At 38.1% G+C, this 141,489-nt stretch overlaps 9 protein-coding genes, 2 long non-coding RNA genes and 1 pseudogene across 35 annotated transcripts; 6 read left to right on the top strand and 6 right to left on the bottom strand.

The window, feature by feature from the left end:
- The first annotated feature begins 402 nt into the window (after positions 1 to 402).
- On the top strand, positions 403 to 2,700 carry LOC148718704 (uncharacterized; annotated as a pseudogene).
- Positions 2,701 to 9,827: 7,127 nt separating this feature from the next.
- On the bottom strand, positions 9,828 to 23,089 carry LOC111328522 (solute carrier family 23 member 2). Of its 2 annotated transcripts, XM_022932982.2 has the most exons (12): positions 22,919 to 23,089; positions 18,956 to 19,060; positions 17,832 to 17,989; positions 16,948 to 17,039; positions 15,646 to 15,716; positions 13,871 to 14,027; positions 13,748 to 13,772; positions 12,979 to 13,102; positions 12,423 to 12,579; positions 12,096 to 12,349; positions 11,390 to 11,663; positions 9,828 to 10,778 (listed from the first exon to the last, which is right to left on the bottom strand). In XM_022932982.2, exons 1-12 carry the CDS (start codon positions 22,937 to 22,939, stop codon positions 10,438 to 10,440), a joined length of 1,779 nt encoding a protein of 592 aa, XP_022788717.2. In that variant the 5' UTR covers positions 22,940 to 23,089; the 3' UTR covers positions 9,828 to 10,437. The 2 variants fall into 2 exon arrangements, with proteins under 2 accessions (XP_022788717.2, XP_088598084.1); XM_088741958.1 differs by lacking the exons at positions 13,871 to 14,027; positions 15,646 to 15,716; positions 16,948 to 17,039; ... (1 more) ...; positions 18,956 to 19,060; positions 22,919 to 23,089 and having other exon boundaries at positions 13,748 to 13,786.
- A 7,068-nt stretch (positions 23,090 to 30,157) lies between these two features.
- LOC111328536 (solute carrier family 23 member 1) lies at positions 30,158 to 51,196 on the top strand. 8 transcript variants are annotated; one of them, XM_088741949.1, is made up of 14 exons: positions 30,158 to 30,274; positions 33,960 to 34,069; positions 44,131 to 44,247; positions 44,830 to 44,987; positions 45,283 to 45,374; positions 45,812 to 45,879; positions 46,050 to 46,206; positions 46,303 to 46,327; positions 46,919 to 47,039; positions 47,166 to 47,339; positions 47,814 to 47,970; positions 48,538 to 48,791; positions 49,271 to 49,544; positions 50,182 to 51,196. In XM_088741949.1, the coding sequence occupies exons 2-14, from the start codon at positions 34,043 to 34,045 to the stop codon at positions 50,508 to 50,510; spliced, it is 1,953 nt and encodes a 650-aa protein (XP_088598075.1). In that variant the 5' UTR covers positions 30,158 to 30,274; positions 33,960 to 34,042; the 3' UTR covers positions 50,511 to 51,196. The 8 variants fall into 8 exon arrangements, with proteins under 8 accessions (XP_088598075.1, XP_088598081.1, XP_088598080.1 ...); XM_088741951.1 differs by lacking the exon at positions 30,158 to 30,274 and adding an exon at positions 42,045 to 42,132; XM_088741952.1 differs by lacking the exons at positions 30,158 to 30,274; positions 33,960 to 34,069 and adding exons at positions 34,249 to 34,453; positions 42,045 to 42,132.
- Positions 51,197 to 52,253: 1,057 nt separating this feature from the next.
- LOC111328523 (solute carrier family 23 member 2) lies at positions 52,254 to 63,650 on the bottom strand. Of its 3 annotated transcripts, none has more exons than XM_022932984.2 (13): positions 63,267 to 63,650; positions 62,921 to 63,022; positions 60,026 to 60,145; positions 58,719 to 58,876; positions 58,102 to 58,193; positions 57,203 to 57,255; positions 56,562 to 56,718; positions 55,342 to 55,366; positions 55,087 to 55,201; positions 54,769 to 54,925; positions 54,080 to 54,333; positions 53,333 to 53,606; positions 52,254 to 52,881 (listed from the first exon to the last, which is right to left on the bottom strand). In XM_022932984.2, the coding sequence occupies exons 2-13, from the start codon at positions 62,948 to 62,950 to the stop codon at positions 52,571 to 52,573; spliced, it is 1,746 nt and encodes a 581-aa protein (XP_022788719.2). In that variant the 5' UTR covers positions 62,951 to 63,022; positions 63,267 to 63,650; the 3' UTR covers positions 52,254 to 52,570. The 3 variants fall into 3 exon arrangements, with proteins under 3 accessions (XP_022788719.2, XP_088598090.1, XP_022788718.2); XM_088741964.1 differs by lacking the exon at positions 63,267 to 63,650 and adding an exon at positions 60,263 to 60,299 and having other exon boundaries at positions 62,921 to 63,052; XM_022932983.2 differs by lacking the exon at positions 63,267 to 63,650 and having other exon boundaries at positions 62,921 to 63,076.
- A 1,309-nt stretch (positions 63,651 to 64,959) lies between these two features.
- LOC111328517 (uncharacterized) lies at positions 64,960 to 82,273 on the bottom strand. Of its 6 annotated transcripts, none has more exons than XM_022932970.2 (16): positions 82,029 to 82,273; positions 80,158 to 80,368; positions 78,779 to 78,862; positions 78,154 to 78,187; positions 74,909 to 75,054; positions 73,586 to 73,648; positions 72,777 to 73,017; positions 72,484 to 72,605; positions 72,193 to 72,267; positions 71,220 to 71,360; positions 70,452 to 70,562; positions 69,669 to 69,770; positions 68,815 to 68,958; positions 68,366 to 68,465; positions 68,005 to 68,117; positions 64,960 to 67,122 (listed from the first exon to the last, which is right to left on the bottom strand). In XM_022932970.2, the coding sequence occupies exons 2-16, from the start codon at positions 80,350 to 80,352 to the stop codon at positions 66,193 to 66,195; spliced, it is 2,601 nt and encodes an 866-aa protein (XP_022788705.2). In that variant the 5' UTR covers positions 80,353 to 80,368; positions 82,029 to 82,273; the 3' UTR covers positions 64,960 to 66,192. The 6 variants fall into 6 exon arrangements, with proteins under 6 accessions (XP_022788705.2, XP_022788703.2, XP_022788704.2 ...); XM_022932968.2 differs by lacking the exon at positions 82,029 to 82,273 and adding an exon at positions 81,837 to 82,017; XM_022932969.2 differs by lacking the exon at positions 82,029 to 82,273 and adding an exon at positions 80,755 to 82,011.
- LOC148718703 (uncharacterized) lies at positions 75,691 to 78,704 on the top strand. Of its 2 annotated transcripts, none has more exons than XR_015994308.1 (2): positions 75,691 to 77,177; positions 77,486 to 78,704. It is a non-coding gene; the product is annotated as an uncharacterized LOC148718703 (long non-coding RNA). The 2 variants fall into 2 exon arrangements; XR_015994307.1 differs by having other exon boundaries at positions 77,483 to 78,704.
- A 2,241-nt stretch (positions 82,274 to 84,514) lies between the features above and the next one.
- LOC111328503 (oxidoreductase NAD-binding domain-containing protein 1) lies at positions 84,515 to 92,149 on the bottom strand. Of its 2 annotated transcripts, XM_022932948.2 has the most exons (8): positions 91,998 to 92,149; positions 90,850 to 90,893; positions 90,309 to 90,406; positions 89,600 to 89,706; positions 88,425 to 88,566; positions 87,548 to 87,778; positions 86,700 to 86,802; positions 84,515 to 86,104 (listed from the first exon to the last, which is right to left on the bottom strand). In XM_022932948.2, exons 1-8 carry the CDS (start codon positions 92,093 to 92,095, stop codon positions 85,932 to 85,934), a joined length of 996 nt encoding a protein of 331 aa, XP_022788683.2. In that variant the 5' UTR covers positions 92,096 to 92,149; the 3' UTR covers positions 84,515 to 85,931. The 2 variants fall into 2 exon arrangements, with proteins under 2 accessions (XP_022788683.2, XP_088598100.1); XM_088741974.1 differs by lacking the exons at positions 90,309 to 90,406; positions 90,850 to 90,893; positions 91,998 to 92,149 and having other exon boundaries at positions 88,425 to 88,922.
- An 85-nt stretch (positions 92,150 to 92,234) lies between these two features.
- LOC111328548 (GPI-specific phospholipase A2-like PGAP3) lies at positions 92,235 to 102,971 on the top strand. 4 transcript variants are annotated; one of them, XR_015994286.1, is made up of 11 exons: positions 92,237 to 92,397; positions 94,249 to 94,522; positions 95,664 to 95,819; positions 96,201 to 96,263; positions 97,734 to 97,795; positions 98,150 to 98,176; positions 98,731 to 98,840; positions 99,615 to 99,655; positions 100,947 to 101,021; positions 101,470 to 101,583; positions 102,474 to 102,533. XR_015994286.1 is itself a non-coding variant. In XM_088741975.1 (11 exons), exons 1-11 carry the CDS (start codon positions 92,387 to 92,389, stop codon positions 102,013 to 102,015), a joined length of 918 nt encoding a protein of 305 aa, XP_088598101.1. In that variant the 5' UTR covers positions 92,238 to 92,386; the 3' UTR covers positions 102,016 to 102,467. The 4 variants fall into 4 exon arrangements, 2 of the variants coding, with proteins under 2 accessions (XP_088598101.1, XP_022788745.2); XM_088741975.1 differs by lacking the exon at positions 102,474 to 102,533 and adding an exon at positions 102,006 to 102,467 and having other exon boundaries at positions 92,238 to 92,397; positions 101,495 to 101,583; XM_022933010.2 differs by having other exon boundaries at positions 92,240 to 92,397; positions 101,495 to 101,583; positions 102,474 to 102,971.
- LOC148718702 (uncharacterized) lies at positions 93,625 to 109,303 on the bottom strand. Of its 2 annotated transcripts, none has more exons than XR_015994303.1 (4): positions 109,177 to 109,303; positions 99,306 to 99,513; positions 95,917 to 97,889; positions 93,625 to 94,732 (listed from the first exon to the last, which is right to left on the bottom strand). It is a non-coding gene; the product is annotated as an uncharacterized LOC148718702 (long non-coding RNA). The 2 variants fall into 2 exon arrangements; XR_015994304.1 differs by having other exon boundaries at positions 99,306 to 99,491; positions 109,177 to 109,294.
- Positions 109,304 to 111,068: 1,765 nt separating this feature from the next.
- Positions 111,069 to 133,481, top strand: LOC111328530 (peroxidasin homolog). Of its 4 annotated transcripts, none has more exons than XM_088741966.1 (7): positions 111,069 to 111,520; positions 117,316 to 117,447; positions 118,493 to 118,795; positions 119,509 to 119,832; positions 120,580 to 120,666; positions 120,754 to 120,879; positions 133,347 to 133,481. In XM_088741966.1, exons 1-7 carry the CDS (start codon positions 111,424 to 111,426, stop codon positions 133,349 to 133,351), a joined length of 1,074 nt encoding a protein of 357 aa, XP_088598092.1. In that variant the 5' UTR covers positions 111,069 to 111,423; the 3' UTR covers positions 133,352 to 133,481. The 4 variants fall into 4 exon arrangements, with proteins under 4 accessions (XP_088598092.1, XP_022788729.1, XP_022788728.1 ...); XM_022932994.2 differs by lacking the exon at positions 133,347 to 133,481 and adding an exon at positions 122,715 to 126,815 and having other exon boundaries at positions 111,298 to 111,520; positions 118,496 to 118,795; XM_022932993.2 differs by lacking the exon at positions 133,347 to 133,481 and adding an exon at positions 122,718 to 126,815 and having other exon boundaries at positions 111,303 to 111,520.
- Positions 113,816 to 115,412, bottom strand: LOC148718701 (uncharacterized). Its single transcript, XM_088741995.1, has 2 exons — positions 115,039 to 115,412; positions 113,816 to 114,735 (listed from the first exon to the last, which is right to left on the bottom strand). The coding sequence occupies exons 1-2, from the start codon at positions 115,410 to 115,412 to the stop codon at positions 114,294 to 114,296; spliced, it is 816 nt and encodes a 271-aa protein (XP_088598121.1). The 3' UTR covers positions 113,816 to 114,293.
- On the top strand, positions 133,392 to 140,445 carry LOC111328546 (uncharacterized). The gene is made up of 5 exons (XM_022933008.2): positions 133,392 to 133,532; positions 137,581 to 137,859; positions 138,675 to 139,022; positions 139,186 to 139,524; positions 140,055 to 140,445. The coding sequence occupies exons 1-4, from the start codon at positions 133,451 to 133,453 to the stop codon at positions 139,512 to 139,514; spliced, it is 1,038 nt and encodes a 345-aa protein (XP_022788743.1). The 5' UTR covers positions 133,392 to 133,450; the 3' UTR covers positions 139,515 to 139,524; positions 140,055 to 140,445.
- The last annotated feature ends 1,044 nt before the right edge of the window (positions 140,446 to 141,489 follow it).

Here is a 141,489-nt window from a genome sequence, read left to right as displayed (position 1 = left end):
ATAATAATTTAAGAATAAACACTAGCGAGAAAAACACACAACGTTTCGATGACTCCATGTCATCATTCTCAAGTGAGAAGAGAATAAAAATGAATAGTTAATTTATACCGTACGAAGGTGGCAAACGTAAAAATTTTAAAATATTTAAAATATTTAAATAAATAATTGCGCGTGTTAAGTTCATAAATGTAAACTATTTAAACTATTTAAATGTAAACTATTTTGACCTTTGCCAAAGTCGACCAGACAAAGTCAAAAAAGTGGTCTAACGCATCCAAGCAGTTCAGTGCGAGTGTCATCAGAGAGGAACTCGGATTAAAGCTCAAGCAGAAGGATACCTTGAAAGATGAGATCAACGCGATTTATGACGAAATACGTCTCAACTGCTCGCCGCTCCAATACATGTACATCGTAAGAACTATGGTAAACCTACGGAAGAAACACATCGAGAGTGTAATGGCCAATCATGCCAACAAGATAATAAGGCTATTGAACAAGGATCATGATGTCGACAAGCACATCCACAACATCTCGTCACACAAGCTCTCATTTTTCCAAAAGCTTGTTCTCTCCCGAGGTTTAAAGTTCTCCCTTCCACAACGCATATCTGCCATCGAGATCAAAGCTAGTTTTGAAAAACTCTACTGGAAACTGGAGCGGACACTTGCTGATGACAAGAAAGAGTTAACTGCCGCAACCCTCCGTTCTATTGCACTTAATTACATCGAGTGCAAATCACCGAAGCCGCCAAAACCACTTCAAAGGGCTATAAAGCAGTTGAAACGACTTGACAACATCGTCGTCACGAAGCCAGATAAAGGTACTGGTGTAGTCATCATGAACAAATCTGATTATATTAACCTGCTGAGCCAGGCATCTATCAATGATACATCGAAGTTCACACCTGTCAGCCTGCAGAGACCAAAAACGAGAGGCCGCCCAGTAAAGCATTACCACCCTCTATTGGAGAAGGAAAAGCACCTTGCATCTGTTGTACGGAAGATCTTACCAAAGCAGATTGCCGACTGTGTTTGCCAGGCTGGCTCACGCCTTGCCCATCTTTATGGACTCCCTAAGACACACAAAGAGAATCTATCGATGAGACCTATCCTATCTGCCACCGGCACTTACAACTATGCCCTCGCCAAGTGGCTTGATGACAAACTGAAGCCCCTGTCAAGCAATCGCTACACAATATCAGATACCTTCTCCTTCGCCGATGAGATTCAAAACCTAGTCATCGACGAGAAGGACATTCTGGTATCCTATGACGTCACGTCACTATTCACTAATGTGCCGCTTCAAGAAACGATCGAAATCATCGCTGAGAAGGCGTTCACTGACAACTGGTTTAATACTACACACGACCTCAGCATTACAAAGCCTGAACTGGTTCAACTTCTAGAAGTTGCAACTATGAATCAACTATTCCAATTTGATGGCAATCTTTACGAGCAGACCGACGGTGTGGCCATGGGTTCTCCATTGGGCCCACTTATGGCAAACGCATTTCTCTGTTCTATCGAAGAGAAACTAGATCAAGACAACAAGCTCCCTGAATTTTACAGAAGGTACGTGGATGACACGTTTGCTATTGTCACAAATGTACCAGCGGCAGAAGATTTATTATCAACGCTAAATAACTGCCATCCGTCCATACACTTCACCATGGAGCTAGCATCTGGAAACAAGTTACCTTTTGTCGGTATGGAAGTGCTCAAGAAAGGCTGTAAACTAGAAACTAGTGTTTATCGGAAACCAACAAACACAGGCCTATTGCTTCATCACCAGAGCCACGTCGATAAAAGGTACAAGAAATCACTACTTAAGACCATGTTGAATCGTGCATTCCGCCTGTCGTCCACATGAGAGTCCTTCCAATCTGAATGTGATCATCTAAAGATGATGTTTACAAACCTCAAGTATCCCGACCACCTCATCAATTCCACCATCTCTCACTTTGTCACCTCAGTTAGGTCGGAAAACCCTGTAGTGCAAGCTCAATTATCCGTCAACGAAAATGCTGTTCACCGAGTGGTTTTGCCTTTTAAAGATCAAAAGTCAGCTGACGCAGTGAAAAGGCAATTATCAGATCTAAGCAACAAAATCGATCACACCCTTCATCCCGTGTTCAAGAGTCGCAAAATCTGTGAAGATCTCAGAGTACGTGAGCATAAACCTCCTATAGTTAGCCAACAATGCGTTGTACATAATTATAAATGTGATCTGTGTGATGCAGAGTACGTCGGGTACACCAGCCGGCATTTACATCAACGTATTAATGAGCACCGTAATTCGGCCATCGGCAAACATCTAAAGAACGACCACGGCCTACAAACCATCGGCGACCTGACCAAGCATTTCAACGTACTTAAAAAGTGCACCGGGAAACTGGACTGTTTAGTTCATGAAATGCTTTTCATAAAGAAGATGAAGCCCTCTTTGAACAAACAATCGGATTCCATACGCGCGAAACTATTTATTTAATAGTTTACATTTATGAACTTAGCACGCGCAATTATTTATTTAAATATTTTAAATATTTTAAACTTTTTACGTTTGCCACCTTCGTACGGTATAAATTAACTATTCATTTTTATTCTCTTCTCACTTGAGAATGATGACATGGAGTCATCGAAACGTTGTGTGTTTTTCTCGCTAGTGTTTATTCTTAAATGTCTAACAAAATCTAATGTCATTTAAATAATAATTTAAATAATATTAAATTTTAATAATTTGAATTTTAATAATTTAAATAATATTAAATTTTAAAATCCTAAGCTTAATAGTTGTAGATTTCTAGACTATAAGAATGATTTGCGATAAATATCTTTCAAACACCAAAAGCATAATCATGTGCAACATGAAAGGAGATAAACCTCGGTGGTGTGACATACAAACGAAACTACAAATCAAATTAAAACAGAATCATGAAAACACTAGTCGACAGTTGTCAGTCAACAGTTGACAGCGAATATGTCCTTCTGCAAACTATTACTTATTGCATCGATAGTTTCAAACTATTCAAATTAATGCTAAATTGGACAGTTTAAAGAAAATTAATAAATAATAGCTATGCTGACAATTTCGGATTAATAACCAGCTAAACAATTATGCTCAAAATTATGTTCGTTTTTGAAAATTATGCCGCGTTTTCCTAAAGGAATGTTTTTCAAAGAGAACATGGGGCAGAATAGTGGGCATCATGAATGATTCATAACCAAATTTGAAGGCGATCTCGCTTAGCAGAGTCTCTAAGTAGAAAAGAATGGGCCAAAATTGGCCAACTAGACTTCGTAAAACCCACTTTTATGAGTATTGGAAGGGTTTGCTTTTAAATCAACGCACGGCTTTTTGAAGATTAAAGATGTATCTACAATTAGCAACTAAAATGAACGATTTTTTCGAAGTATAACTATTATCCTTTTGAACTTGAAAATACACCAAATTCGAGCATTTTTAGTATGGAAGTCATTTTCCAGAGCGATTTTCTGAAAACCCTTTGTAGCCTTGAACAATCAACGCGCGGCAAATAAAAGATTAACCTTTACTCTCACAAAATCCGTTTTAAGTTTGTAAATTGGCCGATGGTAACCTTTATCCATTTCAGTTTGAAAAGTTGTAGTCGAAACTGCGTTCAAAAATGGCGGTTTTTGAGCGAGCGAGCCATTGTTTTTAGCCTACCATGAATAATAATAAATCTGTCAAACTAAACAATGCCCATTGTTGAAACTCATGCACTTATAAAATTATTCACAGTTGCCGCGAATTTTAAAACTGCTACGTGCATCAGCTGTCAAACCTTTATTTAAGCTAAGTCATGATGATGTGAGTCGACCAGCAATCTGCACGGTGATCGGGAGCTCTTTTCAGAGCTCACTAAACCCCCCATCGCCCAGAAATCTGTATACAACCGGTCTGGAGCTCTTTTCAGAGCTCACTGAATCCCCGATCGCTCAGCAATTTGTATGCGATCGGGAGCTCTTTTCAGAGCTCGTTGAACCTCCCATCGCTGAGCAAACTGTATGCGATCGGGGGCTCTTTTCAGAGCTCGTTGAACCTCTGCTTGCTGAGCAAACGGTCTGCGATCGGGAGCTCTTTTCAGAGCTCGTTGAACCTCCGATCGCTGAGCAAACTGTATGCGATCGGAAGCTATTTTCAGAGCTCGTTGAACCTCTGATCGCTGAGCAAACTGTATGCGATCGGAAGCTCTTTCAGAGCTCGTTGAACCTCCGATCGCTCAGCAAACCGTATGCGATCGGAAGCTCTTTTCAGAGCTCGTTGAACCTCCGCTCGCTGAGAAAACTGTATGCGATCGGAAGCTCTTTTCAGAGCTCGTTGAACCTCCGCTCGCTGAGCAAACTGTCTGCGATCGGGAGCCCTTTTCAGAGCTCTTGAACGTCCGATCGCTGAATAAACTTTATGCGATCGGAAGCTATTTTCAGAGCTCGTTGAACCTCCGATCGCTGAGCAAACTGTATGCGATCGGAAGCTATTTTAAAATACAACGCTTGAAATAGCCATTTTGAAATACGCGCACTTTAAGTGTGATATCAGAAACAATTGATGAAACAATAAGTTACGAGGCCTTTGTTTCTTAGTAATTTGGTAATATCAACTAAATTGTAAATTGGCCACCGTAAAGGGTTAAAAAGCTGACGTTTCTAGCGTTAGCCCTTCGTCAGAGCGAATGGAAGAATTGTGGGTTGTGTGTGGGTTTATCTGCAGAAAGTGGAGCTACGCTATCGGTGGGAACATGGCGACGAGAAAAATTAGTAGAATGAAAAGCGTTTGTTGATACCTGCGGGATTAAGGGTGCCGATTAGAAAGGGAAACTTTTGTTCAAGAGTTTTGCTGCTTTCCGAGGTACCTAAACGTAAGGAAAGACCGCAGATTGCCATATGTTGCTTAGAATGATTAGGTAGATTAAAGTGTCTGGCAACTGGTTTTGATGCGTCCTTGTCATTCCTTTCTACGTCGCGAAGGTGTTCTCGGAATCGGTCACCTAGTCGTCTTCCTGTTTCGCCGACGTATAACTTTTTGCAATAAGTGCAAGTTATGAAATAGATGACGTTGGCTGAGGTGCACGTGAAGTGATCAGTGATCTTAATGGATCGTTTAGGTCCCGATATTTTTTCAGCGTTGTGAATGAAAGAACAAGTTTTGCATCGTGCGCGAGCGCATTTAAAAGTGCCGGGTGGGTCATTAGTTTGTAATGAGCTTCTGACGAAAAAATTGCCCGTGTTTTTGTCGCGTTTGAATGAAATGAGTGGAGGTCGCGAAAAGATAGTGCCAGTCTTTAGATCGTTTTGAAGTAATTTAAAGTTTTTATGAATAATGGATTTAACTCGGTGGTTGTGAGGGTGAAATGTGAGAGTAAATGGAATGCGGTCGGAATTTACCTTCTGTGACGTTTGTAGTGCTGACTGTCGATCAATAAGTTGGGTGCGATGGTGACCCGCTTGAACGACAGAAACAGGGTAACCACGTTTTTTGAAAAACTGGCACATAGACTCTGATTTGTGAAAAAAATCAGAGTCATCACTACATAAACGACGAAGTCTCAGAAACTTAGAAAAGGGAATGGAATTCTTCACATGAGATGGATGCGAAGATGAATACAACAAGTAACTATGTGAATCTGTAGGTTTGTAATTCACAATAGTACATAAACCGTTGCCTTCAATTGAAACTTTGATGTCTAAAAAGGAAATTTATTGCAGGATGCCTTCTTTTCGAGCCAGATACCTGCTGTGATAAACCATTATCAACTACTGCACTTAATGTCAGACTAGAAGCGGTGACTCACTGTTTCAAAATGTATGATTTTATCACGTTTCTCTTCAAAGCCATTTTGTAAAATGATAAATGTTAACAGATGCTTCTTCTACTGATAAAATTGAGAAAGCAGCTTTCGCTTGTTTTTGTTTTCACTTTTGCCATTTTTCCGTCCAGTCTGGATTTTGTTGATTGCGGGTTATGAAGGGTTTCTTAAGAGAGTTGACGCTTATGTTTTAGGGATTTTAACGGTTGACGATCATCTGGTAGATAATTTATCTACCAGGTTAAATTAACTCTGAGTTTTTTTAATATATACTTTTTTCGAGATTTTTTAAGTCTTTCTCTGAAGAAAAGAATTTACGTGCAATTCTAAAACTTCTAGTTGTTGACCGTTACTTATCGTGTTCAAAACTGTACTTTTAATGAGCTTGTCCACAGATATATACGGGTCCACAGATATATACGGTAATTACAAGTATTGTGGTTGGTGGGTGTGAATAGCGAAGGTGCAAGTGTTGAGGTGCTAATTACAATAGTTGTGCAACATAGTAATAGTTACGTATGATGCACGATCCTCGCAGTAGATAGCGCTATTTAAGCAATAGCGAAAATCAGACCTGAAAAAAATCAGGCCTGTACGGGATTCGAACCACTGACCTCTGCGATACTACTGCAGCGCTCTACCAATTGAGCTAACAAGCCAACTGGGAGCAGGCCGTTAAGTTGATTCGTAATAAACCCGTGAAAGTGATAAATCAGATACAATGAAATATATGAAGTTCATATATTTTGCAATGAAATAAGCTGTAGAATTATGTAATAACAAACCAATATACTTTGTAATGAAAAACGCTTTTAGACTATGTATAACACACCATTCCAATTTGCAATAATGATGAATCATCCCACGTTCTAATGAAATGACCCGCCAAAAGATGTAATAATGACCCATTCCACTTTGAAATGAAATAAGCTTTAAATATATGTAACAACAGACCATCTCACTTGCAATTAAATAAGCTGTTAAACAATGAAATAACAGAACATCCCATTTTGTAATAAAATAGGCTGTTAATATGTTTAATAACAGACTATCTTACCTATAATGAAATAAGCTGTCAAACAATGAAATAACAGTCCATCCCATTTTGTAATGATAGGCTATTAACATATGTAATAACAGACCATCTTACTTGTAATGAAATAAGCTGTCTAACTATGAAATAACAGGCCATCCTATTTTGTAATAAAATAGGCTTTTAATATATGTAATAACAGACCACCTCACTGTGTAATGGAATGAGCTGTCATATTATGAATAATAGACCATCCCACCTGGCAATTAAATACTGTAAGCTGTTAAACTACGTAACAACAGACAAGGAAAGACCAATTCCTTGCTTCGCTCAACATCAGGAAGCCCCTCTAGGAATCTACTGACAACCAAAAAGTCTCTGCTGGAGCTAAGAAATCCCCTGAAATCTCACGAAACGCAGCAGATGTAATCAAATCAAAGGTGACTGGCAAAGTACTACAACCGTACTGCATGTGACTTGCCTACCTTAAAGGTAGGGAACACTGATCGAATGACACCATTTTTGCTTTGACAACAAACTTGGAAGAAAACTGAGATAATTCACAGGATGGATGAAAGATCATATGACTTGAAGTTCACGCGTCTGGAACCATCTACAGTCGTAATAGGTGACACTTGGTAAAGGCCCAACAGCTGTCCAACCAGCTCGATCTGACAGTAAAACTCCACACTTAGCGAAACAATGAAAGCAGTTTTAACTCCACTACATTAGACTTGCAGCATATGGCCAGTTCACAGCACCACCAGACAGACGAAAGGGGGGCCTAACCCTAACCCTAGAAATCCTACCTGGTGACTTCTGATTGATCAAGCGTTACCGGGCTAGCAGTGTTATTAAGCCACAGCCAGACTTAAAGACTGTGTGCTTGGTTGTAGAGTGTCTATTTTTAGATTTAAGAACTACAGAGGGCTAGAGAAAGAGATTGTGACAACTATCATCTGTGATATATCTGGGACTTAAAGAAAGCCATGATGATAGCCACGACAACGAGGACGTGGTAAAACAAAAGATCAAATGGGCAGAAAAAATAGTTCAGCCTGTAAATAGGAAAAGAACATTGCAATAGTAGTACAGTAGAAAGAAAAACAATAAAAAAACTATTTCGCAGTTGCTTGACATTAATAAATAGAAATGCAAATTCTGGTTGCTACAGGGGGGAACGAGTAAGATAGAGTTCGCTAATGAAATATTTAAATTTGTACCCATAATGAAAGCCATCAACATATTTCTTTATCAGTTTCTCAGTCTTTTCATTAGTTTCTGTTAGTGAGCCTCGAACCACCCTTTGTTTCTACTATCATGATTCTTTTGACCAGCGCGCAAAAAATTTACTCTACACATGTGCAAACGTTCCTAAATGCGGTGTAGATAGATAACTACACATTCACACCACAAGGTAAATGCACATTTGATTTATCTTCAAGGTGGATTTCTATTTAGATGTAAAAAACAAGTAGATACGCGCGTGTATGATTTTACTGAAAACAAATAATTAATACAAACATCTAAGTATATATATAACAACAACAATAACTACGACGAAAAACTAAATGAAATAGAAATGAACTTACAATTTGTGGCGTTACCTGGTTAGGTATTAAAAAATCTCTTAACGTAGAACAACACGGCACTGGCAAAAATAACGAAACGACCGACTTTGTTGAAATCAAGTAGCAATGAAATGACCTCAACGAAAACAACGCGCACACTGCCGGCGAAAAGATACAGCTACCAGCGTTAGGTAATTCTTATATAACCTCACGCAAAAACGAAAACTTAATTGAATAGAAACAGAAGACTATAACAGCACTACAATATAAAGAAAAACAATTTGAAATTATTGCGCAAATGCAAACGCAATGCAAATGCGGTGATCATATTCAAAATAACTCAGGAGCGGACCCAGGCCTGAAAGTAGGGTGCTACTCAAGGTAACGTTACTTTCAGTGCAATATGTCGAGAGCAGCGTAATTTAGCTAATTGAAGATTAACGATGTTCTCTTATTGTCTCTTTGCTCCTGACTGACACCCATATTATTGAACACGCGTGCGCCATGCCCTACACCCCCGTGTACTAAAAGTAATAGAATACAAATAAGGAAGTTACTACACAGTTATTGAATAACATCACTGTTCAATGAACGCTGAGAATAGTTTTACTTTTTCCTTTTCATACCCCGATTTAAGGAGCGTCGTATGTCGTTTGAATTATACAGATGTACGTGGCCTCTAGAGCAGTCTGGTTGAAACCTGCGTGATCGAAACTAGCAGCAAACTTCTTTCGATCACGAATGGTAACCCTTGCAAGTGTCCGCGTAATACAGGGTGTTCTTTTCATTTAGGTTAGAATAGGTCGTGCAATAACGACAAGGTTGACTGTTTTACTTCGCTAAAGTGTCAACCACACTCACCATTAGCTACTCTATGAATTCAAATGTTTCGAGTCTGTCTTCTTCAGCAAGCTTTGCTATGGCGAAATGTTAAAAATGAACTTGATTGCAAATGCAGTGGTTGTTGTAGTTTGTAATTCAACATGCCTTATCTGCTTATCTCTCCTGGGTTATAGGCTTAGCTGACACGACTTTAAAAGTGCGCCTTATGTGTATTCTGTGGCTCGCCCCCGAAACCAGACTATCCCCCGCCCCCCCCCCCCCCCAATCCTCCCCCGTGCTTGTGGCAGGTATAGATAAACGAATATAGAAGAAAACGGTTATAGGTGATATTCAGAAATTTAAGAATGTAAATGAACTAGCATAACTTCTAGTGTTTATAGTTTTCCGCTTTCAGAAAGTGTAATTTCAGATTTGTGAGGAGGAAACCCAAATTTTTACTCCACAGAGTACGAAAAAAACAGACAAATTCATTTCCAAGCTTGAATAACAATTTTCGAAATTCTATGATCTTAACTTTTTGCGGAATTGCAACGAAATGGAAAATAATTAGAAAAAGTTGAATACTTTTTTTTTATTTGAATAGAACAAACACTTTACAAACTATGAAGAAAGCACCATATATACAGTATTAGAAATCTATTTCATAACTTTTATCCCCCAACAATAAAGCCTTAATCTCACGTCGCAAAGGTGAGGGAGAGTGCCATGCTGCGGAAGGTACAGTTGTCATAATTGTGTTATGCATTTAGAACATTAGCGTATTCCCTTGGTTATGCGTAGAAGTAAGTGAAAATATTGTTAGCAATTTCTTCAACTCTAATGTAGGGGAGTGATTTCTTATATAAAACATCTTACCGTTACATTCTTTTAATCCACATTTTTCCTGGAAAGATTTCCAACTTTAAGTGCTTGCATGGAAAAACTACTTTATTCATTTTAAATCCAGGTGAATACAGTTAAAGTGTATGTGTACTACGAAGGGAATAATAAATTCTTCAATTTTCACTTTCCCCGAAAGAACAATGATACTGTTTATAAGATTACATAGTTATAGTTTACAGAACTCACATATACACACAAGACACTGTGGATGATATATAAAGCCTCTACATTGGCATTAGATAATCAACTTGTTTTTGTCGCACACATTTCACCTCTTTACCAAGCTAAACGTGTGCGTCTTTTTCCATCATCGTTTTAGAATCACCATTAAGTTCATAACTGCTTCTTTTTCGGTGTTCCTCATCGTTGTGAGGAAGAAAGGGTAAATACTTAGCCACTCTGTAGTCACTGATACGATTGAGACCACACGGAAGATCATAGACTCTCATGGAGGCTGTTTGACACTGCTCGTCACTCTCATCTGAAAGGTGTTGCCTCCAAGCCTTGAGCCCACGTTCCTCGATGGTTCCAGGGATGGTGTTGTCCAGAATCAAAGCAGAAATACATCCAATGGCCATACTTGTTTTCATTAGGACTGTCAGAATCTGGTCAATTTCTGGAACACCTGTTGATGACAAGAAGATATATTCAGCGCTAGTTATCGTAATCACCACGAGCCGAACAACCTCTGAAAATACCATAGAAAAAGTCCGAACGTAACTGGGGATTTTTAGACAAACAACATTGTAAAGTATGAACAGGTTTCTCGGTTAACACATTTTAATCTTGCAGAGCCTGACAGAAACCAGGATCTGCTGCGGATGGGTTGGGTCGCACGGCGGCTCGAGTGTACATTTCATAATGAGGCCTACCTCGCCATGGACTTCTCTTTAGCTTGGTCGATAGAACATCCGATCTTAAGAACGAAACTGACTAGGATTCGAATGCTAATTGACCAACTCCCTTTTTATGTTCGACCCGCACTTGAGACAGAAATTAAATATTTTTTAAAGGACAACCAAAGTCAAAATTTTTCCCACATTGTTTAACTAACCTCTAGAAAGGGTGTTGTATGCATTGCTGTATCTAGCATCATGCAGGAAGCTTGACGTGTATGAAATTATCACATGGCCCATTTCACCACTATAAAGTGAAGTTGGTAGGGATTCTGACCGATACTTGATCGTTGTGACATTAATAATTGCTTTATAACATCTTAAAATAACTTCTTCACACCTGTCTGAACTGCGTTGGGATGGTTATTCATGTAATGCGGTAGAGCCAAGCCAAAAATGATGGAAAATCCAACAATGAACAGGTTCCTGGAGGAATTCAAGTCAGCAAACTGCAGATTCGAGATTCCAACGGCGGCGATCATTCCAAACATAACCATGAAAACTCCACCAACAATGGGGTCTGGGATGGTGACAAACAAGGCTCCAATTTTACCAAGAACACCCACGAACATCATTACAATGGCACCGAACTGAATCACACGCAGACTTCCAACCTGAAAAGTTATCAACCTTTCTTCATCAGCAACTTGATTTGGTAATTTTGCACGCTGCGGTCAAGAGCCACGCTGCCCAATGTCAAATAAATGGGAAGCAGTATTAGGGGAGGGTCTCAGCAGGGATTTTGGTTTTACGGCTAACGGTTACAATTTAGGCCTTTTTTATGGCTAACAGTGAATTTTTTTCCCGTTACAGTCGAAAGACAGATTTTTATGGTCAACTTTTTAAACGAGTATTGGGTAGAATTTGCTAACGGTTAACCCCGTGGAGACCCTCTTAGGAGCTACTCGCTTGGATATTGTGTATTTAGAGATGTTCAGTATTGGTGTTTGACTGTGCCAGAGGAGGGAATTGAAAAACCCTCGTTTGATATGCCGGTCGTGGTTGTCACGCACTATATCTTGGTCTAATCTGAAGCGTTTATTTACCTTGGTTATTCCAATAGCTCCAATGTTTTCACTATACGATGTTGTGCCATTTCCACTACCTAAAGCTCCGGTCAAGAGACATCCAATCCCTTCCATTCCGATTCCACGGTTAATGGCATGTTTAGGCGGTGGCGGTGCTCCTGATAATCTTGCACAGGCGTAGTAATCACCCACTGATTCGATGATAGAAGCAAAGACACCAGCAAGCATCCCAAAAACCCCTGCGGCACTCACAGTAGGTGTGCCCCACTGTCCTACAGAGACAGCAAAATAGCGTATATAGCGAAACATTTCAAAAGAAACTGGACACCAAGTGAGGTTTCTTACCAGGGTATGGTACTCTAAACCACTTAGCTTCTTTCAAGACAGCACTTCTTGCATCAGTCCTCGCCATGTACTGAGGAATCTTGGGATCAGAAGGAAAACCTCCTGCTGCAGTGATGATGGCGCACAGAATCCATGAGAATGCGATTGCCAGAATAACCTGCGTGAGATGGAATTAGGAAAACATACTCTTAGAGACGGATAATTCATGTAGAGGACTTTGATAAAAATTGCGCCGGTTACGAAAGTTAATTCAAAGGCTTCTTGCAAACACTCTAAAGAAAGAAATTTTTCTATTGAGGTGCAAAGTACTTTAGGGGCTTGTTTGTGTGAACTGTTCCTGACCCCAAATGAAGAAAAGTGAAATCGTACTAGTGGGCTAAAACATCCGCAAGAGTATACAAAATGTTTTTGAGCTCAATCGATACATGAACTCATTGGCTTGGGAAAAATTCAAAGAACTTCAATTTAGTTCCACTACATTTAGCTAGCTAACAGCTCTTTTTGAGATTTTAATTTGGTGTGAAAAATACAGGAAAGGTAATACATATGTACTCACTGGAAATAGTCTAAACAGAGGGAAACGGCCAACGAAACAACCTCCTCGGTCTTTGCTGTACCCAAGAAATGGAATCTTCGTTTTGGTGAGGTATTGTGAGAACAAAGCGATGAACACGATTGTCCTGAGTCACAAAGGTACAGAAAAAAAAAATTAAAAATGAGCCAAATATAGCAATTTTCAATCAAGTGTCGAAAGTGATCCGGGATTTTTCTGGCTTCAGTTTGATTTGTTATGATTGGCCCGGAAAATTCAAGCCACTTTCTCAACCAATTAGATTCAAATCCGAAACCAATCCTTTCGATTGATTGCCCTTTGCAGTCACTTTGGTCTTTTTTTACGATAATCAATCAAAAACCACTCTTAACAGTTTACCTCCATGTCATCATGATGAAACCGAGCTTTTCATAGTTGAGCGTCTTGTTGTAATCAGGTTTCGGTAATGAGAAAAGACTTTCCCGTGCACCATGACCTTTTTGAATGAGCTACTCTTCTTACCCATGCATCTCTAAATATAAAATTTTGCTGCATTTTCGTCTTAGCGCAAATGAAGCCTGTCTAAGAGGGTCCCAATAGGGTAATGGCATTTACGGATAACGGTTAAAAAATTTTAGCCATTTACAGCTAACAGTTCTCGAAACAGTTCATACCAACCACGAAATTTTTCAAAAGTAGTTGATTACTTTCCGTTAAAACACTTTTACTACCGGTCTTTTATTTCTTAGGTCAATTTCGTTACAAAAGAAAATGAATGAAAGAAGTGACTTACGTCATTGAAATTCCCCAGTGGTTTCCTGTGTAAATGAAAATAAAAAGTGACATAGATTTAAGTTCGGTTCATCGAGTGAAATGGGATCAGCAGACAATAATAGTTTTCATTCGGTTAACTCACCTGCATGATCTGCTGCCACGTGAAACAGTGCCACGCCCACTAGAGTAATTGTAGGTGCTATGGTCAGCGGTCCAATGAACCGAAGTAGCACACCGATGAGACCGGTGAAGCCAATTACGATTTGAAACAATGCGGAAACAATAATGGCGCCCTGGATCTGGGAAAATAACAAAGTATCCCTTGATCTGTAATTCAAAAAACTTCGGTCACATTTAAAGCTGTGAACGACCAGAGGAAACATAGGGATCATCAACAGTATTAAGAGTTGGTTTATTCTGTGAACACAAGGATATGTAGGGTGAACGTCAAAAAGTAGTTGTTTGGTTAAATTATGACGACTTAGGTTATAGGAGTTTTTTCCCCTTGAGCCAGAAATTTCCGAAGCGTTAAGTGTTAAAGCGAAATAATACCTCTGCAAGCTTGTCAAACAATTATGAATTCGATCCATTTCGAGATATCATATTAATTATTAAGACGGAGTGGAATAATAATAATAAGAACCTTTATTGATTTATACCGTTTAGGGTAGCTTCCTCAGATGCAAAAAGCTGTCTGTTATCAATGGGAGCCCTGAGCACAACAATGTACTAAAACTATAATATACATATGCAATACACTCATACTGATAATAATATGGATAGAAAACTATGTACAAATAAAAGATTTATAGGTAAATAAATACGAAATACCATCAAGATAGTTCGTTAAAAAGAGTGGAAAGATTGTTTTGCAATCTCAGTCTTCACAGTAGGCGGATGTAAAAGGTTGCTTTGTCTAGTGGCGCGCGCGTAGATTGTATTATTACGTTTAAAATATTCCTAAAAATATTGGAGGCATTGACCTTGCAGGAGTCCAATTCGGTCTATAATCCTACGAGTGGGAACAAAATCGAACGACCGCGCAGTTGGAGTCCGACCTGTTTATTTCATTATTTTTTATTTCCGAGAAAAGAAGAACAGCCAAGTTATGAAAGAAAGAGAAAATTAGCATTAAAAGACTGACGAAGGAGCCATTAATTTTTTCATGTCGCTCTGAAATCGACTTTAATCAAAATATGAATGCGATTGGTTGATTTAAACTACAACTTTGAACGTGATTTACCTATTGAACTGTCCGATGACAACTTGGCAAGCGAATTAGTGAAAAATAGGAGTTTTTTGAACCAACCACAACCAGGGAAATTGTAATTTTTATGATTATTGTTATTATTATCATTATCAAAATTTGCAATTAATGGCAATAATAATTATAATAATAATAAAGATCGATTTCTATCGCGCATTTCCATCACTGTGCGGGGGACTTTTCCAGACTGCGGGCGGCAGTTTACAATTAATAAAGGAGAAATTTTACAGATGCCCCCTCCCCCCATTCCCAGTAAACAGGCCAGACCACATCACAGTAATCTCGCGATGTGGGTTCTTTAACGTCCCCTGCCGAAATTAACTAATTGATAGGTGCAGGAGACGGGACCTCCGGCCCCAGCAAGGACTTGAACCTGGGCCATCTGACCCGGAGTCCAGCGCACTGACCACTGGACTACTCACGCCTCATTAATAGTACTTTTGGAGGTTTCGAGACATCTATTTCTTCCATTTTGTCAAAGCTATGTAGAAGGAACTAAAAGTGATTCCTAAGTATCGCTGTATAGTACTTTAAATAATTAGCGTTAAAAAATAATGGAAATATTTTGAACTTTTCAACCGAGAGGCTGTTTATCCACGAATAGCAATAACCAGCCATCTTTCATCTCATCAGAGCCAGTGTAATCTTACCTCTCTCATTCGAGGTTTCCAGATGGCATCACTGTCGAGAGAGCTTGCAGTGGAGTTTTCATTTTCTGCATCTAAAAACACAAACATAGATCAAGCATGGCAGTACTGATTTGACATTTTGTGGAAAGGAAAGTAAAAGAATCTTTAGATCTCTTGGTATGTGTATTTGTCATAGATGGCAATTTTCCAACCTAAAATGGGCAAAATAAGTTTGAGAAGTATGCTCCACAAACTTTTGAACTTTTATCTCTATTAATTTAAAAAAATAAATATGAATTTGTAACACCTATCGCGACTCGAGATTCAAAAGTGTAAGTTAACCCTCGGTAAATTGTTTTCAAATGTGTTAAAGACACCGCAATTATAAGAGCATGCTCAGAAGCCTTACCTAGTTACTATGCTGTAACTCGGTCCCACTCCTTCTTTAGTTATCTGCTGCACAAAAAGGCATCTTTGACCCAAATAAGGTTTTTTTGTTTTTTGTTTTTTGCGATAACTATAACGGCGAGGGGAGTAACTGCTTGAGTTCAGCGCATCGTATGCTGCCGTACAATGTTGAGCTACTTTGAGTATCTCAAACTGCGGAAAATTGTATAATTTAGTGTATTCTTGCAAAGGCAGAGATAGAATTTATATGTTTACTGAGGGTGCCTTTCCTTTAGCCACAAGACCCCTAAAATTAAGAGTGACCAGCATCTTATTCCCCTTTAAAATATCACCCTCAAATCACATATTAAGGTCACGAAAATAAAGGAAATAATCACCATTAGTGTCAGAACGTTAGGAGAAACGTATAGCGAAAGTGCATACTGAAGTTGGAATGTAAAGAGTTAATCAGAGCTTTGTTCAGTCTGTTCAAAAGACAAAATGTTACTTAAATATCAAGTACATAATGACCATGAAGTTAACGATCCAACAGGAACATTGCGGTCTCCTTCAGTTTTTTAGCAAGACATTCTCTGCCCTTTCAACGCTCAAAATCAATCTTTGATTATTTTACTATTTCGAATTAAATTTCTAAAGATCATTTATAGACAAATTCAGTAGTTCACAGAGACTGAAAATGAAAAACGGAACTCTTAGAGAGCAAAGGTATGCCATCAGAACGTAAGAGTTTAGTGGACCGCTTTGACCTGCCTTACATGGAGGCAGGATTTCTCTCAGCGAATATGAGCTTCCTCTTTAAAATCTCGGCATGTGTTTGTCACATGAACTACTCAATCTACCTACTGTAAAGCTTGTACTGTTATTTTAATTTAAAAACGTTTTAACCATGAAACTCAGAAAATGAAGCTTACTTACCATTAACTTTTGGACAAGTCCACTGTGGCAAGGACAAGATGGCAAATGTAGGCGTGAGAAAGGAGAATGTTCCACCTTGAACGATTGGCAGTCTGTAATCATTATAAACGGAGTCATTGCGGCTCATAGAAAATAATTTGCAAGGCCGTTACTGTTTGATAGTCCTTTAAGGCGTGTCAATTACCCAAAATGTAAGGCAGATGAGTAGGCCTCTACTGACTGAGCTCGTAAAATGCTAACAACGTTACTCACTGAAACGTTAAAAAGTTGCTAAAATATTGCCAAAACTGCAAAAAGTTGCTGTCATTGGTTCATTTGACGTCTTTCCGAATGTCCTTTTAGCCTATTATCCTTTAAAATCGTAGACATGGATCTCAGCAGGCCTGCAAAATGCTGTCAAGTGACAGGTTATGTGTTTAAAAGGTTGATAAAAATTCATGAAATTTCCTTTTTACCAAATCATTGGCCTTTCTGTGCTTGGTATGTGATCTGAACCAATATTTTGCTCAAAAGTTGCTCAGAAAGGCAAAATTACTCGAGGTAACTAAAAACCGCCAAAACTTGCTCAAATGTTGTCATCAGATGGGAGTAGTTTTAAGTAAATAGCGTCATTTTGCATGGGTAAATTTAATGTGATTAACAAAAATTCACCAAGCCCGTTTATAGCAGATCTGAAGACAAAGTTACAAGGCTTGGAGAAGGATGAAAATACTTTCCACCTCATGAAAAATATCATCAGGAAAAAACCCTGATTGAGCGTTGCTACACTGTAAAACATTCAACAGGGCAACAATTCAATGTTACCATACATATCACAATTAATATAATTAGAAAATTAGCGATTTTAATGATATTTAGAGACTTGTGTCGTCGTGTTTCCATACCTGACTCCAAATGTGGATTGAAGCAAGGTCACAAGGCCGGACGCGAAGAATATGGTACTTAGGACCTCGCTGATAGCAAGTGTGTTATTAGCAAAACACATTGGACCACTGAGAATGAACGGAATGGCTAGTGTTCCTCCTAACATGGTCAAGTAGTGCTGGAAAAGAAAAACAAAGATAAGACAATAAAGGCAAGAAAGTTTGGACATTAACAATACAGTCGGCTACTATGAGGACAGAAGAAGTGGCCGTTGTGGAGAGGTGGCCGTTATGGGGAGTTAAGGGAGCGACGTATGAACAGTCGTCGGGACCAAAAAAAGTGGCCGTTGTGGAGAAGTTGCCATTGTAGTGAGGTGGCCGTTAGTGGAGGTTCGACTGTATTTCGCTGAAGCGTTTGACTCTTGGTGCGAAAGAAGAACACAAACACATGTATCTACTGAAACAAGGATCTCCGTCATCAAGATGCCGCGGTAGTGGTTTATCCACTTAGTAGGGTGCTGTTAAAACGCAGTCGTAACACTGCAGGGCTAACTTAAGTTAATTAACGAAGCGACCATGAGGAGGTGTTCTTATCAATGAAGTGTAACGGGAACTTAATTAAATCCTGCATGTAATCAAACTAAGACAAAAATGGCTCGATCTACTTCAGGACCTAATGTCTCTGTAAATCATGTATCTCCTGAGACGAAAAAATCGTGATGACGAAAACCAGCGGTAAGAGGCAACCTCCCTCCCCTCCCCTCCCCTCCCCTCCTCTCCTCTCCCCTCCCCTCCCCTCTTCTACTTTAGTATTAACTCTCGATCATGTCAGATGTATAAAGCCTATTCTAAGCTGTAGGATTCTGATTATGCAAGTTAATTTTTTCTTGATTAGCCCAGTTAGCTTTTTAAGCTAAAGACAACAACACTTAGATAAAGTTGCTATGTCTTGAATAAAACAAATGATAGTCGTATCTTGAATCGATATATGATAGAGTAAAGATAATGGCATTTTATTGCTGAGGATGAATCATTTCCACCAGAAATAAGTGTTTTATTCTGTTTGAGCTACTCTAAATCAGTAATATCATATCAATCATATAAAATAAAAAAGATACAACATTCTTTAGGCAAACTGTTCAAACCTGGAAACCCAGCAAGAGGCAGATATACCACGGAGGATTCTCATTGATAAGGTAAGACAAACCGAGGACTTTGCTTCTTTTCTTAGTTTGGTGATCTTCATTACGCTGAAAGAAAAATTATATCGCTTGGATAAGCATTTGATAGGTACACTAGAAGCCTCCTTAAAATAATAACGCTGCGAGCCTGGCTTTTGATAGGCATACCAGAGACTTCCTTAAACTGAATAACTCGGGAAGCCTGGCATAACATTCTGCTTCAGAGGTTTTGCTGCATTTTGTCTGCCTGATGCAGAAAGTTCCTCTGAAAATTGACGATACTCATGCATTAAGTTTCATAAAACTTCGCACCCATTCAGAAAGGCTTTAAAAAGATAACACTTGCAAGGAATGTTTTCTTAACTGCCAGAAAGCGTTGTTTCTTTCTGTTGGTAACTTTTAGATGTCTACCGACATTTTCGCGAGTTCGCACACTAAGTCAGGTAGGTTATCTTATTTGCTTTTCTTTACATCCGCCAATTTTACGTGATGTGATTTCTCTTCCATTCCAATTATTCCTTGCTCTCACAAAGCAGTCGATTTTGAAAAATTTCTATTCCGCGGTCCTTTGTGTTTTAATTGAATTTCTGCTTTCCTCAAACTTAGAATTTTTCTCTCTACGATTATTCAACTTTGCCTCATTCCTGATTCTTTCATTTAAAACATTCCAGGTTATCATCTCCGTTTATTCCATCAATCATTTAACGGAGAAGGCTTTTTGCTAAGAGACAATTTACTTCTTCTTTTGTGACATGACCTTACCCTATCAATAAGGTTCAATCACGTGATCGGCGAATGATCAAAACAAAAACATGTCGCCAACTCACGGGTTCTTGTTAACTTTAAGTGCCGGGAACACCTTGTTGTAGGACTAAACGAGACAGAAATATATCGGTCATCTCTTGAAATTGTGTAGCCCTGGCTGTATGTATGTCCGTCAATCATTGCAAAACATACTGAGAAAAACATTACAGCTATTCAACCGAGCGTAACTGATTAAAGATGGTTTTAAAAACACATCTCAAGTTTGAAGGTTGAATTCACATGCTTCAGTGAATCATCGCGTGGTTTGTTTGTTATTGCAAGAGCTCTGAGAAACACATTTATAGGTAAGGTCCTGTAAGTGACTCAAACATTTTGTTGCTCTGCTCCTGTAGTAATCATTCCTTGTAGTAAACTTTCCTTGTAATTGTTCTTTTAATTTAAAATATCTTATTAAAGGCAAAGGAGGTTAAAAATTTAAGATGAAAAGCCGTTTCCAAAGATTATCGATCTCCACAGAAGAAAAAAACTGCTCAATAACAAGGCCGAGTTTGCCAACCTTGTTCAGAAGAATCCATCAGTACAAGATATATATTTTAAAGGTATATATTCAAGGTATTTATAATAGACGCGAAAAGGTGTCGAGTAACTGACGATCTCTCAATTTTAACTGTAGACGGCTGGTCTCAATGGTAGCTGCTTTGATAGCTCCCAATGTGTGGTTAATAATTACTTAAGGTAGAGTATTAATTTGCAATAGTTCGGAGATTTTTAAACTAATTGGAAATATTGCATTTGTTTAATCTTCTGCAGTGGTTCCGGCTGGAAAAGCGTGCAGGCCTAATGGTCATGGCGCCCTGGCTAGACATCCTATAGGTGTGTAAATGAGTGGAGGCGAATTTAAAGCGGGGAGTAACCATGTGATGGACTAGCATCCCATCCAGGGGGAAGAGAAAGTAGAAATATTTCGTCGCTTAGGCTGTATGGACTACTGGCCTGACGCAGACTTTTTTTCAATTCTAGAACGTGCATCTCCATGAACAGTGCCGGTAAGTGTTTTCCTTTTTTGGGACCCTCAGAGAAAAATTTCGTATTAAATTATTTAATTAACTTCTGAATTTACCATTAAATTTTAATCATCAATGCTTTTTATTTATTTATTTACTTTTATTTTTTTCAATTTGTTATTTTTCGGTCATTCCTGGAATTCCGGGAATTCTGGGTATTCCAAGTATTCCTGTTCCGGTTCTGGTTGCGAATTCCGGCATTCTATATTTCCAAACTACCGTTTTCGAGGTCTGCGGTCTGCGGTCAGCGGTCTGCGTTTTCGAGGTCTGTGTTAAACGAGACACCTGAGAGAATATTGCTTTGTACGATTGTACCAAAACGTACAAACGTTAAAATTGCGATAGTGCTTGTGAATTCTATATTTGCGGCTAAAGTCAAGGGCCAAGGAACAGAAATTTCGAGATCTCGTCTGATAACATCAATGACAAAAGAAAGATAGATAAATCTGGTAATTACACACTGTATACACAAATGAAAACTGAGTGCACAAGTCGACTCAAAATGCACACACATAACCTCTACCAGACTGGTAACTCGACAGTGGAGGATCGTAAACGCGATATTTTCAATAAGAATTAAAGCCCAGTGTTTACGTAGCAGTTTCGCTTTCGCATGACTAAAAAATTAAAGAAACGCCGCGGCCCAGCGCAAAAATGCTGATGTAGGAGAAGTCAGTCGAAAAACCGATTAAAATAATTATTACGATCGAGTAAAAGCTCCATTAAACCAGTAGCGTTTACAATTACAACCACCTACCACCCCTGCTTGAGCAATAACGCTCTTCCCCCACCCCTCCCTCAGTACTTGTAGACTACACCCACCCCTCCCTGAGTACTAAAGGTGTGCTTCCCCCTTATAAAATGGTCTTAAAAAATGGTCCAAAAAATGGTACAAAAAATAGTCCAGTCCAGTCCAATTTTTCCCTATGCCGTTTTTATAAGCACAAAAGCCCGGGGGGGGGGGGGGTACTCCCTTATAAGGGCTTGGTGGGAACGTGCGGCCAGCCAGGGCATGTTTTTCGAGATTTTTGTCTTAAACAGGGTATCGAATTTATCATTTTTTGTCTTAAACAGGGTATCGATTTATCAACTTTTGTCTTAAACAGGATATCTTTTCTTGGAAAATAAACAGCAAAATTTTTACAAGCTCTAATTTTAATTAATATTGAATTGCGTTGATTTTGGCATTGACACCAGGCAAATTAAATGTCTTAAACATGGTATGAAAAATCGGAATTCTGTCTTAAACAGGGTAGGAAAATTAGCGATATCTGCCTTAAACAGGGTCAGGGTATGAGGAACCGCGCCGCACCTCCCCACCCAGGAATATATCGAGTATCCCCCAGGCACAAAAGTCGCAGGAGAACAATCCATCTATCAGCGAAATAACATAAACACTGATATGCAAGCACGTGGTCAATCAAACTGAACAAGTGCTGACTTGAAATCTCAGCGGATACGTCTAAGTCAGGTGATTTTACATAACATAATATATTTTACAAACAAATGCGCCTCTGTCATAAAGATGAGTTCAAAACTTGCTGAACTGTTCATTGTCATTGAGATTTAATTCAACAGAAAATTAAATAAGATTTGTAAATGAAAAGATGGTTGTCGAAGTTTCTGAATACTTGTTTTAAGTTCTTATTAGTATATTTCGAAAGTTTCCTTCTCAAGAGCTATGGAGAGTTATACCTTGAGCTTGAACTAGAACAGCGATGATTTGGAAAATGACTGGGGAGAGAAAACAGTTCAGTGCATTTGAAATAAATAGGAAATTCTGCGGGTCAGAATTCCGTGTCAGAGTTCGAAGATTTAAGCACGCCCTTCAGAACGACTCCATAACAATGAAAGGAAAAATATGTAAAACCGCGAAAATGTGAACAAGTCACATTTCAATGGTGATGCCGGCTTATGCTTGTAAACCTGTGATACAATCTTGTATTGGTGCACACCAAAACTGGAATTATATCGTTTACTGATGTTCGTACAACCTCATTCAGTTAAAAAACTCATCTCGTGTCTTACATGAGCTGCAACATAATCATATGATATAGAAGTTTTCGCAAGCACATTGAATCAGCTTGAGCTGACTCACCTCGGTTTCTTGTTCTTCCATAATCGTTCTCTAGACCTGTCCACTGAATTCCTCAACTTAAGAATCCTTACGTTTGAATTGTTGACCGGTAACAGTTGCTCAAATGAGATCAAAGCAACGCCATATTCACCAACCGGAGTGTGACTTGATTGATTATGCAGTCCTAAGTGTAGAGCCAGAGTACCGAATCGGCCGGAAACGTGATGCACGCATGATACATAAGTGGATCAATATTCGTCAGACGAGACAGGTTAATTGTGAAATAGAAGATAAACCAGTGCATAACTAGCCTTGAATTGTTGTGTGACACTTTCTCTATATGTTTGAGCAAATCTTTAGGAGACGCATTCAATATTTGACAAGTTACGTGTGTTAAGTAAGGCCATGATTATCACGTTCATTATCATAACGGCTACTTCGATCGCACCTGGAGATTTTGCAATTCTAAATCCTTTCCAATCAGTTTCTCCTTTTGTGAATAAATTTTATTTCGTTATAAGGGTAACAATTGGTTACTCTATGGTTTCTCTTGGGCTGAAAAAACTTTCCCGGTCGGTCTAAAATTGGATCCACGCCAGGAACAGCCGCTTTGGTAAACTTAAAAATATCCCAGTTAGTCACGGCAACTTCACTTATCCTCAAATTGTTTTTTTGTTTTGTTTTTGTTTTTGATTTGCTCTTTTTTTTTTTTTTTTTCATGAGTGTTATCACGCAACAATATGATAAAAAAGGCATCTACCAACATGGACAGGATGAAATGTCAATGGGCATTTTCTTTACCTTTTTTCTGTTTTGTTCGTGGGTCCAAAGTCGACGTGCCTTTTTGTAATATTTAATTTTAAGTAAATGCTCAGTGATTGTTTTTGAATTTGTTAGTGACTCTACATGCACCAATACTCATAAACAAAAGCGAGTTGTCTCTCTTTTAAATTAGTATGTGGGGAGCGCGAAGCGTATTCTTTTCACCTGATACAATCTGTTCATGTAATTTACAATTCAGAAACCAGAGAGTGTTGAAATCATTTCACATTCAATTCACGTTATCAGATCATTCTATTTTAGTAATGATAATACTAATAATAATAGTGAGGTTTTTATGAGCGCATTTAAGAATCTCAATGCGCTTACATAGCATAGTAAAGATAAAATATAACAATGATACTAACAGTCAGTAGCACCTACACTAACAAAAATAAAGTTAACTGGGATAAAAGCCTATGTAGTGTTTCACAGTACTAAAAATAAAATTTCCGGAATAGGAATGTTTTTAGGGCAGATTTAAAAGACGAAGGAGAAGCTGCAGATTTAAGAGAATCAGGAAGTGTATTCCATAATGTAGGTGCACAGAAGGAGAACGCACGTTCACTGTATGTCAGAGAATTCATAGTGGGGAAAGTAAGAAGTGATTTGGAAGATGAACGTAGAGTACGTGGTGGGTGATATTCTTGTAACAGGGACGACAAATAGACCGGAGAAAGTCCATGAAGAATCTTAACACCCCTTGTTATTCTATTTTAAGCGTGAAAAGTCGAATTTCAATTTGGCCAGCTCCAGGCCGTATTTTACAAAATTCCCAGCAAATTCTGCGTGGAAGAGTGTCCCAGCTAGCGTTCTGTCTTATTCTCAAACTTGCTTGACAGCTTTCTTTAACTTAATTGTGAAGCGGCTGTTGAAGTCCTAAATGTAATAACTTTCCTAAATGTAATAAAGTCCTAAATGTAATAACATTTGGTCCTAAATGTAATAAAGTCCTAAATGTAATAACATTTGGTCCTAAATGTAATAAGCCTCTCATGCAATCGTTCGACTGCGCTAATGCACTGTTGTTGTAGGTGAATCCTTGTTTACAATATTTGCCTCATTAGCATAAGCAATTAAGTTTCTGATGGAGCTAAAACTAAATCAGTTCTGAATATCGAAAGGTCAAAGTACGATTAACTCGGCCAATGAATACGAGCCTGACGGATTGAATACTTTCTGTGCAACACGTGTTTAAAAACTCAAAATTTTACATAGAATGTATGAGCTCATTAGCGCTTTTGCCACCCAGAAATTTTGCAGTTTTTGATGGACTATTTCTCCTTGAATATTACACCCAAAGAGCTAAAAATTTCACCATGTACTAAGGTTATCTAGCTCTTTAGCTGCCTGAAGTCAATTTGTATCTAACATGCTTCCTTCTTTACGCAAAGACGTATGCAAATGAGCAAAAATGTAAACAATGACGTCAGCATGAATCCGCCTATAGCGGACATCCACATTGAGGTGTTGTACCAAAAAATCCTCTGACCAGTATTCATGTCACATTGCGGGCTCGTTGACATCAACCAGCATCTTTTTACTTACACGTCGCAAGTCAAGTAGCATTGGCTGGAGACCGTTATACCGACAGCATCTAATGACAGCTGGCGAAACAATGAGTACGGTGACCAATACATCCATATATCACTGGCTCAGACTCTTAAGTACGATGGATTTTGGAAAAATGTGATAACGTTGTACTTGTGTGATCAGTGATGGAGCTACAAGTCATAAACCAAATTAAGAACTTGGACAAGGAGGTCTGCAGACTTGCAGCTCGGACAATTTGCGGGCATGGATATAAATTTTTTGTCTTTACCTTTGCGACGAGTAAGTAAAAAGATGCTGGTTGATATCAACGAGCCCGCAATGTGACATGAATACTGGTCAGAGGATTTTTTGGTACAACAGCTGCATGTTAACACCTCAATGTGGATTTCCGCTATAACAACAGTACATTAGCGCAGTCGAACGATTGCATTAGAGGCTTATTACATTTAGGACCAAATGTTTTTACATTTAGGACTTTATTACATTTAGGACCATTCCTGTGGCCACAGGAATGGAAATTAAGTAATGTCACTCCAGTCTATAAAAAGGATGATAGCTCTCTTGTGGAAAACTACGGACCAATCAGTATCTTGTCGTCCATTACCAAGATTCTTGAGAAAGTTATGTATGATCAGCTCTATGATGCTTTCAAGACCCACTTCTCTCTCAATATGTCTGGATTCTTAAGTGGGCACTCATGTTGTACTGCTCTTCTAAAAATGGTTGACGACTGGAGACTAGCCCTGGATTCTAAGAAAGTCACTGGAACTATTGCCATTGACCTTTCCAAAGCTTTTGAATCTGTGTGTCACAGTCTACTCCTAGCCAAGTTGCGTGCTTATGGTCTGAATGATGATGCCCTCAGATTCGTCCAGTCATACTTGACCGAGCGACAGCAAAGAGTTAAATTTAATTGCAAATCTCTGATTGGCTTCCCGTTCAATGTGGTGTGCCTCAAGGTAGTCTTCTCGGTCCCTTTTTTTTAAATATATATGAATGACTTAAACTTTGCTGGCCAGATCGCTTCCTTGCGTCTATATGCCGATGATACGACAACTTATTGATCTCATCACGATATCACTTTCTTGGAAATTTTCCTGAACCATGATATTGACATCCTCCTGTCTTGGCTTTCTCGTAATTATCTTATGGTCAACAACATAAAGTCCCAAGCTGTGATGATTGGAGATATTGCTTACGACCCTCAATTTATCATTGGTGACTCTAGAGTCGAGTTATCTAACTCACTCAAAATCCTTGGGGTCACAATTGACGATAAGTTAACATTTGCTGATCACATTCAGAGTGTCATAAAAAAAGGTCTATGCCAAGATTGGTGCCCTTAGGAGACTCAAAAAACTTATGCCTGTAGATGTCTCCCTATCACTCTATAAGGCTTACATACTTCCTCACCTGAAGTACTGTAGTCCGCTATTGCTTGGATTAAATAAAACACTGAGCTCTAAATAGTCAGTAAGTACGCACCCAAAACTTTGCTTAATCTCGGCAATAATGTTGACTACAATACAATCTTAGCTAAAAGCAACATGAAAACTCTAGAACATAGGCGATTTTATGTTTCCTTGGTTTTAATTTTTAAATGTATGAAATGAAACGGTCCGGAATATATTAAAAACTTTTTTCAATTGCGGGAATCTAGATATAGTTTAAGGAATAAAGGTGTAAATCTAGTGCAACCAGGGTATAATAATAGATCGTATCATAATTCCTTTACATATAAAGCTAGTCACCTTTGGAACAGTATACCTAGAGAAATTAAAAGAGCATCTAAGCTTAGCGATTTCTGTAGTAAACTTAAGAATTTCGATTTTAGCACTCGAGGACCAATCTGTAAATGTAATACATGCAGTTGACTTTTATTGTACATACACATACATTGTCATTTTTTATTCATATTCATCTACTGCAATATCTTTCACTGAACATAATGTTAACCGCCTCCCGGTTAACTCAATGGATAGAGCGCTGGACTGTTGTGCGGGAGGTCGAGGGTTCGAGCCCCGGTCGGACCAACACTCAAGGTCTTAAAATAATTGAGAAGAATATGCTACCTTTCTATAACATCAAGAAATGGTTAGATATTCTAGTCTTCTCGGATAGGGACGAATAAATGGAGGTCCCGTCTCCTACAGGGTTAGGGGTAGGAGACGTTAATTTCCCACGCACGAGATTACTGTGTGATGGATGTCCTCCCCTGGGGTGGGATGGGCGGGTTAGGATTGATTGTAAAGCGCTGTTGATCTGTCATTGTAAATAGCGCTCTATAAGTGATAAATTGTAAATTGTAAATTGTAAGACTCTTTGAACTATCAATATTAATCACCTACAATTTTACAATTATCATTCATACTCTAAACTTATATATTTTTACCTATAAAGTTTTAAGTACTTCTAATAATATACCTTTAATTATAGTTAATTTATAGTCTACCGTTTTATACATGAGCCTCTGGCTCGGGCAATTGGGCAACCATGCCTCACGTTAGACAATAAACTTTGATTGATTGATTGATTGATTTAGACCAGACCTTGTTAGCATGCACATTTTGTTTCCCAATTCGGAACTTATGAAAGCTCTCCAGAAAGCTATTGTTTTCAAACTGTCGAATATTTTCGTGGTTAGATGAAGAGCGACGAGATGAGTTTTCTTCCTAAGAGAAGATAATTGGGAACAATTGTGTTCTCTTGATCTTGAAATGCAGGCAACAAATCCAACAAACAAAAAAAGAACTGCGTGGATCTGCATCAAATTACGTACTCCGTGACTTACATTTGACAGGTGTAAATGAAAAGAAGCTGCTGAACAGCACATTCAAAATGGTTATCTATGTGAAAGGTTGTTAATGATGTACCGATCCCCAAAAATTCACGCAAAAATTTGGGCTTTTGCTTTCTCTGAGATGTGAGTAAAACTAATCGTGTGGGCCGTTTTTTAATGGTCTACAAATTGATTTAAAGAAAAAAAGGGAAACATGGTTTGCTCGACGCGCTGACCTCCTTAACGATCAAACATTAGATAAAATAGCATAACCTGACTCTGAAACGGACTTTTCCTCTACTGAATCGGCTCTATGAGAGTGACATGCGCGTAAAAAGCAGAACTTTTCCCTTTCAAATTAGCTGGCAGTAACACAAAAGATTTGCCCATTAACGTTGTATCGACTGGTTAAACTGACTTTGAAGAGATTCTCGAGTTCATAAAGCAACAATTGATTGGTGATGATAAAAATAGTAATAGGTGCGAAAAACATTTCACGAGCCTGTGAAATATCTCCGGAAGTTTTCTTTGAGATCTACATCGAAAGTAGTACGCTAATACTTGCTTTGATTTGACATAAGATTGAATATTTTAGCCGTTTTGGTTTCAGCGTTACAAGCATTATTGCGGGATAGGTCTGTGGCCCATAAAGATCATGAAAACTCCGAAGGGAACAGGAAACCCTCTGCTTTAGCAGACGACGTCCTGCTCGACCTTATCGAATATGTGCAGCTGCCCTGCGATACTGGAGAGCCGGCGAAAGGATATCAGTCAAAGAACTGAGACCATGGTAATAAGGCACTATATTACGAGGGGAGTCGAATGTTAAAATCATCAGAGGTGAACAAAGTAGAAGCTGAAGAATTTGAAAGGACGAAAGAATCTGGTGTGGGGATGCTGGCTTTATCTCGGCGGGAAAATAAAGCCGACAAAGGCATAGTCAACAATGGGGATGAGCTAGTAGATGTTTAGTTTGTTCTAGACGTAGCCATCGACTTATTTGGGGTGAGAAGGGATGTCGAATGTCACATTGCAATTCTTCTTCTTTGTAACTGCAGCCGTAAGTGTGCGGCCTGGTGGTGACTAAGATTAGACGCAGCTGGGGCGGTAGGTGCCGAGCATTCTGACTGTAAAGAACAACTGCACAACAATTGAAACCAGCGGTCAAACGTTGGGCGTGTGCGAGTGGATCAATCTGGCCAGCCGCGCAAAATTCCTCGCGCAAAATTTTCAACGAAAACACCAAGAATCAACTGCTGTTGCCAAATAAGTACAAGAAAATTTATAGAAGTCTGCCATAGGAATTAAAAGAAGGAAAAAGAAAAACTGGAGACTTTCAAACGCAAAGTGTATTCAAATACTTTATCCTACTGTTTTAAGCTTAACTATCAATACGCCTCTGCGCTTCTAAAACATACTGACTTACTCGCTTGTGTGGTTGATTGTAACTTTTGGACAATGTCTGCGACGAAGTCGCAGAAAGCCGTATAAGGGCTAGACAGTCAAAACAAAGAAAAATTTTAAGCGACCCTCTTGAGTTTATTGTACTACAAACACAGCTGGCTCTCTTTCTCGATTCTCAAAATAAACAAATCATTCTTGATTCTTATTAGAGGGAAATCTTTTTGCTTTATATTAAATCCTTCATTGACTAAGCCAAAGATTAAATCTATTTTAACTCTAAGTCGTTTACCATCGTTTCTTTGGCTAATTTTCTCACGCTGAAATTATCATACACACTCAATAGAGTATATAATTTCAACTGATACTGTTTATCTGAAAAAGAATACCTTCCCTGCCCTCGAAAAAATCCGTTCAAAACCGTGACATCAGGAACATTAATACAGCGGACGGTGCTTATTTACCCCGATGATGACCTAGTGTCGAAAACGTTTTGTTTTTACTTTTCAAATAAATGTTTGATTTGTAAAGGGCTCATTTTTAAACCCGTTGTAAGATTGGAAGGTTTTAAAATAATTTTTCCTCAAGGTCATATTGCAGAGTATCCGGCGCGAATTGTGTAATACCGCTAGGATGAATTGTCTTAATTCAATTCCCTCCTTAAGGCACATCACGCGCCTCGGTCGGAGCGCAACCGCAGTCGCCTTCCTATCACTGAGAGCAAGTTTCAGAATGAATTCCGTGATGTAATTGCGCATATCCGATGTATAAATCATTACGCTAATCAGTCTCATTGAGCGCCGCCAAGAAACTTGAATTTCAAGGTAGGTATATAACAAGACTAACCACCATTTAGATGCATCTTTCTTGACAGAACAAGAAAGATCGCTACATGTTGTCGCTTTCTGATCGATGTCCCCTGGTAGTCCCTTTTTAAACAGTCACAACAGAAAAGAGAAAGCAAATACCTTCACCAAATACCGAGACGATGGCTCATCGCGAAAAACAAGAACATTTTCCAACCTTTTCGCACAGTAAAAGAAATATCTCTCAAAGTCTAACTTAAAGTAGAGGAAAAGGGTTGCATTTAAGACTATTCAATGAGTTTTAAGACTAAGGAAAGTACTGCGGGACTTTTCAAAAGCTTTCAGCTGCCAATATTCCTACGTCATCACTTTCGATTCCTTCCAACATAATTTCCACCACAGCTTGTGGTATATTTTGGAAGACGCCAAAGGAGAAATTAAAATACAATGTCCAATGTATTGAGAAGAAAATGCAAATAATACGCCTTTATCTGCTGTCGATTAACGGGTTGTATCCCTGAGTATAGGCAGTGTTGAAGTTTATGTAAATTCTGTTTGGAAACAGTTTCTGCTTCAGTTCTTTCACACGTCATGGATTGTTCCTAGTCTGAATGGGTAAACAACACTAGTGGTAATACTAAATTAACTACATCGTTCGTTTACAAATGCTACAATGCTTCCGCAAATTCGGATTTGTCTTCTCATAAATTTCTTTAGGATCCCAAGGTTAAGAGTTTTCAGTCTTCATGCGATGATTCGTCAACAACTAGTCGCAGCTTTTTGTCTTTTAAATTTGCATTAGTAAATGGTCAGACAAATAATTTCGTCTCGTCCGTCTCGTCTCCATGTCTGAATGTAAATGTGCATGATTGGCTGTTTTAAATTGCCGTGACTCGTGATTGTAAAAAGTTAAAAGCCGTGAACTGTGAATGATATGCCATTCGCGATACGTGAAACAAAGACACTATTATCCGTTATCCGTTATTACTAAAAAAGAAAACGCATTTTTTCCGTGAAAAATTACTTGCCGAAAATATAAAATCTCTTAACGAAGCCTGTTCGGTCAAGATGGCCGGATTGGTCAGCGTTCTATTGTTTTGGGATCTGTCAATTTGATGCCAAAAACACTTCAGTATGAAGGTTTGTAGCCAATGCTTCTCGGCCTACATCTCAAGCAAAAAAAGACCCTGATTAAAATCAGCGAGAGAGCCCACAATACGCCATGAATTTTGGTTAGAGGATTCTCTGGTGCAGCAGTTGTCACTTTAACATCTCAAGGTGGATGCACAAGCACAGTTAAACTATTGCATTGGAGGCTTATTACATTTAGGACCAAATGTTATTACATTTAGGACTTTATTACATTTAGGAAAGTTATTGCATTTAGGACTTCAACAGTAGCTACATTGTAAGGATATAGACTCTGTTTGGCAGCAGTTGCGAACTTGGAAGCAAATGAAACCTGAATATGCCCGAAAAAGTACATTACAAGTAAGTAATATACATAAGACCTAAAGATGCTTAGATTTTAACATCGTTGTCACATTTCACGTGATTATCGCAAAAGAAGACAATGGAGGAAGTGAAAAGTTTGATTTTATCCAGCTATTTTGTTCCTTCCAGTTCCCTGGTGTGACTTTAGATACCTTGCGTATTTCTTGTTTGTTTGGCAAAAGCGAAAAAAACACACTGGCAACAACGATATTAACAATCGTTCATTCTACAATTCAATCTTTTTTCAACACAACTCCAAGCTTACCATTTAGTTTTGAGCAGGAGAGTGGGATTTAAGATGATAGATGTGTGATGATTCACCATGCGGAAGGGCACAGACAGAGAGCACAGAAAGAGGGCACAATTTTTCTCAATACGGAACGACTTAGGCTGGTGAATAACATTTTGATTTTTTCTAGAAATTTAACGAAATGCTGGCCAAAAGAATCCGAATGATTTAGGCCAGCAGGATCCTCCATAATCTGAACGACTTTCAAACGAGTTTGGTTTCGCGATAAACCTTAAAATGACTTGTTTTCACTAACTCCTTTATTTCCTTTATCTTTTTCTCTTCTTTTCTTCTTTTTCCTCTTTTTCGTACTCATGTCGAAACCACTAGAACCTTCCTAAATTAAAGGACTAATCAAGAATGTTCTGGAAATCATAGGATAATCGATAAACGTGCCAAATAACATGTCTTCTGTCCAGAGTTGATGTCAGTGATAACAGACTGGAGTATTCAAAATAGTAGAGACGGGCTTCACCGAAACATTTTTATTTGCGTTAAGATAAAAGTGATTTAAAAGGCTTCCAAACAAACTTTGAAACCTTTTTTTTTTTTACAAGTATCTGTCACGATCTGATCCTTATCAATAGAAGAGAGCATACGAAGAAAAAGCGCAAGTGCACTTTTGAAAGGAAAAAAATACTCAAGTTCCAAGACCGCCACGACAATTTTCCTTCAAAAACAGTCAGGAATCTCACGAAAGTATTATTTACTTCTATCGACGATTAATCTACGAGAATTTACCTCTGCTCAGTCAGTAAATGGAAAAGAAAGTAATTGTAAGTAAATTCAAATATGTGTTTTGAAGTTGTGCGAGTTTGCTCGTTTGTTTGTTGCAATGGAGTAAGTAAATGTGGTCATTTTCCAGCAAAACCAGCGGCGGATCGAGGGGGAGGGTCCGGGGGATCCGGACCCCACCTAACAGACCTGACGCTTACAACTTTGAAATTGAAATTCTTACATCGACAGGATCGTATATCACTTTTTAACTGGCTGATCTTTTTAATGAATCCAAGTAAACGGTAAACGACCAAGGAACTATAACGTGCATCCGCGACTGGTGGGAGGGGGTGTGGAGGAGAAGTAATTTGCCTCAAAAGAGTCCAACAGTCCTTTCTGAACCAAAGTTTGGACCCCCCCAATCAAAAATTATTGGATCCGCCTCTGAAAACACAGAAGTCCAATGAGACGCTTTACTGACTAGAACCAAGAGGATTAAAAGCGCTATTTTGTCGTTGAATTCCTCCAGTTTCTTTTGCGCAATATACCGTACAAATGTCCAAACTGAACAGACTTACCGAAATCGTAATTCTAGTAAAAGTCAAAACTTTTCTCACGTACCGTTTTACAACGAAGAAACTATATGCGCGAATTCCGATATCAAATGAATGAAAGTTACCTCGATTAATTTTATTGTAAACAAATATCGCGTGTTTTAACTTTCCGAGTTGCTTTTTGTAAAGGAGTAAAATTAATTATGAACAGTTTTTAGGCCGCTGTTCAAACCATTAATGGCACATTTGCAACCAAAACTTCGTTTCTCCTGGCAACGAAAGTGATTCGAGAGATATAGCAGAGATAGTAAAAAACGGAACTCGCTTAGAACCAATCATATTGCAGGATTCGTTACCGTACCCTCTACAATTACGATTTCGGTACGTCTGTTTAATGTTCTCTACATAGAAGATGGGCCGTTATATGGGTCCCATCTGTTAGTCACCGTGGGTTAAAGAGTTTAGATTCTTCTCAACTTGAAGTATACCAAAGTGGAAAAAGCTTCATTAGCTATGGAAAAAATGATTCCTCCCACAGAGCTGATTAAATAAATAAATAATTAAATAAATACGTAAATTGAAGCTCCCCCTTAGGGGATTTTCAGCCACAATGTAAACTAGCTAAGTGCTTAAAAATCTCCACTGGCAGGAGGCAGACCAGTGGGTTATTTACAGAGCGCAACCGAGGAGTGGAACTAGGGGCAACCGAGAGCAAATCTAGTGACTGGTAGGATGGAGGATTTGAACCCTGGACACCGGGTAATTAATATACATATAACCTAAAGATGCTTAGATTTTAACATCGTTGTCACATTTCACGTGATTATCACAAAAGAAGACAATGGAGGAAGTGAAAAGTTTGATTTTATCCAGCTATTTTGTTCCTTTCCTGGTGTGACTTTAGATACCTTGTGTATTTCTTGTTTGTTTGGCAAAAGGGAAAACAACACTGGCAACAACGATATTAACAATCATTCATTCAACAATTCAAACTTTTTTCAACACAACTCCAAGCTTACCATCAAGTTTTGAGCAGGAGAGTGGCATTTAAGAATAGATGTGTGTTATTCACCACACGGAAGGGTACAGACAGAGAGTACAGAAAGAGGGCACGGTTTTCCCACTACGGAACGACATAGGCTGGTGAATAACATTTTTATTTTTTCTAAAAATTTAACGAAATGCTTGCCAAAAGAATCCGAATGACTTAGGCCAGCAGGATCCTCCATAAACTCAGTTTATGAGTTTATGGTGGATCAACTTTTAAACGAGTGGATGTTAGTGATAACAGAGGTATTCAAAATAATAGAGACGGGCTTCACAGAAACATTTTTATCTGCGTTAAGATAAAAGTGATTTAAAAGGTTTCCAAACAAACTTTGAAAGCTTTTTTGTTTTTTTACAAGTATCTGTCACGATCTGATCCTTATCAATAAAAGAGAGCATAGGAATAAAAAGCGCAAGTGCACTTTTGAAAAGAATAAAAATACTCAAGTTCCATGACCGCCACGACAAATTTTCCTTAAAAAACAGTCAGGAATCTCACGAAAGTATTATTTACTTCCATGGACGATTAATCTACGAGGATTTACCTCTGCTCAGTCAGTAAATGGAAATGAAAGTAATTGTAAGTAAATTCAAATATGTGTTTTGAAGTTGTGCGAGTTTACTCGTTTGTTTGTTGCAATGGAGTAAGTAAATGTGGTCAATTTCCACCAAAACACAGAAGTCCAATGAGACGCTTTACTGACTAGAACCAAGAGGATCAAAAGCACTATTTTGTCGTTGAATTCCTCCAGTTTCTGTTGCGCAATATACCGTACAAATGTCCAAACTGAACAGACGTACCGAAATCGTAATTCTAGTAGAAGTCAAAACTTTTCTCACGTACCGTTTTACAATGAAGAAACTATATGCGCGAATTCCGATATCAAATGAATGAAAGTTACCTCGATTAATTTTATTGTAAACAAATATCGCGTGTTTTAACTTTCCGAGTTGCTTTTTGTAAAGGATTAAAATTAATTATGAACAGTTTTTAGGCCGCGTTTCAAAACATTAATGGCACATTTGCAACCAAAACTTCGTTTCTCCTGGCAACGAAAGTGATTCGAGAGATATAGCAGAGATAGGAAAATCCGGACCTCGCTTCCTTACCCTCTGAGAATAATTGAAAATGTTTATTGTTCTCTACATAGTAGATGGTTACCTTACCCTCGTTACCTTACCCACTGAGTTGAAAATGTTTAATGTTCTCTACATAGTAGATGGGCCGTTCTATGGGACCCAACTGTTAGTCACTGTGGGTTAAAGAGTTTAGATTCTTCTCAACTTAAGTATACCACAGTGAAAAAGGCTTCATTAGCTATGAAAAATGATTCTTCCCACAGAACTGATTAAATAACTGAATACGTAAATTGAAGCTCCCCCTTAGGGGCTTTCAGCCACAATGTAAACTAAGTGCTTAAAATGCTACTGAGACCAAATTTAGCGTTTGCCAGATTTTTCACTTTTTAGAATCCTTATCGGCTACTTACCACTCTCGCGAAATTTGGAATGAAAATTCGAAGTGGAAGTCTGTTTTTTTTAGACTTGTTTTCCTCGATTCAACGTCCGCCATTACTCAAACTTCAAAATGACCCCCCGTTAGTCCGTGACGTCATATTATCCCTTCTACTTTTGCGCCGGCTCTTAACCAAGAAATGGAAAGAGATTGTTGTACTTGAATAGTTCTAGGAGAGTCTAATCGTCGTTTTGAGGCCGGAAATGGCACCCTAGGGTTGTGTTATGCAGGATTGAGCAATTGTAATTTAATATGAATGCTGAAATATCGCTACACAGGCCAAACGAAATAGTTACGAAAGCTAATGGATGGCATTCGTATGCCTACATTGCTCAAACCTCCAGCCGATAGGAGTATCGACGTAGATTAGTCATGAAAAAGGATTGCCCCGGGGTGACATTCATAGAATCGAAAACACTTTTCAGCTGGTCATGTCTCCAAGAAGTCGCCAAAGGGCGAGTGTTGTTGGATCGTGATCGTTTCGCTCGTCCTCGCGGTTTCTAGACCTCGAGAACATGCAACGATTGAACTTTCCGTGAGTTAAATTTGTTTTGATTTTCTTTGTTATCTATTTAGTTATTCTCTGACTCATAATCCGCCTTGTAAGATTTGTACGCAAAAAAAAATTGTTCAGCTGGAATAAAGTCTTTCCTTTCCTTTTAAAAATTACTTTCAATTCATGAATATCAATAGCTATATATTGCTGTAGGAGTATGAAAAATTGCCTACATTCCTAACTTAACCAGGGCTGACAAATTTTATGTCTTAATAATCTGTTGTTAGGCGCATTGAGATCAGAAATGCGCCCTATAAGCATCTATTTATTATTATTATTGTTATTATTATTATTATTATTATTATTATTATTATTATTATTAAAAGCCATGGAAAAGGCCTCTGCAGTTGAGAAGACAAGCTTTCTGGCGGGCTACCATTCCGTGGATAATCAACTTGCCCCAAAGATGTAGACCAGCTCATACCTATACTATGCATGTTTATGAAATTTCATATAAAGCAAAGAACAGATAGTTAATTTCACTGTATATGAACAGCAAAGCACCAGGTACTATTTTCTTAAAAACAATACTTTCATTAACTAAAAGACTATCAGGAGTAATTATATTTTTGGGGGCAGGTCAAATTTGTTCCTCCATGATATGCATAGCATAGCCACACTAATAATATCAAAAAGGAAAAGTTAGAACATGTACAATTATTTTCTTATTCTGTTTTCTAATTCTTGGTTCTAGAAACAATTTGTTAGTAAATTACTTATTCTCAATTGTGGTGCTAAATATGGGCTATCAATCCTACCACTGGCAGCTTGAAGGGAAACAAAGGTGGAAAATCAAGGCCAGCCACATCTTTGGGTAGCCTACCCAAAGCACAAGGATGTACTTTGACAGGCCAGGGTAGCATTAAATTATAATGAAGTTTTGCATAGTGCATAGATAAAGCAGATGCATACCAACTTACACAAATGTTTCCCTGTAAAAACAAATGTGTAACATGTGTGATCAGACTCCCTTTTTGTTTTCTCAATTCATCATTTTGATACATTCTGTAATTGATAACCATATCAACAGAAGATATTAAAATAAAGGGGCCAATGAGCTTAAAAAAATTAATAGTACACCAGGTGCTTTACACCTGATGCTTGACAAGGGATCAGAGGAGCAAGCTATACAAAAGCTTTAATGATATCAATGAGTGTTCCAATAATCCCTGTGTAAACAGTGGTACTTGTACTGACTGAGTGAACAGTTATGTTTGTGCTTGTCAGCCTAGATTCGAAGGACTCTGTTGTGAAACAAGAAGCAAAAGAAGACGGTGATTTGTTCATAATGGTGACCTTGACAGTATTCCTTCTGAAGTTTTTTTCACTACATCCATTCATTACTGGTAACCCTACAATGCAGTGGATAAATAAGTGTTCAAATAAATTAACAAATGAATCACTCAATAGTAATATTAGAATTGTCCTGCTTCACCAAATGTTTAGAAACATAATTACCTTATAGTAAAATTAATTTAACCTTTGTTAAGATTTATTTCCTCTGATCTAAATTTTTGGGAGCGCATTCAAATACAAATAATTTGTAGAAGGCAGACCACCTGGCAAATCTAAGGTTAGAGAAGGTGGTGAACTACAGATTTGCAACAAGCCATGCAAACTACAGGACCACACTGCTTAATTACTTGTTACTGTTAAACTAAGAAAGCTATAAACACTTTGATGTGATTCTTACTGGACAGTTGTGTATAGTTCAACACAAAATAATTCAGGAGTGTGCAAACTCCCTACTGCTACTGTTTAGTTGTCTTGAATTGCAAGGACATTACATAAGTACATGTATTTCTGGAGTTCAGTTTCTAGGTGTCACAGTAACAGTGTGGACAAAATACTTTTGTTCCCTGAGAATAACAAAAAGTAGTCTTTGTAAAAGTTTATCAGCATTCTGATTTTTTTCCAAAGATGAAAAGCTGCACAATTTACCCTGTTTCAAAAAGTACTTAGGAAAAAAAATCCAAATTTTGAAAACAGAGACAACTAGTCTCTGCGGAGTTCTATTGTTATCGCTATTGTTTTCATTAAACAAAGACTGAATGCATAATTAATGTATGGGGTTATATGGTACTGCTCGAAGACACCTTATAACAATAATTGTTAAAAACTGGATCATTGGATAATGCAATTCAAGAATTTTTATTGGCTTAGCCATTCTGGTATAAGAGCCAATATACCATAATCTAATATCTATACATTGTAACATCCAGTTTCTTCTTACAAAATAAAGTCGAGAAGATTTGTCTAATATCTTGGGGGAGTTTTTTTTTTTTTTTAATAAAACAATTATTCCACTCGCGCTTGTTGGATATGAAATGATTATAGCCAACTCAGCGCTACGCGCCTCGTTGGCTATCTATCATCTCATATCCAACGCGCGCTCGTGGAATAATTGTTAAATATAGCCTTTCAAGAGATATTTCCATCAATTTTTTAATCATAGACTAGTGAGCAGCACTTCTGCGAACAGTAGTTGTAAAACTTCTTGTATTTTCCTACGTGTTTCGTCTAATCGTTTGCTTGGTTTTTGAACTGGTGGAAAAGGATCGAATTCTCGAAGTATTCAACCTGCTGTCCAAGTTCACTCTTGTACTGCTTGTATTCGCATTGCAACCGCAAGTTCAATAGTTGTAAATTTCACTCAATTACCGTTGATGTTTTCGGTTCTCAAAACTTGCCGTTTGAATTTCCCAAAATTTTATTTCATAAATTGAAAGAAAAAGGATTGCGTTTTCTCTGGAATAGCATTTGCACAACGAAAGCCATATACCATGAAGGTTTTTTGCCGTTGAAAAATGGCAAAATTGATAGTCACGATGAAACTGTTTTAGGGCCTGATTACATGAGCCGAGCTGGCCCAGTTAGCAGGGGTGATTTCTTTTGTTTTCACGCTTTGGCGAATACCAAAACAAAAGAAATCAGCCCGGCTAACAGGGCCAGCCCGCCTCATGGAATCAGGCCCGTAGAGGGTGATTTTGAAAAAAAATTTAAAAATTCAGATTGGAATCTTTTGAAATTACAACAACGTTTTCATACAAAGGAAGGGTAATAAAGTCATCTTATATCGTAATAGTCATGGTATTTGATTCCGTTTCTATTCATCGCGCGAGGATGCGAAGAACACTTTTCGGTGGTTTAAGGGCCTCTCGGAGGTGAAAATTCAAAAAAATTATTTTTTTGGAAAATATCAATCACAAGAAACTGAATCTTGTATTTTCTAAAATAGTTTCATGAGGGCTTTAATGTGACAAAGTTTGGGAGATTTCGATTTTTCCATCTTGCAAACCGCCTCCTGGTTAGCTCAATGAATAGAGCGCTGGGCTGTTGTGGGAGGTCGAGGGTTCGAGTCCCGGCCGGACCAACACTCAAGGTCTTAAAATAATTAAGAAAAATATGCTACCTTTCTATCATCATACTCTAGTCTTCTCGGATAGGGAGGAATAAATGAAGGTCCCGTCTTCTGCAGGGGTTAGGGGTAGGAGACGATAATTATTTCCCACGCACGATATTACTGTGTGATGGATGTCCTCCCCTGGGGTGGGATGGGTGGGTGGGGTTGGTTTAGGTGGGTGAACCTAGTAGGGGACTACGTGTCCTATTGTTCTCTCACCTGTACACTATACAAATCTATAAAAACAAAACAAAAATAAAACAAAACAGCTATCCATGGTATTTACAGAAAGTCACTCTTAAAAATCCCCACTGGCAGGAGGCAGACCAGTGGGCTATTTACAGAGTGCAGCCGAGGAGTGGAACTAGGGGCAATCGAGAACAAATCCAGTGAGTGGCAGGATGGATGGAGAATTTGAACCCAGGACACAGGATTACAAGTCCAGCACCCCAACCACTTGGCCCCGCCGCTTCCTCAATTAAGGGATTTATGGGAAAGTGAGCATTTCCCGTAACTTAAACTCACATAAAGCTTCGCTAAAAACTTTAACAGACGATTTTAGCCATGTATAGTTCGCTTTTTATGGCCATCACGCGACTCGGGAAAGCTAGCCAACTCATTGTTCGTCAACAGACATGGAGCATGAAGCACGATCTCTCTACGATTTGACTGCATGTTCTATCGCATGCAAGTATGTTTGCTAGAGTAGTGTGATTAGATTTGGGCCAAAGTACGTGTTCAGTGGGTTTACAGGCCCGACGCGATTCCTACTGTTTTGGTGACTTGGTTGTTTTCGAACCATGTGACCTTTAGCTGACGAGCATGTCTTTTAGCGATTTTCCGCTTTTATATGAAATTGTCGGAAGCTCTTTGCGAATCTCCCGAGGCTTTGGTTGCTTCTTAATAATGTGCCAGTTACTCAATAAATGATTTTTAAGGTTGAACACAGATGGGTTACATTGTGTAACAAAAGCCGGACAATGCGGTTAGTCACACTTGGTTTCTCTACTGGAGTGTTGTTTTCCTGTTTTCCTGTTAAAATTAACCTCGACGAGAGATCTTTCAACTAGATCATTTGGCTATACTCTTCCATGTAATCGCGACTTGAAGTGTCCGATGTTCTCTTCAAATATTGTTTTTGAGGAGTTCATTCTAAGAAGCAAGAGGGCTTCTCCTTCCATAAGTCCTTTAGGCGTTACAGGAAGTGAATGACGTGTATTGAAAAGTTTTAGTAGCTTTGAAATGAGTGCGCATGCGTATGTCAAGGATACTGATTCTTCGTTGAATCTTTTGCCTTTGAAAATCATGGTATCCAGGAAGTTTACATTTTCTTCTGCTATATAAGTCGTGAGTTTACAAGTGAGATGACGCCTGTTGCGACAATTAAGACGTCGATTTCTTTTTTTATTTTTTGTCTCCTACAGGGAGATGATGGAGCTTGTGCTGACTATTTGTTTTTTTTTTTTTTTAGACTAAGAGAGGGGTGAATTTTCTTTTCTTGTCTAAACATAAATATGTTGGCAAAGGCAACTGCCTTTTTTGTGGCCATAGTGGTACGATCTGTTTGGAATCGAAGGAGGTCTCCCTCAGTAGAAGTCTTACTTAGGAGTCTAAGAAGTTCTCTAAGCAAGTGTTTCTTCATTATGATTTCCGAGTTTGTTTTTAGTTCTATGAACGCTTTATTTAACTGGCAGGTTTTGTTCCGGCTTTGTAACTTCGATGTGTACGATTTCCGTTTTCGTCTACTTCGGAAAATTTTTCAGAGCAGCTAATGGCTGTGTTGGCGGTTGCCACTTGATTTAACGTGGAAGGGATATGGTTCTTTATGAACACTATGGAAGATATATTTGATTTTGGTTTGAAAGGATGAATAAATCGGGCAGCCCGAGAATTTACTTTTGAGTGATCTGAGCGGCTTTAAACCAAAATGAAATAAAATGTCACATTAAAGATAGGAAAAATTGTTATGGCTAAATTTTTACAACTAACGGTTAAAATTTGTCAATTTTTGCGACTAACGGCTAAATGTTTGGCCTTTCACGGTTAACCCCATTGAGACTTTCTAATAAGTGCCCCCGTGTGTGGAAAAGTTTAACTTTGGATGCCACTTTGGTGACCTTACAGACTTGTAAGAATTTATGACCTTTGATACAATCTGGCAAAGGAGTACATAGGGTTGATTTTCAAATCTCTGAGTTATTTTCATCGTCAGGTCAGTCGGAAACCGTAACCGCTAATCTACTGAAAGTTACCGAGTGTTGTGTGAAATCAAAGCAATGACTAAAACAGCAGAGGTTGAGGTAAGTCTGAGGATTTTCCCTTTCAGTTTATTTCACTCCCATTGCAACGGTCTTGGAATCGTCCAGAAAGAGTTCTCGGTGTTTACGAGTATTCTTTTCAATTTTTTGCCAAGCCGGGGTTACGCATCGGGGAGTAAAGAGCAGAGACATTTGTGTTTCCCGCTCTTTTTTAGCCCAATAAATCAAGTATCATCAATAAGTTCTTGCCGGCGGTACTCATGATTCAATTTTTTAACTATATTTCGAGGGTCTCAATGGGTTGATGGGCTTTTGGTTAATTTGAGGCTTACGGTTGAAATATTTTCATCGTTGTCTCCAGAAATTTTTTGCCCCTTTAACTTTTTTTTACCACTAACAGTTGAAATCTGTCAATTCGTACGTTTAAAAGCATAAGTTTTTGGCCGTTTTACGGCCAATGTTTTAACCCATCGAGACGCTAACGTATGTATGTACGCTCATTCACGTGATTCACCGTCCTATAGTTTCCTGCTCCCTTCTAATTTAACTGCTGAATGATAGCTGATTGGTGGCTCCCCCTTCACCTCCTATTAATTTCAAACACAATGAAGCTGACCTTTATAACAGTGCTATTTTAAGTTGTCTGATGAGTTTGTATAAAAAACGCGTCTAGTACAGTATACCGTTACGTAGCATTGTCCTTTTTTGTGCTTTCCCAGTTATTACGATACCTCGAGCCCTTTTTATTTCCTTCATCGTGAGCATGCGCAGTTTCATTCCGATCGCTTTAGGAAATAAACCTTCAATTAGTTTATGTAAATCGATCATAAAACGACACGAATTTTAAAAAATGGAAACGTTTTGGTATATAGTAGATTTATCTTTAACGTCAGCTGCCAAAACCCTCAAAACATTAGGATTATCACGCGACTCGAAATCTCTCGACTCAAGTCCACTTATAAACGCAGCTGGATTTCTAAATTATACCTTGTAATTTTATGAGAAAAGTTGGGCAAGTGTTAATTAAGAATGGTCATAAAATCACGAGATAAATCACGAAAGAAAGATGCGGATTACATTTTTCTACATTATATTCGTTCATAGTATCCAAAAAAAAGGCTTGATCCGGAAACTTTCCTTTATCACCGAGACATGGTACATCCCTAAATTTTAACCTCGGCGAACCAGAATTTCTTGAAAATTTATTACACATTTCACCTGGAAAGCGTAGATTTTCTGTCGTGAACAACTTTTAAAAAGAGACTCATTTTAAAGTGAAGGGGAATTTCGTTTTACAAGTGCACCATTCTTTGGGGAGGGGGGAGCGGTAAGTGGGCAGCGATAAGTGGGGAGCGGTAAGTGGGGAGTGGTAAGTGGGGAGTGGTAAGTGGGGAGTGGTAAGTGGGGAGTGGTAAGTGGGGAGTGGTAAGTGGGGAGTGGTAAGTAGGGAGTGGTAAGTGGGTCCCCCTAAGGCTATGTTGTATGCTAATGATCCCCCTCATAGGCAATTGATTTCCCAGTCAATTTTCTCTAGACCTCACATTATACTTTTACGCGACGACTGATCCCCCCTCCAATCCTTAAACACCCCCCTCCAACCCCGATTTCCCCGGCCATAAAAAGTGACTGATCCCTTGGTGCTTCAAGTGAGAAACTTAAAAAAGTCCCCGTGTGACAAAAGTGTGTCTAAGAAAGGCAGTTAATTAGCAGTCAATTTTCCATAATCCCCCTGGCCCCCCTTTTCTTTGCTACAACTCATTCCCGCTCCGTTCCTCCTGAAAACCTTGTGATCCCCCAACAAATCCTTATTCTCATGGCGACAAATAATGACTGGTATTGCAAGTGAGACACTGCGGAAAAGTCCCAGTGTGGCAATAGTGCGTTTTGTAAGTCTATGATGTTCAGTAATTTCATTGATGATATTTATTCGATCGTTTGGTTCCTCATACAAGCCATTAGATAAGACTCAGACTAAGTCTTTGTTTTGTTTTTGTTTTTTTTCGTTTATGTCTCTGATAAATCCTTTGTCTTTATTCAAAGATTCCGTCGGAGCCTGAATCTGGGCAGAAGAAACAAAAGAAAGCAAGAGTTTTCGGTTTGCTATACCTCATAGATGAGACTCCACCATGGCACATAAGTTTATTGTTGGGTTTCCAGGTAAGAGCAGTTAGAATAGGGCTTTTTTATTACCTTATATTTTTACATGGGGAAGTAATGAGAGCTGTTCTTTAATATAATTGATCCTTGCAGAATGCAGATGCTTATCACATTAGGAAGATAAATAATGCCCTTCTTGCTCACCCTTTCAGTTCTGTAGAAAGTGGAAACTCAAGGGCTCACCGCAAAGTCGATGGTTTTGGGTTCGATCCTCATGAGGGACTAAGAAATGTTCTTTAACCCACGATGGTCACAAAATGAAAATTTTTTTTTCTTACAAGCCGACCGAGCTCAAAATATGCCATCTTTCTTATTCTGTTTTGAAGACATTTTTCGTGATTATGTGACAAGAAAGAACTGAGAAATCTTAAGGTCTCTCTCTGCCGAGGTTTCAAGCCTCAGGCTCTCTTTCCAACCGTAGTATAGAGACTAAGGCACTTACTTTGTTCTTCTGTGTCCAATTTCCCGTATACTGGGAAAATCAGCAAAGTAATAAAGGAGCATACCAAGTGCGGTCATTCTCATGATTGTAAATGTACTTCCTTACCTGAAACCGCTTTTTTGTTCGTCTTTTGTTTTTAGCATTATCTGGCCATGACTGGAGGAACATTGACCACGCCCTTTATTCTCAGCATTCCAATGTGTTTCTCAAACAACACGCTTGTCATTAGCGAAGTTATGAGTACCACGTTCTTTGCTTGTGGCATTGTAACCCTCTTACAGAGTACATTTGGGGTCAGGTTAGTAACAGAACGTTTAGAGAATGTTCGCCTGTACACATCATGCACTCACATACTTTTTGTACTGCGAAATCGATAATTTGCGAATAGGAGAATATGTCCATGGTATCTTGGTTTGCGAAAGAAAATAGCCATAAGAATTTGAACCATGGGGTGTAACTCCCTCGACGAATTCTCGGTTGATGACAGTAAAGTTGAGTCGTAAACCTCTATGGTAAAGGCCACAAAGGTAATAACAATAACCTCATCTAACTGGAAAACATATCATTTTAACCATAACACTGTATACTTTCAGGCTCCCAATCGTTCAAGGTGGAACTTTTTCCTTTATCATTCCAGCATTTGCCATCTTGTCTCAAGCACAGTGGATATGTCCAAAGACTGAGGGTTTGTTATCTTTTTGATTGAAGATATTTCATCTAAGCCGTCTACGTTTTCTTTACTATTTCTATTCTCATTCTGCTTAAGGTAACGGTTCAATACGCTGATATACCCAGACTAAAAACCTGAATTTCTGACAGAGGTAAACCTTCCTTAAAGCAATCTTGTAGTCTCAGTACTCGTTCGAGACTGCAAACCAGATAAGTATCTATATTAAGTTAAGATTATGTCCGCACACGATTTAAGTGGCATATAATGTCAATTACCACCAAACCTTGTGCCGGTTTTCACAGCAGAATATGGGGGAAGGAATATTTATGTCTCGCTTCGTGATATCACAAAAAGTGTATAGTGATCTGTCCTCAACTTCGACCACGACTTCTCGATCCAGAGTCCCACGAGCTAACCATTAATTTTCCTTTATCTTTGCTTCTTTATTGCAGCAAATGATAATTCAACTGCAAGCCCAATCATTAACAACGATGACATTTGGAAACCTCGAATGAGAGAGGTAACGCTTATAATAAAACGTGTTTACAAACAAATGTTCAAAAATCATTTCTTTTGATGTGTTCCTTTCCTTCTACACACCAAATCACAATTGAATATTTTTCAGCTACTCCCGTTACAATTAAGAATTCTATGCTCAGTATTTTCAAGTTGAAAATTCATTTCTTCTAGATCCAAGGAGCCATAATGGTTGCATCATTACTTGAAATGTTTATCGGTTTTACCGGACTCATTGGTTTTCTTCTTCGTTTCATTGGACCGCTGACCGTAGCACCCACAATCACCTTGGTGGGTATGGCACTTTTCCCAGTAGCAATGGAACAATCGGGTGAGTTCATGAAAAATTCCTTTTTAATTCTGCTGAGAAAAGGACGTACTGCTCTGTTTAAGTTACTTACCTGATCTTCTTTTGGTTATTTCAAAGGATATCATTGGGGAATTTCAATAATGTAAGTTTTTAAGTATATTTGACGAAACGACTTTCCATTGGTTAGTTTATGCATTTCTTTGCATCTGGCATGTCTTTTTAGTTTGTTAGACAAGAAAATCTAATATTAAAAAAAATTGACGAAAAATATAGATTTTAAAATATACAATCATAAGGACCACTTTCCCACAGAAAATTATGTGCTTATGAAAATTATGAAAAATCATAAATAGTGATATATCACGGAATGCAAACTCGTCAATTTCTTCTACGTCGAGCTGAGATTTATCTTTTAAGGTTTGCGCGCGTGTTATATGCGTATTTTTTTAATGAACTCACCTTGTCTACGTGACAATGGAGTTTGTGTACGTAGGTTAGGCCGCCTTCTGGAAAAAAAAAAAAAAAAGAAAGAAAGAAAAGAAAAAAGAAAACAACAAACAGACACACAACTAAGAAGTAACAACTGTTAACATTTATTTTGGAGGGTACTCTAGTTTTTTTGGCATACCAAGGTAATCCTGGGGGTAAATGAAATCTTTTTGAATGCTTAGCGAGTATTAACTGTACAGTGCACCACACACATTGAAATAAATATTTTTCTTACATTTTTCAGGACTATCGTGTTAATAGCTTTGTTTTCACAATACCTTTATAACGTCAAGATCCCATTTCCTGGATACAATAGGCAACGAGGTTGTTACGCGGGTCACTTCGCCATATTCAGATTATATCCAGTAAGTAAAGTTTGCCAATTTTCCTTCTTATCCGTAAGGAAAGAGCAATGACGCAAAATAAGAAATCTACCATATAAAGGAAAACAATTCTACAATTGTTTCTTTATACGTTTTTTGAATTGATAGGATTGTTTGTATTTCCATTCTGGCCGTCTTCGAACCTCTTCAGCTCGAGTCATCTCACCAGCATTTTTAGTATATCCCAACAACTTTGGCTGGGGTTGTGATATTACAGGTTCACGTGAAACAGTAGCCTCATATTTTACATTGAGATTACATAGCTCGATGGATTTTTTCAAGGTATTTAAGAAACATTTCAATTTCATGTGTAGAGCAATTTTCAATGGAATTTCGAAAGTAGTCAGGGGTTTTTTCTTTTGCTTTACGTCGCTCTGTGACTCGTCCAAAAAAACTCGCACCATTGACTCAATTAATCAGATGCACTAAAACCAATCACGACTTGGTCGCTCGCTCGCGCTTCAAGCAGTTTGGTCAGTTTTACTTTGAGTCCTCACTGTCTCTTAGTCTGATCGGTCGTTGTAATTACTTTGGCTTTGGCATTACGGCACCCAATCTTAAAGTGCACGAATGCACCCTGTGATTGTTTCAATTCTTACCGCATGGCTGCTTCACCACTCAGGGACAAAACTTAGTCCAAGAAGAAACCTGTTTTATCTTAACATCTCGTTTGCTGATTGTAAGCATTTGGTTTAGGGTTTTAAGACGTGCATCAGCAAACTTCTCTAATCACTTGTTTCGCTCGCCGTTGATCAGGTGATTCTAGCCGTCGCAGTAGCTTGGATTATCAGCGCCATTATCACTGCGGCCGGCGGCTTTCCTACTGATCCCAGTGTACCTCAGTACAGGGCCAGAAGCGATGTTAGGATTGCTGTGCTGAAAGAGGCTAAGTGGTTTAGAGTTCCGTATCCAGGTTAGAAGTGGGATATCATTGTCTTCTTTCAGTGTTTATTTTTTTTTATGATCATTGAAGTTGTACACAAAGCTAAAACGATTTTGGAAAAAAGCTTGAGGAGAATTCAGTGTGGAATGGAATTCGAACTTTTTCATAAACCGCCTTGCAACTTCCAAACTCTCCAACAAAGAGACAGCTTGTCAATATGTGAGCTGTTTACATCGATAAATGATTTAAATACATTTCTTTCTGTTCTCATTCTTTTTGTGCTCATGGTCACATAATGACCATGTCTGAGTTCTCGTGGTTAAATCGGTGTGATGTGCTGGAATCGTAGGGCAGTCACTGAATCTCGTTCGATCGCATCGAGTTTCTCAATCTAAATTTCCACAATTACTTTGACTGCGATGATCTCTTCTCTGTTTGATTTAAATTTCAAAGTTCCAATATGTAATATCCTAAGGTTTCCTTTAAATATAATAAGTTAGAGTACTTTCATCCATTATGGAATTGTGCAATTCATTCCATTACAAAGTACGAAGTAACTGCTTATATCTAGTCTTTGAAGTTTCTCTGTGTTTTCAGGTCAGTGGGGAACGCCCACTGTCAGTGCCGCAGGGGTCATTGGGATGTTTGCTGGTGTGATAGCTTCTATCATCGAATCCATCGGAGATTATTACGCATGTGCCAGGATTTCAGGAGCCCCTCCACCGCCAAGACATGCCATCAACCGTGGAATTGGAATGGAAGGAATTGGATGCCTTTTGACTTCATCTTTTGGCACCGGAAACGGAACAACATCATATAGTGAAAATGTTGGAGCTATTGGCATCACAAAGGTAAGAGTCGCCAACGGTAGAAGTTTTGGATCTACGTTTTAGAAAATGTTGAAGACCATTTTGAGATGTTATGGCGGAATTCAAAACTATGTTCCCGTCATTGATAGTCCTTTATTTCTTCTTGGTAGGGTCGACCTTATTGTGCTCCAACGATCCTAGACACTCTTTTCTCATAACAAATGATATGTCTAACAACTTTTTTTTTTTAACTTTATTGACCATGAGGCCATGAGAGCACAAAAACAGTTCCATTTGTTTGAATATGATTGCCCTAAACCAGAGCGTGTGTTATGTAAGTTTGCAGGAACTTGGAAATGATATCAGTTCCACGACCTTTAGTTTTGCCTCTATATTGGAGGAATGAGAACGCTTGTTACGAATGTGAGGTTCAAGTGAAATACACTTTGTTTTTGCAGCATATTTCTGTGGTTGTCGCGGTATCTAAGTGGAATATTTGTATCATTTTTTTTCCCTGTTAGGTTGGCAGTCTCCGTGTGGTCCAGTATGGTGCAATTGTAATGATAGTCGTCGGAGTTTTTGGTAAAGTTGGTGCATTCTTCGTCTGCATCCCAGATCCTATTCTTGGTGGAGTGTTTATGGTCTTGGTTGGAATGATTACTGCTGTTGGAATCTCTAATGTACAATTTGCTGACATGAATTCGCCAAGGAATCTGTTCATTGTTGGATTTTCAATTACATTTGGTATGGCACTGCCACTATATTTGCAAAACCATCCAAATGCAATCCAGACAGGTATGAGTCTCCAATGTCAGTATACCAAAACTGTTTCGTTAAAAAAAGGTTGCGGTTATTCATCGTAGTGAATGCAACTTGTGAGGTAAAATCATGAAGTAAAATCGTTCGTCTCCCGATGAACTCACTTCCAAAGTGGATGACGACATTTCGACTGTGTACTGCGAGACGGTCTTCTTTAGGCGATGACAGCGACATCTATGTCTAGATGCCAACGATCATGAAAACACCACAATTAGCATACCGATAATGAACATTTCTTCAGAATGCACCAATCACATTCGTCGTGGACTAGCAAATCACAGCTTAGCTCATCTGAAAGGTGATGCGTATCCAGTGCATGGACCCAGTCGCCTGAGGAAGACTCACAGTATGCAGTCGTAACCTCCAATCTATTAAAAGTGATGGCGTCTGTTTTAATAAATTTGAAGACAATTTTCGAAATGTTGCGTTTCTCCTTCGAATCATTAAACGTGGCTACAGTCAAGAATTAATATGAACCTTTTGATGGCAGAGATAAGCATCATATGGCGCCAGGAGTATACATCTCGTTTAAAGGTTACGAATACTGACCATAAAAGCTATGGAAAGTCTATGATAAAATCTCCACAATTAATATTATAATTTCTTTGAATAGGAGCCCCAGAATTTGACCAGATCATCACAGTCCTTTTAAAAACAGGCATGGCAGTGGGAGGTATTGTTGCAATAATTCTGGACAATACCATCCCTGGAACCGATGAGGAACGCGGGCTTCTGGCTTGGAGGAAGAGTGCCTCACATGACAATGGCGAAAAGTGTCGCACAGCCTCTATTAAAGTCTATAATCTACCGTTTGGCCTCAATCGCCTCAGCAACTACAAATTTTCCAAGTACCTTCCCTTTTTGCCAAATCTCAAAGACGAAAATGAAATAATAACAAACCAAAACGTAGAATTGGATGAAAATACGAATACTAAACTGTAGAAAATAGGCCAGTCACATATACAGGTTACATGTTTATTTTTTATAACTTTGTTGTAAACGCTGTTGAAGAAGGATAGATAGATAGTAATGGAGGGGTGAAAAAAGAGGGAGGCTTGGGTCGAGTTGCGAAATGAAGTTTACGCGACTCGACTCCATTTTACAAACTTAACGCTGGGAAGAGGGAAGCAAACGCTTGTACATGTACAATGGAATCTCGCCCAGACAAACTGTTGATATCTTAAGTTGTTTAATGACTTATATCAGAATGCAAGTTCAGCAGAAAAGGCGATAACAACTCCATTAAAGCCCAGCGAGATATGATCCTTTCATAAACACTATCAGTTGGGGCAATGTGAATAATCTTTACACACCAGTTAATTTGGAGCTGCACTAGTTTTTATTTTATTTTAATCGCAGTATCTCTGGTAACTGTACGATTTTTACGAGTAAGAAAGGAAATATCTACCTTTCACTTTAACAAGTTGTTACTATAATTTGCATGGTCAAAAAAGGTTTTGGTAACGACATGATTACGTTACATTTATTTTAAAAGGCACATTTTTTTCTTCGAGGATTATCACGGTAATAATTGGGAACAATTGTGAACTGAAATACTCTTTTATATCACTGTGTTAGCAATTTGCTTTGGCGACATATTTACAGCAGAATAAAGTTCGTTCAGTCCACAGCTTGTGTTGCTTTTACTGAATGCATTCTCAAACGAAACTGTGTAAACAATACGTTTCCATTCCATGAAGGAAGCAGAGGAAATTAACAACGTTTCGGACAGGAATCCTCTAGACAGAAAAACAGTGAGATAAGAGGAGTTTTAGCAAGAAGAGCTTTTGGAGAGAAGTCTGTGAAAGAAGCACTAAGTATTCAATTATTGAATGAAGGGAGTAAAGTATTGCAGAACTGTGGTGCAGTGTTGGTGGGGGTTTTAACAAGATAATTAGGTTTTATGAATTGAGTTGATAATGTAATTGGCCATTATAAAGAGTTTCTAAAGCTGATGTTTCGAGCGTTAGTCCTTCGTCAGAGCGTCATGTTTAGAAACTCTTCACGATGGCCAATTTCTATTATAATAAAGTCGAATATGACGCACGCTGTCGTTGGTTGAATGAGCGTGCTCTATCAGAGTGCAAAACACGGAGCTGAGCTAAAGCTGTCAAGCCGCCTGCCAATTTGTACTATGTCTGACCATTTCTCGGACTTCTCTCTACCTTTTTCCGTTAATTGAAAGAGAAACTTCGGAACAAGCGAGCCGACAAGTAGCAACAGAAGAACCAAACAAAGGTTCGTAAATATGCCAAGCGCCGTAATCGACGTTATTATAAGGTGAGCAGAGACTAAAATTGTCAAAGAAAAAATTGAGTGAATCGTTTTCACGCTCAGTCAAGAAGTGAGGAGAAACACTCGACTACATCTTGTGTTTCTCCCTACCCTTCTTTCGTGCTCTAGCCGCTTCCTGTGTGCTTTGCAACAGAATAGTGCACTATCTATTAATTAGCAACTCTGTTAATAAAACCAAATAATCTTACTGAAATGTTGCGGGTTACAATTTTTAACAACTTTCAATAGGTCACTGAGCGTTTTCCTCTCCTTAGAAGGGGGGAAGATTATTTTCCTGACGGTCACTGAAGTTTTTGCAGCTCTGAACACTGACCGTTTAAAGTTCCTAGGCTTTTAAATCAAGGAACGTGAGAGCTTTTCGTGATCTTGTAATCAGGACCAGCAAAAAAAAAGTTTGAAAGTATAACGCTTTATTTTGAATGGAAACTGAGTATCGAACTCTTAAAGCAGCCTGTTAAAATCAAGCTAAAAGAAGATTGCATTTTCACTTGAACTTGCTTTTAATGACAGTCGAGAGTTTGATTCCACAAAAAAAAACAGATCATAGTAACTGATCTGTTATCCATTCGGATCCTTTTCTTAATGCTTAGTGCAACATTATATGTACGAAAAAGTGCAGAAGTGACACCATCTTATATTTAAAGGCATTAGAGCATACCCAACCGTGTCTCGAAGACAGATGAGCGAGGTCTCCCTTTCTAAAGATTTCAAGTAGCATATTCTAACTCAATGTCATGTCTGTCGTCTCGCTCCTTGTGGTTGTACGGTAAAAATGGTATATATTTTGCAGCTTCGCAGTCACCAAGACGTTTTAAAAAAAATGGCAGATCATAGACTCTTATCGAGGCTGTTTGAGAGTTTCCATCGTTTTCATCTGAAATAGTACACCTCCAAGACTTGAGCCCGCGCTCCTCCAAAGTTCCAGGAATAGTGTTGTCTAGAATCAAAGCAGTAATGCAGCCTACTGCCATGCTCGTCTTCATCAGGACTGTCAGGATCTGGTCAACTTCAGTAACGCCTGAGAGGAAGTCAACATGCACGCTTTGTAAAACCACTCGATTACAGATGTTACACATTTATTTGATGCCTCTAACAGCAGTATTCAACTAAAAGACTTTTAAAAGGTGGGGATGATTAAAAGAACAATTCGAGAAAAGCGAAATGAATGCATGCAGGCAGGCCCCCATTCAAACCAGTTTGCAGCTGAGCTGGGCCAGTAATTGCCAGTAGATAAATACATTTGCAGGTTTGGGTAGTTCTTTGAAATTATATCAATCTCTAGTGTCCTCAGAAGTACGTGCTTTGCGTATATTGAAACGAAACTTCTCGAAACGACAACGAAACCGCTTTATAATAATTTTGGGCTAAATTACTAAAAGCTTGTTATGCGCATGTGCAGAGATACAGTCAAGACCAAGTACAACAATCCGAGTTCTAAAGCAGGAAAAGAAATTTACAAAGACGAATACCTGTGTCAATAGCGTTAGGATGGTTTTCCATATAGTGAGGTAGAGCCAATCCAAATACGATGGAAAATCCAACAATGAACAGGTTTCTGGAGGAATTCATGTCAGCAAATTGAAGATTTGAGATTCCAACAGCGGCAATCATTCCAAACATGACCATAAAAACTCCACCAACGATGGGGTCTGGAATGCTGACGAATAGAGCTCCAAATTTCCCGACAACGCCAATGATCATGACAATTATCGCCCCATACTGAATCACTCGGCGACTTCCAACCTTAGAAAGATAATAAAAGTAGTATCAAGTTTTGAAAAACTTAAGCCTGGTGAAGGATTATTGACAATGTAAAGTTAATGTGTCGTGAAAAGAGGAAGAGGGTACATGGAACGCTAAAAAACCCACGCAAAAGAGAAAGTAGCTTCTAGAATTGTGGCCTGACTTTCCAAAAATTCCTGAATTGGGGAACCAGCAAAATTCTCTCTCAAAAGTTGTAAATTGTAAACTGTCTAGCCAAAGTCACCCGCAAAGGATTGCAAAACGCGTTAGGGCATACTAATATGGAGAATAATGGAGAATGCGCTTCATAAATGCATCAATATCACCAGGCACACTTTCGTGGATTAGTTTTTCGTTCCCTAGAAGAAAGGATTCTTGATCGCTTGCGTCTCAATGATAAGCTCAAGTTTAACACAATTACAGCCTATCGTGTTGGGTGGCACAACAGCAACACAAAATGTTTCCCTTAATACCTTGGTGATTCCAATGGCCCCAATGTTTTCACTGTATGACGTTGTACCATTCCCGGTACCAAAAGCTCCGGCCAGAAGACATCCAATTCCTTCTATTCCAATTCCACGGTTGATGGCGTGTTTTGGGGGTGGAGGTGCTCCTGCCAATCTCGCGCATGCGTAGTAATCACCCACGGACTCGATAACGGATGCCAAAACTCCAGCGAGTATCCCAAAAACGCCTGCGAGACTGACGGTTGGCATTCCCCACTGACCTGAAGAGCGGTCAGCATTCACGAAGATTTTAATTACAATGTAACATACTGAAAATACTAAAATGAAAAAAACATTCTCCCGTCCTGCATCAATAAGCGCTGCTACCCGCGGTGTTGGGTGATTGTGACCCAATAAAAGCGCCGGCCCGATGAGCCACATGGCTCCTAAGTAGGAGGAATGGGGCAGCCATCGAAGAAAGCAATTCATTCCTGATTTTTTTTTACTCTTCCCTGAAAGTTTGATAGTAGTCCTCTATACTCCTGGGTGGAGAGAGGCAGTCAATGTAAGAGTAATGTGTTGTTGTTCAAGAGCAAAACGCAAGTTCGCCCAGCTCTCCAGTTCCGGCCTCTCGACCCAGTACCTAGCGCGCCATACATTTAGCCACAATGTCTACCAACATCCATGCGCATAAACGTGTAAAGAAAATTCCCCACCTGGGTAAGGAAATCTGAACCACTCTGCTTCTTTTAACACAGTAATTCTTGCATCTGTTCTTGCCTTGTACTGGGGATTGTTTGGATTAGAAGGGAATCCTCCTGCTATAGTGATGACAGCGCAGAGAGCCCACGATACTGCGATTGCCAGAATTATCTGAAAGAAATACGATGAAGAAAGAGAGGCATTATTGATCACGGACAAAGTTACTTTTGTCCGTAATCGTAATTACCGAATGAAACACAAATTGATGAAAGACGTGAAGCATGATAATCCTGTTATCAAAGCTAAGAATCTTTAACTTCTTCTTCACTTACTGGAAATAACCGGAACAAAGGGAAATGGCCAATCCTTAGCCCACCCCTGTAAGCAGGAACTGGAACCTTAACATTGGTGAGGTATTGTGAAAACACAGCTATGAAGACGACAGTCCTAAATCAACAGAGAAAGAAGAGAAAATCTTAACTTAATTAAATTGACAACAGACAGACTAAAACAGAGGCACTGCGAAATCAAACAATCAAAAGGAGCCATGAGCTATATAAACCCAGAAGGACCGTAGATACACTCACGTCATAGAGATTCCCCAATGATTCCCTGTCGGAGAAAAACAGTGAAACGTAGTCATCTTCTATTCTCTTTCTATTCGTTTTCTGAGTTAAAACTTATGAATGAAAACAGAGGAGCTAAAGATACTTGGAACAGAGATATAAGCAATTGATAACTTTTTCCGTGTTTAAATACTCTCACCTAAACACGTGGAGGATTAGGAGAATTCAAGAAAATTATGCAAACCTGAGACGCAGTTGAGGGTCAGCATAACTTTAGAGAATTCTTCCAAACCTCTTGCGATCCCGAGTGTTTAGATTTAAGCTTCGAATCCTCGGCAGTAAATTTGACAGAAAAATACCGTATTGTTTAAAATATGTGCGTTTTCGTGAACCGCTTGTTATAAACTTCCGTGTTTTTCTTTATTTCCTTGGGATCAGGGGGGAAGAAATTAAATAACTAAAACCGAAATAAAAATTTGCCAAATTTTTCTCCCTTTAAATATTTTGTATTTGTATTTAAAATTACTTTGCGAGTATTGTGAAAGCTTTGAGCTTGAAATTTTTCCAAGTTGTGCTGACAAACACGAAAAGTGTGACATCATAACTATGTTCAAATGCTCTCATCTAAACTGGCCACTTGACTAATGAGAACGGGCGTACTTTCTCGATTATTTTACTCAAAGCAAATATACAAACGTCGCCGTTATGAGTAAAGCAATTAAAAATGACGGCCTACCAAACTTACAGCGACATAATTCAGTTTAATCTGTAAACAGAGCCTTATGATTCACTTTAGAACCGCTCTCATTATTATATGTGCAAGTTTCATGGTCTGGGTACAAGAGGGCGTATCTAGTCAACGAGGAAAGGTCATATCACAAGATTTACCTATCAAAAATACTGATATTTCGTTGGTTATGGATGAAACATCCACGAGAAGACACACAGGGCTTGCACTGTCAGTATCTCTGAGAGCTCCATACAACTCCTTATAATAAAATTATAACGGAGTTGTATGGAGCTTTTTTAGCATTAGTCGAGGCGCAGCAGGTGTTGTCGCCTATGATCCTCGCAAGGATCATACATGACAACACCCGCTGCGCCACGACTAACGCTGAAAAAGCTCCATACAATTCATTATAATCAAATTATAAGGAATTGTATGAAGCTTTCTGGGATACTTACAGTGCAAGCCCTGTGTGTCTTCTATTGAATCGATTATTTCAATGTTTCATATTTACCTGCTTTGTCTGCTGCTACGCTAAAGAGTGCCACACCCACCAACGTGATCGTAGGTGCTATGGTCAGCGGTCCAATGAAACGAAGAAGCAAACCAACGAGGCCAGTGAAGCCGATAAAGATTTGAAATAATGACGAGACCATTATGGCGCCTTGGATCTGATGGAGAGCAGGAGATAATAGCAAAAGGTCAAAGGTTGAAATAAAGACACCGAAGTGCGCATAATACACTGCTTGTGTTGTTAAGTGGCTGAGTGTCTGACCGACCGACAGACCGGCGACCAACCGCCTGACAGACCGACCGATCGATTTACTGAATGATTCACCGAGCGACCGACTAATCAACTGACAGACTGGTTGATATATTTCCAGAAATATGCTTGTCAAAATCCATCAATTATAAATAAACACACTTAGTCGGAACAACATGTCAAAAAGACTACGAGCGGTTCTTTCATTCCGGTAAGTCCGTTGAATAATAAAATAAAAAAATAAATAAGAAAAAAAAAATAAATAAAAATTGTGGTAGCGCACCCCGCTAACATCAATTTATTTTTATTTTTTTTAATTCCTGCGACGGATTTCGCCGAAAAGGAGAAACTACCCGTAGTCTACAATGTCAAATGTTGGATTCATCAGTCACCTCTCTCATACGAGGCTTCCAAATCTCATTGTCGGTAGTTGAATTACCACCTCCTGTGAAGGAAAACAAGATGAAACTTGTATCAGAGATGATCCTCCGTGAAACACTACGTCTATTTCAATTTGAAGACAACATAAATGAAACAGGCTGTTTTCATGAAAATGTTACCACAGCAACTGTGAGTGATTTACCGTTTTCGAAATAGGTTTCAGAATGCTCAGATCCATAAAGGGACCCGTTCTCAAGGATTAACGCCGTGTAATGGTTGCAAGTTGTTGTCAAGCAAGCACTCGGAGAGACAACGTCCACTCGCGCCTTAAGAACACTTAAGTAAGGAGGAGTGTAAACCACTTGTGCCCTAAGAACAAGTGCGTTAGAGAGGGTAGATTGAAACACTCGTTCCAGGTTAAATCAAGCATCAGCGGGAAATTTTCTTCGGTTTTGTAGATTTTGTTTGTTTCCTTCTTTCTGCGCAAAAGACGAGTAGAAAATTGAAAAACACTTAAAATTTAACAACAAAGCTCAATCGATATTTTGATACGAAACTTTCTTATCTTGCCTTGAAATCCCAATTAATATAATCTAATTAGAAATACAAATTGAGGACAGGGACCGACGTTCCATGTGGAGTTGGACCACAAGGAGAACTGAGTTTACAACACGAGGACGAGGTGTAATGGTAAACCTCTGTGAAAAGAGATACAAAAACAGATCTTTTCATTTTTAACTGTTCTCAGTTTACCAACTCCTAATGGGCAACTGGCATAATATCTATCGCAGGTTCGTATAAAAAAGACCATATCTACTTCTACTGTGAGATTTAGTTTCTACTTGGCTTCGTTTAGAGGTTCTCGACCCAGTTTCTCGGTTAGTTTCCAAAAATGCGCAACTAAACTGACCTTCAGTTTTGGGGCAAGTCCACTGCGGCAACGACAAGATGGCGAACGTCGGAGTAATAAAGGCAAATGTCCCACCTTGAACGATCGGTAGTCTTGTGAAAATAAAGAATTATCATGGCTGAGAAAAAGATTTAAACAACCGTTTTCTGACTAATACCTTGTTTTTTAGTGGTTTGCGCGCAGCATTCTAGGCCCCGGTTATTCGTAGGTTGGATAACGCTCTTCACTGGATGAATCTCTACCCGGTGGATAGCGCAGTATGTTTCACTTATCCGGCCAATAGCAGTTTATCCGTTAGATAGCGTTATACAAGCGGGCCCAGACTAAAATTGCTGGAGCCATTCAATGCAAATAGAGTAGTTTAACCACTGGACACAGGCAATAAGATTTAGTATTAGTGTCACACGCTAACTGAAGGCTTCCCCGTTTTCCACGGTGTACAAAATGAACCATTGAATTATGCATGTAAACTTTATCACACAAGAATCCGTTGTAGCAGAATTGGGCGTTTCAGTTATACCTTCCCAATCCCCACAATTGTGTTATGTTCATGTAACGAACCATTCAAACTTTTTCGAGAATGATCAAAAATGTGCTTATGTTATAAAATGGTATACCTCACTCCGACAGTGCTTTGTAGCAAGGTTACAAATCCAGAAACAAAATATATGGTACTCAGTACTTCGCTTATGACAAGTGGGTTATCTGCGAAACACATTGGACCACTGATGATGAAGGGAATGGCCAACGTTGATCCCAGCATGGTCAGGAAATGCTAAAATAACAAGAAAACGAGTAAAAACTCGATAAAACGAATAAACAAAGACTAAGAAAGCAATTTTTATTATAGGGTGGTGCACTTATATCGAGGACCTGATTCATAATGCATGTCACTAGCGTGTTGCCATTCGAGACCAAAAAACGACCACGAGGGAGAATAGAACTCACCAGCCCCCTACCCCTCCCTCCCAAGTGGAACATGCTCGTTGAAAACTTGGCAGATAACCCCTCTTCGACCTTCTCCCCAACCCCCTTCCGGTGACGGGACTAGCACTGTAATCTCCTTGGTTTGTAGAAAGTTTTGTAGGGCGGGGAGGGGTAGAGGATTTTGGGCCGGGGGGGGGATCTCATGGTTTTCAGAGGGAGCGGATGGGGGATACGTCGACGCTAACAGAGTATAAAGGGGGGCATAAATTTGTCGGCCAATTACCTGCCAATGAGGGGTAATCATAAGAACATAACATAGCCGTATGGGTGGGGGGGGGGGGGTAAGGGTGAAATCAGATAAATTCCATCGTAACACAAACAAAATCCTCTAACCCTCCCCGGTCCCGGTGAACGGTCCCTAACAGCCCAACAGAACGAAATAATTTGGATATATCAACAAAGTTGAAATGGTAAATTGGCCACCGTAATTATTACAAAAGCTGACGTTTCGAGCGTTAGCCCTTCGTCATTCGCTCCGACGAAGGGCTAACGCTCGAAACGTCAGCTTTTGTAATCATTACGGTGGCCAATTTACCATTTCAACTTTGTTGATATATCCAAATTATTTCGTTACTCCCACCGACGCAGCCCCAAACAGTTTCTTTCGAAACTATCAGCCTTTATTCAACAGAACGAAAGCTGTTGGGCTGACAAGGAGCCAGAAGGAAAAAAATTCAAATGAAAAAAACAAGGAAACTATTTGAAAAGCAGTAATATGCAAGTGATCAAGTGGCGGTTTATCGTAGCTCTGTTGCCATGGGTTGAGAGAAGAGCGCTTATTGCCATTGGCTGAGAGAAGGGCGCACTCCAGCTTCCTGACCAATGACAGACCAAATTTTTCGTGACCGAACACGGTTTGAAGTAGAGCAAAACCAAAAGAACTGCGGGATTACTTTTGACCCTTAATTGAAAATTACCTCATTTGAATGCCTTTTACCTGAAATCCAAGCAACGAGCATATATACCACGGCGGATTTTCGTCAATAAGGTAACTCAAGCCAAGAGGTCTCTTTTTCTTTGCGGTCTCTAACTGCGGTTCAGCATTAGGCACGGATACCTTGGAATGAAGACCAAAAGTTCGATTAATAATACTGGGAAACAAAATGTTTTGTTCCTAGAACAAGTTATCTAATTTAAAATTCATTTCGAAGAACGGAAAGTAAAAGTTATTTACCTTTAAAGTCATCCTAAAGAAAGAGGTCTTGAAGGTGCTAAATTTAAAATGAAGATGAAGATATTTTGATCGGGAATTCGACATGGAGTCAACTCAAAAACGAAAATAACAAAGGGTTGAAAATTTAAGAAGAGTAATTTCCAGGAAATTCCCGTACTGGATCGATTCCTGTAGGTCATGCAAGCAATCCTCTTCCCTATATATCGATCAAACAAACATAATTGAAACATTCTAATATCCAACTACAAATTGTAGTTGACGTAGAAACATCTATCTTCATGTCAGATTCACGATCACAGTAAGAAAAGGTAACAGGAATTCTACTGGTAAAGTAAGACCGCCAAAGAAATCATAGAAAGTGATCAACTAGCTTATTATAACTTTTTTACTGAACGGCTCATATTAATATATCATTTCCATGCATTTTCCCAATACCAATGTAAGGAAGCTCTTATAACGCTTTCAGGTGAGATCTATTTTTATCGTTTAACAAGAAAGAAGCCCCTTAATTTATTCATGAATATCTTTTTCTTGAGAGACGTCCGCAGAAGGCTTAACCATCGCCTAATGTCGTGAGTGAAGGCATTTCTGAATGACAAAGAAATTAGCTTTGTTGACGAAAATGACTCAGGAAAAATGTAAACGGTATTTCCTCAGCAACAGTTCACAGGGCGGAAACTGTGACATCTGATTGTGACAGACTTCCTTTATTGACTAAAATCAAGTTAAAATAACTTGTTTCGTGAGAGGCTATGGACTGACCTCATCTTTTTTATCGGTGGAATGGACACATTGTTAGTTTTTTTCAGAGGGTTATATTTTGGGATCCTACAAAGGAGCGCAAATTAGCGATATTGTTTATCGAGCCCTCGGGTTTAATTTCGGTGTTTTCGCCAAAATCGACCACCCCGGGCTGTTGGTGAAAAAATTCATTTATCTCTTCAACCCTTCTCTACTTTTAGATTCCAGAAAAGCGAGCCGACATTTTTCGCGGGGTTTTGACGAAGTGTTCGCTCATCAAAAATACTGGTGAGCTATTTTAGCAACGCGTGATATTGAATCGCATTAATTCCCGTTTATTTATGTTCATCCCTATCCAAAATGTTAAAAAAAAATACGTTTGTAGCCTATTGGGATGATTAAATAGCGCTAGTGCGAAGAAACCTTTAGCAGCGCGACGTTCTAAAAGACTTCCTACAGAAGACATTATTCAAAGGAATTGGTGTGTTTACCAGACTAATGAGAGGTTTTCAAAGGTTTACCCGACTAATGAGAAAACCAAGAAGGAAAAAGTGGAGAACAATTTTTTATCGACTTCCTTGACAAATGCCACGACCAGTACTAATAAATACTCTCAGAGGTCGAAGTGAGTATATATAAACAGTCGAAACCCTTTAACTGAGGGACCCCTGCTCAGACGACAACCTCGTGATACGATAGACAGTTCTAGTATTCCCTGGGGAAAGCCCATGACAAATTGTCTCAAAAATCAAAACAAGCTTACGTGGACCTGAGCCCGTTACACGTACAAAGTCATCACAGACTCTTTTCAATAAACTGCGTGTTGTAGTTTTACTTCTTTTGGAGAGGTGATGAAACCTCTAATTGACCACCAGTCGATGTCCTTAGGGCCGTAACTGTATGTAGGCGATCTGTCATAACAATGTTGTCCAACTTTGTGTGCAGTTAACAACAGTGTCTATCAAATACGATGGGTTTTGAACATTAATTTCCTTGAAACTGTCAATATCATTCCTTGCAATTCAATATAAGTTTTTGGTAGAGTCCCCAACAAGCCTTACGGTACATACTAAGACACTTTAATCAAGTTTATGTACATTTGTAGGTATGTTTTCAATGCCAGAACCGCGATTTTTAGACAACAAAGGCTGTTTGTACATTACCAACAATTTAGTTGGATTTTAAGCTCTGTCTTCCTTCTTTGATATTTCACTTCTATAAAAAGTGCTATTTTTGACATAAGTAATTCAACACACATAAGGTCATCTCTCATGGTCTCCTCAATGGTTTTATTGACGAGGTTCAACTTTACCAAAAAATATCAATTAATTTTGACCTTTCAGCACGTTGTACTAGAGGACAATTTTGACCCTGGTGGGAATCCTTAACTTAGTCGAGGAGAGTGAAGGGGGTCGAACATGGCGATTTTGAAATTCGATTTTTTTCTTTTTTTTCTTTAGCATAACAACCAGACAGCCTGATACGCAGGCAAGAGGGGTCTGCATCACGCAGTGAACAGGAAGCGTGTCTCAGAGTAATAAGTCACTACCGTGGAAGTTTAGAGCGGCTACAACACGAAAGGAGTAATTTTGTTTACAGGGCTCTGATGCCTTCATTTTCATCGAGAACCAAATGGATCACCAGCGTCACTAGCTTAAAAAAAGAACAAACTAGAATAGGAGATCTGGCAGTTATAACTTCACAACTCGAGTTTATTCCTGATCAGAAAAACCCCTTTGATTCAATAAAAGTGGCTAAATTGAACTCTAGCACCGCAGGACTCAGTGCAGGCCAAAAGACCATCAAGAACAGCTAGTTTCATTATGTCTTAATCGTGTAGCATTATGGACACTAGGAGCCCCGACCCTATAGGCCATGAACATCACAATTACATGTAATCTGTCGCTGGTGACTAACCTCGATGTCTTGTTTTTCGTTTCGTTCCATTGCTCTCACACACCCTGGCCTTGATGATTTCCTTTGAAACACAGCTCTGGATGAAGGACTCCCGGTTTATTGCTGAAAGGTTGCATGATCGTAAATATTCAAAGTTTCAGCAACTGGACTAATATTTGTAAATTAAATCAACAAAAAAATGTCAGATGAATGAATTAAGAGTTTTTTGACGCAATCGTTCTCGAATCACCATGGATAACGCACCAAAATAAACTCAAATTCTGACCGAATAATATTTGCTTGTTAAAATATTGAAAGCTTGAAGGAAGGCTTCACTCTAAAGCAGAAAGACTTCATAACTCCGTACCTCAGTCAGTTTATCGAATCTTCTCTCACTCTCGCTAATCGGCTTCGTTGTTACAAACGGCAGATTTCCCAAGTTCTCTGGGGACTCGGTGACGGAATATTCAAAGTTAGCTTACTTGTCAAAACAGCATGTCAAAGCAGAAGTTGTAGAGTGTTTGTTTAATGTGTTTTCAATTATATTAACTCCAGCTCACGCATTCCAATTTTAGATGAAGATCAATAAAGTACGAGTTGAAACCGTGACCATGAAATATTTGGCCGACATTCTTAAATTTCGTCGTTCGCCATCGCTTTTTGATTGCTATTCTAGTTTGTCTAGGTTTGTCAGTGCCTCTTATATGTTTTATATCTCTTTTGTGTCAATATGTTCTCTGAGTGCGTGTAGTGTTGCATGTCGCGAAAACAGACTCAAAAAACAAAGGCGCTGAGTCATAGACATCTTCTCCCCCCCCCCCCCGCTTAGTTAAACTCAGTTTACTCCTCAATTGACACAGATCCTGAAAATTCAAGATTCAAAACCTATGACATGTACATTCATTTCAAAGAACTTAAGCGTATATTACAATGTATATTACAAGATAATTTGGTTTTCATGGACTGGAACATAATTTGGTTTTAGTGCCGGTTAGCGAGTTTCTAAAGCTGGTCAACTCAGTTGATAACACCAAATTATTCTTCAGTCGATGAAGCCTGGCCGAATGGGATGACTAGGATCTGCAAATTCCCTCATATACCATATATATTTCGCCCGATGCGTTGAACCAACGTTTTTCACTTCGATTCCGGGCCGATTGACTTTTAAATTTTCGGTTGTACTGAGTTATTACAAATTGATAAGCGAATAAACTGAATGCATGTTTTGTTTGTTTATCTCTGGACAGTGATGTTTAGATTTTGACCGAAGCCTTTTTCTGTGTTTGATTTAATTGATATTTGTTCAAACTCAAGTGCTGTCTCAAATTAAATTTATGAAAATTTTTCCAACTTTCGATAAATGCCGAAAACCGAAAAGTAAAGCCAACAAAACAGTAACATGCCAACAAGGGGGCAAACTACCCAAAGCCAGTTCTTTATAATCCAAACGGTATCTGGTATTTTCATCCAAGAGTCTTTTCGTATAAAGTCTTAGGCCCATTCGTCCTATATCGTCTTTTCGTCAACGTTATAACATTGTTTTAAATGAAGTTGTAACGCGATATATCTTATTAAATAGTGACAAAAATAAAGACTTGCCGTTTTCGCGCGAAAGAAATGAGACTATCAGGCTTGCTGTTAATCGTCTATTGGGCGTAATAGACAACTAAGAGTAACATCAACTGGTGACTGATTCATATCGTTGATGGCATCCAGACCGAAGCGAGTCAACCCACGGGACCACTCTATCAGTGGGATTCAAAGCTTTCGCATGCTTTTCGCAGTGCAAGATGGCGCTCAAACCCTGAAATCGCGCGGCATCCAGAAAGAAGCGACAGAATAGCATGCGTTCTACTATCGTCTAACGCAATAAACGGACAAGACTGCCATAAATATCAAGCGTGTCAAATAGGAGTAACAAAGCAAACTTGAACTGTTTTCCCGAGAACTGCAACCAACATTTCTGCTCTCTGGCTCATTCGTCTGCACTTTGTAGGGGCTTACAAGTTAAACAAGTTCTTCACATCTTCCTCTTCTTACCATATAAAACAGACAAGATATCCGAAAACAAATGATCAAATGCCGCGATGATCGTTTTATTAACTACAAAGACGGCGTACACTTGAAGAAAAAAAATATAACGTACAAAATTTTATTTTTAACATACAAATATTTAACAGTTCCATCTGTCTTAAATTCTATATACAATTGTAAAATATATTTTTAACGAATATTGTTTTGGAGTAATAAAAATAGACTGCTTCCTTTGATGCAACCTATTGGACAAAACGTACATTTTGAACGGTCGTAAATTTAACTTTTGATGCGCAATTTTGTTCCATCTGCTCCTCGGAATTGAAAAGTACTTGCTATATCTTGCTATACACTTCCGAACTTACCAATCAGCGCGCGCGAAAAGCACTATTCATTTGTGTGGTACTGTGTTTACTAATGACCATTGTAAAATTCTGAACATTAGACCGCATTTCGTGATCTTGTAAAAAAACCACACACAAAAAAAACCAAACTGTATCGTGAGACAAAGAACACCAATTCCAACATTTTACAAATAAACCAAACGAAAAAAATCACCAAAATTTAAACACAAGAATATATTCAATGAATTATGACAATGCAAATTACATTCGAACAGTCCAGTTTAGTTCATATGAACTGTAACCTTAATTTTATGAGTTTTTTTTCGCAGAATTTCTGTTTAAACACTAATACTGATAAATAATTGGCTCCTATGAAACGGTTAGTCACCACTCTTAAATCCAAATCTAGTTCTTTGATGACTGAGATGCCGATTCATGACTGGCAAGTTTCTAGACAGTGTCAAAATAGCATTGTCTAACACACCTTGAAACATTAAAAGACACCTTTTCTCCGGAAGGGATCAGTTCGACAAATTACAAAAATAATTCCATTGTTTTCTCACCTACAAAGTAGATTCTAACACTCGATTCTTCCATCTTAAGTTAGAAAAATTACGATACGAAATTTTATTTCTTCATAGAAAAAATGTAAGAATGTTCAAAAAATTAATCCTCCAACATTTGTCCTGAAAAGATATCAGAATATTTGAGAGATTTCAAGTGGGTTTAACATGCAGTTACCTTAGCGTACCATTGGTTTCCTTAAACGCTCGAGTTTAGCTCACAGGTGGGTCCAACGGTTCTTTGCGCGCCACTAAATAAATATTACCAACATTTTTCATTTTATTGTAGTTTGTTTAACTAGCAGGCGAACAAACTTGTTTACGAGCTGCCAGTGAACGAGGACGTTCTCTCTTAAGAGGTTGGAGACTGCGCCCCCGAGCTGCTAAATCTTGGTCTCCCTGTTTTAGGTGGCACTGCTGGGGCCTCAGTGGAGGTTCTCCGCCTGCCGTTACTGATAGACATGCTGAGCCTTTCTTTAAACACCACTTCTGGGGGAGGAGGAGGGAGCTCCACGTCTGCATCTTCCTGAACGTCTGATGTAGGAGGTGGTGGAGGCATTTCTTCCATGGAGGTGGAGAGAAGCCGTGAAGGTGGTGGAAGGAGCGAGTCGCCGAAAAATTCCTGGTCTGATGCGCTAGAAGCGGGTAGAGGCATTCCAGCCTGGTCTGAAACATTTACAGGTGACCGTGGAAACACCTCGTGGTCCGAAGCGCTCGATGAGGTTCGTCGGAACACGATGTTGTCTGAACTTACAGACGAGGTACTGGGTGTCGCTGATTTTGGAGGGACAGGAGGGGGAGGTGGAGAGGTACTTCCGCGCGTGTTCACAGAGTGACACACTCCTACGTCATTGCTAAGTTCTTGGGTGACTCCACGATTTGCCAAGGGTGGGGATGGTGGTGGTGGAGGCGGCGATACACTGCGAGTCCTCTTCGGTTGTTTGAACGAGCTCCTGCCCCTTGGGCTGAGTTCACCACCATTCTGCGCATGTTGTCTGTCCTCGTTCTGGTCTTTCTGTGGCTGTGCAGTTTCCCCCCCTTCTATTTTCTTAGAAAATGACTTCCGAGGTAAAGGCGGTGGATCTAACACCAAATCGTGCTCAGGAACAACAGCTTCTACCGGCTCAGCATCATGAGTCTGACCCATCTCCTCCTGTTCTTCCTCCAGAGGATGCAAGCTGACGTTGTCTATTGTGAAAGGCTTTGGGTCCAGAGTATTAGGCGTAGCAGCTCCCGCACTGTGTGTCGAAGGTGGATCGGGCGAGATGGGTTCCGAAATATTCTGTCGAAACACAAACACAAAACTTGCTTTAGGAGTGAAAGAAAATTGCGGCTTTTGGATTGCGAGATAGGAGAACGGATCTACCATTACATCACTGATACAGAACAGACGTCAAGAAATAATAATAATAATAATAATAATAATAATAATTATAATTAACAATTTTTTTTATTTTAAAAAATTAAAGAACCTTTATTTACCATAATCACTAAAAATTTACAAAAATCATGTTAAAAGGCTTAAAATGTCTGATAAAAATCTAAGAAAAGCTATTGGATACACGCTTGGGTTAGTAACTATGATGACAACAACAATAATAATCATAATAATTCGGTTCTCTAGGATGAGACTCGTATCAGACCTAAACTAACTTTGATAACAAAAACGACCTAAATACAAAAATCGAGAAAGGAATTACTAGTTCGTATTGAAAGAATTTCAGAAAACGTGCATCGAAATTATCCTTATAAAAGTAAATTACATAAAAAAAATATATGAGAAGGGAAATGACACTTACTCAGCCTCTAAAAAAACTGTAAAAACAAATTTTAATAACGTCTAGCCTATATTTGCCATAGCATTGTCAATTAAAAAATCTGTATCGAATGTCTCAAACGTTCTTCTCTTCTTTCTTGTACTTCTTAAGCATGAGAAGGCGCATCGTAAGAGCGCAAATGATAATAATTACATTTATATAGCGCAAACCTGTATATGGATATATTCAGTTGCGCTTCACAATATTGTCCAAGTAAAACTACGTTGAAACAACTAAAAACATAAAAGACTATTAAATACTACAAATCCATATACAATCAAAGGAAGCAATAGCCTGGTCATTAAAATAGTTAAAAGATAAGACATAAAAAAAAAAAAAAACTATACCTTAGAGTCATACTCGTTCCCTTTCTTCCAGGCATCCGAAAACAAATTTCCAATCTTCTTCGAAGGCTTCTTAGGTTCAATTTTACTCCTGTTGACGGAGAAGCTCATGCTACCTGTAAGGTCAGAATAAAATACTGAGTGTTATGTATTTCAAAATAAATTAATATGAATTGATATTAGCACGCCGTGCAGATCTCTGAGAGTGCGGCGGTTTTTCTATGATTTTCTTGGATTTCGTCGAAAAGGATGGACCGCTCGTAAAGGCAAGAAGGGTCAAGAGGAAGTCGCAAGAGAAATACCACCTTTTTCACTCTCTTTCATTTTCCCTGCCAGAGCCTGCCAAGAAGGTTATTCTACTTACCACTGGGGTGGATTGAGGATGTGCCGATTGAATCTTTGATTCTCTGAGACTGGACCTTTGCTTTCATCGACTGATAATCCTTGGGTGGTTCAGTTTGCAACTGTGATGACGTACAAAATTAATTCAGTCCATTTAGCAGATTAACTAATTCATTCATTCCATGCCCCACCAAATAAACATACTGCGTTGAACCACCTAAAATCGGCTTCTCCAGGTCCTTTCTTTGTCAATGACAGGAGCAGAAAACAATTAGGCCCACGGTCAATATTTGTAGTTACCGTTTCAATTGCAATATTGTTCAAAAGAATTCGCGACATGAATACCGGTATCAGGAAAGTCACGCTATCTCTGGATATGTCCGCTTTCTTTCACTTGATATTCGCTGACAGGATTTGTCTTAAAGCACACAGGAAACTCCTAAATAATAACAACAATCCCTGAACACTAACCTCAAGTTTGCCATCTGCTTGGTCTGAAATTTGCCCTGCAGTGAAGCTTGATGACCTAGCGAACTTGTTCCTTTCCAATGTGAACGCAAGCTTATCCATCTCGTCCTGTGTGTCAGTATAATCTACCAACATCTTGTAACCGAACTGCAGGAAACAAGGTCACATCAAAATGTCGTCTTTTTCCCGCCATTGATTTTTATCTAGGGTAGGGAGGGGAGGGAGGGGACACACACAACGCTTTCCCAATGCATGACACCCCGTGGTAATACAGAGCTGTGGACCTGTTTATGCTGTATATCTGGACTGATAAAATAACCAACTATTTAACGCGTAAAAATATTGTGCCCAAAAAGAAATGAAAAAAGTCCTTGGCTTCTTTGTTTTCCAGCTTACGTTTACGGAACAGCCAAGAAGTGCTCTCATCTTACAAACATTTTCCTATAATCCTGACATGAATCTCGCAGAAGATTAGCAAAAAGCCTCTTGTTCAAGGATAATCCACAAAGCCGTGCAAACGACAATTTTGAAAAGTAATCTGGGTATCCGGTAATCAATGGATTGTAATAGGTCATAATAATAAATACATTCAAACCGCTATACTTCGTCCTAACACTGACGTTTTCTCAGATTTCCCTGACAAATTCAAATCGGGGTTGTCGAATACACTTTCACGGTTTATTTTCCCACAGGCTTCCTCGAAACAGCTGTACCTTCCCACACTGGTGTACAGACAGTAGGCGCGCAAAAAGCAGCCCTTTCCCTTACAAACGCCCATTTCCTCTCGCTCGCTCTCTTCGCCCGTTCGTTTCCACAGAGATAACCTGAATCAGACTAAACACTTCAGCTCAACTCACCTTGGCCAGCCTGATGCCCACCATCCAGCGTTGCATTGTTTTAAGATCTTCTGCGCAAAAACACCGAACAGCTTTCGACTCCAGATCATGGTACTGAGGATGCTGAAAAAAAAAAACCAGTTACAGTCATGTCTTGAAATGTCTTAAAAACGTCCTTTACGGAGTTGCACATTGAACAAACTCTCTTTAGGACAACTTTTTTTGTGTATTCCATACTCATGATCAGTCATTTACTTGAAATATATGTATTCCACAATCTTACACATGTGATCACACCGTTTTCATAACCAAAGAACCTGTTTTGGGATTAACTACAAGTTGTTGTTTTCAAAATTTCACTCCAATACACCACTAATAACACCAATGTCAAAACCTAGGATTGTTGCCAAGTACAAAGATTCACTTTAATCTTATTTTGTAGAGCGCATTTCAACTGAGTGTCGTAAAATAAAAACCGAAGTAATCACAACGGCCAAACACAACAAAGAGGCCGAAATGTCCCGGGAGGCCAATCAGAACTCAAAGTAAAAACAAGCCAACGGCTTCAAAGTGCAGGAGAACTTTTGTATCTGATTGGCTTATTGAGACTGGCGCAAATTTTCTGGACCAATTGCTGAGCGAAGTAATGCAAAACCAGTGTAATCTCAAATTACTTTCGTCACCCGATTGAAATTGCCCTATCAAATAATCTACAAAACGATGTTTTCTTGTATTTCCTATAACGAAAGAGCTCATGAGAAGTTCTTCACTGAGCCAAGCTTCGCGATAAATCCTCAAACCTACCTTTAAAACGAAGCAGTGTTCTGTGGGCGCCTTCAGCTTTTTCTTGAATCCAATACCATTATAGATTGAAACATGTTCAAACTTCATCAAGCATACAATGTCACGTGACGACTACAAACAAAAAAAAATGTTTTGTTGGTAATATCGTATGTAACGTGTGAACGCTTTCTTTCGTTTTATCACTGAGGAGTGAAAAAAAAAAAAAAAAAAAAAAAAACCAAACAAACAATCAATAAAGCAGTACAGAGGCCTGGGTTAACAAGACTTAAAAAAATTTTGCAATAACCAAGCCCCATCAAATATAGACACACCAGAAAAAGAAAGACAAACAGATGAAAAGGAGGCATAACTCTGAAAGGATTGATTACATCAATTTATCAGTTAAAATGGTAAAAGCCATTGGAACAGAAGCACGTTCACGTGTATGTAACTATTGTTCACAAGCAAGATCCTCTTTGGGGGATTATCGTAAATAATAGGTAAATACAATAAATGGATTAATAGGGCAGCAGACAGCTGGCGAGCAAAAGAAACTTATGGGACAGAAATATCAAATATACTTAGCCTGCTCCCTTCTGCATTCAATGAAGTTTTTCTTTCCATTTTCTATTGTTTTTTCCTCTCTCTGTACCTCTGTATAGGAACATTTCAGGAATGTAGGAGACGTAATCTTAAGTAATTCAGGAGGAGCCAGCTTAGGCGTTATTGAAAGGATTTAGTGTTACCGAGAACCTTGATAGCGGATTTCCTAAGAATACCCATAATCACCTTAGTTTTTCCCTTTGGTGTATAGTAGATTCCAGATGCTCTGAGCACAAAATAATGCTTTTTCCAAGACTTTTTCCCTTCCTTAAGGTACAAAATACCATCAAGTTCTGGTAGTCTCATGGCATCCTTTTGAAAGAATTCCTGTCAAAAAAGAAAAGGGACACCATTATCAGAAGTGACATCATTTCGGCTTATAAGTTTATTAGGTCTTCCAAAACAATTACTTCCACTGAACACCACCTGCAAATAAAAATTATATGCACAACCCCTCATTGTGTCAATTCTGATTCGATAATTTCCAAACTCTAGGTTGGTGTATTTCATTACAACAGCATAATCATTAATATCCTGACATCCATATCCACATTCTCTATACTGTTTGTGTATTTCCCCAGGTGCTGACGAGAAGAATTGTGTTTACAAATCAAGAACTTGTTTAGTTGTTGAACATTATCTCAGGGCTGATATTGTTGGAAGAAATTACAAGCTACCTATAGTCATTCTTTGGAGTCAGAGGGTCAAAGTAAAACCAACCTAAACAAGAGCAGTATGTCTAACATCTCAAACAATGTTCTGAGAAAGGATTTCTAACATTTTCAAATAATCAAAACAGCCAGTCCAATCATCATTAAATATATCTTATTAACCAAGCGTGAGGGCCGTACTGGGAGAATATTGGCCTGAGGTCTTGACAGTACGGACCGAGCGCAGCGAGGTCCATACAAAAAAGACCGAGGGCTGATATTCTTCCAGTACAGTCCCGAGCAAGCTTGGTTAATAAGAGATTTATTATACAACTGAGGTTCAATGGGACACAAGTGCGGTATCATTCGGGACCATTCAGGACAGTGCCCGGTCCAATACTGAGAGAATATTGACCGGCAATAGAGCATTTTGATTGGTTGATTTTAGTTATTGGCCCTCTGACTGCCCGAGTCATGTAATAAACAATAATTATCAAATGACTGATCACCTGCAATAAGATATCTTTACTTTTCTCTGCTAACTGTGCGGCACCTGCTGATGTATCGCTTGTCAGAAGAAATTTCTGCAACAGATTAATTTCATTGAGTAAATAAACTTCAACAGAAGATACATTCAAATCAGTACACAGCTGTACTCTGTGGCAGATCAAGAGAACGGTTAGGTCCTCATTCAAGTTTATAATGTAATTTTGACCTGAAAGCAGCAGAGAATATCAAAGACTGAGGAACCATTTGAGCCCTAAACAAACTGAAATTTCTTAAAAGTCATTTTGACATACCTGTGGATTTCTAAAAAGTGCATATTTTTCTCTTCTGTTGTTAATCACTAGTTTATTCTCTGAATCCCACGGCCAGGACGAAACTACATCCACTACTGATTCATGATCTTCCAGAAGTCGCTCTGAAGAATGCAAATAAATCAAAACAACACACATGAAAACAATACTTACATATGTATCACACTCTGACTTCAGACAACTGTCAGTTCCTTTGCTACCATGCAATTTGCATCAGTGTATTCAAGATAATCAAACAAGAATAGCTGGAAAAGATTCTGCATAGCCATACTGACCTAAAAAGAGCTCAGGAATTCTTTCAATCAGAACCCAGTTGGGATCAGGTTCTGTGTCATTCTTACGCATCATCTTCTTGCACACTTCCCATGCCGTCCAAGTCTGATCAATGGCCACAGTTTTTGATGTTGGATCCTCATCATTGTACACTTTGACTACTAACTTTTTCACTCTAGCTGCCCTGAGTTTCTCCAGAGCTATCCTTATTTTCTCTGCTTTGATCCTTTCATGCTGTTCTTCCTGTAATTATTGATAAAATCACTGCATCATTTCAACCTAGTCTTTGAAATAATTTCCAACTGACAAAGTATTTCAAGATAACATTCACTGTGTTTCATGGTTAACCCTATACATCCTCACATAAACACACGAAAGTACTTTCTCCATACATATATCTTATTAACCAAGCAAGAGGGCCATACTGGGAGAATATCGGCCCGAGGTCTTGACAGTATGGACCTCGCTGCGCTCGGTCCGTACAAAAAAGACCGAGGGCCGATATTCTTCCAGTACGGTCCCGAGCAAGCTTGGTTAATAAGAGATTTATTATACGACTGAAGTTCAAAGGGACACAAATGCGGTATCATTCGGGACCATTCGGGACAGTGCCCGGTCCAATACTTAGAGAATATTGGACCGGCAATAGAGCATTTTGATTGGTTGATTTTAGTTATTGGCCCTCTGACTGCCCGATTCGTGTAATAATGTTCCTTATTCATTTCCTTTATTACTGAGAAGGAGACTGTTCTGAGATATTTCAATGACTTAAAAAGGGAACACAACATCACGACCAACTTCCACTACTCACAGGGGTAAGTTCTCTTGTCTCCTCTTGAACACTTTCCAGACGGCTGCGTACATCAGCTGACACCTAGAAATGTTCAAGTCAACAGCAACACACCTAGTAAGCCCATGTTCCAAGTAAAAATCAAATAACTTAGCATCATAATTACTAAGGTACATTCCAAAGGACTTAAAGAGAGTGTTTAAAAATACCAAGTAACTTTCACAGTCTTTTTGAGAATTGTGCAAAATATTTAATTCAGCTATTGCCTCATGTGAAAACTACCTTCAAGTAAAAGGTCAGCTAAAGTATGTGTAAAATAATATAATTTATTTATCATGATAGCAATATTAAAACAACACAGAAGCCCTTTCTCAACTTTGGTGATGACTTAAGAGTATGTAGATACTAATTCACAATTATGTTTTACTCAAGATTTTACAAGTCGATTTAAGTCAAATATTTTGGTGGCCAAATGCTAGTTTCAAGTTAGCTCCAAATCCTATTTCAATCTATTTAATGATACTTAATCTAACTAATGAAGGCATATTTAGCAAGATACTGTACAGTACTTTTATTAGAATCTTTATTCAAAATAACCTCATAAATTCATAGGGAATGTAGCAAGGATTTTCATTTTTTAACTACAGTTATCTCTGTATAGCCTGGCTGTCAGTGAATGCTTGCTAAGATAAATTATATTATAGTGCCATGTTCATACAAAAAAAAAAAACAACAGAAAAACGTGCACTGTTTGTTATGTGACTGTTAAAGAACTCCCGGAAGAGCCTGTGGTGCTGAATCACAGCAAGACACCTCAGAAAATGTGCCTCACAACATGAAAACCAAAACAGTCAGTAGAAAGAAATACTGAATACATCTTTTGAGCAAATATTATTTTTCCCTTCATATCAGTAAGAAAATTTTCACACCTTGTGGATAGGAATATTTGAGATCTATAATACCAACAGAATCATTTGACAATACTTGTTCAGATGAGAAGCGACTTGTACAAATTAATAGCTGAGGCAGGCATGAATACAATTACCAGAACAATCAAAGTTGAAATTCTTCCAGGAAAGTGAAATAGAGCCCCACAAACACATCATCTGTGTAACATTATCCTGAAGCTCGGTTAACAAAGCAGCAAATTCTAAAACTTGCTCAAACATCATTAGGATGCTAGCAAATATTTATTAGGAGTTAACTTACTGAGAAAAGCCATCATATGTAATTTATTGCATTGTTAATAAACATTAGTGAGCCATAATTGTTGTTCAGTCACCAGATTAGACAGATGACAATACTTGTGTCTGTTGCCAAAAGAGTGAAAAATTCACAACATACCTTCATTCTGGGTGAGATCGGTGAGTTAATCTTAGGGCTAGAAATTGTCTCTGAAAACATGGAATCTGTTTCACTGGAAGAAGTCATGTCCCTTTCCATAACACACAGATCTTCTAGAAGGGCATCCAAGTCGACTTCACCACTTCCTGTGGGCATAGAGATTTTTGTATCAGTGTTTTAAACTGACACTTATTAATTACTAACAGCATAATAAAAAGAATATTCTTTTCATCATTTTAAGTCAATCATTTGATCAAAATCTTACTAGTATCTGACTGCCTGAGGGATCCTAAGAAAACATGTCAAAGAGAGGAAATTTCAAGAACTGACCACATCAAAGAAAATGCATCATGTGTAGCTTTTGCAGGCTCCAGAAGGACTGAATTAACTATAAGTAGGTTTACAGCTAAAACGTGGCTAAGCTAAATGATCAACACGAAACCTGATGCCATAAAGTATCTTATGTCAAACCCCAAGGGTCAGACTTTGATTGAAGTTGTACATGCAATTACCAATACATGTACACTGCTTGAATGGGCTGTTTTCCCATCACATAGAATATTTCCTGAGGGAAATGTATCTCATGACTTTCTGTTTTAAGAGAAGGAATGGTTGAGAGTAAACATGTACAATGTTTCTGGCTAGAACAACAGTTAAAGTACCGATCAGTTTATGTTTCAAGCTGAGAAAACAAACTGTAGGTGACCTAGAAATCTGATGCTTACAGGACAAAGTGCAAATTACATCACTCTGTCACTCTTACCAGCAAAAATTTTAAAAAAATAACAAATAATTTCTCATATCTGAAAGAATCCACACCAAAACCACAAATAATTCTGGAATGACTACATGGTAAACAGAAGAAGTTTTTTTCCATTTTCTGACTTGAAAGTATCCTTGCCTTTTTTGATAAACATAATAAGATAGTTCCTGTCTTGCACAGATAACGTGTCAATTAGCCCGTCTGGGAGGGTTTGGATAAAACCTACATTTTGTGATTCTCAAAATATGTTTCCAGTCAAAAATGTTTGTTAATAATAAATACAAAAGGTAATTTCATGAAAACAGAGGAACACACAAGAGATCCAGAATACTACACTGCCAGTAGTAGAGCAGGATGTCCAAAAAAAACAAGCTGATACAACTACACAAGTACGTCATGCTGATACTACTAGTTCCTGGGGAAGTACTTGATAATGTAGGATGATAGCAAGGTACAGCACATACAGCATAGCTGAATGTGTAATTCAGTCTTAGATAACGGACTACTATTATAATTATATCCTCATATGCTCATGCATAAAAGAAACAAGAAGTAAACATTATTTAAACACAAGTTTTAGACATTAAGAAGGTCCAAACAAGGTATGCTGGCAAATACAACATATTGCAAAAATTACAAGAGATAAGCCATGTTAATTAATTAGCACAGCAGGCTTTCTTATCTGCTTGATTATAAAGAAGGCCATGTTAATTTGTTACTTAATCTTCCACAAGTGTTTACTTGAATTTTTAGGAATTCACTTTGCACCACACACATTCTGTTGAACTTATATCTAGCATACTGAGAGTGAGGCGATATCCAGCCACTATCTGTGCATGTACTGCACTGGAATAATTTTATCAATTTAACTTCATGATGATACCAGCTTTTTAAAGCTAAATAACTTAGAGCCAAATGAAAGTGGAATGCAATGGTCTTTCTGACTAGCTGCCAATGAGTCAATTCAGATGTGACAAGTATTTTTTATTATCAGATAAATTTATCTGCAAGGATCATCCTGACACTAATGAAATGAAAGGTATTTAAAACAGTCAAGGAAAGAAAATCATCCCTCTGAAAGTTGAGTGACAAGTAAATAATTGATTGTGGTTTTAGGTGCTGCACAGCTTAATGTACAGGGCATTTAACTGAAATAACCACTGTTTACCTTCATTTTTAAAATATCAGAATTAACATTCAATAAATATTTAATACATGCAGTAGGAATAATTGCTACATTCTCCAAATATGGTCACACACGCACATTTGTTCTGATGAAAGAGAGTTCATCTTGGATCATGTGGCACACCATATCAAAGCTGGACAGGCATAAAGGTTTGGGATTGTATTGCGTTACATCGTTTGGAGAGCAAATTACAGATTTAGTAGCTGTAATCTCCTCTAAAAACACTGTCACACAACAAGCACCCATAAATTTGGTGTACACACTATTCAGAAGAAAGCTGCATGATATTGGTCCATACTTGTTGAAATAAAACCCCCAAGGTATGGTAGGTAAATTGTTGGTACATGATATTCTTTATAAAGAGACACAGAAAGCCAAGGTCAGACAATGGACTCTTTTATTAGTTTAACTGATCTAATCTTCCTTTAAATATCAGCAGGAAATTTTTCTCCTGTAAAAGTGCAATGTGTTTCACTGGCATGAGGATTAACTGGGTCAGCTGGCAAGAGCTAACTTGAGACTGGAGTTTTTGATCCACAATCACAAAAGTTGGAAGGAACTAATACGCAGTTTAAAGTCCAATCATCAATACTGTTTTGATTATTGTTACATTATTTCTCACTAGCAGAGATGAGGACTGAAACAAAGTAGTATGTCCCAGATCAACAGTCAGTAAATGTGGAAGTCAGGCAGCCAAGATCAGAATGACCAGATATACAAATACACGATGAAGTGCAAACAACATTTGCAATCAACCAAGAAACCCAATCATGGCATCTAGACCCTGAATGTTTCTCCAGTTGGAAAAAGCTTAAAAGAGTTTATGTGTGGGAAGATTGCAGAGTCTTTGAGAAAGAACGTGGAGAATTAAAGCCAAGTGAGACCAGAGAAGCAAAAGTTCACATTTATTAGAAATGTGCCACATGAAGTCTTTTCTGAAGAGCATTCACTCCTTTTTACCAAAAGAAGGTATGTCAAACAACTGCTACACTACCAAAACTTTCGTGCATGCTATGCTGATTTTAAGTACATATTGAGCATAATGCTTGAAACAAAATTAATCTTTAGTAAGTAGATGTAGGTTTAGACAAGTGTGATCATTAGTATCTTTGATTGATATACCTAAGTACAATTTTTTTTTATATTAACATGTTTTTCTGTAGCATTTCACTCAACCTAACAAATGCATGTTACTATTATAATCATAGTAACTGCAATACTTAATCAATATTCACAGCCTGTATACAATTAAACTGTTGCAACACATTCATTATTAATATTAATTTTTAAACTCACCCTCCATAGCACTTATGGAAAATCTGAACTGGTCCTGAGTAAAACAAAGGAGAAAAATATTGTTTGGTTAATTGTGACCAAATTCACTCAGGAAATTAATGATGTAAGATAACTTTTCTTTTTCAAGGACTTACAAAAAGGCTGCCAAAAAAGATAACAAAAATACAGGGAATCAATAAAAATTGTCTGGAACTGAAAAGTCCCTAAGGATTGAGAAAATTAAACCCAACCATAAATGACTAAATGGGGGTTGATAAAAGTTGCTGAATGGAGACATTGGTCGCATGTACAATGTTAGCATAATTATAAGTGCACTTTGGCAGTACAGGTTGAACTGTATGCCAAAAATTACTGTAAGTAGCATATGAATCATTCAGCTCCACTGTCAACATGATTTGTAATATGTAAAATAATAGTTTTATTTAAAGTTATAACACTTGTTGTGGTCTTTACTACAATGAAAAAATATAGCAAATTGAAATGAACTCTCACTTTAATCACTTTTGCTAAAATTCACCTATGTCTAACTAATAGAAAAATTATTCTCTTGACTAGTGAACAAGTTTTTTTGTCTGCCTTAAAGTGTTACAGCTTGATCTCTCAGTCAATGGCGTGTAACTCTTACCAGGGGTTGTGAGGGTGGCACATATGGCAGTATGCCTGGGCTCTGTTCATCTTCTGTTGGAAACTGAGATCTTTGTTCAAGTTCCTGCAAAGAAAAGTGAGTGTAAAAAAAAAAAAGAGTCATGGACATGTTCACTGTACAGTACACAGTTGTTTCAAGAAAAGTTGTCAGGAGAAAAGGACAAAAGTGCATTTAATAATCTTGACTTAATTAATAATTTGGATATATCAACAAAGTTGAAATGGTAAATTGGCCACCGTAATGATTACAAAAGCTGACGCTTCAAGTGTTAGCTCTTCATTGGAGCGAATAGAGGAATTGTGGGTTGTGTGTGCTTTTAAAGGCAGAAAATGGAGCTACGCTATTAGTGGGAACATGGCAACAAGAAAAACACAAATAATTTTTTTTTGTTGCCATGTTCCCACCAATAACGTAGCTCCATTTTCTGTCTTTAAAAGCACAAACAACCCACAATTCCTCTATTCACTCCAACAAAGGGCTAACGCTCAAAACATCAGCTTTTGTAATCGTTACAGTGGCCAATTTACCATTTCAACTTTGTTGATAAATCCAAGTTATTTCATTACCCCCACCGACGCAGCTCCAAACAGTTTCTTTAGAAACTATCAGCCTTGACTTATTCAAGGTAATCTGGGTATCTACTAATAGTGATCAATCAATTTCAGTTAGTCAAACAAAATTAATATATCAAGTCATCAAACCCACCATGCTTTAAGTCCTGACTGTGACATTAATTTTCTTAAAACAATTTTCTGTGGTTGTCCTGCATGCACCCATGTACTGTAACCTACTTACACGTATCTTGAAACAGAGTTTTTGAAATTTTCAACAATCAGTGATCATACAATAAAATGCTTGTTGACTGAGTTTAGTCAGGCAGGACTGGATAATTTTTGGCTCTAGATCAGGACAAACAAACCATGCTATGCTCGGTCAATAGTGTCATGATTGCAAGCCAAATATTTTACTGTCCGGCCCTTCGACTCAGTCAAAAAAACACACACTTGTAAATAATATTGTCTATTAGGGAAATATTAAAGAAATTTTTTTTTAATTTTTTATACTAGTCTATTACTATCTTCCACAATCATAATTACGTTTACAATAAGAATATTCACAATTAACTGTATAACTGCTATTAGTTAGAGAATGACTAATATGGTTAAATTGAAGAAATGCTCCTATCCCAAGGCTTGCAGTAACATGACAGTCTTACTAATGACTTGCTTCACCTTCCAGGTACAGGTATGAAAAATGTTAGTGTACTCAAAGTGTGACCCTGATCTGAAACTTACTGCATGCATATTTTTCACTTGACATCATTAATATGACAAAATTTAATAAGACAGGGAATTTACCTCTTGGAAAGTCTGCAACTCACTCAACATTTTATCAATATCATCATCATCTTCTTCCTCATCATCATCATCATCATCATCATCATCATCATCGATGCTGTCCTCTGATTTATTTTCCAGTAGGTCATTCTCACTGCTGGCTGGAGTCACTTCAGCACTTTGCTGATGATCACTTCCCTCCTCTTCCATTTCCATAACTGAACTTCTTGATCTGAAATAAACAGATAGTAGCATGCCTAAAGGTTTTTGCTTCTATTAATGCTGCAAAGATAATTAAAAAACAGGTGGATAGCTCAATTTATTTAGGCTGAGGTATCAAACCTTTACAAAAAGCATTTCCATGGCAAAAGAAACAAAAGACAGGTGCAAAATTAAAAGATTTGGGCAGCGATAGCTGGGACACTTTTCAAACGGTGGTGTTTTTTACAGCTGTCAGCTTTCATTTTGTTTTTCCTTTTATATCTAAAAGTGGTAAGACCAGAAGGGTTTAATTAAACAATAGTGAAAAATTATTCCTTGCGAGTATTTGCCTAAGAAGTAAAAACTGAAGGATTCTAAAGGTTTCACCATTATCCAAAAGTTTTATTAATAACTTACAGTCCTCTAGTTCACTGTTCCACCCAACCATAAATTGCAGCCCAGAGTTGATCCAAGATATTTGATTCAAACATCCCAATTAGCAACTGAGCCAATTTTGGCAAACAAGAATATTAAAGAAAATCATCTGTGGTCTTATGAAAATAAGAAGGTAGGGTTAAAGTGTAGACCAAATTAATTTTTCATCTAAAATTTTCTACCGAATGACAGTCACATGTGAGTATGCTGTCATAATAATGTCTAATTTATAACATTATAACGAACAACAATTCAGTCAATCAAGCAGTTAAGAAAACAATTTAATGTGGGGATGTTGGATACAATGGTAAATTAAAGTAAATCAACAAACTCACTTCAAAACAGAAACTATTTTAATCAACAAATTTCTTGATAAATTTCAGATGAATGAATGTTTACATAACAGCATCTTCGTGTTGAAAAATTAAGAGTTAATAGTTCACCAGTCAAAGAAACTTGTTCAAGCATGATGTGAAGCAAAACATAAATAATTTTTGTGGATGAAGATCAATTTTAGTCTCTTTATCACTCCTAAAACAAACATTTCTGCACTAGAATAATGATTTACATGTCTTCTCAAGACTGTGCTGAACAGCAAGCTTCGCTAAATTTTCACTTTCCATTAAAACTGAGAGCCAAAGTTCAACAATTTCCCACTGAGAGTAGTAATTCTTAAGAAATGATATGCCGTTAGTATAACTTTAAATTTACTCACTGGAATTTCGAATAGGATGATTGATCACGAGTTCTTGTACCGTCGTAATTATGCGGATTGCATAGGCGTGAAATGAATCAAACCACGCAAACAGAATTAAATTTGCACGATCCCCTATATTTAGTTTATGTTGCAAGGATATTGGAAAGTTTATACTTAATATGGGCAAGCCAAAATAAAAATAAACTTATTATTCATGAAGTTAATCGACCCTATCGTTACAAACTTCTCGCGAATTTCACGTGAGTTTAAAAAAATGGAACAAATTAACGCAATAGCGACGAATTCTCAGGCGGTGAAGAGTCTCGAAGAAGTTAACGGTTGAGCTTATTCGTTCAGTAATACTCACTGTGAATCATCGGTGTATGGAGCCATTGATCCCAACTAGGTACAAAATAACACCAATTTCGGAGCGAACTTTTAAGATTTCTTTCTCCCACCACAACTTAAATTAGCGTTTACTCACTGTCATTACGATTCGTTTAATCTTGGGCGAGAGCATTAAGAAATATAAGATTACGAAAATAGAATAACACATAACCTTAGCAGTACGGATGACCGGATACACGCCCCGTGCGTCAAACTTCGGTGGAATGTGCCAGAATATTACGTGTGAAGCTATGTTAGCACAGTATTATCAACAAAGGAGGGACAGATCTGTGACCATAGACGTAGAATGTACTGTAAAATTCCTCCCTTAAGAAGTGATGAATTCACGTCTCGTAAGCAGGGTCGAGAGTTTCAACTTGCGCTCTCAATCACTTGTTGCGCAACCGTGAGCGTGTCGTCAAAATATAGACTGGAACGAGTGGGCGTATGTTTGAAAAATTTAGATCGGATGGGACTGGAGGAATGAATGGAACGATACTCCGCGATTGCGCAAGCTTAGTCTGGGGGCATCCGACCAACTCGCCCACTCACCAACTCGCCAACGCCAACGCGGAGGACAACGAAGTCCGCCGAATTTTACCAGATATTCCTTGGCTTTTGTTTATTTTGTAACATCTTTGGTCGTTCAACGCTTGATGACGATTTCTTCGGATCGCTTCGAATGATATTCGGAATTAGCACGTGATCACGTCGTTTCCCGATGCTACTTACTTTTTGTTTTAAAGTAATACGTAAGACAATAAGAATCTGACAACCATTTCAAGATGGCGTGTGGAAAAAAAAGGTTTGCCTTACAGAAATGTCTAAAGAGGTGTGAACGGCGCATCATGAGAACCTAGAGTAAACTTTTTTTTTGTTTTTTGTTTTGAAGAGAGATAATTTTGGATACAATGAATATATGAAGTTCATGTATTTTGAACTGCGGTATTAGATACGTATGGTGCACGATCCTCGCAGTAGAGAGCGCTATTTATGCAATAGCGAAAATCAGACCTGAAAAAAAATCAGGCCTGTACGGGATTCGAACCACTGACCTCTGCGATACTAGTGCAGCGCTCTACCAATTGAGCTAACAGGCCAACTGAGAGCAGGCCGTTAAGTTGATTCGTAATAAACCCGTGATGATAAGTCAGATACAATGAATATATGAAGTTCATATATTTTGAACTGCGGTATTAGATACGTATGATGCACGATCCTCGCAGTAGAGAGCGCTATTTATGCAATAGCGAAAATCAGACCTGAAAAAAATCAGGCCTGTACGGGATTCGAACCACTGACCTCTGCGATGCTAGTACAGCACTCCACCAATTGAGCTAACAAGCCAACTGAGAGCAGGCCGTTAAGTTGATTCCTCTACTGAGGATTGTGCATCATACGTATCTAATACCGCAGTTCAAAATATATGAACTTCATATATTCATTGTATCTGATTTATCATCACGGGTTTATTACGAATCAACTTAACGGCCTGCTCTCAGTTGGCTTGTTAGCTCAATTGGTATCGCACTGGTATCGCAGAGGTCAGTGGTTCGAATCCCGTACAGGCCTGATTTTTTTCAGGTCTGATTTTCGCTATTGCATAAATAGCGCTCTCTACTGCGAGGATCGTGCATCATACGTAGAGATAATTTTACCGTTTGAATCAGGGAGTTATGCCCAGCAGATTCGAAAATATGATTTATCAGTTCTTGACACCGAAAAAAAACGTCTCAAAATAATTTCACAAGGGCGTCTCCGGCACGTAATTAAAATAAGACTTTTCCTTGCAGAAATATCGAAATCGGTTTGATCTACGCATTGTGGAAAGTTTAAAGAGAAATTTGATTTATTCGAAGAGAGCATTTTACCAATTCAATCATCGACAAATTCTCAAAAGAGCCGCTAAATTTGCGAGGTGAGCATGGTCCGAAAAATGATACCTTGAGTTCAGGGACAGTGACCCTTTGCTGGTATGATGGAACGGTGGAATATCCTGCAATGCAGAAAGCCTTGTTGCATGAAACTTGAGTCTCACAAAAATAGAATTGCAATGAAATAATAAATAAAAAATTATAATTAACTGGTAAAAGTAAAATAAAAAGAGGCCAAGTTTAATCATTATTGGAGCATAGAGAATAGACCCAGAGGAAAACAGCGAGGTTTGTGAGCTAGCCCCTATAAGTTATCATTGCTATTATCATATTCTTACTGTTGATACGATTATATGTTACCATTGCATTATTGGTCGAGTGTCAGTTAGTCTTTTTATTCTTGAATCATCTTTCCCTTCTGGAACAGGGTACTCATAACTGACGTGGGATGGGCAGCATGCAGCAGTAGCCATATGCAGTCTCAACTGCCTGTCTTTTAGTTAGGGTTTGATATTTTATGGAGTGATAGTAAAACTTTTGAAGTTTCAACAACGTTTCGTTAACTTTATGCCATTGCAGCCCTAACCGAAGTGTTTGGTAACCGGCATACCGTCACATGCAAACACAGAGACGCTATGGACGCTTTCCAACTGACTTCTGAGACACTTATTACACATTGGAATTTGTTCCGTAAAATATCTTTTATTTTCAGCTTCTTGTTGTGTGTGTTGTGTTATATTTTCACTCAAAAAGTGCCTCACTTCCTTGACGACACAGCCCAACAGGATTTTTGAGAAATTTATTCAAAACCTTTTAAACAAAAATTCACTTCTTTACTTCTACACAGAAAATAAAATTCTTCAAGCGATGGCAACAGCCAGATAAGTTACAGGCCATCTCTAAACTATTGTTTATTTTTTTTTTAATAGAAATAGTCAGAACTCTCCCACACGTGATTTGAATTCTCAGAAAGTCGAGTTATTCCTTTTCAATTTATACATTGTTTTTGCACGCATCAACTTTCGAAACAGATATTTTACGGTCGAGTTTTAGGTGGGTACTACAGTGGAACCCCTCTAAACCGGACCCTTAACAAACCGGAATCCTCCCTTTACCGGACCTTTCTTTCGGCCCCAAAATCTCTGTCAGACATTTTCTCTATTTTTAACCTCAATAAACCGGAACCCCTCAATTCCGGAAACCGGACGCTTTTTTCAGTCCGTAATCACATACTGACAAAGAAATTGACCTCGTTAGGGGCCCGACCATTTAACTCTTGAGGGGGGTGGGGCGGGTGATTTTGAAAAAAAATTTCCTGCAAGCGCTTGTTGGAAGAAAAAAATTGCATGCAGCCGAATAGTAACAGAAAAAAAAAGAGCATTTAGAACGGAAAAAATATCCTTCCCAGCAAATTGCTAGGAAAAAAATTCTTAATGACCAGAAATCACCCACCCCCCCCCCCTCAAAAGTTAAATGGTCGGCCCCTTAAACCGGACGCGAAAGTTTTAAGCTTGCCGCCAAAATCAAATTACACGATTTTAAACGTGATTGAAATTAAAATTGCAATCATGCAGCTGTGAAATCTCAATCCGAAGTGAGAAACGCGCACTGGTTAATTACTCATTGTTCTGTCGGTACTGAAGCAAAAAAGTCAAAAATCGTGCTGCTGTTGTTGGGTTGAATGAATGGTTTTCAAATCGTAATTTCTCGCCCTAGAATTGACTTTCAACTAAAATTATTATTGAAAAGGCTTTATTAATCGCTAAAAATTCATATTATAATGAAATAACTGAATTTTTCGGGGCGGTTTCGTAAGAGTGCTCCTTTAAATAAATTTATGAAATAAAATGCAATATGCGCAACGTAATTTTAAAATAGCTCTTTTACCACAGGCGAGACAATAATGTTATATTTATAAAGGCTCGCGCTGCAAATAATTTTTGGGGTTGATCAAATTCTAAAGACTCAACCGTTTTGACAAAGGTTTGCCAAAACGTATTTTTTCTTCGTCGAATACTTGATCAAAATGGCCAGAAAGAATTTAAATGTCTATTTAAAAAATTTGCTCCTTACTTTTAGAAATTACGCATTTCTCTGATACAATGTTTCTGACGATGTTGACTGTCACTCGCTCACGAAATTGTCACAGTTTTCTCTATTGCTCTCTGTCGTACCTATATATGAAGAATCTTCAAGTTTTACTACCACCATTTCTCAAAGTGTATACTGCTTTCCTCGATGTCCATCTTGTATAAAATTTCAGACATACGTTGGATCATTGGGGGAGGACCACAGATGTAACAAATTAATCTTCTCCTGTCCAGAGAGGAGAGAGCTTCCTGAATTCGCGATTCGTCGATACGACCACGTTCACCTACCAATTTAAAAGAGCCCAAAATAAGGCACGGGAATTAACGAGTTTCCAATACTCATAATTTCTAAACGTTTGTAAACCAATAAAAATGTTCTTGTCTTCAAGCGTTTAATCTTGATTCCTGATCGTTTGAACACCACAGTGCGCACTAGCTTCAAATATCAGAAACCAGGTCTCGCCCTATGCATCTTCAGAAATTGGGCCTGATCTGTTGTTAGGTTTGCCAGAGCGCTTTTTCGAAAGAGTGGCGTAAAACCGAAACCAAAGTAATCACAAGGGCCAATCACAAGAAAGGAAAATACAGTTAGGAGTCAATAAGAACTCAAAGTACAAACAACCCAACTGTCTAAACCGCGGGAAAGCGCGGGTGACCAAGGTGTGATTGGTTTTCGTTTTGCGTCTGATTGGTTGGGAGAGTGGCGCGATGTCTCACCACCAATCACAGAGTAGAGTAAAGCAAAACCTATGCAAACTTTCAAAACTCAGTTGCTCACGAAATCCAATGAGACAATGATTGCTAAAGTATTCCGAGTTTGGGCTGCCTGTTGAGCTTGTAGTGTACCCACACCAGGTGCGTTTTTTTACGATCACTTACATTGTGCACTGTTCAAGTTGGTCTGTGGATCAGTTTCTGGTTCTGTGACAAAAAACTTGCTGAGTATAGAAGGGTACTTTCTCGAAATTTCCAAGAAATTTTCCTATAAAAAGGGCAGAATAAGAAACATACGGTCACGGCCGACAAGATAAAAAAAAAAAACAAAACAAAACAAAACAAAACACAATTCCAAAGCTAATTTTAACTTCGGAATAAACAAGGCTATATATTACATAACTCCAAACGTTCCCTTTGAATTTGTAAACAAATACACAGTTTTCTTCTCACAACTCGCAACTATTGATCCGTGACAGATCATTCACAAATTATTGGCTTAAGAAGGGGAGTTGTAAAAATGGGCATGGAGAAATACCGACAGTCTCTCTCATTCCGTTTCTCTCAGTGTTCAATGTTGAACAGTTGCGCATTCCAGGCGGTAAAAGATGGACTATAATCCCTTAAACCCTGTAAGTGACCAATATCTAATTTCTCCTTACCGTGATACCACTGAATCATTCATTACGATCAGGAGAAATTCTCCTTACCAGTGCCAAAGGGAATGTATGAAGAACAGTGTGGAGAATATGCATACTGCTGTTAAGGTGTACAGGGTAAGTGTGGAGAGGCTGCAAGGAATTTGTAAGCTTCATAATTTTTTTGTGTTCAAATTCTTCAGGCAGAAATTCCAGGGAAAATTTCTCAGTCTTAAAAAACATTTGTTATGATTTAAGAGGCAATAATTCAGATAGATTATAGTCCATGAACAAATCACAAATTCCTCTTTTTCCACATTTTACCATGCATTAAAAATTAAATTTTGTTTTCTTTTAAAAAAAATTGTTGCATACCTTGTAGAGCAGTTCATCGTGGTTTTTTGCACTAAACAGGAGCACTGTTTTTCCATTATACTGAGGTGGAGTATCAGAGGAAATGTCAGCAACGTGTTGCACAATGGAATACAATGGGTTTATTCCAACACCACCACCAATCAGAAGCAGATCTGGACTGGGGCCTTCCGGATTTGGATCGAAATAAAATTCTCCCCCAACTTTCATGAGAACTTTACTGCCAACTTGACACTACAATGAAAATAAAGAACACAACTTGATTAAGCGTAAGGTACAACACTGTGTTTTGATTTACCAGGATCTGTATACATGCAACTCAACAAATAATTTTACCAAAACATTTGTATCTTTGGCAAAGTATTAGCACTGTGAACTGATCTTTGGTTAGTGGTGAATCTTCAAGGGAAAAAGATCCACTGATGGCATAAATGTCTACACCATGATAGTTTGCAATGACTATAATTCTAGAAACTTTAATCTTTAATCGAGAATTATTTTGCATGCAGTAAATAGCCTCTAGGAAGACCTTGCTTACCTGCAAGCTTATTATCTCTACCTGATCTCTTAAATTAAAAAAAATCTATCCAACAATTTTTTAACCATTTTCATCCTAACATCACTATTCATATTCCTGGTACTGTTCTCAATATATTTTCTTAGGGTGCCGCCAACGAAGGGAATTTGTCTAACAATCAAGAGCTCCTTCAGTTGGTGACAATTATTTTCTTTATTCTTGTGACCTGAATGTTTGATTCCTGGGTGATATTGTAAGGAGAAATTAGATGCTAGTCATTCTTAGATGTAAAATGCTTACAGTTTGCCTTATTAATAAAGATATTCTGTGCCAGCTAAGCATCCACATTTACGTACTACACACCTTTGTGCAAACCCAAAGTGCTGGAGGATGTTCACTATATTTGACAGCAAGGTCTATGGATCTTTTTTCTTTAAGAAGCCTGGGGCTGGAACATATGGTAAACCCACCCACGGTAGGTACTCCTGGAATAAAGAAATCCACCCTGACGGAGAGGGAAAAAAATAGGTCATGTGATGCAAAAAGTTTGCAGATTTCCCTGCTTGTACATTTTTCTATTTGTCCTTGACCTGCAAAAATAAGTTTTCTGTGGAAAGGAAAACTCCAGACGTAAACTAACCCTTTACAGCTAAGATCAGTATGCAAGTTCCCTATACATTTACTGTCAGTGGTACACTTACAAGGAGAATTTGTCCAACAATCAAGAGCTTCAAGGGCGTTATTATTGGAAGAAAATAGATGCTGATCACACTTAGGAAGAAAAAGGTGAAGACTCTTGAAAAATCCTCTTAAAAGCTTTCTAACCTTTCTTTCTTTAGTTAGTTCACTTGATGTTTTGTTCTGAACAGATAATTAAGAAAAAATTAATAATTCCACACGGCTTGACACTAACTTTTCAATGTACTAGCCAAGTGGCTGGTGACATCTTAGATGCTACAACAATGTCAGTTTGTTACTAGCCAAACTGGCTAGTGGAAACCAAAAACCACTAGCCAAAACTGGTCTGTGGCTAGTGGGCTACCGTTAGTGTTGAGCCCTGATTCTATCCCAGCTGAAATTTAAGTTTTCTTAAACTGCAAAAATCTGAAAAATCAACTCACACTAGATTTTCATGTTTAGCAGTAAACAAACCGACAAAGAAAAAATGACAAAGGAAAAGAAAAGGAAAAAAAGGAAAAAGTCTCTCAAACTCATAGTTCACTCAATGCTACTCCAAAATGATTGTTACATGCTGGAATGCAAAATAAGACTAAATAATTGCAAGACTGTACAATTTCTTCACACAACCTATTACAACAGGCACCCCCTAAAACTATGACAATGGTTTCAACATACAGTGGTAATGAAGAGATACAGCAGTTCAAATTTTCAGCAGCCATGTTTGGATAAAAGATTAACATTATGTGGTTATGTGTTTAGTCATTAGTTTTCTTCAAAGTCAATAAAATATGCATTGCAGAAACTGCACATCATTTCTACACATCCATTTGTTAAAAAACTGCATTGTGGGTGCTTACCATTGTCCACTTTTAAATGCAAATCTGCTGTCTTTAACCTCTAAGGAAAGTCCTTTAACAGTCTTTGACAACTGAGTCATCTCTGTTACTGTGCCTTGTACTAAAAACTGGCAAAAGTAATGGAATAATCATCACTTATGTGAAGTCAAACCCTCACTGCCAGCTAAGTTAATTACACCTACAGTTCTTATGTATGGATGAAAATTATCAAATGGTTGGGAGACACAGTGACTTACCGTACCGCTCAAAAGTAAGTTTCTCGAGACATAATTATCTCGTTTCTCTTGGGACGCATCTTGTTTTATTCGAGTTTTTTCTCATTTCTTGCCAGTGCATTGCAAGTATCCAAGGGTTTGTATTGTTGTGACACACAATGCCACTGTTTTAATACATTAATGTTAGTATTGGGTATTACAATCACTGTTTCATTTTGTTTATTTACAGTGGCCAAACTTTTTTAATTGCACACTCAGTGAGACTTGTTGAACAAGTTATGATCTACTACCCTGGACTCCATGAGAAGAATTTCACGTTCAAGACCTGGCCGGGTCATTGTGTTCTTGGGAAGAAACCTTTCCTTTCACAGTCCTTCTCTTCCTCTCCACCGTGGAGTAATACAAGTACTTAATAGATGACTTTATTACTCAATTATGAGCTCTTGGTGACAACTTACTACTTATTTGAATCTATTTTCAACTAACTTCATCACCTCCTGCCTTGGTGAATGTTCTGTCCTTTCCAGGTGAGAACTGCTGCTTTCAGCTCCATTGGTATGCCCTGACATGAGACGATGTGAGTATGGACCACCTGTTTAAAAGAAACTTTGATGCATCAAATAACTAGTACTTTATCCCTTATGACTTAACCGAGACAAACATACGTAAAAGATGCTGAGATAAAATTATACAAAAAAAGTACTACGCATTTTCAAATATTGACACTTCAGTGGTTACAAAGAGGTTTGCTACAACACATAACTAAGTAACAAACTCCATAACTCTGCTCTATAGGAACTTGTTTCTTAGCTTTTTTAGTGTAGAAGGTAAAAATTACTTAAATACACATATGGTTTTGAATCAACTGGTTACTGGATGCATATGGTGTGACAGGAAGCTGACATCTAAGGTAAAACCCTTACATGGGCAGTTGGAGGTCTCTCACTGGCTTTTACTGAAAACCCTGTAATGGTGGAGTGATCTACTCAATCCATCAAACAGTCATTTATCACTGAAAAAGGAAATCCATCAAACCTGAAGTTGTTTTGAATAATGAATCCAAGGCAATAACCAAAGCCCTACAGATAGAATAAAAATATTGAGGTATGGATGCACGGTTTGGGATTTCTAATAAATTATTTTGTTATGATTACTACAACACACAGGAAATAGTTCTTATGCCACATGACTTTAGCAACAAAATAAACTCCTAATGTTCCTTCACACTTTCATACAGAGCTCCTAACTATTAACTGCTTCAAAGAGGCACAACCTTCTGTTGAGTTGATCTCTAATGCTCAAAACAGCTTCAAAACATGATACAAAGAGAGCTTTCAGCTCATCAATGAAGAAACCTCTACTGAAGGCTTCTGCCCTTTAGGCTTCACTATTTGTTGTTTGATGCAGAATCTGCAGTAAAACCCCCTACACAAACTCCCAACAGAAAATAAAGATGGCTCAAAATAGCAGGGATTAGAGATATTAATGAGAATGGTTTGAAAAAGCAAACAGCAAACGGCAGGAATTGAACTTATGCTGAAAGCAACATTATCTGATTATACAATTTGTACAGCAATTGTTAAAATCATCACTAGCGTAAAATCATTGTATTACACTGTGTTTCATTTTTCACTCTTTCCACTGCTTTGTGTAAATTCATGTCTAGTTAGAACTCTCTTCTTTTTTTTTCTACTTTTTCTTTTTCTCGTTGTTGTATTTTTAGTAGAATAAGGGTGAATAAAAGAATGAATGAATGAAAGAATGAATACTCTCATCAACTCTAATCTGCAGATACCAGGGTATATTATAAACTGATTGTGTAAAGCTAGGTGGGAGAAAATAAATTCTCAAATTGGGCGGAGTTGCGAAGTGACAGAGCACTGATACATGTACATATACAACCGCTAATTTTATAACCGCTTGATCTACTAATCTAGCGATCTACCGAACCATCGATTTACGTATTAATGAAATCAAACAATTAATTTGGCAAGTGAGATTTACTTCTATCACGAATTGTAATGACGTAGCTACATCACTGGTGACTTAGTGCATGGTACACCAACTGCAAACAAATTTAACTACGGTTAAACGCGACCAACGATTGCATAACTCGACGAAGAAAAGATAATCACACGGAGACCTTTCTTGCCCGTAAATATTAATAAAAATGTGACACTAACCGTGGGAAAGGTTTTCCCCTGTTTAAGAAATAATGTGAACAGGACCAAAAACAACCAAATGCTGCTGTATTTCTCAGAAAAGCCATGTAATGCAACATTTAGCGCATGAACGGCAGAAATACGATAGGCGTTCCTGGTGTATGAAATATAGAAGACTGGGCGAAAGGGTTTGAGTTCTCCGTTCTTAGTGATCAGCGTTAGTAAAAGTTGGTGTGTACAGTTCACGAATAATGACTTGATCTTTTGACAACAGATCGGTTGGGTTTTCGTTGATGTTTCTGCAGAAATCATTGAAGTTTGCCTCTTTTATGTAACTCGAATAAGAAGATTATTTTGCAATAACATAACCACGGTACACATTGACACTGGAGTTGGCAAATAGTTTGATAATGAAAATGAGGTAAGCTGAGCTTTGCTGATATCTCATACTCGTTTTGTGAGACTTCGATCCGTGGGCGTAATTACTTTTAAAACCGCCGGTAATGTTTTTCCGAATGATTGTAAGTCTGAGTTACGAATCCAGGAAAATTTGAACTTCCTAGCCCGCCATGACACCCCAAATTGGGGTGTGCACCATCCTTCTCGTTTAAGGCGTCGATCGATCATGTCACGAAAATTATCATGTCACGAAAATTGTCGTGTTTTGGAAAAGTGGTATTCCCGCCAAAATTTGAAACGACTCAACCTAGCTAGGCTGGCGATCTTTACGTTTCCACTGGAGTTTTTTTCTAATTTTAGAGCAAAATTCAAATTTGTGAGCTTGCAAGCCGCACATGTTATGAGTTTATAATGATGCATAATTAATTGTAAAATGGATTAAGTCTACTCGACAGAATTCATTCTGAACATGCCCCCCCCCCCCCTCCCCCTACATCGACTTTTACGTAAAATGAAACTATGTTTCGGTAGGCATTTTCCATGAAAAGGTAGGAAATTGAGACAATTTTGCCTCTTTTTGAACACTTTTAGGGTTTCGTGTTCACGGATCGTTGGTTTAAGAGTGTTTCACCATCTGGCTGCAAAAGTGATTTATTTTGGCTGCAGAGGATGTTGACTTTCTGAGTCTTTATTGAACACACCCCTTCAGCTGGCTGGTATGTTAGTTGATAATGTCCGTGGCAAAGAGGACAAGCTCTCAGTTAAGGACATTATCAGCTGGCATACCAGCGAGCCTGAAAGAGGTTTATATATGGCCCCTCCTCCCCTTTAATTTTCATACCTTGCAAAAACTGCATATAAAAAACCCAGGGTTCATGGCAGATGCATATATGCAACTAGCTTTTTAATATTACTATCACTGAACTCTACAAAATGAGTTTGCTTATTGATCATGTGAAGTAATGGAGATAAAACCATGGAAATTTTGAGCTGGCTTTCTTCAATGGAAATAATGCAAGGAGAAATATTGATGCAAATGGGGGTTAATACATGATAACTGTCCAGTGATGTAAAGTAGCCACTAAAATTGTGTAGAAATTGATAGTTTGCTCACAACAAGAAATAAATTAAAATCTTACAGCAATTAAAGTATTCTCAATGAGAGTGGGGTCAACAAATTGATCGATCTACAAACAGGTTTAAAGGTTGTCATGGGGATGTGATCCAAAATAAAAGAAAAATGGCAAGATTTTGGCACAGCCCCATACTTTATTATGCATACAATTCTCGGTTAAAGACAACAATGGAAAAACAATAGATTGCCTTTGATACTTAACTGCTTTGTAATGGTAATACTAGGACTGAGTAGAGTTCAATACAGTCTGTCATCAGAGGAGTGATGAACAAAATCTCATTACCATGAAGTAGGAGTCAAATTTCTTAATTATGAGTGTGATTATGGTCATATCTGGACAACATGAAGTCCTGTTACCAATAATTATAATAAATCAAATTTATGACAATATTTGAGAAACAAGCTATGTTAACTGTTATATATATTTATTCATAAAAAACATCAGGAACTGGGCAAAATGCACAACTTAAGCGCACATACATGAGGCATATAATTCGTATTTCACAGGCATGACATATACTGTCCAATTACAAGTACCGGTATAATGCCAATACTGTCTTATTCAATTTTATAGTTTTAGAAAAGTATAGTTATGAGGTTATGTGGAAATCACTTCAAAAATATTCCAAGATTTCAAATTTTCAGAAGTTTCAAAACTGCTATGAAGCTTTTGGGTTGAGATTCCTTGGTATAATATTATACGAAACACCTTCAAAGTGATTTTTTTTTGTTTTGCAGTGCCATCTTCTTTTTAATACAGAGCAGTATTTTGTTTATATTCTTGTTTTGCAACTCAGTGGAAAGCTCAAGAGGTGATAGAAGTTCCAAATTTCATCATTGTATTAATACATGTTTCAAAGGATGTGACCTTGATGAGTACCCTGGAAAGCTGCCAATATACTTGACTCTGTTTTGGTGGGATTGCCCCGATGAGTGCAAGTACCAGTGTATGCATAATATCACACAAAGTGATGTGAGAAATAATCGACCAGTCAAGCAATATTACGGCAAAGTAAGGGACTTAATTGAACGCTGATTCTGCTGTAGTGCCTTAACTTAGAGATAAAGTAACCATAATTATCATAGGACCCCTACAGCCCTATGCGTGCAATCCCATTAAAAACCATTGTAAAAGTTAACATGTGTAGGACCAGGTGGGTTGACTTGAGCTGGTCCTGAAAAAGCCAACCAATCCTGGACTCACATGGCTTTGTTGCAAAAACTGAAATGAAAAAAAAAATGAGTTTAAATATTCACATTTTTTCAATAAATTGTGAGTTTCTTGTGCTGACTTAAAAAAGGAGAAAAAAGTTTTTATTGAAGAATATTTTTTTGTGATGTCTTAAGCATGTGCTCGTCTATCAGATACTATTTAGATCAAACAAAATTTTCAAAATTTTGAGACATACAGTGGTCATATGCTGAAATACCCATTGACTGAGTTTGATCAGGCTAGATAGGAAAATATTTGGCTCTTGATCATGACACACAGACCTTGCTGCACTTGGTCTGTATGTCATTAACTCCCACCAAATATTTTCCCCTCCAGCTCTCAACAAGTACATATTAAAAGCTGTGTGTTATGCCTTTTTACCTGTCTCTCTTTCTTTCCTTCACTCTGTTATTTTATTTGTTCATTTCGTTTTGTTTTTTTTTTATAATTATATATATATTAACCAAGCTTTTGACTTTTTATCTATTAACTATTTACTGCCCATCAATATCTGCATTCTTCGTACTCTTCTTTATACACATCCTTTGGGGCTGACAAGGAGAATTTGTTTAACGATCAAAGCTTCTTAGATTGGTGATCATTTTCTTTATTCTCATTATCTTGCTGAATCATTCAGCAGTATTACTACAAGGGGAAATCAAACACTGATCATGCTTGGGATTTAAAGGGTTAAAATAGTTATAAGATAAATTTACTCATTAGTTAACAAATACACGTAACTAGCTTAGGATTGTGAAGGTGCAGTCTGATCGTCCGGGTGAGTGTAGTCCTGAGAAGGACTGTTGTTGGTGGTAGTGACTGACGTTTTGAAATCCTGTGCGGAAGTCATTATCAGAGTCAAGTGAATGATTGTTGTCAGTAACTTAGGATTGCTTATAGACACAGTAACTAAAGATGATTTCATCTTCTGAATTTTCAGTGGCCATTTGTAAGATTTCTCGGAATTCAAGAGCCTGCGTCTGTCTTATTTTCAATTTTTAATGCAATTGGCCATCTTCTTGGATGGAAGATGCTCAGGTCTACAGTTCCAAACTCAAACTACAGCATGCATCTAGTATGGAAAGCAAATTTGGTGGTATGGCTGATTTGTTTTGTGATTCTGATCCAAATATGGTAACGTGTGAGAAATTAGAAAAGGTAACTTGCAGCCTTTTTAGGAGTGTTTAACTTACAGATTGTATTTATTGTGAGTCCAACCTTGCCTGAGAATTTCTTTAAGCCAGTTGTGACCCAATTCAAGGCACCTTGGAAATAAATAAAAATTGAGCATCCATCATGTGTCCAACAGTTTCAAGAAAGATTGCTCAAAAAATTATGACCAGCCATGATTTCTTATTATATATCAATGATTCAGAATTAGTTTCTAAACTTGTAGGAATTTTACATAAGAAAGTAACAGTTATTGAACAGTGAGGAATTAAATTTCATTTTTAACTATCAAACGGTTTTTTTGTAGGTGAGTCTAAATGCTTGGTTCTGGTCAACAGTTTTTCATACACGGGATTTTAACTGGACTGAGGTAAACTCTCTTCCTCTATGTGGGGCTCGACACTAACTTTTCAACTTTCTAGCCATGTGGCTAGTGACAACTTAGATGTTACAACAATTTCAGTTTGTTTTACTAGCCAAACTGGCTAGTGGAAATCAAAAACCACTAGTTTTTGGTGAGGTTGCTACAGTTAGTGTTGACTCTGCCCTGACCACAAGCATTCAGTGTTCTGACAGTTTGATAAGGGTTAGGACTATCTGCAATGCACACTGTTTTGTGAGATTTGGTATAGGATGGGACAGTAACACACTCATGGACTGTCTTTGAAGATTCAGTGAGAGTATATAACTGGTACAAATAAGTTATACTCATGTTTGTTATAGACTCAAAGTACTAGTTACCGTGATTGATCATGATTACAATCATGATTAATACAATGTCAAGAAGACAAGTGATGGCAATAAAGAAAAATATTAATTAGTCGATTATTAGAACTAACATCATGAGAGCTGTATAGCAGACCTTAAGGAGATTTACTAAATGAGGGCTTGGGGGTGAAAGATTTGACATAAAATTCAATTTTAGTCACCACCTCCCGGTTAGCTCAATTGGTTAGAGTGCTGGATTGTGTTGTGCAGGAGGTCGAGGGTTCGAGCCCTGGCTGGACTGATACTCATGGTCTTAAAATAAGTGAGGAGAATTTGCTACCTTTCTATAATCAAGAAATAGATAGATATTCTAGTCTTCTCGGATAAGGACAAATAAACCGTAGGTCCCGTCTCCTGCAGGGTTAGGGGTAGGAGACGTTAATTTCCCACGCACGAGATTACTGTATGGTGGATGTCCTCCCCTAGATGGAATGGGTGGGTGTAGGCCCTGAAAAGCCTCTATGGGGAGTGGTCAATTAACCTAATATGTATCTATGTATAGGCAGTGCTCTCTCTATGACTAAGTAATATACATTACTGTAACAAACACACCAGCAACGTTTCAAACTGGCAAAATGACAATGTAAACCATACCTGACAGTTTGGATATCTAAACAGGCATGAGATGCAGCATAACAATCGCATGACCACAAACTACATAATATCAATGACATTTTTTGCATGAAAACTCAAAATATATTAGTAAATACCAACACAATGTGACTGAAGCCTAGTATGTCAATGGACTGCTGGCCCTTAAATTTGTTGTAACAACACAATTGCTATAAAGTTTACATGAAGGATATGGGAAACAATTTAATTCTTTTATTTGATAGTTAGGATCTCACTATAAGTCATTGACATGACTTTGAAAATTAGTGACAGCATTTTAGAATCATTGATGGTGTAATATAATTATGTAAATAGGAATTTGTTGTGCAGAATTCTCAGAACTGGCTCTAAATGAAATTTTCATGAATAATGTTTGGAAATGAAGTCAATTATCAAAAGCTTTCAGATATTCGTGGTGAAAGCTCTGGGTTGATTTCCTTTTTTATGCACATTCTTTCAGAAAATGGATTATTTCTGTGCCACATCTTTGGTAATGTTCTCCTTCTTTACCTGCCTAATGAGGTTAGTAAATATTGAGTTTGGATTAGATATTACTAACATCCGTTGTGAAATCCTTGGTGATCCTCCCAATAAATCCAATTGGCCTGCAGGAACACTGTAACAAACCAAATGAGCGATTTAAAATTTTCTAGATTTTTTGAGGAAGCTTATAAAACTGTAGGAAGATGACAGCCAAAATTCCACTGTGTGCAATGAGTTTTCAATTTATTTGTTTTTAAAGGGGATTCATTCTTTTTGGGACCTTGGCATGCAGTTTACTGTTAGTAGTTTTTACTTTTTGAATAAATATATTGTAAACAATAATTACTGACAATTTTGTTATACACAATTTTGTTTATGGCCCTGATTGAACAGGTTCATTGGATTGGAAAATAAGTGCAGGTATGTTAACCTTTTATCATCCATGAGTGATCAAGAGAGAATTTCTCCTTTTCATATCAATACAATATCAAGTCAACAAGTGAGGAGAAAAAAGAAAAAAGAAAAATATCAATTGGGGATCTGATTCCAACATCATTGTGTGGCTAACAAAAGTTAATAACTGACAAATATGTCCAATCAAACCTCAAGCATTTCAAATTTCAAAATTTTCAGGGGGGGATGCACCTGGACCCTCTCCCCCCCTTCTAAGGGGGTCAGGTGCATACTCCCTAGCATTCTGGGACATATTAATTTGCTTAGCAACATGCCATGTTTGCATGCAAACACTTAAATTCAGCTCCCCTAACTCTGTTCAGATTATGTACATCCATTGCATTTTACTACAATAAACAACTCTGGGGATGGATTAATTTTGATACTTTCTTTTTTCGGGGGATCCTCTGATTATTATCTTGATATACTCCTTTCCAGTAATTTTTACCTTCACACTGTTAATTTCACCCAAGCCTTAATGTGCCATGTTCAAATATGCTTATCATTTACTTTTCTTGCAGCTGTTTCCTCATTGGATTACTTCTATGCAGTATTTACAGCACTCATGTTTTTTATTTGGGCTTTATAAATTTCGACTATGGATATAATATGAAGTTTAATGTTACAATAGGTGAGTTGAGAAGATACACTATATAACTTGTCTGTGTTTATAGAATAATTATACTAAGCTTAGATGGTTATCCTGTTGGGAGATCCTAGTCAAAATCAAAATGTGTTAAGGGAAAAACAGCAGGGATCTGGTACTTGCATATCGAGCAGTTGTTAATACAGCCTATAAACGATTAATATGATAATAATAATAATAATAATAATAAGAAGAAGAAGAAGAAGAAGAAGAAGAAGAAGAAGAATATAGTAATAATAAATGATGATGATAAATAATAGTATTTAAAAAGGGAACCCAACTTGTTAAGGCAGCTTTAAGTGGGGCCCTCAAGAAGGAATAAGTTGCTGTGTTGGTTTTAATATAATGTTAAAAACATGAATAAAAAGTAAAAAGATCATGTAAAAAAGTATTAAGTTTTGCTTTGAAAACAAAACAAAAACAATTTAGAAAATAATTTATTTCTCATGCCTGGTTGACTGGGATTGGATCAGCAGGACAAACCATGATATGGGTGAATCAGATTCAGCAGTCAAGATCTGTCAAGAGGCTTATCTTGTCCACCTTTCTTGAGTTTTTTCAGCTTGCATCTGGCAAGGTTTTTCAAGCCCTACTTGTGCCATCCCATACAGTCCTCACACAGGGAATTATCTGTATCTTATCACAAGTTTTACAAGAACTGCAATCAAATAACTTAAATAAAAAACAAATATTCTGATAAAATTAATATCAAGCAAGTAGCCATTTCAGTATTACTAATGATTTTTGTTTGTCATTTAGGTGTTATCAATTTACTCAGTTGGTTAAGCTGGTGTTTGACAGTAAGCATGACTGGAAGTTTAACAAATCGACAGTGGTTCATTGTGAGCTGTACTAGCTCTTATGGACAATGATATTCATCATAATCATAGAGGTCAAAATGTTGTGGACTCTAGAGGCGTAGTTGGGTGAGTAGGCAACAAATTTTGACCACTGGGATGACGATTATCATTGTCAGTAACAGTACAGACAAGGTTAAACCACTGTTGATTTGTTCTTTATCACAATATCAACATCAATTAAAACAATTTTTTTGGTGCATGAGAAAGATCGTGACACATTAATGCAAGCAAAGTTGTTTGCACTCATATCATCAACAGCAAATTGGCCAATCAGATTGCAACATTACTGCCAATTGGGTTGAAAATATGATCTGTCTTCACTGACTCCATATATTTATTTACTGATCTTCTCTGGCCTCTCCGTTACAGGTGATAATAATTCTTTACACCCTAACAACAGCATCCATATTCTCCCTTCACTGACTTAATCTCCATACATTTCAATCAGTAGTGACAAGGAGAATTCAAAGGGAGAAATTAGATGCTGGTCACTCTTATGGTTTAACGGTTAAATCTTGGAACAAACTAATCCTGTCAAACCACAGGGAGCCCATACAATCTGTTTGTGTGGCTGACTGTTGTTTTATAGTGAGTGTACCAGATTTACTGTTTTCCTCACCTATAGTGATATATTGCTGACTATGTATATACAGTGTAAATCAATGATAAATAAATAATGTTGAATTACTTTACCTGTGGTGTATAGTCGTCCTTTTGCCTCAAAAATGTTTCTTTTTTTTAGCGATTTTGAATTTGAGGCAAAAGGACGACTATACACCATAGCTAAAATAATTCAACGTTTATTTTTCATTGATTTATATACATACAGTCAGCAATATATCACTATAGGCGAGGAAAACGGTAAATCTGGTACATTCACTATAAAACAACAGTCGGCTACACAAACAGATTGCATGGGCCTCCTATGGTCAAACCTAATTCAGTTCCACCTTAATGATTCTATCAAAATTGATTATAATGATATGATAATAGTTTCAAATAAGATGTCTCATCAAAATAGCAAATCAAATTGTTGATACACAGTAGTTATGTACAGTAGCCTCAGGTTAAAGTGGTGTAGATTTAGAATATCTGTTTTTCATTAGTGTTCAAGGTGAAATGAGAAACTGTACAGCATCCATTTCAAAAAATAATAGGCATTCCATTGCTGTTCTCCAATCAAATCATATTACCAACAAGATAAATTGATCAGTTAACATTTCCTTTATAGCATTACAAACAACAGCCTTACGTGTGGAAATGTGCTTTTGTGTCATTTGGCGTGTTTTTCCTCTTAGGTCTGGAGGTAAATGGAAAACTCATTGTTTATCAAATATCCAGTTAGAATTAATAGCTGTAGGTGATCAAAGTGGTTGTAAGGACTGTACTTTCTACTAATTTCATTCCTGTACAATAGTTGGAATGGACGGTAACACAATATGTTCATCACACCTCAACAGTCTGTCAGGTCTGTGACTCGGCACTTTGGTGAGAAACTGCCCAAAAAAGTTGTCACAAAATGAAAACTATAATTCCAAACTAAAAAGATGCATTAATCTTTTGCAACCAGAAAATTTTGTTACTTAATTTAATTTTGTATTCTTTGATAGCCAATATTGCAGTGATTTTTCAATATATAAATATGCTCCTTGTGCAACCAAATGCTGGCTTTGTTTTCAAATCAATCCTTGGAACAGGCTGACTGGTAACACAAGCTGAAACTCATAGAGAAAGACAAATTTGTTAAATTATAGATGAACTGTCTTCCTCTGTCTTCAGTTGGGTGACTTTCCACCGATCTTATGGACGTTTGATGCACATTCATTATGGCATCTAGGAACTTCTCCTCTCTGTTATTTTTGGTACAGGTGAGTCTTTTGAAATGAGACATTGTTTTATTTCATTTTTCCTTTGACGAGAGTTCAAGGGGGTAACAAGGTAATTTGGTAAAATTACATAAGAAAAGTAAAGTTGTAACAAATGAGTTTCCCTTCGTCAGAGGGAATGACGAAGGGCTAACGCTCGAAACGTCAGCTTTTTAACTCTTTATGGTGGTCAATTTACAATTTCAACTTAATTGATGTTCAGTTCTTATTAACCGAGCGGGAGGTCTGTATGGAAGAATCTTGACCGAGGTCACCAGTACAGACCGAACGCAGTGAGGTCTGTACCAGCGACCGAGGTCAAGATTCTCCCATACAGACCGACCTAGCTCGGTTGTTAAGATGTTTATTATATGGCTGTGTCTTATATGCCATTTTTTTATATTCTTTGTACCTTTTTTTTCTAGACCGATCTAGATGCCGGTCTAGATGGTAAAATCTAGACCGCTTTCAATATTGATTTCAGCCAATCAAATTCGTGAATTCGGTAGTTCCCAGTCCTTGTGAGACACAGCCATGTGATAATAACAAATAACAAATCAGGTTTGTTTTTTAGCAACCCCTACAAATATTTTTCATCCCTTTATTTCATTTTATAGAAAAATCCGAGCCCCAGATGGATTTTTCTATTACATTACATTAAAATTGTTTCATCTTTACATGCTCATTTCATTTTTCCCCATATTAGCAAACTGTTCTGTTTTGAGACAGTTCTTTATAATGCTATCTCCTTTGATATTTTCTGCCGGAGAATATACTTTTCAGCCCAGTCAGAATGTGCTGTTTGGCTTGAACCATCAAACATGTCAATAGGTTTTTAGTCCACTGTTACCCCCTTGTTTAAGCAACACGTATTTTTTTAAATTTTATTTCAGTTTTCTAGCAGACGATGCAAAGCATCAGCTATCAATGCAAAAAAAGAGAAGAAAGAGTTCTTGAGGACTTTTAGTAACCGTAATTCATTAAAACGTTCATGGTTGTAACACTCCGACCAAACCGTCACAAAAATAGCCCAGACCTGTAAGTTTGTAATTATATAGTTTAATTAAATAAATTAAAGCTGCTTTTAGTACACCCTAAAATGCATTTTTTTTTTTTTAATAATTTTGCATTCTTGAGTTGATAAAGCGTTCTTAAGTAAACGATTAGCGCGTGAAAGATACATCACTGGTCATTTTACCAGGTTCTGAATTTATTATATTTAGGTAACTGTATTGTTTACCGTCTGCAGAACGGTGCAATGCAAACGTCTACAATGCAAATTCAATTAATTTTAGAAATGAAATATGGGAACGGATCAGCTTTTAGGTAAAATTGCAATTGAAAGTTTGTTATAGTAATGACTCAATAAATAGTAACAACTTTTGATTCGATGTTTTGTTTTGTTGTTGTATTTTGTTTTGTATTTATTTATTTATTATTATTTTCTGTACATTTTAAATTTAACATTAACATTTTACATTACGCTATTCTGCATCTCTTACACACGCCCTAGTATGGCAAGATGTTGATATTTTTTGTCTTAAAAAATGTTAATTGAGTTGCGAGCCAATTCTTCCACGTACTGCGGGACCCAAGCTCCCAGGGAACTGAGTTAGATTGAATAGGCGTTGGAAATGTAACACGCGTCAATAGTGTTCTTTATTTTCCGTTTTCTTTATTCTCCTTTTCAAATAACGCTCTCATACATGACTTTAGACTCGCCCAACGAATCTTTCATCAGCTAGAAGTTCTTCATACACAATTTATTCAAGAAAAAATGAATGATTAACCTTCCTTTTAAAAAGTGGGTGCTATTTCCATTTTACCTGAGACCATTCTTTATTTGTCATTAAACTGTCAAACAATTCTTCATGATCCTATTAAGATGACTTCGTCGATCCCACGAATGGTTTTCCCTTTGTATTTTCTTTACTTAACGACGTCGCTAACTGTTCCTGGGTTTCAGGTTGGCCGTTGAACACTTTTCTCCTTACAGATAAGCTTTTACAAAGAGAATATTGTGGACATTAACATAGGCTGTGGAAATTTACAACAGCAATAGAAAAAACATCCTATGATCAGCTATTGTGTCAAAAAATTAACCCAGCCAGATGTTTTCTTATGCGAATGAGTCATTTTTAAGCTTCAAAATACGCCCCAGTTAAGTAAATGCCTCGGAAAATAAACAAATTGGGTAGAAATCGACGAAGCTGCTTGTGCATTTTGTAATTTATGGCCATGAGTGATGTTTCGAAGTTTTCGTTAAAACCTTTCAAAGCATTACGAGTTACAATAAATCATTAAATGCGCGGACAGATCATGCGATCTTTTGTCCTTTACATTTTGAAGTAGGGTAAATTAGATCTTTTTGGAAAACAACATCGCAGTCCGTAAGCTGAATTACGTTGAATTTACAATGACTATAAAAATATATAAAATCTACATCTGAAAAAGAAACATATGTACAAGTTATAATGTAAAAATTTACAATGAATAAAAGAAAATGTAAAATCTGTTTCTAAAAAGAAATTTATAGATATATGTAAATACTTAAGCTATAATATGAAAAAGTATTGTGAACCTAAAATGACGGTCGCTCTTAAAAAAATAAACTTAAACAAAATATTTGGTGGCGTTGGCGATTATAAAACTAGTCTGGTACCGCTTTGTTTTACAGACAAGTACTGTGAATTTGTTTGTGCCCCTTAAAGAAATTAGGCAGTCGTTGACATTTGGCAGTAGATGGTGTAGAGAGTGGTCTGTATTATCTACAATGTTCTTCAATAAGCGCTCGGTAAGGGCCTGCCGCCTTGCATGGAGGGTGGTGAGCCAAGACGTCTGGGGGCGTCAGAGTAACTGGCGTACTGGGGAGATGATCCTCAGGGCGCGCCTTTGAAGCTTCATCAATTTCAAGTTACATTAATCGAAATACTTTTCAACAGTTGATAAATTCTCGCGTGTTTTCTTTGAGTTGATCATTTGATACAATAGCAAGCTTTACGTTTTGGTATTCTTAGAAGTTAGGTTCGTTTATTCATTTCTTGAATTTTTAAGAGAATGCTTCACGGAAATCCTGATGCACTCTTTTGCCTAATTATGCAATTGCCACTGACCAATAAGGAACGAGGTTATCTTGTTACTTTATGATAATGTTATTCATAGGTGACAAGAGTTGTGGTTACTTGAAACTCTGAGTCCTTGGGTCAACACAAACCTCGAAGCCAGTTTATTGCAAAACTGCCACAAGAAACCCACACCCACGCACAGTATCAATAACATTAAACACGACACTGCTGGATACGAAAACCACAAAACCACGTTTTGTAAAAAAAAAAAGAGGAACGCACGCCCCCAACCTGCTAAAAACAGCTGCCGTGCCGTCAACCCTGGAGGCTGAGGTACACGGAAAACTACTAATACAAATTGACTAACAACAAAATCTCCAAAGTTACAAGCAACATTTTGAGTATAGCGGGAGTAAGAGTTCAGACATAGACTGATTCAAATTTGTAATGAACAACACTGTTTATCACAATAAGCTACCTATAATTCCACTAAAACAGACCCAGTCCTCTGATCCGTACTGGCAAATAGCTATTTCTGCCTGATTCGCGATGCTCCGCTCTTAGAAATACCATTTTCTATTTGAGCCATGTTCTTAGTTGCAGTGTTGATTATTTTGTGTTCATAAATTCCAATTTGTGATCGCCTTTTACGAAGAGTTGTATTCTTGCGACTTTGAAGAAACAGAATCTTTCCCTTTTCCTCATTTACAACTCGTTTGGCCATCCTGACATTTTAATCAGTGGGCTTTATTTATTTGGCGGATTAAGTGCGCATTATTCTACATCTCGCAATTATTCAAGTAGTACTTTCCAATCAAGTGCGATTTCTGACTAGCTTATCCTTGTGTTACATGGGTGTTTTAGTGAATATATTCTGAATCATTTGTTTTAAGGAATCGACATTTATACGCGGGGAAAAGAAAAGTGAAGATGCTCTTGCTTTTGTTACTTTAAGTTTCGTAAAATTGCAGGTGCACACAAAGAATGGGTTGAATCTCCCCTAAGCAAAGCGATCAATGTACCGCGTGGGATCACAGGATAAAACTCTGGTGTAAGTCAGATTCAAATCATCCTCTGAATTGTGATTTTTTTGTGTGTTTTGTTTGTTTGTTTTCTTTTTTTAACTTTATATAAGAACGGTGTTTCTGATTGAGTATTTTAAATCGTGTGCAATATTCTGGCTGACGCCGGGTAAGAACCGCGGGAAATTGCGTGGTGTTTTCTAATTGAGCAAAGAATGCTGTGGGCTCATACTGAAAATGATTTCGCTTGAAGGGCACGTTCGGATAGTTATCAAAGGCTAAGTCATTATATGATTTGCGTCATTTTTTTTTTACTTAGAGTTCTCATTGACTTATGGTGATGTCAGCCTATATTCTGATTGGCAGTTGTGATAACTTTAGTTTTGGCTTATTGAAACTCAATTGATAACTACTCTATCAGTGACAATTTTATATTGTAAAGAGAAAATCCACAAGGGTTACTCCCACCAATGAAAGAGCTACCTAAACCTTTTTTCCATTGGCCAGTCAATGAATTACTTTTCACTAGCTCAGACACTTTGCTTTGGAGCCGTATAATTTCATCAGTTATAGAAAGAGAGTACTTAAGTTATATCTTGAGTTGAAGAATTAATCAAATCGTTTGGAAGAGGAGTTATTTAAAAAAAAGTATCGCCTGGCCGCTCAGTTACCCTTCAGTAGCTTCCAGAGAGAGCCTGGTAAACACCTTAAACCTGCTACCTTCCTGATGGACCGCTGACCTAGATACCTCGGAAGAGGACAAGGAAAATGTAAAATATGATTTCAATAAAAAGTAATCATGTTCTGTTGAACATTACTAGCAGTTTCCGAATGGTGAGTCTATCACATGCATGCATATGCAAGGAAAAACTTCAGACTGGTTTTCTTTGCTAGTTCCTTAATTCATAACAAGAGCTGGGATAAGCGAGAAGCTGCAACTTTTAAGGCAGCTTGGAACGCCACAGAAACGTTAATAATTCTTTCACTCTTTCTCAAGCAAATGTACTACAACACAAGATATCCAGTCACTCAGAAATCTTTCTAAGTTTAAAGTGTAAACTCAAAGTAGTTAAAAAATCATTTTCTCCTAAGGGCGTCGATATTTGAAAAGACCTTACATCTTTAAATAACTGTATTTGCATAGATCTTCAAGCAGGTGAAAAGTTATCTACTCTGTATACGAGAAATTGAATAATTTTCCTTCAAAATATTTTCCTCTAACAAAGGTATGATTAGCTTTTTCATTTTTGTTTTCCTTAATTTCCTTCCCTACGCGAACGTTAAACCTTCCTAGCGTAAGATTATTCATGCTTTTAAAGCAACAAACTACTTTGGATTACAAGTCTCTAGGTCAGAAAACCCCACGATAAGACAAAACAGTTGGACCAAACTGTTAACAAAAGTTAATTGATGATGTAAATTGGTTTCTGTGAAGAGTTTTTTCAGGCTGATGTTCCGAGCGTTATCCCTTCGTTAGAGAGTTAGCTTTAGAGACCCTCTATGGTGACTAATTTGCATTATCAACTCAGTTGATGAAACCATTTATCTCGTGATACCCCCAACGACGCAGCACCGCGGTCTTACTTAATTTACTCATTTGTGAAGAAACGCTGCTCAGCGGGCAGAGATGTTCAGGAATAGAAGATTATAGACCAGTTATAAAAGTTTTTCAGAAACATGAACTTCTAACGAGCAAGCAAGAATCCCAAAATGGCGCATTATTAGTTCAACTGTTCTTTGTAGAGTACAAATGAACACGCGAAACGAGTACAAGTATCACGCGATATTTGTACTCCAGAAATATCCGCGAAATTTTCCCGCACTGAAATAACAATTTGGCGCGTTGGATAATAAATCTCTTATTAGTCGTTTTGTTGTGTAGTATCGCTGAGCATTTTTACTTATTGTTTGTATTTTGACGAGCCCTACAGGCTCGTCAAAATACGGCACAACTCGTAAAAATACTCAGCGATACTACACAACAAAACGTCTAACAAGGTAAATTTATCATCCCTTATAGAACTCGCACGCGCAAACTGAAAGGAAAAATATTTATTTTTTTCTCTAACCTAAAGTCATCGTTATTCTTTATTGATTGATTCGCCTGCAGGCAAAATAGGGGTTTTGATAAACCATAATAAGATGAATGTCGAGTCATTTCTACACTGTTACTGCAAAACAAGAAAAAGGTTGAAAGGTTCGTTGCCTCGTTCAGTTTCACAGAATCATGTCTGCCACGATAAAAATCAAGCAAGTTAATCAGCGAACGATGTATCTTTTCTCTGCAAAATCCACGACATCGAACCTTTACCCAATTTAACAGAGTTGGGCATGAAAAGAAAGGAGAAATAGAGAGTTATGACTTGCCTAACCAGCCAAACAAACTTTTAGGTGTAAAACGTACGCGTTCTCATGTTATTAAAACATCATTTAGGGGGTTTGCGTTGCCACGATGGCAACGTCTGGCTAAGCAATTAAATAATGAACTTTCATTCCACTGGAGGGGTTTTGCGAATAGTATAAGGGGCTTATCTACTTAAACGGCACCAGATCTCCCCATCTACTCAACATGTGAGTGGAACGCCTGGTTTGAAGTTGAAACGTCAATCGCTTGTCTCCAGGTTATCTGTCCCAAGGCGGTGCAAAATTAGGTGATTTTGTTGTTGTTTTACATTCACTACCCATAGATACACTAAATCTTAAAACGCACACGAGATCTATCATTTCGATAAACTGTCGTTGCCAACGCCGTCATGGTTAACTTCCAAATGATATTCTAAATCAATTGGTTACAGTGCGTTGCTTGACAGAAGCTATAGAGTAGCCTTGACGGGGTGTGGAAAAAACCTGGACTTTGTAACAAACTTAAACTGAAGTTTTCCGCTTTTTTTGTCAAAACCTGTGGGTCTAGTTGTATGAAGGGCGGATAAATCGCTCTCCAGGGGCTAAGTGAATGCAAAACGTATTGCGCTATCCACCGCATAGAGATTTCTCCGTTGGATAGCGTTATCAAACCTTCGAACAACCGAGGCCAGTTCACGAAGATTTCTCCAGGCTATCGAGTTTTTGACAATCGAGCTTAATATATATATATATATATATAACTAACTGCAGACAGTACTGTTTCGGCCTTCTGGGCCTCATCAGTGCAGTGCTAATGCTAGGATGGGGGAGAACCGAGACGGTCACCCCAAACGACCCAACCTTTGTGGTATCGTCTTTTTGTTCTAATTTAGTACAGCAAAACTTTAATGGGAAAGAGGAAAGCGGACTAAGTTCACATCAAACGATCACGCAATGGCTCTATTCGTCAAACGTGGAAAAATTTTTCCTCAGTGTAAAATTGGTGAAGGATCTCTCTCCTTGTACAGAGAGTTTCAACTCTCCTCTCTAAGGAGAAAACGCACAAAATTGGAACTTTCGTGAACAGTTAGACAGCCACATTCTGTTTATCCCTGGGCTCTTATATACTAAAATATACTCAACAATTGAATAAAACATAAGCACACCTTGAAATGGCTTTTTGCTTGAAGGCTGTGTCTTCAAAAAATATCCAAAGAAAAGAGAAATTGGAAACTTTTGCTTTAGTGAGAGTTAAATTGCTACAAGTTTTTTATCGATCGCGGGTGCTTTTATGGTCTAAGTGTTCTCAAGAAATTTTAGCCCAAAGAGTAATCAATTGGAAAATGCGATATTAAAACAGTTCGGAAGTCTCCTCTTGAAGGTAAAAAAAACATTAAATACTTAAACCTTTTAGTTGAATTGAATAGCGTACAACGTCGATTCGTAGTTGAATGTAACATGTGGAGGGAAACTTGTACGTAAATGGTAACAAATTTTAATGTGTTATGCGCATCAAAACTTTCAATTTACCAAACTTTTGCCTGCTGTTTAACAATTCACTTATCAGATACAATTTTTTTTTTTGAGGTATAAGAACGATTTCACTTAAAGCGTCACAAAAGCAATTTCTTGCACAGATGTTTTCTACCCTACTTTGGTTAATGTTGTCAGTCAGACGGAAGCTTTCGATTTGTGTCCATGTAACAAAACAGTTTGTCGAAAGTGGCTATCCATCTAAATTTTCTAGCGCCAAGAGAGTGGTTCAAACTCGTGATATCAACAGCCGATGTCTTCCATCTTAAGTTAGGTTTCTGTTTACAGTGAAGTAGATCTAGATGCTGGCCAAGTTTGTTTTGGCATGAAAACTGCATGGCGAAAATGGATGTGAATCTCAATTCTGAGCAGCAAAAAGTAATCTAAACCCCGTATTAACTCCACAAATCGATTTATTCTACTTTTAGTTTGATGAGCGATGTCATTTGAGCAGCCGGAAAGCTAATGAATATTGTTTCTGGTACAATACAATGGAATGAAATGAAAATGCATTAAACTCTCCGACGTTAATATTCAGGTGGACAATTTATAGGTCTACATCGTAAAACTTATGTCCAATTTGTCTCGTCAATTTATTCATGCGGATGTTTAACCGTAATTAACATTCAAATACTTTTAAATTTGCACGGAGTCTTCCCCACACTCAGTAATACATTATTGTTAACGTCAGATGAGAGGATTTAAACCACAACGCTTGCATCTGTATTTTTGTCTTTAATTTATTGCCTTTTCGCTTCGTTTAACTGCCTGGCTACTGAAAAATAATGAATAACAGAGAATGAACAGGTTCGCATCTTCAAGTAATACAGCAACGGAGAGATTGTTTTTTTTCGAGCACAGAATATTTCCAAGGTTCCTTCGTGTGAGTTTACTTATACTAGGTTGAATTAGATTGAACTTCGATTGCGCTTCTTATAAACTTACAATCTCGACCTCGTAAAATAACCTGGTAAAACACCCAAAAATTATGTATAAGTGTTTCTTTTTTTCCGTTTTCGACCGAGAAATCATAAAGGCTATGTTTAACTCTCTCCGTGGTTATTTTGAGAGGAGGTGGTCACATTTTGAGAACATTACAGAAATACGATATCTAGGTATCATCTACGCCACATGGTCTTTTTGGATGATACAACGCAGAGTTAATCCAGATATTTAAGGGGTTTTAGCTTACTTGTTTTCCCGATTCGATACTGAATTTGAACTGCAGTTTGATTCGCTCCTAAACGCGATTCAATTGTGACTCGGTTGAGTGCGTAACGCGGAAGAGCGTTGTTTACATAACACGTACGCAAAGGTAGACTTTCCCACGATAGGTGCAAACGCTTGTTTACACCTACTCTCTTTATGGCAAATAAAATAAATCTGGAGAATAGAAAATAAAATAAACCATGTGAAAGGAACCAGATGTACTTTCAGTTTATTTCCTAAATTTATCGTGGTATTTTATGCAAAGTTTTCTGAAGATAAATTGTTTCCTTGCGTCAGTGGGTGCTAAATTATGTCCTAATTGACTATATTGGTGGAGAACGATAACTACAACTAAGTCTGTTACTGGCGCCCTGAAAACTTATTTCGTTACAGGCTTGCGTGTTTTATCTAAAAAAAAAAATTGAATATATAACCCATTTCATTATTCTTGAATAATGAAAATTTTTCCCAGTATTGCGTAATGTTAAAAACTATTTAAGTCCCCGTTAAGACCTATTAATTCTTTTGAATTAGTTATGAATTAGTAAAAAAAGAAGACTACAATTTACTAATAAGAAAAGCGTAGGAGGAGTGGGAAAAACTCACGAAGTTGCCCTTTAAACAAACGTCACAGCCTTGTTGATAACACAAGTTTTCGGCCCGCAGCTGGAATGGAAGGAAAGAAACATCAGAACCCGAGCAAATATCTCAAACTATGCTTGATAAATAGCTTGTGGCTGTGTTTGTCGTTCTTCCTCCAACTTCGAGGTATGTTAAGCTGGAATTATTTATTGCTAACATATCTAGTTTTGGATACAATGTATATATGAAGTTCATATATCTAGTTTTGTTGAGCTGACTGTACTAAAAATCCGAAAACGGTCTCCGAACTTTAAGGAGGTTTTAAGGCAGCGACTTTGTAGACGCAAAATCAGCTGCATGCGTGATTGTGATATCCGACACTCAAACTTTCTCCTGAAATATCAGCGTCCGCAGATGTGTCTGCAAAGTTTCAAACACCACGAAACTTCGACGCTCATTTCTATTCAGGGTTTTTCTTTTATGACGAGCACCTCCCATTCCAGGAGAACAAAATAATTAGCTCTGATTATAATAACTATTATATTTTGCTAGTAAATAAATGAAAGCTGCTACTCAAAAATTTCAGTAGGCTATGACATGAAAATTTAGGTCTGGAAATTTACACTGAGAGGATCCGTTTAACGTCTCTATTGTTCATAAGAGTCTCAATCATATTTTGAATCACGCGTACATAATGTTACTTTTTCTCGGTTGAGAACTATTGGGCAGCTGTAATACTTCAATCGTGCAGGGGAAGGCTTCACGTCAGGTATATCTTCTGTATGCCATACCCCGCCTTTATCACTTTTAATTGCTTAACACCCAAAATATATATGCTCAAGATTTGCTTTTAGCAATAAGTTTGTTCATCTGTTTATTTGCATATTTATTTATTACTCTACAAAAAAACTCTACAAAAAATCATGAACAGAGGGGCATTGGAAGAAATAGGATTAACAAAACTTTGTTGTTGCGAATCAGTTTTTTCAAGTTACATAAGCGAGTCTTTATCGAAGTAAAATGAGCTTAATTCTACGACGAAATTTAAGAAGATCTTCTGTGGCTTTCGTTGGAGCTTTTAGGAGAAAATGAGCTAATTTTTGGGCTAATGCCAAAAAAAAAAAAAAAAATCTAAATATTATAACAGACTCTTCAAATTAAACTTGTTTCTTTTTCCAAAACGGCTGCAATTAAAAAGGATGCCATGTTAACTTAGCTCTAAAAACCCTCAAAATGTTTTGTCTCTGAAAGGAAATTATTTTTTCAAGTTTGAAAGAAAATGTAGATATAAACATGTTAACAGCATGAATATTCTCATTGTTCGTGAATTATGAAATATTGACGATGTGTAATAAAGCGATTTTTAATTTTCATGAGTTCGGTTTTTAGTCTGTTCTCTTTTTTCATTATAATTGCAACTACCACGACCAACCGCAGATATTGGCTGGTAATTAACAGCTGGCAAATTGGAGTAATGAACACAGTGTGACTTCAATGTGTGTAAACGACAAGTGTTCGAGTAATTATACTGTTATGATCAAAGGTAAAATTTGTACAGCTAATATGTCAAAATTATGCCGTATGTGAGCAAAGCAAGTAATTAAGTTATAAAACAAAGTACTACTGTTGTGGCTGAAGATAACCGTTATATTGCTGAGTCAAAATCCGTAAGGTGCCGAAAATGAATTTGAATATATCTTAATGACTCTGCGGTTTCATTGCACGGTGCGCTTTCGTTGAAATACTTCAGTTTGCTCGAGAGCGAGGTTGTCTCCATAAAACCCCTTTAATTTTTTCTAGGATTTAGGAATAAATTTTTGTGTCTCCAATATGATATATACAGACAATTCCATATGCAGAATAGTTAACATTCCTTGTAAACGCAAATTAGCCGGTACTTTTGAAGTAAAGAGGCAACTAAAGCAGATTTCTAAAAAATTCTAGAAAAGATAAGTATGGGATGTTTATGGTGAACGTGTAAAAAAGAAAACATGAATAGGGCAAATTTTTCGTGCCGTCCAGATCTTGTTTGACCTTTCTTTTCTGATGATTTCTTTATAATTCAAAGATATTTCGCTCTCTCATGATCCAAAAAACATCAATCTGTCAGGGTCTCTCTCAAGATTGTGCGGCTGTGTTTGTATAGTTTTGTACACGACTTGAATCTATTTTCATATTCAGTGCATTAAACTTAATATACCCTCTACATCAATCTTCAATTACACTCTATTATTTTGCAATTACACTGCGAAGAGTACAAATAACGCCCAAGACGAGTAAAAATGTCACGCGGTACTTATACTCTAGAGGACCGGTTAGACAGGTTTTCTCCCATCGCACAAGCGAAGAATTGGATTGAAGTGACAAAAAAAATGGCGGACAGTTTGTATCATTTTTCTGACGACGAAGAGTCAGAATGGTATGTGTATATTGACCCACGTTTACCAAATAAATCGAACGAAGAAAAGCAGTTAGGCAACAATGAATTTCACATTTATTGAAGAAAATAGAAACAGCAACGCGACAACGCGCCAATTTCGTTCCGCTTCGCACACTTCTGTCTCTGTCACAATATTACAAGAAAATCCAGAATTTGAATGAGACAAACTTTGCAGGTATTCTTTCAATTGGCGGAAGCTATGCGGAGAATAATATCTGCAACTGGCACGTGAAGTGCGGGCATCAAAGCCGGACCTTTTATCCAAATAACTATCTAGAGTAAAGCATCAAAGCCGGACCTTTTATCCAAACAACTATTTAGAGTAAATATGTCCAAATCATTAAAACTTGGTAGGCGTTCAAGATATTTCTTAGTAGGAAGGCTTGAATTAAGACTGTTATTAAACTGACCATAGGAAGAGATGACATCGCATAAATAGTGTGGAAGCTCGCGTAAGAGAGCTGCGCTCATTCTTAAGTTTACCTTAGTTGATAATACTGCTTCTTGACTTATGGTTTCTTAACTTGATGATTGCTGCCGAGACACAAGATTATCCAAATCCGTCGTACTCTTTATTGCGATGGGTCGAGATCCCTCGTTTTTCCTCAGCCATACTATCGAGTTTTTGGTCCAGCAAAATGTATAATTGAACCTTTCCTTGAATTTTTTTGCATCAGACAGCAAGCCTTGAAGACGTGGAGTTAAATGAGCGCAAATTCCAGCATGCTCCAAAGAGACATTTCCCGGAAGGCCAATGCTTGTTGGGTTGATTTTGCTAACCTCCTTTCGAGATACCATGTCTTGCTCACGGGTAATCCTTCGAGTAAATTTACAAATTATAGGTTTGGGTCGCCCTTCGATAGCATGACGCGGTGTAATCCGGTGAGATAGATCAATGTCGTATGGTTTTACCTCCACACCAATTCCATTAAAGATTCTTAAACGAAGCTGTGACGTATCAGAAGCATTTTCATTAGGGAGCAGGGATGGCGCAGTGGTGAGAGCACTCGCCTCCCACCACTGTGGCCCGGGTTCGATTCCCGGACCTGGCGTCTCATGTGGGTTGAGTTTGTTGTTGGTTCTCGTCCTTGCTCCTAGGGTTTTTCTCCGGATCCTCCGGTTTTCCTCCCTCCGCAAAAACCAACATTCCAAATTCCAATTCGATCTGGAACAGTGGACAAGAATAGCCACCCAGTGGATGTCCATTGTTAAATCATTATTTATTTAATCATTATTTATTTATTTATTTATTTATCTATTTATTTATTTATTTTCATCCGGTCCTAGCTCAGGAACGCCTACAAGCTTGACATTGTATGAATAGCTATACTCTTGAATCTGATCGATGACCGTCGAAACTTTGGACACTTCAGTCGATAATTCCTTCAGCAATTTTTCAGGGGCAGATATTTTTTCCCAAGCTCGATCTCGGAATTTAATAAGATCGTCATATTCTTCGCTTAAGAAGTCCAGGGACTTCGATGCATCAGAATCGATTGTGACGCTTGCAGCATGGCTGCCAGTTTGATTCGACTTCAGGTCCTCCTGAACTTTCTTAAGCTCGGCAAAAACCTCCTCCACTTTTTCCTTCAGCTTGTCATTTTCAACTCTTAACGATTGCACGGTTTCCTTTACCATGTTAGACATTTATTACTCGTTTAACACAAAAAAATAAACACAAATCTCAGAGCTCTCTAAATTGCATCCGCACGCTACACAAACATACGCACTCCCGGTAAATAAATAAAGGCTGATAGTTTCGAAAGAAACTGTTTGGGGCTGCGTCGGTGGGAGTAACGAAATGATTTGGATATATCAATATATATTCCGTATATTTGGATATATCAATATATATTCTGGAATATATATATCAATATATATTCCGTTGCCACTTAGGTGGCACGGAAAGCCGTAAAAATCTTGAACAAAAGCTCATCTTTCAAACCGGCAGTCTAAATCCCACTGGGATCAATGAACGCTTTTCATTCCACTAATTTATTCATGTTTTTCTCGTTGCCATGCACCCACCAATAACGTAGCTCCATTTTCTGCCTTTAAAAGCACACACAACCCACAATTCCTCTATTCGCTCCGACGAAGGGCTAACGCTCGAAACGTCAGCTTTTGTAATCATTACGGTGGCCAATTTACCATTTCAACTTTGTTGATATATCCAAATTATCCCGGTAAATAAATATTCGCAAAATTCGCCCGCATTAAAATAACAATTTGATGTGTTGGATAATAAATAACTTATTAGACGTTTTGGTGCGTCGTATCGCTGAGTATTTTTACTTGTTATTTGTATTTTGACTCGTCCTACAGGCTCGTCAAAATACGAATGAATAAAGGCTGATAGTTTCTAAAGAAACTGTTTGGGGCTGCGTCTGTAGGGGTAACGAAATAATTTGAATATATCAACAAAGTTTAAAGGGTAAATTGGCCACCGTTACGATTATAAAAGCTGACGTTTCGAGCGTTAGCCCTTCGTCCGACGAAGGCCAGTCGTTAATGGAACTCTCAGGCCAACAAAGGTGCACCGCGCCAGGAGGAACAATAAAGATTCGCAGTCCAAACCCCACAGCCAACACGAACGTAGAAAGTTTAAAAAATTGCGAGGATGGACAACTTCTGACGTAAAAAATATAAAAAAATTTAATAAAAAACCTTTCGGTCAGAGACCTTCTTCAGTTATTTACAACTTTTGAAATAAAAAGAGCATTAAGTAGGATCGAAGTGCTAATGATTACGTAATTACAGATAACGACTAATGAAAAAGTTACCTCTCCTTCTCTAAACGCCAAAACTGAACAATTAATTCGACGAAACAGTATACTGACCGAGGCCAACCACCCAATTCAAATATTGCGGACTCCTCGAAAGCCTCCTTTCCTGTGAAAGATTTTGTTCTCTTTTAATGGCAATCAGAAAAGTCAAAACTCATAGGCATAGCGAAATGAAAAAAAAATGGATTGACAACGACGCAAAACTTTTTAAGACCTGCACTCACAACAAAATCCAAGGACTTGCTAACGAGTAGTCGGCCATATTTGCATCGGGTCTCTGCATCCGTCGATCTGAGCTACTGTTAATCCCAATCTGTTACTCTGAAGCTCAGCACGCTTGTTCATATTCAGATCTCGGCCAGTTTGAAAATTTCAAAGGTCTGTAGGTCAGCAAAAGTTACCTCTTTCTCTAAACGCCAAAACTGAACAATTAATTCGACGAAACAGTATAATGACCGAGGTCGACCAGAGACCAACACCGCGATGCCCAGTCCGAAATTCTAACCAAACACAATCCAGAATCCGGGTCAAAAATTTCAGGAGATTCGCGATCCACATAAATGTTTTCAATCAGCGAATTCATGGATTTTAAGAAATGATTACAATTTAAGGCAAGGAAGCAATTCATTTTCGCTCCGTATAAACGTTTTTATACGTTCACCATACTATACATTCATTTATTCATTTATTTTTTTTACCTTATTTTATATTTATTTGTCCGTCTATTTATTTCCTATTCTATGTCTTTTCTTCAGATGTTTCATCCCAAAGTTGTGATTCAAAGTCCTCGTGTCTCCCATCGGACAGCTGGCAACACTCCATAAAGAAGGCGAACCCAGGCTTCAATATAACTTTTAATGGCTCTCTCATCGCAACACCTGCACCAGGTATGACTTGGAACAGGAGGAAAAGCTTATGAATAAAAGCTGGAACTCCTCTGATCATTCTTTGAAGTAAACTAAATTCAGTTGAAAGTGGAGAACTTTATTTTAAAGTTAACCTTTCGTCGGAGCGACAGACGAAGGGCTAACCCTCCCAACTTCCGCTTTACAAACTCTTTACGATCGACAATTCACATCATCAACTTAGTTGATAAAAATAAATATCATCTTGTAACATCCCACGTCGACGCAGCAGCGCGGTCTGTTTAGAAACCTACCCACTCAATTCATTTATACTCTCGACTGTGAATCTGCGTTGAATTCTTGACAAAAGAGAGGTGTAATTCAACCGTTGAATGTACCTACCACTTTGCGCCTTCGTGGCCCAGCGGAGGTGGTAATTCAGCTATTCTGTGAATATCAACCAGTCTCTTGCTGCGTAATGAATTAGAAATGTTTCAATTCTCTTCAACGTTCACCTAAATCGGCCTCCATTAGACTTATTCTGATACTTTTATAGACTGATTCTCCAATCCTTGACTGAATTCATGTTCATTAAAATGAGACTAGCCTGGCCTTGGCCGTTTCCATCCCCTCTGGTGCAATCTTGACAAAAGTGGCTTATATGTGTGGCTACCTTGTCCATGCTGGGTGGGAGGGGAGGGGAGGGGAGGGGAGCTTTCAATAAGTTGCCAAAGCCTGTACTCCATTTTCAGTGAATAAAACAATGCGTGATAAAGTCATCGACGCGATAGAAGCGGAGGAGTGATTAAACCAGGGCCGGGAGGCTTGGGTCTGGTCGCGTAATGAATGACCCGACCCTGATCTCCCTCGTTTTCGCTCTGCCGATACCATGGCGCCCTTTACTATTTCGCACCATTTTATTGAACGAACCCTAGAACAGACTTGAAACATTGATGACATCCATTTTCATGAAACTTTGCTTAACAGATTATTATCAATGTTAACTTATGTCATCTCTCAGAGTATGCGCATCAACGTGGATGGATTACTAAGCAGTGGTTCAACGTGTCTTTTCTCTCTCCCTTAGAAGCACTGAAAGTTTATTGTACTGCGACCACACCTGACTTAATTATTCCAGGCGAGGAGAAGAAAATATGGTGCTGTTTTTCGGGGTGGCCTCGCCCTCGACTTGTCCATTGGTACAAGAATGGAGAAGAAATTGTCAACGGATCTCAGAGAATTTATCAATATCAAAGTAGTAAAGGAAAATGTCTCAAAAGCACTCTTCACCTTCCGCCTGGTCGAGAGGAACTGGACGGAGTTTACGAATGCAGTGCAAGCAACCAGGGGTCGAGAAACGTCTCTGAGAAACTACAGCTAAATTACCAATGTAAGATTTTCAGATCTGATTAAAGTAAAAAAGTGGTAGTAAATTTGCGGTTTGAATTTCCTATTCAGAAAGTTACTTATCCACAAATTTTCCAGCATGAGTTTGATTTCTAAGAATAATAGTTTGAAAAATCAATGCCGACCTTAGCATTAATTTTTTTCTCGTCAACATTAATTATAACAAAATACGTTTCGCAGAAGTCTTAGCGTAGAGTAGTTGCCTAAAATATAATAAAAAAACAGGCGCCGCCTGGTTAGCTCATGTTGTAGAGCGCCGAACTGCCGTCCAGGAAGCCCCAGACCAGACCAACACTCAAGATATTAAAACAAAGGAGGATCTGCTACCTTTGCTATGACATCTGCAAATGTTTAGACTTTCTAGTCTTCTCGGATAAGGACAAGAAACCGTCTCTTGCATCTTCTTCTATAATGGTTAGTCGGGAACGTTAAAAAACCCACACACCTCTCACAAACCGTAGGTGACGTAGCTCCCGGTCTTATCACGGATCTGGCTTTGTTTCCAAAAATTCCTAAACTGGGGTCAAAATTCCCTCTCAAACAAATTGTGAACTGCGCAAAGTGGTCTGGCTAAAGTTCCCCGCTAAATGTAATTAAGTGCATTCGAGCGCATTCCTATGGAGAATGTGTTATATAAATGCTTCATTATCATAACATTATTATCATTATAATTATAATTTGCTATTTCTTTTTTAGGTCCTGTTAATATTCTACAACGCCCAACCATTTCCAAATCGAAATTGAAATTTTCTACTTTTAAGTTAACTTGCCGATACGGGAAGAATGATGATTGTCCCCACCATATATGGTGGTATCGAGAAGGAACGGAAAGAGAGCCTTTGGTTAATAGTGCAAAGCACAAAATAGTAAAAAAACAAGCTGAAAAGAAATGCGAAAGACTCTCTATTTTGTCCATTCTGAACGTTACTGAAAATGACGAAGGAAACTACAGCTGCAGCTGGTTCTGCGAGCATCAAGACATCTTGACATCTTTCATTTATTTAAAATTACTCCCTCCAGGTAGGTCAGTTCTTAAATTCGTAAAATGTCTGTAAGTATTTATTTGAGCTTTACCCTCTATATGGAGGTTGGAACTTATGTAATGAACAAAATGTGTTTTGAATCTTCCAAGTTGGAGCCTTCTATTCGGTGGGTAGCAGGTCTATTAATTTGCTGTCCTCTGGCCTCCTGAAAGTACACGTTAATCAACTACTTACTTAGCTTAGCTTCCCCTAACTGAACTGCCTCTCTCGTCGCTATTCTCCAACCATAAACCATATTCCCTCCTTTGCACGGATCTATCTTACTCTCACCTTTCAATCTTTGGATCTTATAATAATTCCTATCTACCCTCCAACTCTCTCTATCGCTCTTCCCTCATCCCTAGATCCTTCCCTCCTTTCTACCTACTTGCCTTCTTCCCTCCCTCCCGACCCACTTCTCTTCTTCCCCCTCAGTCTCCTACATATCTTATCACTTCCCGTCTTCCTTACCAGATCACCTCCCTCCCTCCGTTTTCGTAAATTGATATTTTTGTTACGTTGCTATTTATTTTACTTAGTGAACAAGCCTTCTTCCTTCCTCCCCTTCTCACTGACTCGTCAGGTCGAACCTTCCTTTACACTTACCCACCAAACTGCTCAAGTTCCATCCAAGCAGAGTTCATGCCCAAATGTCTTTGTGCCCTATTGATTGATGGCTGGATATTTTTCTCAGAAACCATAATTGTATGTTTGACCACAGATAATCTTACACGCTTATTTTCAGAGGAGACAGATCCACCAACAGGGAACACGACCATTAGAAATCAAACAACTGAATTCAGAGTACAGCCGTCTTTTCGTTCCCCTCCGGGTCAGTGTTTTTCAGTATTTTCAAGTAACATTTTAGAGCCTTTTACGCTGAATCATTAGCTACATACCTTTTTGTTCAATTCTACAGGAGGTCGGAAGAAATGGCTTCTACCAGGCATCATTTTAACAGCAGGAACCCTCGCTGTGATCATCATGTCTTTGGTGCGATTTTTAGTCAAGAAAAAGTGTTCGTCAACTTTTAAATTGGAAAAACGTAAGTTGCAGACATCCTATTAACTGGTTCATGTAGTCTACAGATTTTCTGGAGAGAAGTACCTAACGGTACAAGTTGCACCATAGACTCAAACGTGACAGGTAGCAGTTTTTGCTAAACTGCATAAGGGGAGGAAACTGAACTTCAATGAACATCGAGCGGGCGATCTGCCGACCAACTGACTCTCCATTTGACTGACTGAGCGGTTTGTTGACTGACTGGCTAAGTAAGCGACTGAATGACTGAGACACTGGCTGACTGGCTAACTGATCATTGAACTGGCTGACCGATTGAATGACTGACTATCTAATTAACTGACTGTTTCAATGACTGGCTAATTGATCAGCTGGCGGACTTACTGACTGAGTGAGTGAGTGAGTGACTGACTGACTGTTTGACTGACTGACTGCCTGCCTACCTGAATGACTGACGGACTGATTGCCAGACTGACTGAGTGACTGACTGGTTGACTGACTGACTGACTGCCTGACTGACTGACTGACTGACTGACTGACTGACTGACTGACTGGCTGACTGACTGACTGGCTGACTGACTGACTGGCTAACTGACTGATTGACCGACTGCCTGACTGGCTGACTGACTGGCTAACTGACTGTTGACTGACTGCCTGCTTGCCTGACTGACTGACGAATAGATTGTCTGACTGACTGACTGACAAAGTGATAGATAAATAGATAGACTGGTTTATTAAAATCACATCGCAGTAAAATACTGAATAGCGCAAATTTTACAAGCTACTACTATACAAATATAAAATATGAGGACTTAAAGTTCTATTAAAAGTTCTATTACATCTCAACTTGGGTTGGCTACAGCCGTACCCTTCACGAAAAACGAATTAGCGAAACGTTTAGTCTTGGCTGCTGGTACATTGTACGTTCTTTGGCGTCTTAAATTATAATGAGGGCTATGGGCTTCAGGAATTAAGTAATGTAGTTTACTGTTCTGATTCTCGCTGATTGATCTAAATAAAGACTTTGTAATGTCTTTGTGATGTTCCCTGATAGAAGTCAAACAGGCGCGCTCTAATACATGCGCAGTAGTAGGCAACAAGATCTTCGGCTGGAACACGCGCACGTTTAAGTTGCACAAAGAAATGAATTTTCCTAGCTGCTTTCTTAACTAAACTATCTACATGATCGTTCCATGTTAGTGTGTTGTTGATGGTAAGGCCAAGAAGCTTGCTAGAAGTAGTTGCTTGGATCTGTGTCCCATCAACTATAACTGGGTCGAAAAGTTCCGGGGAACGACAGAAACTGATAGTAAGCGCTTTAGTCTTCTCAAGGTTTAGCTGGAATAAGTTGTCCGCTGACCAGTTGGAAACATGGTCCACTGCTTCTTGTGCAGTAACTGACTGGCTGACTGACTGACTGACTGACTGACTGTTTGACTGACTGACTGATTGACTTACTTACTGGCTGACTGACCGACTGCCTGACTGGCTGACTGACTGACTGACTGAGTGACTGACTGGCTGACTGACTGACTGACTGCCTGCTTGTCTGACTAACGGACGGATTGCCTGACTGACTGACTGACTTACTGGCTGACTGACTGACTGGCTGACTGGCTGCCGGACTGACTGACTGACTGACTGACTGCCTGCCTGCCTGACTAACGGACGGACTCCCTTACTGACTGACTGACTTAATGACTGACTGACTGACGGACTAATTGCCTGACTGACTGACTGTCTGACTGACTGACTGATTCACCGATTTATAGCCTAACTAACAGCCTTAGCTTTCAAGTTGCAACAACGAAAGGACTAGTGTTCTAATAGCTATTTTTTAGTGACTTCTTTTCTCTATAGCAGAAGGCTGGAAAGAAACAGCTACCCTAAATCGACTGTTTATCAGCTTCAGCTCAAAAGATTTGGCGTGGATCAATGAAAACCTCATTTCAATTTTTGAGAAGCATTCGATAGCTTACAGCATTCACAGCCGGGACTTTGAACTTGGGAAGCCGATCGTCCAAAACATGGCGGACAATGTGTATGGCAGCCGTCAGGTTTTGATCGTTTTGTCCCAGAATTACCTCGCCAGTAATTTCTGCCGTGAGGAGCTACATATGGCTGTCCAGAGGGGGATAGACTCGGGAGATTCGTCACTTATTCTAGTGATAATCAACAACTTAAAGAAAAAACAACTACCGACTGCTGTGAGAAACAAAAAAATGTTGGACTTTGACAAACATGAGAAAAGACAAGATTGGGAGGAGAAAATATTGAGCCAAATAGTCCTCGGCAAAGGCGAAGCTTCTGATTCTTACACTTCTAAGGTCTAAAGAGTAATAAATAATTACTCTAGAGAAAATCGAGCTAGCTTGTTTATAGAGCACAATTTTTGATTGGTCTAAATTTAAATGTTTCCTTCGTGTCATGGGAAGTCCCTCTTCTGACATGGGAAAAATGTAACCTGGCCTTATAGCAGAGAAGGATTCCAAATTACGCTATAAGTCATTTTTGCAGAGTTTACTGAAGGTGTCTAGTGAGACTAAACGCGTGTAACGCCAGGGCTAAATTTCACTTCATATCATTTGAGTACTTGATAATGTTACAAATTATTTTGAGTATCACACTCCTGTACTTAGTTTCAATTTGTTGCATTGCTTGGCTATAATTAAGGTACTTTTAGCCCGGCTAATGACTACGCTGACATTTACGCATGTATATTATCAGCGTATGAAATCGCACGATCTCGTTTACACTTCGGTCTTAAAGGCTACAAAATTTCGTGTGATGGAAGGAAATTCGAGTGTAGTTTGTCACAGTGTTTGAAAAATTCAGGAGTACTGATTGATCTCCATAATACAAGAGAAAAATCATGTGGGTTCTATTTTTTCTCAGTCGGAGCTAAATGTCGAGCGGTCATCAACTTTTTATGCTTGATATATCAAAAATATGAATTTAAACAAAAGAACGGAGAAAGTATGCGTTCTCTGATTGGTCGAAGTCCAAGATATTATAAACTGATAATTTCTTGTCAAAAAACCTGTCGTTAACTGTAGACTGAGATTAACACATGCCTATTTTATGAAAGTAATGAATTGCACTGTCTATCATTTACTGATATGATAACCAACGCTGGACTTTGGTTGAAATCGAGAAAAATTGTATCTCTTGTCTTGTGTTCGACGGCTTTTTCGCGATAATACTTTCCTAGCATTATAATTGGTGGTTTGGAAACTACCAATCATAATATACCGATGGATTCTTTTAAACAAGGTTTATATTCAAAGATATATATTCAAGGTATATGATAATAAACGCGAAAAGGTGTCGAGTAACTGACGATTTCTCAATTTTAACTGTAGACGGCTGGTCTTAATGGTAGATGCTTTGATAGCTTCCAATGCGTGGTTAATAATTATTTAAGGTAGAGTATTGATTTGTAATAGTTCGGAGCTCTTTACAATTGAACTATTAAACTAATTGGAAATATTGCATTTTTTTTAATCTTCTGCAATGGTTCCGGCTGGAAAAGCGTGGCGGCCTAACGGTCATGGCGCCCTAGACATCCTACAGGTGTGTAAATGGGTGGAGGCGAATTTAAAACGGGGAGTAACCATGTGACGGACTAGCATCCCATGCAGGGGAAAGGGAAAGTAGAAATATTTCGTCGCTTAGGCTGTATGGGCTACCGACCCGACGCAGACTTTTTTTAAATTCCAATACGTGCATCTCCATGAACAGTGCCGGTAAGTGTTTTCCTTTTTTGGGACCCTCAGAGAAAAATTTCGTATTAAATTATTTATAATTAAGTTGTGAACTCGCCATTAATTTTTAATCATCAATATTCTTATTTATTTATTAATTTACTTTTATTTTATTCAAATTGATTATTTTTCGGTTATTCCGGGAATTCTGGGTATTCCGAGTATTCCGGTTCCGGTTCCGGTTCCGGTTCCAAATTCCGGCATTCTATATTTTCCAAACTACTATTATGATTGGCTGATTGATTCCGACTGTGGGTTCAATTATCTTCAGTTTTCAATTTGCATAGAACTGATTGCGCCAGGTTCCAGATGTTGTATCAGCATTCGGTCGAAAATAAGGAGAAAATGGAAATAAATTCTGTAGGCTTCGCAGCTAAGTCTTTATAGATTATGCTAGTAAAAGTAGCATATTATGCTAATAGCATTGCTTTTTTTGGGCGAAATTATGCTAGAATTATGCTCTTTTTTCCAAATTATGCCCCTTTTTTTTTTTAAATTTTTAAAAATTATGCTCTTTGAAAAAACTGCAAATAAGTCCAAAAACTACATTATTTAATTAGAAGTCTACAAGAAAGAAACGCAACAAATCCACAATGAAATTCAAATAAACATGTGGTTCATGTTAACCCGGGCTCAGACCGTTTCAGACGCCGCTCAGTGATTCGCAGTGAACTACAAATGCTACCACTTGAACTAAAACTTAAAACATCGAATAACGTCACCAAGTGCTTGGGAGTAGAGATGAACAATGATCAAATCGTAGCATCAAAAATGATCCGATAATTATCAAAATATGCGAATTATGCCAGCATTGCTACTTGGCAGAAATTATGCCAGTTTGCTCAAATTATGCCAAAAATTATGCTAGCATATTCTATAAAGGCCTATTCGCAGCAATCTCCATGCCCCAGTGGATTAATATGTACGAGGTATTCGCTAATTTTTCAAACCGATGTTTTTAGCACAATACGATTTAAATCTTCATATGAAATTTCAGAAACTCTGGATGACGTTATGAAGAAAATAAAATGTTAATAAGGAGTTCCTGGAAGTTTCTTTGAGAATACCTGACCGCTCAATTCTTTTGAAATAGTCATCTCACAGGCTTCCAGAAACTTTTAGAAGTGTGCCAGAAAGCATTACCAAAGGCTATCAATACTGCACCTTTCTGCCATCATTTTAGAATTGCACTGGACTTGCCAATACACAACGTAAATATGACGAAATTCCATCATAATTGTGGGCTTCTAGAACCTTCTAGTATAGAACTGCGCCACTTCCTTTGAGAAAGCGTAGTCACGCACAGTGGATTTTAGGACTTTCTGCTATCATTTGAAGAACTGCATTGGAATTACTTTTATGCATTGAACTTGGAATTGTGATGCAATTTTAAGTTATTTCATAGGCTGTCAGAACCTTCTAGAACTCTTGCATTTTCATTAATTGAGAAATCGTTAGTCACACGCCGTAAATACAAGAACTTTCTGCCGTCATTTTTTCAACCGGCGAAGAACTTGTCCATAGATAATGAAATTATTATGTAATTCTATTAAAATATATATCTGGTGGGCTTCTATTACCTTCTGGAACTCTTTGTAAGTAAGTTTATCGAGACAGGGTTATTTTAGACGTAGATATCCAGTCCTGTGGAAATTTTTACTCAGAGGGTAACCGTTTTTGCTCAGATACTCCAAAATAAAATCTATAAATTACAAATAATTCAGACAAATTATCTTAAACGTGATTTTGTTTTCGTGTTTTACGCCTGGAATCGCCTTTGAATAGAAATATGTTGCACACATGATGTGTATGCCTTGGAGACATTGACTAAGTTTCAGACATAAAATGGGTTCAACAATTTTCTTAAATGGAAGCGTGTATCACTTTACTAGAATTTATCTTTGGATTTGGTATATATTTACTTCGCTACGTAAGGCTAGGTGGACCGTTTTCATATGGGGGTCGAGGAATATCTTGCGAAAACTCCACAAGGCGTTTTTGGTATCATCACTTTTGTCTTTTTCTGTTCATTTTCATTTAGATTAACCTTTGAATTGTAACTGATATCTGAATAGGTAAGTGAAAGAGTAATTAGATAAAATATGAATAACTCGATTGTAAAGTGTGGGAGTCTCTCCTTTGTAATTATAACCTTAATTAAATCATATGATTAAATACTGTGAATTAGTTGGTTTTATAGGATTGTACCGCGGAGTATCAATTTTCCGTTAGTCACATTTAACGTTAACAACAGGAGTGTGTTTTGCCTTTTCAAACAGTTTTTCTTTTGGAAAGAGCTGCAACAGAGAATGCTGCATTAAAAAATAACCACAAAAACAAACATACGCAAAATGTGACCACAAGTTTCTCGATAAAGAAAATCGTGAAACAATGTTACCTCACGATTCTTTTTTCGTTCCGCTTCTGTCATTTTCGTACTCAAGGTCAAGAGAACACAGCTTCTCTGTTCTCGTAAGCTGTTTGCAAGCTAATGTATTGAAATTATTATTTAGTTACTTTTGGGAGTTAAAGAGTGGACACGAATGGCAAATGACAAACTTAAAGAGTGTGTAGGTTGATTTGTGTCAAGATGCGACGATAACCTAACGCCCGCCGCTCTAATAATCCCTCTGGCAGTCTTACTTGCTCTCCAACTATTCCGTTTGAGTCCGCACGGACTTTCTTTATCCAAAACATTCGTTGTTTGTTTGTCTATTTTCTTCCTTGTCTATTTTCCTTTTTTTGTTTGCTTGCTTGTTTGTTGCAAAAGGTAATTCCGGGAGAGCTGATAACGGGCAGGTTTATCTCTCGATAACCATTCCTAGGCGGACAGCATTTTCCAAAAACACTTCCCAATTTCGGTAAGGAACTTGAAGACGCAATCAGCGGCTTGAGCCCGCGTTCATTCTCCTAAGAACATCCTGCCTGGGGAAATAGAGGCCAGACACTAGCTTATAGAGAGCAAGGGAAATCACACCTACGCCTTACAGTTAAACTAAAAAAAATCCAAATTCGCTTCCGGCCATCTAAGCTTTTCCTATTGAGATTGAATAGTAATGATAGAAGGTTTTAAGATCGCGGTCAATCGAAACGAGATTTGCCATATAAGTCAAAAGGGTCGTGCTCTTCCCTTTGCGAAATAAGTGCAATATTTATCCGTCTCCCAAAAATCGCGTTAGCGAAATGATCAATTTTGCTGATGTTATGTCTACAGTCTCTTTAAAACGTGGTATCTTTAAAACAATTTCTTATTGTAGAAGTGCCATGGGGAGAATCTGTAATTAGGACACCAGTAACCTTTCTTGGGCCCAGTTGAGAAAAATCTTAGTTACTTATGACAATCATTTTACAGAAGACCAAACAAGCTACCTCAACGACTCATGGAATGTTTTGAACGTCGATCCCTTCAGTGCCTATAATATTTAAGATTCACATTATGTGCGATGGGAACGTCGCTCCGCATTAAATTGAAATTGAAATTTTTTTCTTTAATCTAATATGCTCACGGAACATTTGCAAGTGGCCCTGAAACCAGAGACTGAGAATATGCAATATTTGCCTAAGGCAACGGCTACATGCTAAGCTACAGGAAAAGATACGTTACACCAATTAGTGCGAGAGTTTACACAGGCCTGTATACATGTATTTTCGTTTGCTTTTGTTAGAGAAAGCAGGGAGAGGTCTCACTTTCATAACTTATTAAATCAATAGTTTACGGCTTCAAGAAAAAAACGGATTCTGACAGGGGAACCCCAATTTTGTAACTTGGGGGCGGTTGAATTTTTCCTTCACCTTGGCTTAAGGTTAAAAATGAGAGAAAATATATTCCTTTGAAGAGAATCCGACGTGACTCGAGGAAATCACAGAATTTATTTTATCAGACAAAACTACAACTGTAGTTTTCTTCATCTGTAAATATTTGCAAAATGTTTGCACGCTGATACGGTTGTACGTGCAGCTATCTTGCTATGAAAGGAAGTTTACACGAAGGATCGACGTCTATGTCGTTTGTGCGGCACACAAATTAATTACACAACACTCCAAATGGGAATAACCCAATAATATACCATGTGATGATTCTCTAGCGATGCAAAGTGTTTGAAGACAGTTTGAATAAAATTTTAGATATAAAGAATAAAATACCATGGACCGACGATAACTGAAGTGATATCGTCGCATGCTAGTATTTGTACAAGACCATACAGGAATAATTCGGAGCATTGGAACACCTTGCAGCCACTGTGCCGGAAATTCTCATGTATTAACTCAAACGTGTCACGTAGATAAAAAATATAAGAATAATTAGGATACTCAGATAGAGAAAATACAGAATAAAACTAGGAAACAGGAACAGGAACTGCGTGCCATAACATGTCTTTGGGATCGGCAAGTACAATCGCACGATAAGAATCCAATTGTTTTCCTCCGTTGAGTCTGGCGTACTCTCCAAAATATATGATTGATGTTTCCTTATATCTTAAATGTGAATGATATCTAATCAAGAGTTTTCTCAACAAGTCAATAACACTGTGATAAATGGGAATCTACCAAAGTATTTGGATAAATTATGACCACGCAGGGTTGCCAGTTTTATAGCTGTAGAATGTGCGACATGTAAATTTTGGAAAAACCGCAGAGATAGAGTCACGCGAAAAGGAAATCAAGCAAAATCAACAAGCAAAAGATTTATTACCGTCAACCCGATAGACAATTAAATGAACGATTGTCCGAGTTCTAGAATCAGATAAATCATGGTTAAAAAATTTTAGAATTATGCTTTTCAGTGTCACCCCTGATATTTGTGCCAAATAACTTTCAGTATGTTCAATGTAATATTTCGAAATGATAGCTTTCAAGAGCCTCATAACCTTCTCTATTCCTCCCCCTCCCGCAATCGGCTAAAGAATTTTTCTCTTGCGAAACTGCTACATCAAGGGAATTTAAGAAGTTAAGTCATTATGCCGGCATAACAGTCTATGTTCTGACCATCGAGATAAATAAGTGTTGACAGGCATAAAATGTCGGACCCAACCGAGTTCTTGCGGAGGGGCGATATAGATTGCACGTATTCGGTAGTGAATGCAACAAAATATTATTGTACTTTTACTGTAATCCTACGGTCGTTGAAGTTTAAAAAAATCCCACGTTTCCTTCCTTGCTAACGTTGTACCACTTGAAAAATATGAAAATCGCAAGAATCCAGCCTCATCAAAATCCACTTAACGCTTTGGAAAAGGAAGGAAAAAGGTGGAAATTACGGGAGACTAGTGAGAGCAAGAACAAGAACTCGCAAAAAACACGGAAAAAATTGAACTTCGAAACACATCCTTCCTCGCTATTTTTCTACACAGTTGAATTAGGGATTTTTGCGAAAATTGAATAAAAACCATTTGGTTGTAAACACGGCGTCAAGGTTTATCGAACGCCAAGTCTTAGTCCCAGGAAAATCCAGCCTGTTATGATAAAAGTCACGACTGGAGTGGCATGATCGGATAGGGTATATGGAAAAATAAGGTCGAGGGCGGGTTTAGAGTCTCTTGTCTCAATATCCATGGCAAGATATGATTTTATACATAGTTCGTGGTACAAGAGGTATGTGTGGACGAGGAGTAAGCCACCCACACAATAAAGGTGAAGATATAAATTCCCTTGAGGGTTATTGGGGTAACTAAGACGAGGACAATAGTTGTAGGTGGCTGGAACGCAAAAGTCCAACGCTCTGCAGACTCCATAAAGATATTGCACTTGTAAGAAGTATTTACCTATATATTGGAGACTTCTAGGTTCACTGATCGTTGCAAATAGTTGATAAAGTTATATGATGTTCGTAAATATGATTTGGAATTCATTTAACATGAAACAAGGCCATGTCTGTATATTGATAAGGTACTAGCAATAAAATAATTTGTCTGAATCGAAGTGTTCCTTCTTTAATAACATCTGTGAAGCAATGTGATCCAAAGAAGTTAACGAAAGCCATGTTTACACTAAAATCTATGGTCTTTATCTTTGACTTAGTGCATTTTGAGAACAAAAAAAGACAACATCTATTTCGATCGGAATTCAGTTAATCTTTGTGAAGAATATGATATGACGTGTTTATCTGTGGCAGAAAATGTAACAGTTATGTTTTCTTAGTCGTCTTCCACTCTGGTACATCATCACCAAGAATGTCCCCCACCACGTGGGTGTGACATTCTAAGAATATAGAAAAAGCTTTTTAATGATAAAAAGCGGAAAAAAAAAAAACATTTACCGACAATCATGAAATATAGTAAGGAAAGAAGCCCCATGCCTTTGGCATCAGTTTTGTGTTTAAAATAGATAAATTTCTTTTTGAGACATCTCATCCAGGCTTTCATCAAATGTCACGTTCCTGGTTACAAGCTCTGACTATACTAAGTGATGTGAGGTATCCGCTCCAAGGAAACGATTTAAACTGTCGTGTGCATTCATTAATGATATAATGCATTTGATAAAAACTTTTTGTTAGCTCAGGTCACATTTTGCGGGACAGGGATTTTGTTTGGCGAGGACAAAAAGTAAATCCACTCTATTTATGAAGACAAGTTCTAGAACAAAGAAATTAAAGAAAGATGATTTTTTTTCTTGTCACAAGAGCGGTACGACGACAAAAATGTTTGCGCACCCACGAGGAATCGAACTTGAGACCTTCACCCTTCACAACTAAGGTTTTTCCAATTTTCAGTTTTTAGATGTGTTTGTCTTTCTAGAATAATTCTTTATCCCGCACTACTTTACAGATCCGATATGAGTTAACTAATTTGACCGCCCTTTAGAAGTTAACACATGGGAGAACGCTATATACGTGTCAATAATGATCCAAAAATTGATCCACCTTTGAAACGCGCGCCTTTGAGGGAGTATGTTGATTTAAAGCGTAGCGGAAGGGGGTATACGGTATACCTTCACTTAAATTTCCCAAAACGTTATAAGCGTAGTTAATTGGCACATGGAAACCTCTCGTGGTCGGTTTTTTAATACCGGATAGGAAGGCAGTAGCTCAAACATAATCATCCTACATTCTATTATTTTGGTAACCGCAAACCTGATCATCAGGATGATGGCATGAGTTTAAATATTCTTAGGAGCCAAGTTTAATTACCCACCGCCCCATTAGCCCAATGGATGGTGCGCTGGACTGTTGTGCGGGAGGTCGAGGGTTCGAGCCCTGGCCGGACCAACACTCAAGGTCTTAAAATAATTGAGAAGAATTCGCTACCTTTCTATAACATCTAGAAAAGGTTAGACTATTCTAGTCTTCTCGGATAGGGACGAATAAATGGAGGTCACGTCTCCTGCAGGGTTGGGGGTAGGAGACGTTAATTTCCCACGCACGAGATTACTGTGTGATGGATGGCCTCCCCGGGGTGGGATGGTGGGTACAAAGGGGTTAGGTGTCAATTGGGACGAAAGCTCTGTTCCTTTCTACTGCCACTCCAGTAGAGAATGGATTAAACTTAAACTTAATTAAGCTGCACACGCATTAGTTTTAATTACACCGTGAAGCGTGGGGGCTGGGAAGGTAACTGCGAGGAATACTTCATGATTTGTAGACTCTTTCTATCTCCTGCTCTCATTCGGCTTATATATTCCTTGGTGCCTCTTTTCTTTGAAAAACTATTGTTTCAGGTTTTTACTTGTATATCCAGGTAACTTTTGAAGTTGCCAGAGCGACTGCATGTAGTGGCTCTTTGAAGAAAAAATTTTTTGTCTCTTCTTGATGTGTACTGAGTGCGCATGTGTATAATGTGACCTTGGTCTAAAATGTATATTTGATTTGGTTTGTTTGTCTGTACTTCATTCAAAACGATAAATTTCAAACAATAAAATTTTGCTCTCGTAAAATTATAAAACCCATTTTAACCCTTAACATGACCGCAGATGTCTGACAAAACTTCCCTTAAGATTGTGTTTTTTCCGCTTGTACATTTTTTTATGCCATTAATTAACCTTGTACCGACAAACAACGGCGTGGGAAAAGATACTTTGAAATAGGCCTTTAAGAGAACTAGAAATGATGATAGAAAAAGTGTAAGTCTCCCGTTACACTTCCTTTTTGACCCCTCGATCCAAGTGTTTCAAACAATCGACACAAAAATGCACTCACATTTCACCCAGATAATTCATTTTCACCATTTCATTTCAATTCAACAAGATTGCTATTAGTTTTTTTTTTCCTTATTTATGCCTGGTGATATTTCCATGTTGCGCTGTCTAAAAAGGGTTGCGCAATCTTGTTCCTTTTCGTGAGATATACTGTAATTTCCTTTTCAAGAATGTTTCCTGCAGTTTCTAGAAAAACTCATGGTGGAAATTTTGGAGACAAAAATTACCTCTTCTGTTAAAAGATCTCTAACACGAACATTGTAGGAATAATCGTCGGTAAAACAGTTGAGGTAAAACTTGTATGTATTTTATTGAGGCTCAGGTTGCAATAAAAGATCACTTAAATTACAGCTGAGATGTCATTCCCCGTCCTTGTCATCTAAAGAGGATCAAAATGTGTTCTCGTAAATTGTTTTTTGTATAGCCGTTTCACATTTTTGTTTGATTAGATCAAGCAGATTAAATGACTGCTTCCGGGCAGAACTTTTGACAGGACTAAGTATTAACAAGCAATTATCCTGTAACTTCCAATAGGTGGGCGAAATTCTCGAAGAACACACAGATTGATCAAACATTTTTATTTCCATATATAAACAAGCGTAGGCGGAGGTAAACCATGGAGAATTTCTGGGCGGAAAGTTATAAAATGAGAACCATCGAAACGCGGTGCAGCAGTGAGTCGTCAACGCGGGGGAAAGAAGGATGACAAATCTGGCGAAAAGCTACGGACTCTGCCTGATGGATGTTCTTTTGCTGAATTTTCTGTCGTCTTTGATGATTCAAGGTATGTTTAGAGGCCTGCGTTTTTATTCTTCCACAAAATACCCATGATATCAGAGTAAGGATATTCATCTTACGAGACGTGACCGCCAGCATACCTTTTTTGTTTTATGTTGTTTTTTTTTTTCCTTTGCTTTTGGTTTTGCATGGTTAACACAATAAAATGATGAATGCACGCGACAGTTTACATCGTTTCCTTGAGGCGGATACTTCACATCACTCAGTGAGAGCTTGTAATCCAGAAACGTGACATTTGCTGAAAGCGTGGATGAGATGTCTCAAAACGAAATTGAAATATTTTAAATTCAAAACTGATGCCAAAAGCATGGAGCTTCTCTCCTTACTATATTTCATAATTATCGGTTGACTTTTTTTTTTTTTTTTCCATTTCATGTACCGGGAAAAACCATGATATAACCAAGAGTCACTCAGCTTCACTGAGATGCACAGACGTGTCCCCGCTTAATCCAATTTATTCTAAAATTTGATTTAATTTTAGAAGAACATAACATCAGGATTTTATAAAATAAGATGAAGCTTAAAAGGTCATAAATAAAAGTAAAAGATTTAACTTGAAAAACTGAGCTTCGGAAAAAGACCTCTCTGTTAAAAATTTGTTTCACCTGCGGTTTTAAGATGCAACAAAATTCTTCGGAAATGTAAGAACAATCTGTTTTCTCGGACAAAGAGCTATAAAAGATTCGAAAGAACAGAAACTGTGCAACATTCATATAAACTCGGTATGATAAACATTCCCGTTATGAAAACTAACGTGACCCTAAAAATTGCGTATCCTCTTCATCTTACAACCCAGCTCCTTAGATCATCTCAACCATCTCTGCATGCTACCGGGATACTTCGTGCCACCCCATGCAGGTTCGATTTGGCACACATCCTACCTTTGTTTAGGAATAGTAACGAGGAACGTTTTCTGTAGTGAAACAGGTAACATTGGAAAGTTCTTCCGCCCGGATGGAAAAAAAAAAGGATAAGATAGAAAAAAAGGGACAATTATGACTTAGCTGTAGCAAAGCTGAAAGAAATAGAAAGGTGGATAAGGAAATTATTTGACGAGAAGTACGTGACTTGCTCTCCACGGCCGACCCATATAAGCCCACGTGAAAGGAAAATTCATAGTAACAAATATACCGACAAATATAAACTTCGAGTATGATTCATACCCCTTTTCATGTCCTCCGAGCTAATAACGCAAAAAGCTTGCCATATAGGAGAAATGGTTATCTTTAAACATCACCTTGGCTCACTTGAAAGCTCGTTCCCATCAAGAACAAGGACCACTTAATCCTTATGAAGGACGTCCTTCCGGCTGGGTAATTGCCGATATAATGACAAAATAACATTTCAGTGAGTCTCCCAATCAGGGGTTTTCAGACCCAGTGTAAACATTATAATGAAAGCTATCTGTGAAAAAAAAAAAAAAAGAAGAGGTTGAGGCATCTAAATATCTACCAATAAATTCATCTCCAACCGAAATGTGCATCAGTGAGTCTGCCAGATTGGGACTCGACAGTTCCATTTCGGTCATCGAGCTTGATATCCCGAGTTTAGACTGAGTCGAAAGTTTATAACACCTGACATGTACTGCAAGCTCAGGCCGTGAAAATTTGGTACTTAAAATTTAGACTGAGAATTCACGGTAGATTCTTCCTTATCAGTATAGAGTTTACTGCATGGACCACCTTCAAAAACACTGAACGGCTTCGTTTCTGATTTCTGTCATGCCTAATTTCTGTGATGCCGATGTAAAGGCCGATCTACATTTTAAGCGACCTAAATGGTAATTTGTTAAACACGTCTCACGTCGACCTTACCCCTCATCACGCTCCCGTCGACTTCTACTCATCATTTAGTTTAACCCAACCCAAAAGGTCACAGAGTCGAGTGCAATCTTGATTATTATTCTGGAAACTAAAAAATCGACATAATGGTCATACTTATTTCCATCAGTAAACACGATTTACTTTACGCCTTTCTAAAGCTGAAACCACTTCGTCTTAGGCCTGTGAACAATACGACCAGCAGTTTCAAGAACTATTAGCAAGGGCTTTTCTTAGGAATGTTTCTATGGTTCCTTGGACCATCGTCTATAGTTTCGACAATATTGACGACAGCCTAGATAGATAGATAGATAGATAGATAGATAGAGAGATAGATAGTTTATTTGAATAACATTGCAACCGAAGGTTGAATTACGTATTCATTTACAAATTTAAGAAATATATAAAAATGTTAACATACTTTTAAACTATTAAGAATTAGGTAACATAGATAGAGTCAGCCTCTCTGCATTCAACTCTTACTTCAATGAGCTTCGAAACAAATACACATAAGAAAAGTTAAGTATCGAGATAGGTCTATCTGCATGTAACTGACGAAAACAGCGGGCTTATCATGTGCAAACTAGGGACTGGTGGCGAAAAATGGGTTGAAGAAAAAGTAGCATTGATGCGTGGTTCGCCTTTATAAACCTTAAACAGGATGTTAAGAGAGAAATAAGATCAGCAGAACACGTGTTTATTGAGGATCAAATCAACAGCGAACCTAACAATTCGAGCCAATTCTGGACGACTGTTCTATTTTGTTTTCCAAAGAAGTCTGCCAGTCTAGGATCGTTTAATAAAGACGATAAGATCGTCGATAATGATTTTAATCGTTTCTTTACTTCTATTGGGGAAGTTGCTGTTGATCAGATTAATTTACTTGCTGATGATTGCCAACACGACCTTCCAGCATTAACGTTTTTAATGACAGTTATACATACACACATAGTTTGGTTGACCACTCCCCATGGGACTTTTGCAGGGTCAATCTTACAAAACTGTGCGGGGAACAATCTAACAGATACCCCTAATTTCTAGTAAACCAGCCAGACCACGACACTGGGAGCTACATTCCCTACTCTTTGGGATAAGTGTGTGAGTTCTTTAACGTCTCCTGCTAACCAGTACAGAGAAGATGCAGGAGACGGGGCGAACGGTTTTTCATCCTTATCCGAGAAGACTAGAATATCTAACCATTTTCAGATAACATAGGAAAGGCAGCACATTCTCCTCAGTTATTTTAAAAACCTGAGTGTTGGTCCGGTCGACTGGGGCTTGAACCCTCGACCTCCCGCACGGCAGTCCGGCGTTCTACAACATGAGCTATCCGGGCGGCAGTTATGCTACAGTTATTTGGATGACACTAAACTTTGCATGTTCCTCCCAGACTACGACTGAGCTACGGCTATTTCTCATATGAACGACAGGTGCTTCGTCGACTCCAGTACCCTAAAAAACTTTTTGATTCGAATCTTACTTTTCGCGACCATATTGTTAAACTAGTTTCTTTCCCGTTCTCAAGTTTCAGTCGTATCAAGCACGTGTTTGACAGGTCGACTCAACCTTAGTAATTAACACTCAAGACCTTTGTAACCTGGATCATTTGTAGTCCCAGAAAACGAAATCACGTTACCCCATTTTTAATAGACCTTCTCTGGCTTCCTGTTATTTCACAGATGTATCTCCGTGATGCTGTGCTTGCCTTCAAGTAGGGTATAATTGGCTCCACTCTCTCACAAAAAATATCGTAGTCATAAAAACGTGATGAGATACTCGGTCTCACGAACCGAAGCTCCCAACTGTTCAAATCTTAATTTTTAAGACTAGATCCGAACAAGACCTCTTCTACCTTCTATCTTTTGTCAGAGTCGCTGAAAAGCCCTCTTTGGGGAGTGTCAATAACGTTCGTATTGCATTGTATAGTGCCCTCCATTTATTTCATTACTGCGCTTCAATTTACCATCCTTCTTTTTCTATTTACTCACACGAACTTCCAACATTACTGATCTTATGAACATTCAGGACACGTGAAAAATATGAGCCAAAGAGTTTTTGTGGCCCAGTTGCAGTGCATCGGGCAAACCGATGGTCTAGGCTTCAAGATTTGGAAGGTTATTTTAGTCTCATGTCATTATTTTCCCTTCCAAATGCTCATGACACGATGAAGAAACATCTCTCCTTAATTTTGTTTTCTTCTTTCCAAAAATACAGATGTGTCATCCGCACCCAGCGCAAAGTGCGAAATAAAGTCTTCCTGCTCCCTGTCGTCGGGCTGCCAATTCACCAACCAGATGACAGTAGATCCAGGCTCCAAAATTCCAACCAACTGCTCCGTCAACACAGGAGGGAAGGCCAAAGTCGTGACATGGAACCAAGCGAAACAGCGAGTTGGTACAAGTAGTGGCGGCGTATCAGATCTGGTTTTGGAAAAAGTGAGTTCACCGGCGAGTGGAAGTTATTCATGTGAATGTACCTCTGTCAATTTTACACGTAAGTATACCTCGCTTTTATCGATCAATCAATCAATCAATCAATCAATCAATCTGTCGAATTCCAGCGATTATGCGAAAAGGGTGGGGGGGGGGGGAAGTTAGGAATTTGTTTGAGGCGTTGGTGGTAGAGCAAAGAAAGCTTCGATTGCGGTTCGCCGCCGACCCTGCTTCTGTCGTGGTATACCGACCTCGTCAAGCAACTTACAACACATTAAGCAGAAAACATAGAATTTGATAAAAAAAAAATTGTTAAAAGCCAATACACCTTGAATCGCCAGTCTTCCTCCTGTTCCAGATGAAAAATATTGAAATAGCTAACACCTTGACTCAAAAGGCGTTTACTCCTTTTTATTCGCTCCTACTAAAGGTTATTCAACCTTGAAAGTGACACTGATGAAGACACATCGTGATACACCATGCTCAAAAATTTCTTTGTCACTTCTAATATTCATCATGAGAGACGAGGTGTCCGACTGGTTAGCGCGATGGACACCGGGTCGAAATTCTGGGTTGGAGACCTGGCCGAGTTATTGTGTTGAGTTTTCAAGAAAAAAATCACTTTACATTCAAATTTTCTCTCTCTTAACAGATGCTTAAATGTTTAAATGGATACTGGCGAACTGTCAGAGGGGTCTAATAAAATACCACGAGGGGTCCTTTGCATCCTATCCTGGGGGGGTAGTACTATTCCTAGTCGCGTAAAGCTATGGGTAGGCTCCGGCTAGATGGGCCAATTATCTCGTGTACTTTTCCTATCTTAACATTCGTCAAGATATATCTATTCAGTAGTTTTATCCATCCTATTTTCTTCAGGCGATCTTCAAGTCATTCTGGGCAGTAGCACACCGAATATCATAACAAAAGACAAAACGTTTGACTTGGAATGTCACTTCGTTGGATGGCCTCTCCCTACCACCGTAAATTGGTACAAGGAAAAATCGCTCGCCAATAACGTGACCCATACACTGATCACCAATGGTACCATGAGAATGTACCATTCGCAAGAAAAAGCATGGAAGAATGGTAAAGAAATACTTCGTAGCAGTCTTCATTTACCATCAGGAACCGAGGACCAAGAAGGATTCTACACCTGCAAGGCACAGAGTACAATTATTGGATGGTCCAGTAGTGCGTCATACACGATACAGATGATCTATGAATGTAAGTAATTTTCCGATTGCGGTAAATATTGCCTCTCGTCATGGCTAATATTGCAAAGCTGATCAATAGGGACTGAATGTTGTTTTTGAAACGTTTACTGAAACCCAGCCAAAATAATTTCAACATTGGACTGATTAAGAGGTATTTATTTATTTCAACACAGGTCCATTACCACAAACCCCGACTGTTTCTTCCTCACAAATTTCGGCAAGCAAATTCTCTAATGTCAGCCTAACATGTTTAGTTGATACGGATGAGAGTGGCTGCCCCGAGGAGTTGTACTGGTTTAAAAACAACGACAAAACTTCGCTAGCAAGCGGTGGAAGGTACAACATAGCACTGAAAAACACTCACACCAAATGCCAACAGGAATTCATTCTGACAATTTTTAACATCACTAAGAATAATGATGAAGGAATGTACAGTTGCCACTGGATATGCGAGTACGAAGAGACTAAGAAAGCTTTCATTGACCTCAAAGTATCTTCTTGATTAGCAACAGGTGAGAATGTTTTTAGGCGGAATCATTAGTCCCTAATGAAACTGAGTCAGTTCATCGCATTCTAATAGAAATTTAACAACGTGGTCGCTTAGATGTTTAAACTCGACGTTTTTTCCCGATAAAAAAAATGAGGGCAGAGGTAATGCTAAAATTTCAAAGTTAGGTTAACAATACGACTAGCTCAAATTGAGAAAAAAATTCGTTGAGAAAATAGGAACAACTTTGATTTAACATTGACTGAAAATTTCGCAACGTACGCAACATTTGCGAAGTTTTGCCGACCGTAAGACTTGAAGGAATAATCTCGCTAAATTTGAGCGTTCTTGAGAGTATATATGATACTGGTGGATCTCCGCTCTAAGTTTAAAGATCAAAATCCAAACTAGCCTTACCTTTAAAAACTTTTACCCTGTAACTTACCTTGGTGCTCCTTTAACATTAAATGGGATTCTAAAAGAGCAGAAAAAAAATCAAGGCCTTGTCTTGAGTTAAAGCGCTCAGTTTTTAATTTTTTTCCCTTTTGCTTGCAGGAACCCAGCTAGTCCTGGATCATCGTTATGTCCAAGTCCGCTCATTTCTTAATCAAAGGAACTTAAAGAAATTGCAGCCTCAAAAAGGAACCGTTATACCAAGTTTAGATTAGTTCTGTTTGCCATGAATTTTTTAAGCTGAACAGTTTTTCTATCAATTCGTTGCCTGTCTCTAGCTATCTGAGTTTTCAGTTCTCACTATAGCATTTCAGTGTTTGAGCGATGCCATGCCGTTGTTTAGAATTAAGTGTATAAACGCGACTTTGAAACACAATGAAAAATCTGCGGTGAACATTAAAAAGTATCTATAAACCTGAGTCTCCATAAACGAAAACTTGTTTTAAAGGAAACATTACCAATGCTTTTCAATAAAGTACTTGCTTTAATCACGTTTACAATGACTCAACTCTACACCGTTCATTTACTCTGCATTTGTTTCACAGAAACAATATATAGCTACATAACACACACAAAAAAAACAAAAATCAAAACAAAAAAAACATGACTAATTTGTATAGGTAATCGCATGGGGCCGAGTGAAATAAGGATTAATATCACGCGTGTTTTCGGAAGTTGCTGAAATTGCCCGAGTCGCGCAGCGACGAGGGCAATTTCTGCAACTTCCGAAAACACAAGTGATATTAATCCTTAATTTTACGAGGAACCATGTGATTACTTGTTGATAATATAAGGGGCAAAATGTTTTCTTACTGACCTCGCGCAAAACGGGACGCCATTGTTACAAAACAAACAGAAATTTCTTTAATAAAGGCTGATAGTTTCTAAAGAAATTGTTTGGGGCTGCGTCGGTGGGGGTAACGAAATAATTTGGATATATCAACAAAGTTGAAATGGTAAATTGGCCACTGTAACGATTACAAAAGCTGACGTTTCGAGCGTTAGCCCTTCGTCGGAGCGAAATTTCGTCGGAGCGAAATTTCTTTACCTTGACAGCCGTTGCTAAGCGATTTTCAGCCAATAATTTTCAAGTAATTTTGCCCGGGGCAATTACAAAAATTAAGAAAAAATGTCCTCTATCTTGACCAATCACAATTCAGTAATTTTGCCCCTTCTATGACAGATATTATAAAATTTTCAACTTCGGGGATATTGCATTTCTAGTCTTCCGATTGGCTCACTCAGCTCCGGTTATTAGCTCACATACCGGGTCATCTTTTATGGGAAATGATTCATCTAAGTGTTGCTAGGCTGAATTTACTTTTGGCTGGAAGCAAACACTTCTCCCGTGCATTAGATAAACAAATCCTTGTCAGAGTCATCTCTGTAACAAAAGTAAAAGCCACAAAGAACGACATAACATTATTGACTGGTACACATCTTGAAGTTTGATTGATGATTTGGGCACTTCACATTAATTTTTTATGGTCCATCTTGCAGTTGTCTCCAATCCTCCTCGAAATGAACAATCTTCCAG

Source organism: Stylophora pistillata, chromosome 12 (assembly GCF_964205215.1).
Source record: "Stylophora pistillata chromosome 12, jaStyPist1.2, whole genome shotgun sequence".
NCBI lineage: Eukaryota > Metazoa > Cnidaria > Anthozoa > Scleractinia > Pocilloporidae > Stylophora > Stylophora pistillata.
This window is presented reverse-complemented; position numbering and strand designations above follow the sequence as displayed.

Coding starts and splice junctions, on each gene's coding strand:
- LOC111328522 (XM_022932982.2), bottom strand. CDS start 22,939: ATGGAAGAACAAGAAACCGAG. Junction 12,350..12,422: donor GTTTAGAGTACCATACCCTG/GTAAGAAACCTC, acceptor CTGTCTCTGTAG/GACAGTGGGGCACACCTACT. Junction 11,664..12,095: donor GAGCTATTGGAATAACCAAG/GTAAATAAACGC, acceptor ATAACTTTTCAG/GTTGGAAGTCTGCGTGTGAT.
- LOC111328536 (XM_088741949.1), top strand. CDS start 34,043: ATGGAGGATTTGAACCCTGGACACCGG. Junction 46,207..46,302: donor AGTAGCAATGGAACAATCGG/GTGAGTTCATGA, acceptor GTTATTTCAAAG/GATATCATTGGGGAATTTCA. Junction 47,971..48,537: donor GTTTAGAGTTCCGTATCCAG/GTTAGAAGTGGG, acceptor CTGTGTTTTCAG/GTCAGTGGGGAACGCCCACT.
- LOC111328517 (XM_022932968.2), bottom strand. CDS start 81,862: ATGGCTCCATACACCGATGATTCACA. Junction 75,055..78,153: donor TTCCATAAGTGCTATGGAGG/GTGAGTTTAAAA, acceptor CTATGCCCACAG/GAAGTGGTGAAGTCGACTTG. Junction 68,466..68,814: donor AAGCAGATGGCAAACTTGAG/GTTAGTGTTCAG, acceptor ACGTCATCACAG/TTGCAAACTGAACCACCCAA.
- LOC111328530 (XM_022932992.2), top strand. CDS start 111,424: ATGGAAGGAAAGAAACATCAGAACCCGAGCAAATATCTCAAACTATGC. Junction 118,796..119,508: donor ACTACAGCTAAATTACCAAT/GTAAGATTTTCA, acceptor TTTCTTTTTTAG/GTCCTGTTAATATTCTACAA. Junction 120,667..120,753: donor GTCTTTTCGTTCCCCTCCGG/GTCAGTGTTTTT, acceptor TCAATTCTACAG/GAGGTCGGAAGAAATGGCTT.
- LOC148718701 (XM_088741995.1), bottom strand. CDS start 115,412: ATGGTAAAGGAAACCGTGCAATCGTTAAGAGTTGAAAATGACAAGCTG. Junction 114,736..115,038: donor GGACCGGATGAAAATAAATA/AATAAATAGATA, acceptor TGAAAATGCTTC/TGATACGTCACAGCTTCGTT.
- LOC111328546 (XM_022933008.2), top strand. CDS start 133,451: ATGACAAATCTGGCGAAAAGCTACGGACTCTGCCTGATGGATGTTCTT. Junction 137,860..138,674: donor TACCTCTGTCAATTTTACAC/GTAAGTATACCT, acceptor TATTTTCTTCAG/GCGATCTTCAAGTCATTCTG. Junction 139,023..139,185: donor GATACAGATGATCTATGAAT/GTAAGTAATTTT, acceptor ATTTCAACACAG/GTCCATTACCACAAACCCCG.
- LOC111328503 (XM_088741974.1), bottom strand. Junction 87,779..88,424: donor CACTTTGGGTTTGCACAAAG/GTGTGTAGTACG, acceptor TTTTCATTGTAG/TGTCAAGTTGGCAGTAAAGT. Junction 86,803..87,547: donor ACGATGAACTGCTCTACAAG/GTATGCAACAAT, acceptor CCCTTTTTATAG/GAAAATTTCTTGGAAATTTC.
- LOC111328523 (XM_022932984.2), bottom strand. CDS start 62,950: ATGGAACGAAACGAAAAACAAGACATCGAG. Junction 60,146..62,920: donor ACGAAAAACAAGACATCGAG/GTTAGTCACCAG, acceptor CTTCATTCCAAG/GTATCCGTGCCTAATGCTGA. Junction 58,194..58,718: donor CAAAGCACTGTCGGAGTGAG/GTATACCATTTT, acceptor TATTTTCACAAG/ACTACCGATCGTTCAAGGTG.
- LOC111328548 (XM_022933010.2), top strand. Junction 94,523..95,663: donor TCAAGCAATATTACGGCAAA/GTAAGGGACTTA, acceptor CTGAATTTTCAG/TGGCCATTTGTAAGATTTCT. Junction 101,584..102,473: donor CTCTGTTATTTTTGGTACAG/GTGAGTCTTTTG, acceptor ATTTTATTTCAG/TTTTCTAGCAGACGATGCAA.